This window comes from Lacerta agilis, chromosome 13, assembly GCF_009819535.1.
Source record: "Lacerta agilis isolate rLacAgi1 chromosome 13, rLacAgi1.pri, whole genome shotgun sequence".
Taxonomy (NCBI): domain Eukaryota; kingdom Metazoa; phylum Chordata; class Lepidosauria; order Squamata; family Lacertidae; genus Lacerta; species Lacerta agilis.
The window spans coordinates 5,618,285-5,761,339 of NC_046324.1; the positions used below are offsets into that span (position 1 = coordinate 5,618,285).

The following is a 143,055-nucleotide window of genomic DNA, read 5'->3' on the forward strand; positions in this document are numbered from 1 at the left end:
GGTGGCAACACAAGAACGGGCCTTTTCAGGGGTGGCTTCCCAGTTATGGAATGTTTCTTAGAAAGAGGTGCCAGACACCATTATTAATAAATGTGACCATTATTTACAACATTATTAACAACTTTAATTGTTGTAAGCTGCCCTTGAGAGCCAGTGTGGTGTAGTGGTTAAGAGCGGTGGACTCGTAATCTGGTGAACTGGGTTCGCTTCTCCGCTCCTCCACATGCAGCTGCTGCGTGACCTTGGGCTAGTCACACTTCTCTGAAGTCTCTCATCCCCACATAACAGCTTTTAGACACCAAAGACATTCCTGTTCTTTATTGAGGGATCCTCAATTTTAGTAGGCTGGGAAATGATTTGCACTTTTTTTTGTTATTGCCCACCTTTAGTCAATTGATGTTCTGTTACTTTTTTGGTATATTTTAAATTGTACATCATACCTGCTTTTATAATTCTATGTCATTTTAAGACACTATTGTAGTAAGTAATGAATAAATGCAATTAATAATAATTCTGTTTCCCAGAAATGAGCTCTGCTTTGACCTTGAATAAGTGTCAACTACGGAATTGGCTCTTCTGGATAGAAGGGATCTGCAAATAATTAGAAACACCAATCCCCCCCCCCCCGGCCTTGGTATCCAGAGCATTTTGGAGCTAGTTACCAGACCAAACTCTCACCAGCTTCCTTAAGAAATGCCTTTATTAAGCTGCATTTCCAAGCGATGCCCATTGCAGTCTTGGATGGCCGCTACAACAACATCCCATACCAAAAATAGACTTTGAATTTGTGGTCAAGCTCAGGTGGAAGACATCACTCATCTGTTATCCTGCCCCTTATATAAAGATCTGATTGCTTTCTGAAACCTTTGCTCATACAAGCAAGCAGATACACCCTGGTAGAAATGATCTGGTTTCTGTTGAGTGACAATAATAGCTTCATAATATCTTCATAACACAGAGTGGCTTTCTATGCACTGGCTGCAAGAAAAAAAATCACTATAAATTGTAGTGATTTGGAGGTTTAATTTGAAATCAAGCTGGATTTGAGTTTGTTGGTGTTTCTGATAACCCCCCTCTTACAGCATGGATGTTGGCTCATATTATGGATCTGTATTGTTTTATTGGTACTGTTTGTCATGGCCTTCGGCTAGAACAATGAACTTATATGAAATTGAAAATTAATAATAGATCCAGGGCCAAATAAAAAATTAAAAGACAATTTAAAAATAGCATCAAATACATTAAAAAGTTTCAACTGTATTTTAGTAAGGTGAATCCCCCACCCCTATAAAAATTTCAGTCACCAGCAGTTAATGGGAAACTGCCAACTGAGTAATGTCTAGCAATCCGTAGTGTAGCACACGAGACACAAGGGACCAAGCCCTGGGACTTCCCCTGCAAAAGAAGGAGCAATGACATCACCTGTCAGAGTTGTGCCAGGACAACTGGCACATCCTCCTTGCTCTGGCAATTGACTAAGGTGGTAATAAGGATTTCAAGTTTGCTTCTGAGTCCCAACAGCTGGTTTTCAGGCCTCTCCTTGGAGACTGAAGGTTGCAATGATGAGCTCTGTACTTCAACACTCACCATAACACTACTGCTGAAAGCTAACTGAAGTCTGCATTGGCAATAATAATAGATATTTATAGGATTTTGTATTATATAGTGATGTTTCCTCTTCGGCTTGCTGATCAGGTTGACAGTTTGAATCCGTGCCATGGTGGGGAGCTCCTGTTGCTCTGTCCCAGCTTCTGCCAACCTCGCAGTTGGAAAGCACACCAGCACAAGTAGATAAAAAGGTACCACTGCGGCAGGAAGGTAAACGGCATTTCTGTGTGCTCTGATTTCTGTCACGGTGTTCTGTTGTGCCAGAAGCAGTTTAGTCATGCTGGCCACTTGATCCAGAAAGCTGTCTGTGGACAAAAGTGTACACATAGTAACAAACCAAAACAACCCCCCTAGTTTAAAAGGCTATAAATTGCTTAATTAGCCAAAGGCCTGGGAGAAGAGGAATGTTTTTGCCTGGCGCCTAAATATATGTAATGAAGGCACCAGGCATGCTTCCCTGGGGAGAGAATTTCACAAGTGGGAAGCCACTGCAGAAAAGGCCTGTTCTCATGTTGCCAGCCTCTGGACTTCTCATAGAGGAGGCACATAAACTAGGGCTTCAGATGATGATTACAGGGTCTGGGTCAGTTCATATGGGGAGAGGTGTTGTTTTTGGAAAAAAATATTAAAATTGGAGAAGGAAAGGGAATGGTAATGACTTTTACCAATATGTATTTGTAAAATGATTGAATTATTTAAAAATGTTATTATTTGGCATATATTGGTGCATAACATCATTGAATTATTTTTTAATATATTTATTTGGGGGCATTTATAGCCTTCCTAATAACTGAAGTTCTTGAAGTGGCTTAGAATCAGGGTGGATAAAAATCAATGATTTTTTTAAAAAATAATTTTAAAAATCGGATTTTTAAAATTTAAATCGGATATTTTTTTAAATCGGATTTTTTTAAATAAAATGCTTGTTGGGGAAAATATATTAGCATCCAAAGGTTATTCAATCATGAAATAAAGATTAGTTTTTTAATTATGTAGAATAAGGCTGTATATGTTTAATTTTTTGGTAAATAAATTCCATTAATCCACTCACTATGTCATTTATGCTCTTCCAGAGGCTTTTGTAAGATTATTGGGCAGTTTCTCTGCCTACAAGATATTATCACAGATGCTTGGTTTACTTTTGCAGTTCTCAAAACTGAATTTGACTCAGCAGAGATCACATGCCTCTTCTTCACAGCAAAAATGTTATAACATGAACAGAGTTAAGAAAAAGACCTTAATCCTATTGTTCTACAAACCTATGAATACAGAATCAACCCCTTCAGTGTTAAGTTTCAAGAAGTTCAGTGAACAGAATAGAAACAATATTTTTCTGATTGTTTGGAGTGGAATGGATCTAATAAATCTATTTAAATCGTTATTATTAAGGTAATGATTATTTTTCTCCTTCCTAAGTACAACAGAAAAGTTGTCCAAATATGAATGATTAACCTATTAAACTGGGGATTAAAAAAAACCTAATATGAAAAGTTGTTATTCTAAAAATCTTCATCTACTTGCATATTAAAGTTATACCAGCAAGAATTAGTCTTTATGTAGAAAACTGTGATTTAAATCAAGCTTACTGACTAGTGATTTAAATCGTGATTTAAATCAGTTACAATAACAATTTATTCGACCGTCAGTCAGAACACAATCATCCATACAAATTTTAAAAACCTGAGACAACTCAGAGGGGTTTACACTAAAACATACAGTAAAAGTAAATTATACATAAAAACCCATATTGATACCATCGATTTTGACCTTACGCTGTTTAAGGGCCAAAAAAAGAAATTTGGCCACCTCAAAAGTTGTGGTGCCAGTAAAATTATTCAGCAAAAACGAAACCTGACATTCTCCATCTACCAGGCTAAGGTGGCCTAAGAGTGGAGCTATCAGTTTCTGTCTAAGGGCAACATAAAATGGGCAGGTCAGGAGAATGTGTTCGGTTGATTCAACCTTTCCCGAGGCACAGGGACAGACCCTCAGAGCATATGGGACTCCCTTATATCTTCCCAACAAGACCTCTGTTTCCAGGACGTTTAATCTTGCTGCTGTGAGGAGTCTGCGATATTCTACATATTGGATTTCCACCAGGTAAGGGGCTGGTGAATTCCGGAAGATCTGCTCCCCCAAAAACATCCCTGGTTTCACACAGTTTGATTTAAATCAAATCCACCCTGCTTAGAATGCATTTTAAAATGCAATAAAAGTAGATAGGATTTTATTATGCAAGGGGCAAAGTTGTATACAACACTCCCCTCAGTCTCCTGGCAGGTGTTGAGAGCAAGGAGTGTCTGAACTGCAGCTGTCAGTATTCAGCTGACCAAGGTGGGGCAGAAGACAGGGCCGCTCAGGGGCTTCGGCCTGCCAGTCATCACAAGGCCCAATGTGGTACATGCCCTTTTTCCCAGATGCCAAGGGGAGGCACGGGTCATATGTGGGACAACACAACCACACGGCTACAGGAGATTTCAAGTGGCAAGGATGCTTCCAAGGGGAGGGGCTATGCCCTGCCTGGGTGTAAATGAAAAAATTCCTTCCAGTAGCACCTTAGAGACCAACTAAAGTTTGTTCTTGGTATGAGCTTTCATGTGCATCTGAAGAAGTGTGCATGCACACGAAAGCTCATACCAAGAACAAACTTAGTTGGTCTCTTAAGGTGCTACTGGAAGGAATTTTTTATTTTGTTTTGACTATGGCAGACCAACACGGCTACCTACCTGTAACTGAGTATAAATGGTGTTAAGTGGGAGCAACCCCAGTGCGCTTCAAAAGTTGCTGGACTCATCAGCCCCAGCAGATGTGGCCATTAATTTGAAAGGATGGGAGTCCTGGCCCAACAACTACTGGAGGATATCAATCATATCAGCTACCCCTTATGGTCATGAAAGAGAAAAAGCATTTCAGAATGTCAGTGCTCTTTCCCCAAGTTCCGAAGGAGCTGAGGAAGAACCATTCACCACAGGAAAGAGAAGCCAAATGTCCTGCATGACACTTGTGCTCTTCTCAAACTTTGTGGCTGGGAAAGGCGTGTTCCTGAGACAGAAACCCAGAGCTAAGATGGCTTCTATCCCTCCCCCATTAAAAGGAGGCAGCCAGCCACCATTTATGCTCTCCTAAACTCATTTGGAAGTGGGGAAAGGCATGTGCCTCAGGCACAAGCCAAGGGCCAAGATGGCTTTGTCTTCTCCACTCATGACTGAAGAACAAGCCAGTCTCGGTTCAAAATGGCAGTCAGATTCTTTCCCTTCCCCTGAGAAGGCAGTTGGCCATCCCAATTGCCCCCTGCCTCTCTTCAAAAGGGGTCCATGAGGTGTCTTCTTTTTCCTGCCTTTTTACTCAGCACTAGCACCAGCACTGTGGTTCTTCCCGTCTTCTTTTCCCCTTCAGAATCTCAGAGTAGTGCTTTGGAGAAAGATGACCACTCTGCCTCCCCTTTCCTCTTTATGAGACACAGGGTGAGAGGGTGGCAGGAGCCAAACAGCAGGCAGGAGGCCTGGCTTTGGGTAGGGGGCTGCTCCTCAGTAGCCTTTAGCCTGCCACCTTCTCCCTTCCCCATCTGAAGCACAAGTAGGAGTGGAGCTGCCCAGGCGCTGAAGCACATGCCGGACACAAACAGTGTTAGGGCCATAACTTCCAGAGGACTGATGTGCTGATTTCCTCCCCTCCTTGAATTGGCTCTTTATTGGAGCTTTAGCCTTCCCAGAAAGCATTGCTCTTCCTGAAAACTGGCCCTTCTCTCTGGAATCTGTTGGGGAGCAGTATGGAAATGGGGATCCCAGAATTTCAGACCAACTACAGGCCAGGCATGGGGCAAATACTGCCCAGTGCAGGAGAAGCTTTCTCTCTGCACATTTCTCTCCTCCGGCCTGCTGTTATAGGAGAGCCTACCAAGAGCAGGCCCAGAAGAAGCTGTCTTACCCCAAGTCACACCTTTGGTTCATCCGCTTGTGTTTTGCTACTATGCTGACTTACAGCTCTCCATGGTTTCAGTGAGCTGAGTGGAGATTTTAATCTTGCCCCCCTCCCATCCCAGTCAGACATTTTCATCACCAAGCTAGCTCCCCAAAAAGAGCTAATTTAAATGCTAATGGTACTATTAGAACCCAAGAGCTTCCCAAACTTGAACTTGCTTCCAGCCTTTAGCAGGTGTTCCTTCTTCACCTAAGGCATAATCAACCATTGGGACTTGTTGCCACAAGTGAGTTGGTGACGGCTGTGAGCTAGATCAGTGCTACTCAAAGTGCTGGTCCACAGACCAATGCCAATCCGTGAGCCATAGGCTGCTGGTTCACAGTGACTCCTCTGCAGGCCAGCTTGGGTGGGATGCTTTAGGGGCCAAATATGGTACCAGCTCCTGGTACAATGGATATATTTTTTGCCAGTCCACTTCAGATAGCTTGACATGGCTTCAAAAGGGCCTTTGACACATTTCATGGAAGCCAAACTTCACTTAAAATTTGCTCTCAGCCAAGTTCTCTAACTGCAACCTCCATGCTCAGAGACACAAATGGGGGTAAAAACGATGTGTGACCTTATTTGCTCAGGAATTCCTCACTGTCCTCCTATTGTGGAGGAAAGATGGACACCACGGAGCCAAATCCTCAGGTACCCAATGGCTCTCCTGTGCCACGATTCATGTGGTGATTTCAGGTGGTGCGATCCACTGCAGTCTACTAAGAAACAGCGTGGAACCTGAGGCTGCAAGTGCCCGACCCACATTCTTGCATATGCTGAACGCCACGGAGTTTTATTCCGAGTAGGCACGTGCAGGAGTTCCAAGCCGCGTTTCCTCGCGCTCTGGAGTTCTGCAAGCAGACGACGACGAGTATAAGTCGAGGCCCCTTACCTTGGCATCAAGTCCCGCTGCGTTCCGCGAGCCGGCTGCTCCTTGCCAAGAAGCGAGCCCTAAATGCGCGGGATTGAAGCCGCCTCCCTCGTGCCTTCCTCTTCGCCGGAGGCGGTTCCTCCGAAGCATGCCTAGTGATGCCAGCAGTGGGTCTCTCCTTCCGGGCAACAGAGCAGGAGCAGCGACAGCAGCCGCCGATGCCAGCCACTGGCATCGGACCCTGGGAGGCAGCGAACACCTCCAACGGTCGGGGCGCTTTAGGGGCGCCCATCTCTCCCCGTCGAGGGGCTCCGGGCCGAGCACAAGAAGAGGCGGGGAGGCGGCTGCGACTTTCCTCCTCCTCCTCCTCCTCCTGGGCCGAGCGCGCGCCCTATTTCGCTCGCTCCCTGCCTCTCCCGCGACAACAGGAGGGCGGTCGCGCCAACTGAGGCTGCGCGTACGGCAGGCTGTCCGGCCGGCCGACCGAGTCGGCAGCGGCGGCAGCCACAGGAGGCTGCAAGGCGGAAAAACCAAGCCCAGCAGCGGAGCCGAGGTGCTGCTGCTTGCGCTGCGCGGCTGCGGGCTCCCTTTCGCCGGCCTTCCTTGTGTGCGTCCTGGGCTGGCCGCGATGCGCCTCCCTCCTCCTCCTCCTCCGGCGTAGCAACGGCAGCGGGAGGCTCCTCCTCCTTCGGCGGCGGCGGCTCCTGCTCGGGTATGCGCCCCTCCAGCCAGCAGCCGGGCCAGGCGGCTCCCGCGAGGGCTGCAGCGGTGGCTGCTGGTGGTGCGGCGGCGGCGGCGGCGGGGAAGGCCTAGCCAAGCGAGCGAGCTGCGCGCCCTCTCCGCCCGCCTCCCTTTTTCCGCCTCCGCCTCCTCCTCCGCCAGCCAGCCAGCCCCGACCCGGCAGTGATGGCAGACGAGCCGCAGCAGCACCAGCCACCTCCGACTCAGCAGCAGCAGCAGCAGCAGTCGTCCGAAGCCCCCGGCGGGGTCGGCCCGGTGGCGACGGCGGCCCCTTCGCTGCCGGCGCTGGTGCCCGGGCTGCAGGGGACCGAAGCCAGCGCGCTGCAGCACAAGATCAAGAACTCCATCTGGTGAGCAGCTCCGGGAAGGCTCCGGGCCCGGGGGTGGCTGGTTGGCTGGGTGCTCGGGAGGGAGCCGGCCGTGGGTTTACTCATGCATGCGCTGCATGTGCCCAGCCGCCCTGCCTGCTGCATATTGATAGGGCTCTCTGAGCCGCGACGGTGCCGGGTCTGGGTGCCTCGACGGACCCCCCGCCTTCCAGAACGGGGTTTTGTTTTTGCAAGGGTTGCAGAGCCCCCGTTGCGCCGCCTCCCCTCCCATGCTGTCTTCTGGCTCCGATCCCGCAAGGTTCTTTCTGCGGCGGCAGGAGGAAGAAGGTGGCGGCGGCGAGTTGCAGCGCCCGACGGCGGCGGGGCGTGTGTGTGTGTGTGTGCCTGTGTGTCTGCAGGGTGGGGGAGGGGAAATGGAAAATGTGTTTACTCGGCTCTGCGGAGGGAGAGCGAGACAGACCCGGGCAGACAGAGCCAGACACGCTCGTATGGAGAAGGGGTCCGGCTGTGCGCGCAAGCAAGGGTGCATGTCTGCGTGCATGCTTCCTAGCTAGCTTGCTGGCGACACAACACAAAGCTCGCCAGGCGCAGCTTTGCACGGGGCTGCTTCCCAATCCATAGTCGCATCCAGCACAGCCCGGGGCAGGAGGCGAGAGACATGCCTTCTCCCCCCCCCCCCTCCACGCCTCGCCCCGTCGTGTGCAAAGCAGCAGGTCGTTCCGCGAAGGGGCATCGCCTCGCCTGGCGGCTGGCTGGGCTCGCCCTCTTCTCCTCCGCCCAGCGCCCCCCCCCCGGCGCGTTTGTCGGAGGAGGCGGGGGCGCCTCTGCCGCATGTTGACATGCATCTCTTTCTCCCTCCCCTCCTTGCTGCAAACACCAGAATGGGGTGACTTGCCTCTTGCTGAGCAGCAATAGCAGCAGCAACAGCAGCAGCAGCCCCTCGCTTGTTTACAGCTGCCGCCGCCGCCGCCGCAGCCCCCCTATTTTGCAGCGTAGGGCGCCTTTTCCTCGGCACTGCTCCGGGTTTTCCGTCAAAATCAGACCTCCCCTTTGAGCAAGAGAGCTGGAGAAGATGTTCATTCAAAAAAGACTGCAATACGTTGTTCCTTGGGTACACTCCTAAAGCCAGGGGCTGACTCGCTGTCTGCCATTGAGGATTTAGCCACTACACTGGCTTGCGAAGTGGGAGGCACCTTTGCCTTCCATTTGAAGCCTTTTTCAGCTGAACCGACTTTTTTTTGCAAAAATAAAATTCCTGAAAATGAAGTGTCTTTCAGTGCTTTCACAGTATAAAGGTCTTTCGCTCCCCCTGTGTACACGATGAAACCTTTAATGCATTTGCTGTTGTGGTTTAAAAATGACATTTTTGGTTATGTGTAGTGCTGATCTGAAATTGAGATCTACGTGGTGTAAAATATATGAGGCAGATTGAATTGTCAGTGGAAGGGGTTGCATTTGAGATGGTGAATTGCACACAGGCTTTGGGGAAACAGACTATTAAGTAGCCTTTAAAAATCTAGGCGAAGGAGGTGTCTGCTGTCTTCAGTCTGCTCGCTGCCATTGTTTTGTTTACAGAATGCCATGAGTTAGAAGTTCTCTCCATCAGAGTCCTGACTGTTAATTTGCTGCTGCTACTGAAGTGTTTGATTTACAGTATTATTTTTTTAGACACCCACTTAAAATATTTCCCCATTCTCCTAGTGTTCAGAAATCAGCCTCTTGAATAGGGTGTTTACATCAGTGGTTTCAGGGGAGGTGTAACATCCAAGTTGGAAGACAAAATGGCTACTAAGTAAAACCTCTTCCCTTTTATATGAACTTGGGTGTGTAGACTTAGTTAAAGCACAACACCATAGCATTGTTTGTTTTAATTCCCAATATAATTGGGGCTTCTAGGACATCTTTTTTTTTAAAGACACATAAACAACCTGCCAAATGTTTTTGGATAATCTTGGCTGCTTTAGCTAGGGATTGGCTTGTCAGCCTGATGGGAATGAATGGAGGATGCCCAGTGGCCGTGCCTGCTGGAATGGTGCTGTTACTGGGAGTGTGACCAGCCAGCCAGCCAGCCAGCGCAGAGTACCCAAAGCCATCTTTGGGCAGGCAGCTTTTTTGCTTACCCTAAAGGTGATCCTAAATGCCACGTCTTGGAAGGAAGCCCCGCCAGTTCGAATGAGCTTGTGTCGTCAAGTGTTCAGGATTCTAGCTCTGGGCACATGCTGCAGATAATAAGGATTAGTTTCCTTTTAACCCCATCTCCCCATTGGCTGCTCTTGGCCCCAGAGTCTGTGGTCCTGTGTGTGCTTAGCAACAAGTGTGTCCCCTTGAACTCAGCGGTTCACGCTTCCAAGAAACATGTCTTGGAGCTGGGATTTATTTGTGTTTTCCCTTTCCTTCAATCATCTTGGTGCCACACCTGTGAGGGCCCTGTCCTCTTATTTCTGCAACGACAGCCGTTTGGGGTGGGCTAGTAAGCTGAGAGAGAGAGTGGGCCAAGGTCACTCAGGGGACCACAAGTGAGCAGGAGGAACATGTGAGCCCTCATTGAAGCTCCGTAGCCACTGGGCAAGACTTTCACCATTTTCTCAATCATGTGGCTACAGGTGGGATGGGGATTCAAATTCATACACATGATTTTGGGGATAGAACTGAGAATTGGGATTGTATAGATAGAGTAGCATCTTGTTGCATGCATCCTTGTGTCTGTGAAACAGCAGCTCAGAAGCATCTTGTGCAGTGCTCTCAGGAGATTGTGCCCTGCTGTGTACTCTGGGCTGGGTTTCATTGCTGTTGCTTTGTAGCGGACTGCTAGTAAACAGTCTTCAGCTTGAATGGCTTCTCTCACTCTTTGCCGGAGTCCATGTGCTCAGCCAGGGATTTTGTAGAGCATAGCTCCGACTTGCAGTTGCATTACACGCTGGAATACTGCACCGATCACACGCCCTGAGGTTTGGGGTAGGGTGGGCTAAAAATCCCATAAATAAGTAAGAAAAATTGCTGTGTATGGAAGGTGGCAAATGTTCTGTGTTCTCCATTAACCAATAAAGCTTAAAATGAAACCTTGTCTTTGTGGCTGGGATTACTGAAAAGAGCATCTGAAAATCTGTATGCTAACTCCTGAAACGTAAGTCGGATTTAATGTGACTGACTTCGACTGCAGTCCAAAACACACTTACTAGGAAGTAAGCCTCATTGAATTTAGTGGGACTTAATTCTAAATAAATAATATTATTATTATTGCTACTTATTTAATTCATAAATCACTTCTATGAGGCATGCTGGAGCAATTTATAACACAGTATTTTGTGTGTATGTATGTGTTATATCTGCTACATATATTAAAACTTAAAATAATTGCATAGATGAAAACAGTTTAAAAATTTATATTAAAATAGTTTTAAAGAACCACACATACATAAAATCAATTAAAATCCAATACAGGTACCCATTGAGATTAAGACCTCCATTTGAAAGGCTTGTTGAAAATTCTAAATAACCATACATAGGATTTCACTGTTAGTGGGTCCAATGGCCAAGAAGGTGGTTTCTGCACAAGCTGTAGAGGGGCAGTTGGGGCTTTGTCAACCTGGGAAGGTAGATCATCTAGGAGAAAGAAAACTTTGATCCTAAACCTCCACAACCTGAGGGGTGTCTTTGGGTGAAGAAAAGGCTAAGGATTAAACGCTACACAAAACTGGAGTGGAGTCCCTAAGATGGTTGGATGGCACCTTGTATGCCTCCTTTGGGCAACAGCAGCCATCTTGCTCTGCTTCCCTTTGGACCACATCAGCGAGGTCGAGTGGGGGGTCTTGTCGTCTGGGCAGCCCGGGACCTCCAGATTCACTGCCCAGGCTTGCGCCCTAGGGAGGTCACGTTGGTGCTACTGACTTCACCCTTGGAGGCACACTCCATTGTCAACAAGTACAGGTGGCAACCATTTTAGACACATCCAATTGACACATGATTGCTGACACACACACAGTGGCGTCGCTAGCCTCTGCGCTGCTGGGGGCGGCGGCAGCGCAGAGGCACCCCCTGGGGGAGGGGCACGGGGCGCGCCGTGACGTCATCATGACGTCACGACGCACGTGTATACAGAAAGGGGGGATTTCCCCCTTTCCGAGGCTTTTTTTCGGCGGGGGGGTGGTGGTGACCAGCGAGGAGGGGGTGACGGGTGACCCCCACCTCGCTGGTCGCCCCCCCCCGCCGAAAAAAAGCGGCGGAAAGCGGAAAAAGAAGTAGAGCGGCGCTTAAACGCGCCTGCTCTGCTTCCTTTCCAGGCTTTCCCCGCCCCCCCCCCCGCGGTTTTTTCGGCGGGGGTGGTGGTGACCAGCGAGGAGGGAGTGACGGGTGACCCCCACCTCGCTGGTCGCCCCCCCCCGCCGAAAAAAAGCGGCGGAAAGCGGAAAAAGAAGCAGAGCGGTGCTTAAACGCGCCTGCTCTGCTTCCTTTCCAGGCTTTCCCCGCCCCCCCCCGCGGTTTTTTCGGCGGCGGGGGGGGTGACCAGCGAGGAGGGAGTGACAAGGGTGACCCCCACCTCGCTGGTCGGCCCCCCCCCCCGCCGAAAAAAAGCGGCGGAAAGCGGAAAAAGAAGCAGAGCGGCGCTTAAACGCGCCTGCTCTGCTTCCTTTCCAGGCTTTCCCCGCCCCCCCCCCGCGGTTTTTTCGGCGGGGGGGGTGACCAGCGAGGAGGGAGTGACAAGGGTGACCCCCACCTCGCTGGTCGCCCCCCCCCGCCGAAAAAAAAGCGGCGGAAAGCGGAAAAAGAAGCAGAGCGGCGCTTAAACGCGCCTGCTCTGCTTCCTTTCCAGGCTTTCCCCGCCCCCCCCCCGCGGTTTTTTCGGCGGGGGGGGGTGACCAGCGAGGAGGGAGTGACAAGGGTGACCCCCACCTCGCTGGTCGGCCCCCCCCCCCGCCGAAAAAAAAGCGGCGGAAAGCGGAAAAAGAAGCAGAGCGGCGCTTAAACGCGCCTGCTCTGCTTCCTTTCCAGGCTTTCCCCGCCCCCCCCCCGCGGTTTTTTCGGCGGGGGGGGGGTGACCAGCGAGGAGGGAGTGACAAGGGTGACCCCCACCTCGCTGGTCGGCCCCCCCCCCGCCGAAAAAAAGCGGCGGAAAGCGGAAAAAGAAGCAGAGCGGCGCTTAAACACGCCTGCTCTGCTTCCTTTCCAGGCTTTCCCCGCCCGCCCTCCCGCGGTTTTTTCGGCGGGGGGGGGTGACCAGCGAGGAGGGGGTGACAACCCCCCTCGCGGGTCGCCCCCCCCCCGCCGAAAAAAAGCGGCAGAAGCACCCCATCCATGTGCTGCTGCTCCGGGGGTGACGGAGGGAGCGGCGGCGCGTGGGAGTGGCGGGAGGGGCCGCCGCTTGACACCCCCACCCACCGCTGCTCACCCTGTCACTGGGGGCGTCCCGCCCCCACCGCCCCTCCCCAGCGACGCCCCTGCACACACATATCTTTGAACCCAAAAGAAGGCAGAATGGGACATAACAGGGTGGGGTGCACTTATATACACTTTGCCGATGTGTGCGGCGGCCGGGAACAGAACCCCCGTGTGAAATTATCACTGCCCGTGACTAAAAGTGCAGTATGATTGTGCCCCTCCAGGTGGGCACTAGGGGAGGGACCCAAGTTCAAATCCCACACAGCCACAAAGATTCTAGTTCAATCACTGCCTCTTGGCCTAAACTACCTCAGAGGGGAAATTGGGTTGAGGGGGGGGGGGAAATGGAGATGGGGAGAGCCTTTTATGTTTTCCTGGAGGAAAGGTGAGGTTACAAATAAATACAAATAAATAAAACGTTACATATCAATAAAATGTTATATGTAAATTTGCTTCAATGAATTATTAGGATTGCCACTCTCTTAAAATAGCTTTTAGTTGACAATTCATTTGCCTTTCAGTGGTTTGCAATTAAAAAACAATACCTCAGTATAGGTGCTATTTTAAGATAATTAAAGTAGCTTACAAAATTGAAAGAAGAGCTTCTGTTTGGTGATAGAAGGATAGCTCACCTTTTAATCTCCCTATTGCAGTGGGCACACTAGTGCCAAAATGTGCCCCCTCTTTAATTTGCATTCCCAACAGCTATAAGTTTACCTCACTAATTCCCCCTCCGCCACCGATTGATCAAATAATCCTGTAGTTGATTACTAATTAAACCTGCTCTCCCCATTGTCACTTTTAAAGGGTACAGCAGTTTAAAGGGTACATATAGCAGTTACTAAAACGGAAGACTTGGAGATGATAACAAGTCTGTAAGGACCACAGTGCATTTGGTTGGTTGCAGCCTTGGTCAGCAATATTGTTTCTTGCTTTAGCCACAACAGAATTTATTCTGGAAATTAAAATGAGTTTGACAGGCGATATTTGTTATATTATGAGGCACTTGTAGAACCGGTTCTCTAGGTGCATGGCAAAGGGCCTCTACAGATGACCTTGGGGCAGGCTTTCCCAACCTGGTGCCCTCCAGATGCTTTTCCACTACAATTCCCATCACCCTCAACACCATCCTGCAGATGCTGGCCTAATGGGAGTTATAGTTTGACACATATGGATCGAACCAAGTTGAGAAAGTTTGCCTCAAGGTGTGAACAGGTACAAATGAGAGAAGGCAGTCTGTTAGGCACTGAGATCCCAAGCACGCTGAATTGGGCTCAGAGGCCAGATTACTTGCTCAAAGCAGCTCACAGCCAAACATTTTTAAAACTACAGATTGTGTCTGTCCCATGTGTCTACCTGGGCCCTAAGATCACATTCAGAGGTCTTTCTCCAAGTGCCCTACCAAATGAGTTGTGGTGGGTGACGTTTTTGGTGTTGGTGCCCCGGTTGTGGAATGCCTTACAGTCTTTCTGGTAACAGGTAGGTAGCCATGTTGGTCTGCCGTAGTCAAAACAAAATAAAAAATTAAAAAAAATCCCTTCCAGTAGCACCCCAGAGACCAACTAAGTCTTTCTGGTGTGATCTGAAGACATATTTGTTTACAGAGTTACCATAATTTTTTCTCCTTTTTTTCTGGGGTGGGGAGTGTTTTTTTAGATCTGCATTGTTGTTATCATCTGTTATCTGGCTTCTGCTGTTGGTGTAGTATATTTTAGATTTAACGTTTTATGGCCTTTGTCAGCCTGATGCCCTCCAGATGTTTTAGATTGTAATTCCCATCAGCCCTGGCAGATGTTTTGGAGTACAACTCTCATTGCCCCAGCACCATAATGCAGCCATGCTGACCAAGGTTGGCGGGAGTTGTGGTCCGACACGTGTGAAAGGCACCCAAGGTTCAAAATTTGCCAGGCGCTTTTTGTGACTGGCGTGGGTCCAATTGCGACCACGTGGAGATCTCTGGATGCTAGGCTGGTGACGGACTTCTCCATCTCACTGGCCCCTCCAGCTTTCTTAAGCAGGTAAGCAGATTTGGGTGACTGCAACCTCGTTTTAAGGAGCCATTTGGCACCTAGTTTATATATCTTGAGTTTCCAACACTTTGGGGTTACACTCCCTCTGAAGGAGCAGGTACATAACTTTGGAAGTACTTCTGGATCATTTGCAGTAACTTGTGGTGCAGGTGGCCTCAGTGACACAAGACTGGCTTCCATCGGCTTTGGCTGGTGGCCGAGCTACACCCCTGTCTGGCATGGATAGGTTAATTTATGTTGCCTATGCTCTGGTAACCTCTAGATTAGATTTCTGCTACATGTTATATGTAGGGCTGATTGATGGTTTGGAAACTTCAGCTGGTGCAGAATTAAGTGGTCAGGTTGCTCACTGGGGCAAGATGGTTTGAGCATATTACACTGATCTTGGCCCTACAACACTGGCTGCCAGTTAGTTTTCAAGCCCAATTCAGAGTGCTGGTTTTGACCTATACAGTGGTACCTCTGGTTACGAACGCTTGGGGTTACAAACTCTGCTAACCCTGCTGCTTCTGGTTGTGAACCTTGCTCCAGGATGCAAATGGAAATCGCACACAATGGAAGGCCCCATTAGTGAAAGCGCGCCTCAGGATAAGAACGGTTTCAGCTTAAGAACCGACCTGCAGAACGAATTAAGTTCATAACCAGAGGTACCACTGTACAGCCTTAATTGGCTGAGGACTGCCGTACCTCAAGGACCACCTCTCCCCATACGAACCAACCTGGACCCTGTGATGATCATCTGAGGCCATTCTTTGTGTGCCACCTCCACGTTGTTGTTCAGTCGTTCAGTCGTGTCCGACTCTTCGTGACCCCATGGACCAGAGCATGCCAGGCACGCCTATCCTTCACTGCCTCTCGCAGTTTGGCCAAACTCATGTTAGTAGCTTCGAGAACACTGTCCAACCACCTCGTCCTCTGTCGTCCCCTTCTCCTTGTGCCCTCCATCTTTCCCAACATCAGGGTCTTTTCTAGGGAGTCTTCTCTTCTCATGAGGCCACCTCCACAAGAGGTCGCTTTTTCTGCGCTGGCTCCCTGTTTGTGGAATGCTTTCCCTAGGGAGGCTTACCTGGCACCTTCATTACATATCTTTAGGCACCAGGCAAAAACATTTCTCTATAACCAGGCCACAGGCTGATCAGCATTCTATGGCCTTTAAAATGTGTTTGAGGTGCGGGAGGGTTATAGATTTGTTTTTGTTTTATTATGTCTTTTGTGTTCTCATTTTTGTATTTTTCTGTTGTGAACTGGACTGCGATCTTTGGTTGGAGGATGTATGCAGATTTAATAAATAAATAAAATTAATAAGTTTTAAATGAGTTGCAGCCATAACAGTTGACTCTTTCTTGCAGCTGATTAAGTATTGTGTAAAATTAAAATGATTTGGTATCTTCTAATCCCGTCAGGATTATTCTTTTCTGCCCATCTCAAATGGATATGATGAAATGGTGTCTGCTTCGTTGTCCAGTTGAGGTGTATGTGTGTTTATATATACAATGATTGAAATGCAACACAGGCATAAGTGAGCTACATACCGATGCTGTTTTTGTTTTGTTTTTCTGGCCATGAATTGTTTTTTCCCCCTTACAGTACTGATGGAAAGGCCCAAGCTGATCTCTGAGCTCTTTATTTCCCCTTTTCTCCTTCATGGATTACAAGTCTAGACAAAAAGACCAGGCCTGAGCAGCAGCGCCCAGACAGCCCTGATTAGTGTCACTTAGGGCAGGGTTGCAAATTGCCCCAGCCTTTGCTGCACTTTTGGGATTTAATCTCTGTGTTTCTGTTTTTATTTTAGATTCATTAAAGCTTTTATGCTAATCGCTTTTTGTGTCCAGACACTTAAACCTCGAAAGGGAGATAGATCTTTGTTCAGCTCAACTGCTTGTGAATATGGGGTTTTGGTTAATTTAGGGCGGAGTGAGCATTGTTTGGCCCACTGTGTGTTTGTGGAGGGTGTATTTGACAAAGAGACTGCCGACAGACATCTCGGATGCTCCAGACTTTTGAGAGTCAGCCTGCAGTTTCACTAAGGCTGCTAAAGTGTAACAAAATAGAAAATTCTTTCCAGTAGCACCTTAGAGACCAACTGAGTTTGTTCTTGGTATGAGCTTTCGTGTGCGTGCACACGAAAGCTCATACCAAGAACAAACTCAGTTGGTCTCTAAGGTGCTACTGGAAAGAATTTTCTATTTTGTTTCGACTATGGCAGACCAACACGGCTACCCACCTGTAACTGCTGCTAAAGTGTGTTCCACTTTTGAGTGTTGTTGCTGCACCTGGGTCCTGCTGGCGAGCTTGCCCCCGTTAGGGCATATGGTTGGCCACTGTGAGACCAGGGTGCTGGACTAGAGGGGCCCCCTTTGGCCAGATCCAGCTGGTCAACCTGGTGCCCTGCAGATGTCTTGCGCTATGGCTCCTATCAGCCACAGCCAACATAGCGGTGCTGTCAGCCCCGGTAACGTGTGGTCATGCTGGCTGGGACTTACAGAAGCTGTAGTCCAAAACATCTGCAGAGTGCCAGGCCAGGTTCAGGGAAGGCTGGTGCAACAACTTTCACATGATTGCCAATAATGCAATCCCTGCAACCATCTGCCTAGCAGTGCCTCACACATTCACATTACAAGTTGGTGTGGGAGAGTGAAACCCCACCCCCCGTTTTGATATTTCCTCACATGGGGGGGGGGGAGGAGACAGTCTCATTCTTGGTGCCACTTCCCATCATTCATCCGTGAGAAAGTCACAGAAATGTGTCCAAGGCCTTTCTGTCCAAGTAAGTTGGGGACAGGTGTTTTGGGTGCTACCCAGGGCTAGAAGTCAACTGGGACCCACCATGTGACTGCTTCAGAAAGGGATGGATGTGCTCTTCTCTCTCTGCGTGCTTCTGTATCCTGCACCAGGCAGAGCTTCTGAATGTTCTTTAGAGCAACCACACATATACTGGGCTGCCTAGACGATAATCCCGATCGATCAGGGTCCTGTCAGAAGTCAGTGAAGTTGTTGTAGTTTGGCTCAGCTTTGGCACAGCTTGAATGGCATCCTCACCAGCCCCTTTTGACATGACCCTCACTGCCACACAAAGAAATCAAAAATCCCAACCCTGTTTCTGCCAAAGGCTTTAATGCCAAATCAGAGTGGTACATAGGCAGGCAAAAGGTCACAGGGCGCAACAGCAGGTACATGGGAGGTGCATATACACGTGACTTAAGTGCCAGCTAAGACACTGATCCAACAAGCGGCTTGCTCTCCCCTGCACATCTTCCCAAAGCTCTTTGCCTTCCACACTTTCAGATGTGCCGTTCTGATGTCGTTTCTGTTGTGTGTAGAATTTTGGTCTCCCAAGAACGGCAGCTTTCATTGAAGAGGACCCCACACATAAACACAACCCCAGTTTTTGAGGCCATTTGGCTATCCCAAAGAAAGGGTTGCAAAAGTCATAGTTCCTCAACGGATCAGAGTAGATCAAGTGACCAACCTACCTGCCCCAGGACCTTGTAATTAAATCATCTTCAACAGAACTTATGCTATCAAGGCAGTGGATTGCAAGTCCCATTAAGGATGCAGACTAGTGTTTTTCCCCAGCAGAAGTCCCATAAGGATAATGCTAGAAATGTAAAGAACACAGTGATGCTGGCATGGCACAGCCCCTGTTCATTTCAGTAGAACTTGGCCAGGTGGATTTGCTGGTGATTTTGATTTTTACCCATTTTAATTACCGGTAGCATGTGTGTGTTGAGGTGCTGTTGTTCCCCAGTCCCCTGCTGTGGGCAACTAAATGTCTTACAAGACAGTTGTCCACTTTGCTGTCTTTTGAGAACTTCCAGTGGAGCTTGTCATTCTTTGTATTTTCCTTTCACCCAAATTGCTTAAAGACAGTGTTTGAAATTAGCCAGGCACCAGGAGCAGTTTGTGCATGACTGTTGCCCGCTTGCGACCAAGTGAAGATGTCTGGGTGCTGGGATGGCGCCTGACATCTCCATCTGGAGGTGCATGCCTGTGGATTATTGGATCTTGACTGTTTTCACACACTAATACCACATTCTGTAGAATTCTATCAGTTATATTTTATTTGCACAATCAGGATGAATTTCAGGTACCAGCATGCTTTTTTCCTGTTCAACCTCAGCAGGAGCAGTGAATAAAATTATAGTTAATTGTTGTAGCCTGTCTTCACTTACCCCACTCCACTGCCCTGTTCACAGTTGTGAATAATATTCTTAATGTTATGAATGGCCCGTGTCACTATTAAGGGGGAAAAGGTAGGAATTGGCCGATATGTATGTGGACTATCCCTGGATAAAGTGACTTTTCTTCTTTAAGTCCTCAAAGTTCTTAACCTAGCTCAAGGTTGTCATCTGAACTAGCCAGATGTTTAACTGATAATCACAGTCAGTCCATCATTTGAAAAATAAGACAACTTGACATTCCATTTTGGCCACTGTAACCTTGGTTTAAGGAGCCATTTGGCACCCAGCTTATGTATCTTGAGTTTCTAACGCCGCTTTGAAAAATCACTTTTCATGCAAAGCTGGCTTGATCTGCTGCCTCCTGCAGCCAGAGCACCTTAACAGTCTCATTTCTGATTGTTTCACCCACCATTGTTCATCAGTGAGCTACTAGGTACCTGTGGGGTGTGTGTGTGTGTGTGTGTGTGTGTGTGTAGAGAGAGAGAGAGAGAAAGAATCTGACTGTGTATATGTGTATTGTCTCCTATTCCCTCCTCTAACACATCAACACACACAGGTTGCTTTTGATAGCAAATTTGGGCATAGATGATGTATTTGTGCCTTAGGGATACATAAGGAACTGGGTGTGCCCTTCCTCCAGGTGGTGAGTTAGCCAGAAAATATTTGGAGGGTAGAGGAAGCCAGCCTCACTTTCCAAGCAACTTCCAGCTGGTATCATGCACAACTGGAAATTGTGTGGTGCCTACAATGATAGATCCTAGTTTTAAAGAAATAAAACAGTTGCTGGATCTGCCGATCCTTTCAGACATTCACTGAAGTCAGTGGACTGAGCCAGGAGGCAGGACTGCAAAAAAAGCTTTGTGTGTGGTTACCTGTCCTTTAACTTTTTAGTCACATTTGTATGGGGGGGGGGGTTGCTTCAGCTCAGGATAGATGTTTGTTGTGGAGGGAGACAAACCACATAAACAACAACAACAACAGCATTTTTAAATGTTTCATGGAGTCTCAGGCATAATTGCAGGAGGAGGAGGTAGCCATAGTTATAATTTAATTCATTTATACCCAATTTTTCCTCTGAGTTCGAGGTTGTGTACATGCAGGTCCTGCTTTATGAACATTTGCTATGCGAAAATTCACTTATCCGAACATGAGGAATTAGCACCTAAACCTAGCTATATACAGTACACCACAGATTCTGAACAGAGAGCATTTTTTAACTTCCTTGTTTGCCTTCTGTTGGTTGGCTGAGGAAAGGAGGGAGAATGATCCGACAAAGCAGAGCAGTTTTCCTGTTTTTTGTTTGTTTGTTTGTTTGTTTGTTTTGGCTTTTGGGGGTCAAAATTCTGTGGCTGGGAATGCGTTAGAAATTTCCCCATAGGAATAAATGTAAATCATCACCTCGTTATGTGAACGCTCGGGTAATGAACGATTTTCATTGTCTTCAGTCAGAGGAACCTGCATGTGCAGCAACCCCTGGTTTGCGTGGCAGTTGCGTTCCTGGCCCCCGCACATGTTGGCAGAGCATGTGTAAGCAAACCCTGTTCTGTCCCCTTTCCAGGCTACTTCTAGGTTGCAGCGATGTGCACTTGCACGATCATGCGTGCATTGAACCAGTGTAAAATAGCCATTGCCTGTATATGGTTCTAACCCCCAACCCCCCATTTTATTCTCACAACAACCCTGGGACACTGAGAGAAGGTGACCTGAGCCAAGAAAAATGCTTCCCCTGAAATATTCTATGGCAGTGACCCATTAAAGGGCATTTTCTGCTTGTGTCCCATCCTCTGGAAGGCTCTTCTCCCCCCCTCTATGGAACCACCATCAATTACATGCTTCAGACACCTTTTGAAGAGGCAAATTCCCCCCCTAGCCTTTACCTGATCTATAAGCTGTTGTTGTTGTTGTTGTTGTTGTTGTTGTTGTTGTTGTTGTTGTTGTTGTTGTTGTTGTTGTTGTTTACCTGATCTATAAGCTGTTGTTGTTGTTTACCTGATCTATAAGCTGTTGTTGTTGTTGTTGTTGTTGTTGTTGTTGTATATTACAGAGTTTTATTGAAGTTCTGTATTTTTACTGCTGCTCTGATCGTTTGTACTGATTTTGTTATACATCTATAACATACTTTTAAAGCTTTTATTTAAGGTTTTTATATAACACCTTTAGTTTAGAAATGCTATTTTATTTGTTTGTTTGTTTGTTTGTTTATTATATTGTCATGTTCTCAAAGTAAAAGTTGACAAAGTCGAGTTCCTGATGAATTTTTGAAATGTAAATCCTTTTGTTCTTATTTGAGCGGACACCACAAGCATCATCCTAATGCCGGGATGCAGCATCTTGTAGCGCTGGCCCTCTGCAGCGCAGTGCATGTTTTCTTGGGAGTAAGCCCCATTGAACTTGGCAGAACTTACTTGTGAGTAAATGTACACGTTAGCCAAGCACTTACTTAGAAAGGCTGTCTGTATCAGTAACAAGGAAGGTTGCAATCAGATAAATAGTGCTTTATTCAAAATTATTACACAGAATAAGAATACACTCCTGTTTCTTGTGGAAAAACCTTGAAGTGTGAGCATTGCTGTACTGCACTTATTCCTTTAGAGTACTTGCAGGCCACACCATAACAAAGTTTACAGGGCAGTTCACCACAGATCAGATCCATGGGCGTAGCTAGGGTTTTTGTTAGGGCGGGAGCAGGCTTCATGTTGGGGGGGGGCAGAACCTCAGTTAGTTAAGTATATTTCTTGATTTACTTGATTTAGGGGAGGCCGCTCTCCTCTCCCCACCACCACCCCTTGGTTATAATATTATGAACTAGCAGTAAATGTGGATATTTTGTCAAGTTTTTATGACAGGCTCATTTGTACAGTATCATCATTCATCACCATCATTGTGCATGATACTAAGAACCAAATGTCTGAGAGAGCCTAACTTCAGATTGTAAGCCAGCCCCCCCCCAAAAAAAATCTGGTGCTCTCCAGGTTTTTTTGGGGGGACCAGTCTCCCTTCAGCTTCAGCATCATATGTCAGTGCTGGCTGGGGCTGATGGGAGTTGCAGTCCATAATATCTGGAGAGCACTAGACGGACTAAGACTGAGGCAAACTTTCAAACTGATGCTCAGCTTCACAGACTTCAAAAAACTGAAGATTGGTATGAGTTGAAACCATTTTTTTCAACTCTGCCTACATGGCCAGTTTGCTGTTTCTGTGGCCCTATTTGCACACCACAAGAAACCCAGGACGAGCATAAATAAGTCTGTGGTTCACTCCTTTCCCACTCCTTCAACGTGGCTGTGATAAGTCTAAAAGCTTTCACTTCTGGTTTTGCTTGTTTGCAGTTTGCTGCTTTGTTAGAATGGACACATTTTGGGTATTATTATTATTTATTTACTTGATTTGTTACCTGCCCTTCACTGCAAGGTTCTAGGGTGTTACAGCAGTATATATTTTATAGCAGTATACAGCTATAAAGACAAGTAAAACCAAAGCTGTTCCAACAGAACAGTGTAGATACACCAGGCATCCCCAAACTCAGCCCTCCAGATGTTTTGGGACTACAATTCCCATCGTCCCTGACGACTGGTCCTGTTAGCTAGGGATGATGGGAGTTGTAGTCCCAAAACATCTGGAGGGCCGAGTTTGGGGATGCCTGGTGTAGATTCATCCAAAGAGGTGTGTCTCACAAAGAACAACAAAACCCTTACCTGTCAAAGGCCATGGCACAGGGGTCTGTCTTTAGCATATGCCAAAAGCTATGCAATGAAGATGCTCAGATGCACCTCTGTGTGGAGCGAGAGCCACAATCTAAGGGCTGCCACATAGAATGTCTCTTACTGGCTACCATTCCTTGCACTTCTGAAGGTGATGAATCTACCAAAGGAGCCCCACAGCCCCTCTGATCTTCACACCAAAGAGGACCTGTAGGGATGGAGAAGGACTTTCAGATATTTGGGGCCTAAGTCATTTAGTATTTTAAGCACCTGTTGTTGTTGGTTTTTTTTTTAAAGGTTTTTTAAAATGGGACACTTGAAACCAGTTTCATTGTATTGGACAAAATGACAAGCTGCAGTCCATCTGAACTGGAAGCAAAAGTTTCCAAACCTGTCCTTGTGGCTGTGGCAAAGAGGAGCCTGGTGCTCACCTAGGCTTGCTCGTGTCATGCTAGGCTGTGATTTAGCATTGATGTCTGAACAGGACCTCCGTGTGTATCTCCAAACAGTGGCATGAAGCAGAAGGCTGGGGGGGGGGGAGATTGAGAATCAAGGTACAGACAGAGGAGCAGAGGTGGGAGTAGGGATGGAGGAACTGGTGCTCCCTGCTCTTTATGGCACCAAACTTTGCACCAGTCACGTTGGGCCAGTGAGAGATGCTCCTTTATCTTACATCTGTTGCAAGCAAGAAACCAACTGGAGGAGCCATGATGTCGAATTGAGAACAGAGAAAGTCAACAGAGGATGACTAGATTGGATTTTGCTTTGGCTCACTTACGGTATAAGAGGTGGTGGGCTTGTCCCAGTCTGAACTCCTTCATGGCAGGCTGAGCTCAGGGGTTTCACAGTAGCAGCCCGAGTCTTGAGGGTGACCAACTTCTTGTTACTTGCAAGTGACATTATTTCTGCCTTCACGTAAGTTGAAGAGAACATGACGTTGATGCTTTTATCTCTTGCTGGTGGTGCTGGGGAAACAATTGTAGGTTCTTCAGGAGCCTTTGTTTAAGTAATGACCTTTGTTAATCACAAGCAAGATATTATCTACTCATGGGTTCCTGTTTTGTTTTGTTTTTTAAACCAAAACCCTCAAATTCCAGTTACATGGATGCATTTTCTGGTTGCCGTGGACAGTTAAGCTTTTGCAAAACAACTTTCAGTTCACTAAAAGTCAAAGCTTGGAGATATGAGTTGAATCTAAAAGATCTAGGAACTTGATTGTTGCTTTTGGGCAAGACAGTGTCTTTGACTCAGAGTTTCTCATGAGGTATTCATTGTTTTATTTTACATAGATGGTTGAAGGAATAGAAAAGTTGCACCTTGTGTTTCCTCAAGCAATTATTGCTGGGCCAGGAGAAGGAAGTTCCTCCCTCCCAAGCAGCAAAGAGTGGGCTGCGCTGCTGCTGGGGTAAAAGGTAAAGGTACCCCTGACTGTTAGGTCCAGTTGCGGATGACTCTGGGGTTGCGGTGCTCATCTCACTCTCTAGGCCGAGGGAGCTGGGTCATGTGGCCAGCATGACAAAGCCGCTTCTGGCGAACCAGAGCAGTGCATGGAAACGCCGTCCACCTTCCCGCCAGAGCGGTACCTATTTATCTACTTGCACTTTGACGTGCTTTCGAACTGCTAGGTTGGCAGGAGCTGGGACTGAGCAATGAGAGCTCACCCTGTCCTGGGGATTTGAACTGCCGACCTTCTGATCAGCAAGCCCTAGGCTCAGTCCTCCTGCTGCTGGGGAAGCTCATCTAAGTGGCCCCTCACGCCTTCTTTTCAGCTGCTCTGCCCCTCCCTCCACTGTCTTTTCTTCTCCTTCCTCACTGATGCTGCTGCAACCTGGTGAGCTCCTTGTTTGCAGAGTATTGTAATCCAGGCTGCCAGGAATGTGCTGTGTTGTCAATGCATTCTACTGGCTCCTGTTGTGCAGGGAAACATTAAGCTGTTGATACTGAGTAGAGGCAGCCTCTGTTGACTTCATATATTATAGTGCGTACAGTGTGTGTGTGTGTGTTGTGTGTGTATTTTAAAAGACCGTAATAAGAACCTGGGTGCTGGATCAACCCAAAGGGGGTTCATCTAGTCTTAGCATCCTTTTCTCATAGTGGCCAACCAGATGCCCCCAAAGGGAAGCCAATAGGTAGGACATGGGCACATGAACCCTCTCTGACCCACTTTTCTCCAGTATTCAAAGTATTCAGAGGCATTTACTGCCTTTGACTATGGAGGTAGATCATAGCCATAATGGCTTGTAGCCATTGAGAGCCTTATTGTCCTCGATGAATTTGTCTAAACCACGGGTTCCCAAACTCTGATCCACAAACCTCATTCAGGTGGTCCATGGTGTTTCTGTAGATTTGTGACTGAAGGTGGTAGACAGCACATCCATCACATTAAATACTTGTGCTGATTTCGTATTTTTATTGTTTCTTTTATTGTTATTTCTGTGGAATAATGTGCAGGTGAAACTCGAAAAATTAGAATATCGTGGAAAGGTTCATTATGTAAGCAATTGTTTTCATTAGCTACTGGAGTTTAATATATGAGATAGACTCATGACATGTAAAGTGAGATGTCAAGCCTTTATTTGTTATAATTGTGATGATTATGGCGTGCAGCTGATGAAAACCCCAAAGTTGAGATTGTTAATTTGGGGTTCTCATCAGCTGTACGCCATAATCTTCACAATTATAACAAATAAAGGCTTGACATATCTCGCTTTGCATGTCACGAGTCTATCTCATATATTAGTTTCACCTTTTAAGTTGAATTACTGAAAGAAATGAACCTTTCCACGATATTCTAATTTTTCGAGTTTCGTGTGTGGTGTGTGTAAGAGAGAAGTGATTAATTGACAACTTATTTTCAGTAGCCCCTGCTTGTTTATTTGTTGGTTGGTGACTTGTTCTACTTCTATAGTTGAGGGTGAAGGTCAGCTCCCCTTCCCTTTGCACCCCACCAAAGCAAATTACAGTTGTGTTTGGCTGCTTTGACCTCCTCTTCCCCTCCAGAAATGGATGGATGGTTGCTGTTGTTGTTGTTGTTTGATTTGGGGTCTTTTTTGCAGTGGCTCCCTCCTTTGAGGAGTCCTCTGGTTGCCTTCATTACAGGCAACTCCCCACTTACATGGGGGTTATGTTCCGGTGCATAAGTGGAAAACATGTAAGTGGGGAAGCACCCTCTAAACACCCTTTCAATGCCCTCCTCTGCCCACTCTCTCTCTAATCCAGATCAAAAATACTGTACCAAAATATCCACAACTGGAACTGAAGCTGTGGGGCCAGCAGGAGGCTGGAGGACGTGCGGAAGCAAAGCCCTGCTGCCCCTCCACTCTCCTCTCTGCTCTCACTGAAGTCCTCTTTGGGCTGCAGGGAGGGTTTCCTCTTGAGCCACAAGGACTCTCCACTTCTCTCCCTCCATTTCCTGGTGTGAATTAAATTACAGTACAGGAGACTCCCCACTTACGTGGGGGTTATGTTCCGGCCCCTTGTGCACATAAGTGATATATGTTTAAGTGGGGTGCACCCTCTTGTGCCTCCAGCTCGCAAGGAGACCCTCCCTGGAGCTCAAAGGGGACGTCCTCCTTGGGCTCTGAGGAGGGTCTCCTCACAAGCTGGAGGTGCCATGGGACTTGGTTGAGTCTCTCCCCCCACTTCTGGGTTTCATACGTAACCAACCAAAAGCCTCCCCAAATCTCCTGCTCCTGACACCTCCAAATGCCTTTAAAAAAAAAAAAAGATTTTATTGGTTTTCCACAAAGACAGAACACAGAGACAATACAAAACAAATATAACATAAAACATTTACAAACCTAAACATAGACACATCTAAACTGGAACACCAAAACATCTCTTTACTTGTTTCGGAAAAAAAAAATTCTTGTTTTGAATGTTCTTGGGGTGACTTCCCCCGTTTTCTCTCCTTTGCTTTCAATGCTAATTTACTTTAATAACATCCATCTTTAAATTTAAAATCCATTATCATTATCCATTATCATTAAAATAGCCAAATAGACTTCTTTACATTTGATTACCTTATAATACAACATATTACTTCTTGAATCAATTCTTAAATCTTATTTACCTAAACTTCTGCTGATAATCATTCAGATATCTCTTCTCTAGTTCGAAAATCCTAAAAACTTAACATCTTATAATACAACATAATACTTCTTAGATCAAATCTTAGATCTTATTTTACTTAGACTGCTGCTGATAATCAATCACATATCTCTTCACTAGTTCAAAATGCCTTTTTGCCTGCCAACTTCTCAGCCTCATGAGACCAGCACTGACCCTGCTCACTGCCCCCTAAGCAACCCCCATGCCAACCCCCATCTTCCAGCATCCCTCCACTCAGGTGCCTCTGCCCCGAAGCTACCCTCACAGAGCTTCTCTGTCCACCCTGGGAGGCTCCCTCAGCTGGTACCTGCCACCAGGCCACCTCTGAGTCCCAATAGTGCTTCGTGTCCAGCAGGGCCACCACTAGGACCAAAACAAGGCCAGCCAGGCACCAGATTGATGTTTGATGATTCAGCAGTAAACAGCTGGTTTTCCCAGGGAAGGCGGTGGGACAATACTAAAACCTCTAGGACCCATGGCTAGAAATCATGGGACAAAGAGAAGTGTAGGGAGTCAGGCCATTTATCCATTTACCTTTGTATGTTTACACTGACAGGCAGCAGTCTCTAGGGTTTCAGATGAGGAACATCCCCTGACATACAAAATACATACATACATACATACATACATAGCTGGAGATGCCACGGAGGATTAAACCTTTTGTTCTCCCTTTCTGTAGTTATCGCTCCTTGAAGGGATAAATCAAAGTTCTGTGGAGCTCCATTGAAGGTTTATCAGGGAATAGCAGGTGTTAGAAAAGTTTCTGCTGCAGTTTCCTTTGCCCCCCCCTGGCACAGTTCAGGACAGCATGGTATTGTCACATCCCTGAATCTGATATTGCAAGTGGAATTGATAAGAGGTGCATGGCAAGTTGGCGCCTGGATCACAGTAGCCCAGCCTGGCAGCCCCCAGATGGCAGTGGTGGTCCCAGTACATGTGGTTGGGGTAAGGCTGTGGTAGCCTGATGAAAGAGCCCCCTCTCAAGCCGTGTGTCGATTGCATGTTCTTTGCGTGATTGCTCAGCTGCTGCCACCGTTTGTTGAGTGGCGTGGAGGCCTTCTCTTGCCCCTTGAAGTATGACCCACATGCCAGCCGTGTGCCACCCCTATCCACATGCTGGATCTTGCTGCCTTCTCTCCCCCCACCCCCCAGCTGAGGCATCTGTCCATGTGGTGGATCCGATGCTTGCTCATCAGTAAAGGTCATGGCCGAGTCCCTGGGCAGAGTAGGGGCTCCGCTTCCTCCTCACCAGCTGCTCTGCAGCCCATGAGAGAAATAGGTTAGGCACCAAATGGACAGATGGATGGGCAGCTTTGAGGCAGCAGACAGCTGGTTTAACCCACTGGGGGAACACATTGCCCCCCTCCCCGGCGTTTTTTTGCTTTTTGTCTCTCTGTGTTTGGGTGCTTGTCCTGTTTTTCTCCTGAGCCAGGAGCATCCATGCAACTTCCATGCAACTTTGCTCTGAAGAAGCAGGCAAACCTTCAGCAAGCAGTGTTGTCCAAGACAGTTTCCTTCTCCTACACAGCGGCCTGGGCATGGAGGCAGTTTCTGTCTGTGGCACCCTTGACACATTTCCATTTAAAAGCAACCTGGACAGGGTGGGCAAGGTGCTACTGGAAAGAATTTTTGATTTTGTTTTGACTATGGCAGACCAACATGGCTACCCACCTGTAACTAGGGGGGACTTGATAGAGTTTCATGAAATTGTTTGTGGGGAGGGGAGGAGTTTTCCCCCCCTGCCTAGTGCTAGAACCCCCTTAGTCCACACAATGAAATTAACCAGCAGCCAACTTGGGCAGACTACATATAAGATAAGTTTTGTTCTATTTATCTGGTACATAAATTGTCCATATTATATATTATGGAATTAAGGGATTAGGACTGGTGAATTCACAGCAGGGTTGGTGGATGAATCATGGTTGTAAGGTAAGAACCCTTGACTGGTCTCTCTGGGAAATAGGGTGCAGAGGCTTCGCTTGATCACAAAACACTTCTTGTAATTGATAGTGGGGAAAGGATCTCCCCCCACCTGTGGGTGTGGTGTGTTTTGGATCCCTGAAAATTTAAACTCGGGATTGGAAGCAGCAGCCTGGTTTCATGAGGAAGTCGGCTGAGACTGACTGACTTGATGACCACCTAGATTTGTGTTAAAGGCCTAAAGCAGCCACTTCCCCAGTGTTGTGCCCTCCAGATGTTAGGGGCCACAGCTCTTACCAGTTAGCCAGCAAAGCCAATGGCAGGATTGACATTGGAGGGTTGGGATCGCAAACATCATGGAGGCTGAGGAAGGTGCACACAGGCAGAGGAGAAGGGACAATATTGTGTAATAAACCTGTACAGAAGGAGAGCCACACCGCCCTGCTTTCCTGTCTGAATACGAAGCTTTTAGATTTGAAGAGGTCAGAGATTTGACAGGAAAGTTAGGCTTTTGAGAGGCAGGTGGGAAAAGAAGTGGCATAGCAGGAGCCTCGGCTTCCAGTTTGTTTCTGGGTCCAATTCAAGGTGCTCATGTTGTCGTCAAAGCCCCAAATGACACAGGCCCCAAATATCCGAAAGGCCACCTCTTCCCTACAGACTGTCTTGGGTGTTAAGAGGGGCCTGCCTGGCCATACTGCCTCTCTCAGAAGTTTGGGAGGATGCCCAAGGGAGGGCATTCTCTTTGGCAGCCCCTAAGTTGTGGAGCTCCCCACAGAGATGCACCTGGCTTCCTCACTATACGGATTTTACACCTGTGTCACTTAGGCTGTGTGTTTTCAGGGCCCGCCCTGTTCTTGTGCACTTAACATGTTTTAACCATTTTTAATTCTGAATTTTCCATTGTTGTAACCTGCCCTGGGACCCGCTGGTGAAGGGCAGGAATAAATTTATTAATAGTAATAGTAATAAGTTGGGCATTGTGGCAAGGCTTTCCAGGTGCAAGTGGGCTGCTCACACACAGGCAATATGGAAAATGGGGAGTGGGGACAGAAAGCAAGTCTGCGGTAGAGAAACTTGGAAGCAGGAGGAAGGGTCTGTGCTGGGTGCCGAAGAGGACAGGCAATGACTGAGGAAGACTTGATATTATAGTCTGCCTTTTGAAGCAGCAGAGCTTGGCTCTGAAAGCCATATTGTGTAACTGTGTGTGGGTTTGTAATGCAAGCCGGCCAGCAAGCGCCAGGTTCCTGCAGCGGTTGTTGCTGCCACCTCCAGATGGGAAAAACACGTGGATCCTATTCTGAATAGTGGGACTTCTCTGGTGCTGGGTTAACAGGTGTTCAGTACCTCCTGGCAGTAGCTCTTAACATTTGCCAAGGAAAGAGTGGTGTTTGGTGCGTCTATATCAGGAGTGGTTTTTCTGTTTAAGTCTTGAGATGCCATGCAGATTGGTCGGCCGCTAAATGAGGTAAAATGCAGCGTTTGGGTTCTTGCTTATTGGCAGAGGTTGTGCTTCTATAAATCTTTAAATAAACCTGCAGAAATAATGACCATGAATATTAACTTTGTGTTTTCTTTTTCCTTCACTCTCTAGCAAAACTGTACAATCTAAGGTGGACTGCATTTTGGTAAGTAGCCTTGAAACAAAGTTGCTTTCATATTCACCTAGTTTGTGCAGGGTTGAGCCTAGGAAGCTTGAAACTGAAAGCTTTCTGTAGCTGACAGGGAGCAAAAGTAGCTACCCTCCTCTTGCAAAGTTGGTTTTTGTCTCACCACATGGAAAACAGACCCAGCAGTAAGCTAAAACAAGATCTTTTATTTAACAACACAGCCCTCCTTGTTTTATAAGAATCCAGGAGAAAAAGAGGTGAAAGAGAAACTCAAACTCAACTCACAACTCAACAAGGCCATTTTGCTTTCTGGGCCTAGATGCATCCCCCCCCCCCAAAAAAAGAATCCTGGGAATTGTAATTAGTTAAGGGTGCTGAGAGTTGTTAGGAGACCCCAGTTCCCTTCACAGTTTCAGGAATACCCCGGGGAAGATGGGTTGACTGTTAAACTCATTACAACTCTTAACAACTCTAAGCGCACCCTTAACAAAGTGCACTTCCCAGAGTTCTTTGGGGGAAGCCATGACACTTTATTAATTTTCAGTATAAAGACAAAATACAAACAACATCAAACATACTGATACGAAAGTAAAATTAAAAGATTAGAAGACTGGATAAGAGAGAAGGGAAGAAAATGGAAAATATTACCCTACATTAATTCGTGTGATGCATCTTTTACAATCACAACCCAAGGCACCTAGAAAACACTTTATCCTAATCTTCTAAATATATACTCTCCACAAACCTAATGGGACCATTGTTCAGTCTCTGTGATATAATCAAATATAGACTAAATAGTATAAAAATGATCTGATTTAGATTCTCTCCTAGCTACTTTTCTTTGATATGTAAGGCTTTTGGAGAGAGCTAGACTGTGTTTTAATTTGTTGGAAGCTGCCCAGAGTGGCAGGGGTGACCCAGTCAGATGGGTGGCATGTAAATAATGTAGTAGTAGTAGTAGTAGTAGTAGTAGTAGTAGCAGCAGCAGTATATCCCAGACTCTACCCAACCAATAATAAACCAAGGGAAGTGAGCAAGGTTTCCATTGACAGTCTATTGACGTTCTTGTCACCACTAGTAATAGAAATACCAGTTTCTTATGAGATACTGTGGGATTTGTATTGCTTTTTATCAAAAGCAAGGCCAAGACTGGATCTGGTGTTAGTGATTGATCTATGATTTGAGAGATAATGCTAAAAAACCTTTATCCAAACACTATGTAAAACTTCACATTCCCACCACATATGAATATAAGTTCCAATAGTATTACTGCCTCACCAGCATAGTGAAGAATGTTTGTATTGATTTTTGAAAGTCCAATACTACCTAAGTATTGTTTTTAGAGTGGAATCTTGAATCCTAGAAGGTAATAGTTTTCAATAGAGCATTTACTCAAATTTGAACCTACTTATGTTCATCAATCTGACATTTAACATCACCACCCCAGGATATCCTAAGTTGCTGGGAGCAGACCATTGCCTAGCTTATTAGTAACTTGTAAATATTGGATACCAAGCCTTTAAAATTCAGAGATATCTGAGCAACTAAGGATTCAAAAGTAGAGAAAGTAAACAATCCCCCTTACGAGGTAGAGCTTTAGCATACGTAGTAATTTGAATTAACTGTGGTATATTTCCAATCTTTTCCTTTAGGGTAGACATGGAAGGATGACTGTTAGGAATAATACCCTTAATTCTATGAATTCCTGCTGCCTTCCATTCTTTATTGTACATATTTATCTGTAAGTCAGAAGGATGGGTGGTCCAGTACAGGAATTAAAGGTGTGTAGACAGAGCTAAATGTGAACACCATCTCTTAAAGTGTGTATGATACCGATTTAAATATATAGTGCAGATAGGGGCCTAAAACATTCAGGACACAAGAAATTTAGAGGAGAGTTCTGTATTGATTGCTGAAATTGAAACCATAGCAGTTCAGCTGTAATTACATTTTGTGCAAAAAATATGCACTCGCTCTCTTGGCTACTGACTGTGAACTCTGTTAAAAATTCTTGTTTAGCAAGAAGTTGAGAAGTTTACAGATCTACAGAAACTCTACCTCTACCTTCAGCTGCCTTCTGGTCCTAGCAATGGAGAGAAAAGGTATGCACGTGTCAGAATAGTCATATAATTCACATTTGCCACCTAATTTCCTGTTGCTTGGCGTGACAAACAGATGTTTTGTTGAAAGGCTGCTGAGGAAGTCGGAAAGACAAAGAAGTCTGTGCCTTGTGGCAGTCTGGTGTGGCTCTGTCCCACTGCCCAGGACCAGACCATCATTGGGGTGGGGTTGGAGTAATAGGCATGATGGAACAGTGGGGTGGGGGGTACTGCCTTGGCTGACCAGGTCCCTGCCCTTGATGTCTCTGCCATTGTGGGTGGTGATAGCTTTATGTTCATTAGATAATATCTTTCTCTTCCTTCGATATCTCAAAAAAAAACACCCATATTTGAGGTGTTGGCAACAGGCAAGGTTGCAGAAAGCAGATTGGTTAAGAGTCCAGCTTATTGAAATTGGAAGCCCCATGGAACCTGTCTGCCTATCTGCCCTTTCACACAGAGCCAGTGTGGTGTAGTGGTTAAGAGCGGTAGACTCGTAATCTGGGGAACCGGGTTCGCATCTCCGCTCCTCCACCTGCAGCTGCTGGGTGACCTTGGGCTAGTCACACTTCTCTGAAGTCTCTCAGCCCCAGTCACCTCACAGAGTGTTTGTTGTGGGGGAGGAAGGGAAAGGAGAATGTTAGCCGCTTTGAGACTCCTTCGGGTAGTGATAAAGCGGGATATCAAATCCAAACTCTCTTCTTCTTCTTCTTCTTCTTCTTCTCTTCTTCTTCTTCTTCTTCTTCTTCTTCTTCCTTCTTCTTCTCTGGCTGATAATATAGCAGTAATAAAAGTCTTCCTAATTGACCCTCTTTTCTGGCTCAGCGATCAGCTGTCTGTTCATCCAGCCGCGCCCAGCAAATGCACGCCTTCTCCTGGATCCGCAACACCTTAGAGGAGCACCCGGAGACATCCCTCCCCAAGCAGGAGGTGTATGATGAGTACAAGTGAGTGTTTTCAAATGTATTGTGGGAAGGTGGGTTTAGTTGTGCATTGGGAGAATATCAAGGAGGAGTGTGGCCTTGATTAAACAATGAAATACTTACTTGCGCTGCAAACCAGAACGGTACCGCAGAAAGCCTGGGAGGGGGAGCCCTCTTGAATAGTGGAGGGGGTTTCCGGGTAAGTGATGTAACACACTTTGTGAGACTTATGTCTTTGCTGTTTCAGTGGGGTGTGAACCACTTCCTGGTGGCTTCTTCCCACACGACTCAGGTAGTCTTTTGATGTGGGGACCACATGAGTGGGACCAGAATGTGATTCCTTCAACCCAGATATTACTTGCTGGGGGCAAAGGAAGCACATTACTTGCCCTGCCCATGTTGTCCCAGGAGCATTTAAAAAACAGGTGGTCCTCTGCCAGCAGCAGCAGGAACACAAACCAATCTGGAAGTGGCGAAGGGCTCTGCTCAGAGGAGGCAGTTTCCAACAGGTTTCCCTCCCACATTTGGTCTGCGGACTTTGAGTGTGTTGAAAAAGGACATCGGGAGTGCCCTGGAGCATCAGCAGAGACTGAACGTGAGCTTGCACCTCACTGGCCAGTGATCTTGACCATTAGTGTTAACCATCCACCATCGGTCTGCACCCATAGAGAGACTGCAGAAAAGCCAACAGCAGAGGGAAGTCACAATTGTTCTTCTGCCACTGTCCAATTTGACAGCCAGTTGGGTTGCCTTCATGTTGGCGCCTTCCACTCTGCTGCCACATCAGGATTGCAGCAAAGGCAGTCCATGTCTCCTCTCCAGCAATCCTCGTTCCTCAGAAGCTCCACAATTGCCTGTGCATTTATTTTGCTAGAGAGAACTTTTACTAATGAATTTCCACTGTCAGGAAATCAGAAGGTGGTGTTTAGTTTGGGTGGTGCCATTCTGCCAACTGCATTGATAGGATTCCATTGCCTACCTACAAACCGCTCCAGCTTCATGGGAGCTTGTTTTCGATTTAGGAGAGCAGATCCATGGCCACGGACTAAACCACTCTCTGACTTGCTCCATCCTGCGCCTTCCAACAACCTCGTCCCGGAGCAGGCACCTGCCATTGGTGATGGTCTGGGGTGGCCACTAGGACTAGCCGATATCCATATATCACCGGACTGGTAAGGAACAAACCGCGATGTCAGCTTCTCTCAGAAGTATATTGCTGGTGAAACCGCCACTGCTCCTGACTCCTACAGCGAGCGTCGCGCAGGGGATCAGGAGTGGTGCTGGCTTCACCAGCGATAATCGCTGAGTGAAACTGCCATCCCACTCTGCCCTCATATGCGAAGAGAGAGAGAAAGCGCATTGGCGAGGCATCAATACAGCTTGTTCCTCCTTCTGCATCTTTTGGCTGCTTGGCTGAGGAGTGTGTGATTGCCGCTCCCTTCCGAGCAGTTAAAGGATCCCCCCAGCCTGGGGATGGCTCTGCTGGGGGGGGGAAGCCTCCTGATCCCCAGCAGAGCTGCGCAAGGGATCCCCGCTGCTCTCCCCACTGGTAATGAGCGGGGAGAGCACCGGGGATGGGGAGGCCTCCCGTGCCGCCACCCAAGGCGCTTCAGCTCCTGCAGTGAGAGCTGTGGCAATTTCACCCGGCGCCTTGCAGGCTGAGGCCATTGCAGCTTGTTTTTTCAACATCACGGTGTATCGCCTGACCGCGATGTTGAAAAGCTGATATTGCCCCACCCTACTGACCACAATTTTGCTGGTGTTCATGTGTGCTGAGGACAAAGTGGTGGGAGGTGGCAGATCTGACCTCCAAGGAGCATGCCACTGCTGCCGCCTCTGCAGCACCCCGACAGCCGGAAGGGGCTTCACTGGCGTGTACCCACTGCTGTCGCACACCCACCCGCCAGACTTTTAGAAGACATCTGAAGGCAGTCCTGTCTAGGGAAGCTTTTAATGTTTGATGGATTATTGTATTTTAATATTTTGTTGGAAGCTGCTCAGAGTAGCTGGGGAAACCCAGCCAGATGGGCGGGGTATAAATAAATTATTATTATTATTATTATTATTATTATTATTATTATTATTATTATGTTATTGTTATTATTTATTAGGCATTGGCAGTGATGGGCAGAGCATGGCATGTGTGTGGCAGCAGCACCCCTCCCAGCTGTCTGAGGCCACCACTTCACCTTTCTTCATGGGCGGGCCGGCCCTGCTGCTAGGGAGTTGCACAGGCTCAGCCAGACAATGGCAGAATTGCTCGTTCAGCTTTCAGGTTCAGTGTGCTGGCAAGCGTAGCCGAGCGTCTCTCCTCCCGTGACTTTTGTAAATTATTAATCTCCGTTGTACTGCCTATAAAAGTGATCCCTTGACCCACAAAAGCTGCATGGTAGATGGCCGAGGCAACAGTGCTGGAGTGTGTGTGAACCAAAGGGCAACAGTAAAAGCTGTTTGAGTGCCGAAATGTACTAGATGGAAGTGGGGTGCTTGCCTGGGCATGGGAAGTGTTCATGCCCTCTGCTTATGCATAGCACAGTATTAGCTGGTTGTATATTCAGAATCATTTGCTGCTTCCCACATAAGGTGCTGGTTGTCACACCCTAAGCTGTGCACAGCACTTCTGCACTTTCTAGTCCGGCATGAAATTCTTCCCCCTTTTAAAGGCAGCCCCGTGGGTTCTGCCATGCCCTTTCCCTTCTGCTTGAAGGCTTTCCCAAGGAAAGCCCCAGAGGGGGTCCCTTTACAGGTGTCTCTCAGGTGTGGTCCTCAACAGCTGAGGAAAGCAGCCTCTTGGATTCTCCCCTGGAAAGGTCACATCCGGGTTGTGTGGGCAGACGGTGATGGGAGCAGCAGTATCCTGCCTCCACTGTTAACTTAAACTGCCACTCCTGCCTGTTTCCTGCTGCACTTCCAAAGAGAAGGGAGGACTTTTGGTGACAGGTTATAGCTTAGTAGTAGAGTGCAGGCTTTGCAGGTGGAATGACCCAATGAACTTGTTTGGCTAGGGATGATGGGAGCTGGGAGTCCTGCAGCGTGTTGGACCACAGGTTCACCACCCTGGTTTAAAAAGTGCATACTGCTTTTCCAGAAAGTAGTCTAAAGCACTTTGCAGCTAATCTACTCATTTTAGATGGCCCTCATTTTGATCCTGTGCCTGATCCCCTGGTTTTTTTTGGGGGGGGGGGTTGGTTGCTTAGCACTGGAGGGGCTGTAGCTGATGAATGACAGAGCACATGCTTTGTGTGCTGAAGGTTGTAAGTTTGGTTCCCGGCACTGTCAGTTACCAGTGCTGGGAAATACCCTTTTCTGCCTTGGCAGCAGCTCTCTGTGGCCTAGTCAGAGCATACCACTGACCAGGACTTTTGGGAGTTAATAGCTGGACTGTACCATGTTGGCTACCCTGGGTTAGATAGGCCAGTGATTTGGGCACAGGCCAAAGCTATATGGATGGATCAGTCTATGGTCTTAGTATATAATGTGCATTAGCAGTCTAAGACAATAGCCAGAGTTACATCTGGGCAGCATAGTTTCCTCTTTCTAAAAAAAGGCTGTGTGTGAATGAGGGAGAGAACAGGTTCGTCTTTGTTATTGCTTGGCTTTAGCCAATTCCAGTCCTTCTTAATGCAGGAGCAGGCAGCTTCCTACCTGCGGGTCTTATGTACAGGTATTACAAAAGACTGACTAGAGTCTTTGGAATATGTACTGGCAGGAATCAAAGATCACATGGGAAATGTTGAATTGTTTGTTCATTTGAGAACTTTTGTAGGCTGTTGGAGGAGCACCATTTGGATAACTTGTTTGCTTTCCTGTCCAAATGTGGTGCAACATTAGTGAAAATAATTCTTATAAAATATGAAAGGGGCTGGGTGGGATCAGACCTGTTACTTAGGGACACTTACCCATTATATGCAAGCTCTTTGATATGAACACAACCTCTCCAAACTGAGGCAATGGGCTGTGAAATTGCAAATGCAATTTAGTGTAAACAGTGTAAAGTGATGCACATTGGTCATTAGAGGGGGGAATCTTTGTTTCACACTTATGCTTGGGGTCACTGGTGGTGACTGACCAGGAACAAGACCTTGGGGTTGTAGGGGATAGCTTGATGAAGGTGTCAGTGAAAAAGTTGATTCAGGAAGGGGGGCTGTACTGAGAGGGAGCCATGCTGCTGACCCTGTTTCTTTGGTACTCCAGAAAAAGGCCAAAGCGCCAGACATGTGGATGCGGCCTTAAGTGCTGCTTTGCTGACCTAGATGATTTAATACTAATATTTATTATTTCTACCGCGCCCATCTGGCTGGGTTTCCCCAGCCACTCTGGGCGGCTTTCAACAGAATATTAAAACAAGGTAAACTTCAAACATTAAAAACTTCCCTAAACAGGGCTGCCTTCAGATGTCTTCTAAAAGTCAGATAGCTGTTTATTTCCTTGACATCTGATGGGAAGGCGTTCCACAGGGCGGGCGCTACTACCAAGAAGGTCCTCAGAGCTGGACCTCAGTGTCCGGGCTGAATAATGGCAGTGGAGTTCCTTGAGGTATACTGGGCCGAGGCCGTTTAGGACTTTAAAGGTCAGCACCAAGACTTGAATTGCACTGGAAATGTACTGCGTGCCAATGTAGGTCTTTGAAGACCGGTGTTATATAGTCTCAGCAGCCACTCGCAGTCACCAGTCTAGCCGCATTCTGGATTAGTTGCACCTTCAAAGGTAGCCCCACATAGAGCGCATTGCAGTAGTCCAAGTGGGAGATAACCAGAGCATGCACCACTCTGGCGATACAGTCTGTGGGCAGATAGGGTCTCAACCTGTGTATCATATGGAGCTGGTGGACAGCTGCCCCAGACACAGAATTGACCTGCGCCTCCATGGACAGCTGTGAGTCCAAAATGACTTCCAGGCTGTACACCTGTCCCTCCAGGGCAAAATTGCCCCATTCAGGACCAGGGAATCCCCCCACACCCGCCCGCCCGTCTCCCCAAAACAGTACTTGTGTCTTGTCAGGATTCAACCTCAATCTGTTAGTCACCATCCATCCCACAACCGCCTCCAGGACTTTCACCGTCTTCAGTGGTTGTGAATTAAAGAGAGATAGAGCTGGATAGCAGCCTTGCCCCAGTCCTGCTCTCATTCATTTCTGCTTGCTTCCCTTTTGTTTCAGGAGCTATTGTGACAATCTTGGATACCATCCGTTAAGTGCTGCTGACTTTGGGAAGATCATGAAGAATGTCTTCCCCAACATGAAGGCTCGCCGTCTAGGCACAAGAGGAAAATCAAAATATCCTTTGTGGAAATGTTTTTTTTAAAACCATTTCACTTAACTTTCCTGGAAATCAGGGTCAGCATCAAAGGCTGGCATGCCACCAGCCGGAGACCCACAGGACCTGTTCCTCCTCTTCACTGCGGCAGCCTGCTTGCTCACCTGTCCTTCACTCTTGCAAGGAAACAACAGTGGCAGAGAGAGCAGGAGAAAGAAAGCAGGCCATTTGCTCATTGACATTGTCTGGCAAGAGCAAGCAGACAATGGCAGTGGTGAGGCAAAGGTAGCTTAGGCCATGAGTAGGGGGAGCACAGGGGGGCGGTTTGCCTTACTAGAAGAGTGGGGGGTCCATTGAAGGCCTGGAAGGAACAATAGAAAGACAGAGCTCATCTCTTAACTCTTGATCATTTTGGATCATGTTTCTTAAATTCAGAAAGGACGTTCTGTTGACCATTCAGCTTTGTATCTATGTTAGGTCTGTGTGGAAGTTAATTTAATGCAAAGGGAAATACTGCAATTTTACAATTATTTACACCTTAATTTTTTAAAATCACGTATTGCTATAGTGGGCTACGGAAGAAAGCTTTTGTGCAGATGCCGACACTCCCCAACCTTGACTTCCACAAAACTGCTGATGGGGTAAAGTAGACACCTGAGCTGTTGGGCAGAATGATTAAGGCCTTTTAGGTAGAACAAAAGGGCTTTAAGGAAAGCTGGCAGCTTAGCATTGCAGAATTAAAGATCACTGGGTTTGCTCTGCAGAAGTTGGAATGTTTAAAACTAAGGGATTTCATTATGTAGTAAATGGGAAGGAGCAACCTTTTAAAAACACAAGGTAAACCGTAAGGTCAAAGACTCCTCTGACACTTGAGCTTGTTACATTTCGCATACACACTGGGCGGTAAGAGAATAGGTCCTCTGCTTTCAGAAATACACTGCATGTCACTTACAGTTCCCTTTGGAAATGTTGGGGCCAGCTGCCTGCCACAAGACACAAAGAGCACGTTTTCACCATATATTTTGCATCTGTCCAAATGCAGATGTGACCATCTCATGTCTACAAGCAGTAGTGTGGGAAATGGCATTAAAAAGGGGGCAGATTTTATCCATCTTTTTTGGGGGGAGCATCTTTGGGGGCCCTCCAGATGTTACCACACTCCCACTCCCATCACCACCATCCGTAACCATTGGCCATGTTGGCCGATGGGGACTGATTGAGAACCAACAACATCTGGAAGTTCCCCGCAGGTATTCCATAAGCACTTTTTTGAAATGAGCAAACCTGATTCCGTTTCCTTTTGTTAAAATGGTTACTGAAGCTTAGAGCTATGTTTTTTATCGGTGTAGGAAATTTTGCAGAGCCACCATGACAGTGTCTGAAATAATTTTAAAAGGCTAAATCAGAATGGAAAACCCACTTTGGGTCCTTCAAGAACCCCAACATAATGCCAGCATTCTTTTACTTACACCATGGGAAGGGACACCATGGAGCTTGTGGCAAAAATAGCGAGTCCTTTTCAAGGGAAGCAAAGCATCAAACCTCTCCCACCCTCGCCCAGGCCTTCCTTAAGCAGCAGCTCAGTATTAGCCCCAAGCTCCATGGCTAGATTGAAATGCTGTGTACTTTTTACATACTGTACTATAGCGAAGCTGTTGCTGTTGCTCAGGGTCTCCTTTTTGTTTTTTGTTTCAGCTGGAAGGAGAGTCCTCTGGGCACCTGCAGAGTGCCGACGAAGAGGTGGTGTCAGCTGCCTGCCAGCTGGTCTGCCAGTGGGCCCAGAAAGTGCTCAGCCAGCCCTTCGATTCCGTCTTGGATCTGGCCCGCTACCTGGTCAAAAGCCACTACATAGGCACTAAATCAATGGCAGCTTTAACTGTGATGGCTGGTGCCCCGGCAGGTGAGGAGGGTTGTCTCAGTGCACCACTTGATGTGCTGTTCCTGTGAGGAGAAATGGTTGGCGTTTTCCATGTTATAAGGGGCTGGGCTGGAGGGCATATTGGAATATGAGCGTGGTGGGCCCATGAAATCTCAATGGATGTTTCTCTTGGAAAGGCATTTTGGGACTTTTGTGCATTCTTGTTGGCCTGTCAGTAATCAGGTATGGGGAGCAGAGTTTTCTCTGCACTGGCTCCTAGGATTATTCTCTCCCTCTCCCTCTCTTTTCTGTTTGTGTGTGTGTGAGTGTGTAGTTAGAGTTCCATTATCCTGTACGCTGCTTAGAAATATTACAAATATTACCAGTTTGGAAATACTTTTAAAGAAAGGGATTTTTTTTAACAAGGGGCCACTTGGAACAGATTCCTTCCTATATTAAACTGAGGGTGGTACAATCCCTGCAGTGGGATCCTGCTATTTCACCTGATAGGTGGTTTTCTATATGCACGGTATTTTATTGTGAAACGTGACATTTCCCCACTGTTTGACCGGAAGCAGTGCAGTCTGAGGAAGGCCTTTTCTCCTGAAAGTCAGTGTGCCACTTGGCATGCAAGCATCTCTTGTCTGTCTGGGAAACATTTGGTCTCTTGTCTAGAGCTGCAGCAATGACTCAGCATTAGGGGTGGAGGTGGGAACAGGCCTAACTCTGCACCATGGAAATCCCCACCAGCTATCTGGTTGCAATACAGGAGGGCCTACAAACTCCTGCAGCAGGTGGACTTGACAGTCGTTTAGTTGTTGTTATTTCCATTTTACAAAGGTGAGGGACTTCAACTTCCATTCTCATTTCTGTATACAAGGAGGGGACTTGCGTCTCACGGAGATGTGTTTGATGGGGATCTTACAAAATGTATTCACTGCCACCTCCTGCCGGGCATTTGAGGTGCTCTTAGGCAGCAGTGGGAAACTCCCGGCCTTCGGGCCCAGTTAGGCCTGGCACAGGTCCCAGCTTGGCTCATGAGGCATTTCCCCACAAACCATGCCTGTCTGCCTCGCACCTGACCGCCTATGTGATGTCATACATGGGGCAGGTATGTCCAAGACTACAGAGGGATAACTGGAAGCTTAATGTGAGCTCTCAATTCAAGTGTGCCTCCTCACTGGGAGTTCCCACCATAGCCGAGGGTTACAGCAAGGCCCTTTGAAGCCACACCCTGCACCAGTCAGCTGATCGGTGCCAAACGCACACCTTTAAAGGAGGTTGCTGCAGCAGCTGACCAGCAGTCACAATGACCGCCTTTGAACTTAGACAGGTGTCAGTCACCTTACATAGTTGTTGTGGTTAAGCAGGCTGTGTAGCTTTTGCAGTTGTAGTGTTGCTGATAAGCCTGATGTTGTGCTCCTCCAGGTACCTGAGGGCACAACCCTCTCCTCCTGTGCAAGTAAACCCAAACTGCATCCAAAGAGCTCAGCCAAGGATTGTGTGGGTCGTCATTTCCCATGCTGGTGCCCCCCTGCCATATGGGAGTTCTGGTCCAACACAGCAGGAAGGCTGGTGTAGGTGCTCAAATGGTAGGCATGCCTTACCTGCCCTCTTCATCTTTTCCAGGAATCAAAGGGATCCCCCAGCCTTCGGCTTTTGTCCCAACCGCGGAGAGCAATTCCTTCCAGCCCCAGGTGAAGACTCTGTCCTCCCCAGTTGATGCAAAGCAGCAGCTGCAGCGGAAGATCCAGAAGAAGCAGCAGGAGCAGAAGCTGCAGTCGCCTTTGCCAGGAGAGTCCCCGGCCAAGAAGGTGGAGGGCACCACCAGCAATGGGGTCACCAGCCTTTCCAATGGGAGCCCAGCCATCTTGTCTCCTCAGCCCATTGGCATTGTCGTGGCTGCTGTTCCCAGCCCTATAACGGTAAGCTGTTGGCGTGGATGTTGATAGACACAGTGGGCCCTAAACCTTTTGCTGACCTCCCCATTGGGCTTCCAGGTGGGTAATAAATTGGGGGGGGGGTTATCTTGGGTACTGTGTATGATGATTAGTAGAGGAAGACAGATGAATTCAAAGTTATTTTCTCTGGATATTTATTTGGGGGGAATACATGGAAGGAATTGAACTAATTTGTAGCAGGTTTTTTTTGGAAATTAAATGGGGTTAAACAAATGGGAGGCGAAGGTGATTTGGGGTGATCCGAGGATGGGGTGCAGATTTATTGTAGAACTTTTCTGGTGTGATTGGATCAGGGAAACTATCTGGCTTGGCCTTCTGTGACATTTAAAATCTAGCGTGAATCTATAAATAATAACTAGCATTTACAGATTTTAATGCAGGTTTGCGCCTGTGGCCCTGTGCTTTCATGTACCTTGCAAGATCCATGAACAATTGGGAAATGCAGCTATGCTCTCATTTCTTGTTCCTTGGTGAGGTCACCTAACGGTCGGTGGGGGGGGCCAGGGAGAACAGGAAGCCGGGGTAGGGGGAGAGGGAGGGAGGGAGAAGAGGAGGAGTCTCCCCTCCTGGAAAAGTGGAATAAGGCAGCTAGAGAGGTAGGAAAAAAGTGCAGCTGAGAATCAACATGTGGCAGCCACAGGGAGTCACATGGAAGTTTGACGGTGGCAATGAAGAGATCCTTGGCGATTTTGTGAGGGTTGTGGACTGTCAGTGCAGCAGAGTGGACGAAAGATGAGTGTCAGTGGCGAGCCCACGCCAGGAGTTTGGACGATAGCTGGGGGGGGGGCAGGAGGTGTTGAGGAAGCCTTTTTTTGAGAATGGGGAAGAGACAGGTGTGTTTTGAAGCTGCAGGAGTTGATTTTTGATCAACGTGAGTGGGTCGGAGAGTAAAAAACATAGGGCATAGGAGATTGTGGGGTGGGGGCTGTGTCAAACAGGAAGTAGTGGAAGTGGACAGGAAGGAGACTTGCCTTCCGTAGACCAAATTGGATCTGTTTACTTTTGCTGGGTGACTGGTTTTATAAAAGGAGTAACTGGAACCTTATTTCCCTCACCCAACAGGTGCCGAGGACCCCGGCAGTTGGTGACGTCGCCTAGTCCTGTGGGCTCAGCCGATGGCAAAGTTCTCCCGCTCAACGTCCAAGTGGTCACCCAGCATATGCAGTCGGTCAAGCAGTCACCAAAGACCCCCCAGAATGTTCCCGCCAGCCCTGTCGGCGATCGTTCTGCCAGGCACCGGTACCCTCAGATCCTGCCCAAGCCTGCCAACACCAGTGCCCTCACCATCCGATCCCCAACGACAGTGCTGTTCACAAGCAGCCCCATCAAGACTGTTGTTCCTGCTCAGCACATGAACGTGGTGAAAATGACCACTATCTCCCTGGCTCCGAGCAGCAGCAGTGCCAGCAGCACGCCGTCAAGCACACGCCTTCAGTTGCCAGCGGCTCCGGAGCAGCCGAAGAGCTGAGGACTGTCCCGCAGATTCAGAATGGGTCCGTCGTTTCGCTCCAGTCTCCGGGGCCCAAAGCTGGTGGCAGCGGAGGAGCAGCAGGAGGAGGCATGGCTGCCTCTGCATCTTCAGTCGAGGTCAAAATGGAGCCGGAGGCAGCCCTGGATGAGGCAGTGCTGCGGTGCCAACAGAACTCAGACGCCTCCAAAGTTGCAAAGGTTGCTCTGAGCACCTCAGTTGGGCAGCAGAGGAAAGGTGAAGCAGAACTGTGGAAAGGTCAAGCCGAGGAGGTCCGTGAGAAGGGAAATGTGTCCAGAGCTGCGACCCGAGAGCCGAGGAGGCAGGAAGGAAAAGCCTTGCCCAGCCCACTGAATCCCGCCCTGTTCCCACATTGGAGATCAATCCTGGCACGATCACTCCCTCGGTTGCCATGCAGACCTTCTCTGGCACCAGCATCCCTGTGTCTCCCGGTGGTGACAAAGTGTGTGCTAAAAGCCCAAGGAAGCGGCTGCCATCTGCCTTTACAGACTCCCAGGGCCCCCCAGTCAAGAAGCTCTCTGTGGGGCAGGTCTCTGCAGCCAGCACAGAAGCCCCCAAAGTGGGAGGTGTGAAGAAAGTGCAGCAGAGAGTGGTGGCTGTGGCCAAGAGTGATGGGGCTGCAGCACTTGTGCAGGTGCCTGGCAAGGTGACCATCAAAGTCCATTCTGCGGTGCCCAGCAGCTTAGTGACCACTTGCCCCCTGGACGCCGACCTTGTTCTTGGCTCCAGCGATTCCACTTTAGGGCAGCAGCTGGCAGACTCCTCTTCAGACATCAAAGTGAAGTTGGAAGGGAACGTGTTTGTCTTAGAAAGCAGTTCTCAGCCCAGTGACGGCTTTAGCCCCAACATATGGCAGCATCTTGCAAAGAGCTCCGACTTCGCCCCTCTGAACTGCGAGCAGCAGCCGCTGCAGGAGGACGTCGGTGTTATGGCTCTCGCGGATCATGCTGGCGGCTCGGAGGAGGCCTTGTCAAAGTCTGTCTGGGAGCCAGTGGACTTCGAAGGGCTCCAGGAGGCAACTGCCTACGGCCAGCAGGTGCAGAGCCAGGGGCCAGAGCCCTCTCTGGAGGAGCAGCTGCAAGCACAGGCGCCAAGCCAGTTAGCTTTGCAGCCGGAGCTCAAGGAGTTTGAGGATGTTGCCTCGCAGTCCAACGAGAACTTCTTCTCCTTCGACGACGACCTGACCCAGGACAGCATTGTGGAGGAGCTGGTGCTCATGGAGGAGCAGATGTCCATGAACAGCTCTCACCTGTACGGAAGCTCCCTGGGCATGGCCCTCCAGAGCCAGGGGGCGGCCCAGGGGGCATCCCTGTCCTCTCACGCGAGCAGTGCCCACTTCTACCACCCAATCCATAACAGCGGCACCCCTGTCCACACCCCAACTCCCACGCCCACCCCGACACCTACACCCACGCCCACTCCGACGTCCGAACTCATTGCGGGATCGCAGGGCGTGTCACGAGAGAGCCCCTGCTCCAGGATGGCTCAGACGACGCCCGTCGACAGTGCCCTGGGGAGCAGCCGGCACACGCCGATCGGCACGCCCCATTCCAACTGCAGCAGCAGCGTCCCGCCGAGCCCCGTGGAATGCAGGAACCCCTTTGCCTTCACGCCCATCAGCTCCAGCATGGCCTACCACGATGCTAGCATCGTCTCCAGCAGCCCCGTCAAGCCCATGCAGCGGCCCATGGCCACGCACCCCGACAAAACCAAGCTGGAGTGGATGAACGCCGGGTACAGTGGAGTGAGCAACCCGCCCGTCTCCAGCCATGGGATCCTCCCGAGCTACCAGGAACTGGTGGAAGACCGCTTCAGGAAGCCCCACGCCTTTGCCGTTCCCGGCCAGTCCTACCAGTCTCAGCCTCGGCACCACGACGCCCATTTTGGTCGTGTGACTCCTGTCTCTCCCGTCAGCAGCGCTGGCAGCAAGCAGGAGGGCTTCGCTGTGCCTGCGCCCCTCGACGGCAAAGGGGCGGGTTCCTCCCATAACAGTAGCTTCAGGTGCCGGAGCGTCAGCCCTGCCGTCCACCGCCAGCGCAATCTCAGTGGGAACACCGCTTGCCCTGCTGGCAATGTGCTGCGCTCCAGCACGGCAACGTCCGCGACCGCAGCGCCCTTCGGCAGCCCCATCACTCCGGAGGTCCACAGTGCATTAAGCGCCGTCCACGCGGACGCGAGTGCCAGGAGCCTTGCGCAAAGGAGCCAGTCAGTCCCCTTGACCGTCATGATGCAGACAGCTTTCCCGCCTCCTCAGAAGCAGGCGAATTCTAAGAAGATAACCAACGTCTTGCTGAACAAGCTCGATTCGGATAACGATGACGCGGTGAGGGGCCTGGGGATCAACAACATGCCTTCCAACTACACAGCCAGGATGAACCTGACCCAGATTTTAGAAACTTCCTCTTCCACGTTTCCGAGTGCCAACGGCCAGAACGTGCTCAGCCCCAGCCCTTCGGTTTTCGAATTCCAAACACCAAGTTACCTCACGAAGAGCAGCAGCGCCGATCACATCCCTTTTGCTCCCGGAGATAACCAAGCACAATCGGAGCCTCTGGAGGAGGAGGAGGAGGAGCAGCAGCAGCAGCAGCTGGATTTCAGCAGCACCGTGAAAGACTTCCTGGGTGAGGGCAGCCTCCAGAGTAGCCAGCAGCTGGCCAACCAGGTGGCTTCTGATCTAAGCAACGTGGCCTCCGTCTTCTCCAATGACATCAGGTTGGCTTCCGAACTCTCGGGCAGCATTAACGATTTGAACACGCTGGACGCAAACCTGCTCTTTGACCCGGCTCACCAGCAGGGCCAGGACGATGAAGCAACACTGGAAGAATTAAAGAACGACCCCTTGTTCCAGCAGATCTGCAACGAGTCCATTAACTCAATGACTTCGGCAGGTTTTGATTGGATGGAGAGCAAGGACCATCCTGCTGTTGAAATGTTGGGTTGAATCATTTTTTATTTTAAAAAAGAAAAAGATAAAAAATTAAATAATATATGTAATATGATGTATGTAGCACACTGTATCTAAAAGACAGACAGACAGACGCTTTGTATTTGTCTTAATGGAAGTGCCTCCCTGCAGCAGAAACATTGACTATGACTTAATTGTGGCATTTTTACAAAACAAAAAAACACCCAACAACAACCAACACCTTTGCTCCACCAGCTGCTCTATTCTTCAGCAGGGAATATTCAGTCTTACCCATTTTAAAGACTTTTTCTGAAGGATACAGCCTGATCCAGAGCCAGTATTAGAGATTTTTAAAAATTTTACTTACCGAACAGCATTTTTTTGGCTGTTGCAAAAGAAAAAGTGGCTGGGGAGGTTCCAAGAGTGTAGCGAGTCTAAATTGCTAAGGAAAGGGTTTCGGCAGTTCCCCAAGAAGAGTTACCTGGCTGCTCCTCCCTCTGTTCATTTCAGTCAGTGCCACCCTGAGTCCCTTTGTTGGGCTGCTGTTCCTTGGGTCATCAAGCAAGCCGCACTGGAAGGAGTGGAGGCCACGCAGCAACCGTGTTCCTCGGATGGAGAGGGCTACGTGCACTTGGGTGTGGACACGGGGCCCTTGCACATGCTGGCGCACCCCTTGCGCTGGAGGGCTTGCACACATCTGTGAAGAGAGAGCCTGTAGAGGAAACGGGGGAAGCGGTCCAGGAGGCAAGAGTTCCCTGTGTATATCAGCACAGGATGCTTGATTGGGTGATGGACTTTAAATGGCTGCTTCCCAAAGATTCTGGGCTCGCTATCGCCTCCTTTGTTTCATTGCTGTTAGAGAACCACAGAGGTGGGGGTCCCAGCTGTGGATAATGGCAGAGGAAGACTTGGGTAAAAACTGACCATACGGTGTGAGAACGCTATACTTAGACACCAATACAACTTAAAATGACAATAAAGGGCTAAAAGGGGGAGCGACAGATAGGAACTATCAAGGAATGAGAGAGAAGCACTAAAATTTTATTGGAAAGTGTGTGTGGGGGGGTATGTCCTTAGCCTTCTTTAGTTGCTTGAAAATCTCAGCTTAAAAAGTTGATCTGTTTTATTGGTTTTAATATCCTTGAGAGAAAAATGTAATTCTGAGCCTTGAGACTTCATAAGACTTCATTCTGTTCTGTTTCCTATTTATCAGAATTGGAGCAACCTGAATTTAAGGTAGAAATGGCCCCAACCCATCCATTCTCAATTGTAAACAACATTTGGGTTGCAGAAAAGCAGTTGCCTCTTCACTGATGTGCATCCCCTCTGCTCTTTCCTGAGAAGCTGATGGAAAGAAAAATTTTCATAGAGCCATAAGTGCTGCCAGATGCCATGGGGTACAAACATGCCATGGGATGTATTTCAGAAGCTACCCTAAACAAACCCAATGGAAGTGAATGGGGAAAGATGCATAGGTTTGTTGGTGCCCCATTTCCGCCTGTTGCAAGCGGATGCCCCCAGCAGGAGCTGCCTGGGGAGTGTGGCCATTGCCTTTCAAAGGGCTGTGAAGAGAGAACAGACAGCCATTAGCCATCTGGGGCCTTACTCAGGCAGAAGGATCTGTGCCAGAACTGTGACTTCACCTGGGAAACCTTTTGCCAGATCCATTGTCCAAGGCTGCAGGATGCTGTTCCCTGGGTGCTTGTGCTGTGTTTGCCTCTTGTAACGTGGGCTGACCATTTTGCACCTGCCAAAACCCAAGTAAGGTGTCAGGGCCAGAATATTACTGGGAAGGAGAGGAAGCCTGGCAGGCTTTTGAGACTACCAGCCGGTCAGACATAGATTGTGCCCTGGTTGTTGGCACATGTAGGGCAGTTCCAGAGCAAAAGGTTTCAGGGCAGCAGTTCTGGTTAATGCGCTCGTGGGGAGGAAGTTTTCCCAGTGTTGTTGTGCCTCTTTGCATTCAAGGTGCTGGAATCCAGGCCTCGTGACAATACTTCATTTCAGGCCCCACAGACAGACACGTGTGGGGTTGCCAGCGTTTTACTCCATGTACGTGAGCCATAGCCAGCCCCTTTGGAGCCTGTGCGGTGGGGGGCAGGGAGCTAGGGCCATGGGGAGTTTCCTGGCTGCTTGTGTGTGCCTGGAGTTAAGGCAGCAGTGTATAGAAAAGTTGACTTTGGAGGGTGAGGGCAAAGCAGCAACTACTCACCTGGGTAACCCAGAGGATTCCACAGCACATGCGCCCAGTATATTGTGGGTTTCTTTTTTTTAAAAAAAGAGAGAAATCCAATTTCTGCATGTTTTTCGGTTGTAATTTTTAAGATTTGTGTGCACGGACGTGTTTTTAATTAAATAAAAAAAATCTGGAAGTACAAAGAAACCAAACAACAGATTTTCCCTTTCCATCTGGGTTTTGTCCTGGGTGGCAGGATAGTTGTGTGTGTTTGTGTGTCTGTTCTCACATCACAAGCCCTTAAAGGAGGCGTTGCTGGCATTTATTTTGAGCACTCCTTGGTGCAGGGGGATGCCTCCTCCACCCCTGCCCAGGCGTTGCTGCTGTGCAGATGGAGGTTCCCATTGGGTTCTCTGCCCCCCTCCAGGAGCGGCACTTCTTGGTTTGTCCCTAGGTGATGGTGGTGAAGGGGCAGCAGCCTGGGGGCGGGGTGCAGGTACTGCTCACCTTCATCGTCCGTCTAACGCTCCTGATTGGCCAGCAGGGAGCTCTTGCCCACATCCAGATCAGTTGGCAGCGGAGCACTTTTTAGACCCAAAATGTGTTGGATACATTGTAGATACAGGTTTGAGCATGGACTGTAATGTAGATAACAAGCTACAGGTGGCTGAATTGAAATCAATTTTAAATGTGAGACTTTCAAACTTATCATGTGACCACTATCATTTTGTCTCCCCCACCCCCACCCCACCCTAAAAATAAAAATAAAAGAAAGGTCTGTTACCTTAATTTTGAAATGCTACTGGTAAATTGGGACTGAAGCGATATTTCTCCTTTAGCTTCATTTGGTCACTCAAGTAGGAATTCTGCGATAACTTAAAAGCAAATTGAATGGAAGTTAGGTTTGCAAGGAGGGGCTGGGGAGCCAAAACTTTTTCACCCACACTTCATGGTGCTAGACCCAAAATGGGGGGTTTTGTGTATTGTTGGCCTGTGCTTGTTTTGCTGTTTCCTCCATGTGTTTGGGGTTGTAATGGGCAGCTTGCTGGACCCCCCCCCCTCTTCCTGGTGCTTGCAACTGCTTCGCTCTCTGCCTGCAGAAAAGTCCCTGCTTCACACCAAAGTGTGCCATCTCTGGGGGAGGCAGAAGCCCCCTTCTGCCAGATAAGACCCCTGCGCAACAATGATGATTTTAGTTGTTCAGAGGGTTGCTCTCCTTGGCTAAAGGCGAATGAACTTGCACCCCCCCCCCATGTACAGTATTGCCAAGAATATATTTTGGACTTGGCTGGCCAGCCTGTTGGACTGTGTGGGGTTCAGCTATTGCACTAAGGCTTCTGTTGAACAATGGCAGGCACATTCCTTAGGATAAATGCAACAAATTTGACGGCCCACAGATGATTAAAAAGAGAGAAAAACAATGACTACAGAAAACTTTTTTAATGTGTTTCATTATTAAAAGGCAAAATGTCATGGAAATGACAGGTAACTTGTCTTATGTAGCAAATGTGCATTGATCTCAATGAGATGTTTCTATTTCTTATTCTCTTACGTGAGAATCTTACAGCAGGAAGAAAAAAAAAGAACTGTTTTGTTTGCCTCACCATGTTAATACATGACCACCTGATGTGCATGCGTGTTCTCTTGACTTACCTTGTACAGTGCTAGGTAGACTCTTGTAACCCACTCTTTTTTCATTATTATTATTTTTGCGCTGTATTAGATCTGGGTCTGTGCTAACCAGGCAAGCATAGCTGAATCACCAGTTAGTTACATTTTTTTTTTTTTACGTTTACTAATTCTGCTTAGTTATTGTTAAATACGTTACTTTCTCATTATCTTTATTGCTCTGGTGTTGGGGGGGGAACCCTTTTGGCATAATTTTTTTTCATGAGAATTCATGAAGTAAAGAATTTGCAAATAATTGCAATAAGCACTGACTTTTGAACTGAAAAAGAAGGAAATTGTTTCTTGGGCAGTGCAGCATCCGAAGTTTATATAAAGTCTTGTACTATACTTTTGTGCTTTCTATAAGGAAAGAAGAAAAAAAACACCCTCTCTACCTTTTCATCTAGTGCACAGATTCTTCTCTCTCTCTCCCCCCACCGCCCCGGTGTTTTGTTGTCTGTTGTACCTGCTGAAATGACAGTAGTTGGATATTGCAGTAGCATTTCAGTTGATTTTTTATTGAAAGTGCTCAAAATTTGTTTTTTTTAATGTTTTCAGAAACAATAAAACATTTTATATTAAGCCAGACTTGAAGAGCAATTTGTTACATGGACATGGGTGTTAAGAAATGCTGCAGGGGAGGGTGTGTCTCTCTGTAATGTGTGTGGGCAAGGGTGTATGCAAGACCTGTGCAAGCCCCATGGAAACATGCATTAAATGTGATTTTTTTAAAAAAGAATGGTTCACATTGACAGGTTGCTTTGGAGCACTCAAACTGCTTTGCCTATGATTCTGAACGTATGAAGCTGCTTTAGACTGTTGTAAACAAAATCTGCCCTTATTCACTTATGGGGTACACAAGAGCCCTTATAGAGTCCTTTGTAGGTTCTCCATCGGTAGGAGAAAATAACAGAGGCCAACCAGGGAATATTGAGGCGCAAAGCAGCTAGTAAGCCTGATCTTTATTAAAGCTGTTGCAACAGGCTGCTCCCCCCCACACGCAGGAGAGAGGAGGAGGAGGAGGAGGAGGAGGACCCAGAACAAAGGTGTGCCTGGCCTTATATAGACATTTAAATTGCCCGCCCTGGAGTCCAGGACCACCCTCAGAAACATTGTACCTACATCACAGAAAAGGTGGTCTACAACAGAAATCTGAGTGTGTTGTTTATCTCCTGTCTGGCAAGCTATCTGATTGCCTTTTCTGGTAGTCCGGCCATTCCTTTGAGATGGTAATTACTTAATTCCTGAGACAATGGGAAGGTTTTTTTTTTCATTTCCTCGCTCCTTGCAGAGAAACATTTGGTCAGTTCGGGAGTCAAAATGGTTTCAGGACTGTCTTCCTGTGCTGCTTCAGACATGTGGTTTATATATTGATGTACGTGTTTGCTTGGTACATTTATGAACATTTATTATATATATAAGACCTTAATTTTTTTATTACAAGACCCAGTCAAACCGCTGATTGGTCTAGCTCAGCGTTGTCTACACCTGGTGGGCAGTAGCTCTCCAGGGTTTTGGATGGAAGTCTCTCCCAGCCCCACCTAGAGATGCCAGGGATTGATCTTGAGGCCTTCTGCATGCAAATTACGGTATATGCTCAGTAACTGAGCTGTATCAAAAAACAGAGCCACACGAGACCACAGGCAAATATTTTGTTGAAAAAACTTGTATGTAACTTTCATAATGTAATAAATGAATATAAGCGATTGTAGGCAGTATATGAATGTAGGCAGTATATAAAATATAAGTTCATGGCAATGCGTCTGGAACGTCTCTGCTAAACCATAAAGCGTAATGTTCCCACGAAGCTGTAGTGGTGAAGAAGCTGTAAAAAGTATGGATTCCAACAAGGCTGAAGTGGACAGGACAGCGTTTCCGGGTAAAACATCACTGTTTCGATGTAACTTCTTCAGCAATAACATTTTCTAAGACTGCAAAATAATAAATATAAGAACATAATGTATCAACTAAAAAAAACCTAATGCAAAAAAACGTGTTGCCAAAAAGGTAAAATACAAAAACATACCCCATCTCCTCATAGCAGGCATGCTCAGGGACAGTGATCATCATAATATGTAAACACTGCCAATGTGTGGAAGGCTAACACACAGTTATTAAGCCGTGACCAGGTGTAACTAATAACAGCACTGTAAAGGTTCTTAAAAGATTTAAAGTTACAGGAGTGGGAAACGCCCAAAGCTGAGGTATAAAGGAAATAATACACAACCATACAATATTGTTGTTGTTGTTCAGTCGTTCAGTTGTGTCCGACTCTTCGTGACCCCATGGACCAGAGCACGCCAGGCACGCCTATCCTTCAATGCCTCTCACAGTTTGGCCAAACTCATGTTAGTAGCTTCGAGAACACTGTCCAACCATCTCATCCGCTGTCGTCCCCTTCTCCTTGTGCCCTCCATCTTTCCCAACATCAGGGTCTTTTCTAGGGAGTCTTCTCTTCTCATGAGGTGGCCAAAGTACTGGAGCCTCAACTTCAGGATCTGTCCTTCTAGTGAGCACTCAGGGCTGATTTCTTTGAGAATGGATAGATTTGATCTTCTTGCAGTCCATGGGACTCTCAAGAGTCTCCTCCAGCACCAAGGGATTAATATTAATACAATATTAATACAAGACTAATACAGAAATTAAAAAAAGAATATGTACAGGCAGGATTCCAAAGATCATAATAAATACACGAGGTGCCAAAAGGCACTACCCTGTTGGCATATGAAACTGAGAACAATGTTCCCCAAAACCCAGTACCAATATAATTCTTTTCAGTATGAGTGGTAAATGATATCCTCCTTGTGCGGGGGCAAATAACCTTGCAATGAACCCCTGGAATGTGAGGAGTACCCTGTCTGTTTGGGAAGGGACCTGATGTAAGCCGTTGATCTGATTGTGACGACAGACTAGAATGATTAATAGCACCTATACCCGCCAAATGCTGTGGCCGATGAGGTGAAATTTTGCCAAACCAGGGATAAACCTGGTCTGTATCGTAGTCTTTTGAATCACGAGAAAATTTACGTGATTTCCAGGCTAGAATGGAATCAGAGTACTGTATTCCTTTAATTGGGACTGCATAATGTCCATATGTTTGCGGATGGGGGAATAATCAAGGAATGAATCAATATGTTCCTGAATCTTAGTGACCTCAGTCAATGCATTAGAAACCATAAGTATGGAATCCATACTTTTTACAGCTTCTTCACCACTACAGCTTCGTGGGAATATTACACTTTATGGTTTAGCAGAGACGTTCCAGACGCATTGCCATGAACTTATATTTTATATACTGCCTACATTCATTTACTATATTACAGCAGTTACGTGCGAGTTATCTCGACTTTATAAATCGCTTATATTCATTTATTACATTATAAAAGTTACGTACGAGTTTTCTCGACAAAATATTTGCCTGTGGTCTCGTGTTGCTTTGTTTTTTGATTCAGCATTCAAGTTGCAACACAGGGTTTTTTAATTTACTTGTATTGCAGTAACTAAGCTGTGGCAATTCAAAAAATATGGTTATTAATTGGGGGAGGGGTATGGGCTGTCCAAAGACTGGAAAACTGACTGGAAAACCCACTTTGCACAGTCACAGCTCAGTATTTTCCTTAGCTGGTGAGACAGTTAACGGGGACTGTCCAACATGATGGACCAGGCAGTGCCAGATTACCAAAAAGGCAGAACAGGCACCGGCCTATGGGCCCCACGCCTTTTCGGAGCCCTACGACAACGGATCAAAATAATACAGATTTGATATTGAAAGAAAATTACAAAAATGTATTGGGAGATAATTTGTGAGCCCCCCCCCCCGATATTTCAACTGCCTAGGGGCCTCCACGGGATTTAATCTGACACGGACCAGGAAACCAAATTCTGCAGCCAACCAAGAAGCTCACTGAGTGACCTTGGAATCAGTCAATCTAACCTATCTCACAGGCTTGAGATAACACCACTGTGGAGGCAGAGCCAGATCCTCCTCTTTGAAGGTACAAGGCTAGGATAGAAAAGTAAACACCCTTCGAAAAATTATGTGTATAAGACTAGGTTTCCCCCCTTAAAAATGTCAAAAATTAGGGGGTGTCTTATACATGGATAGTGCCAAGGGTGGACTGGCGATTGGCTGCCACGAGCAGGGGGAATGCGTCTTATACATGGGGCGTCTTATTGATGGAAAAATACGCTATATATTTCACGAGGTTTTCACCCTGCACTTTGTTGGAAAAAGTTATCAGGATTTTCTTACAAAAACCAGTAGTAAGAGAGTTGCGGTCCTCGGGCTTGCAGCTAAAGCATCTTCAATCTTTTCCGACCTGGGAACCTTTTTTCATGGGCACCCATTTATCTGTATGGTGACTGACAGTGCTGCTGCTGCTGTGACCCACCTCAGAGCATACCAGGACCCAGTAGAGGGTCCTGACCCACCTGTTGAAGACCAGTGAAAGACCACGAAAACAAAGGGACGGGAGGGTGGCATAATGGTTAGAGTGTGGGGCTATGACCTGGGAGATCAGAGTTTGAATCCCCACTCAGCCATGAAGCTCACTGGGTGACCTTGGGCCAGTCCCTGCCTCTCAGCCTAACGCCCTAACCTTCCTAAAAGGGTTGTTGTGAGGATGACATGGGGGGGGGGAGAACCACCTTGAGCCACTTGGAACAAAAATGTGATAGCTAAATGTAATAAATAAATAAGTAAATAAATAAGTTGCCTCTGTTCCTCACAACCCACCCAGGATGGAAACAGAGCAGGAGAGCTGCTGGTGGGAGCTGCCGCTTGGCTGCAAAATAGGTCACTGCACCATTGATATTACTATTTATTAAACTTACTAAGACACCTTTGGGATGCGGGTGGCGCTGTGGTCTAACCGACTGACCCTAGGGCTGGCTGATCAGAAGGTCGGCGGTTTGAATCCCTGCGATGGGGGTGAGCTCCCGTTGCTTGGTCCCTGCTCCTGCCCACCTAGCAGCTTGAAAGCACGTCAAGTGCAAGTAGATAAATAGGTACCGCTCCGGCGGGAAGGTAAACGGCATTTGCGTGTGCTGCTCTGGTTCACCAGAAGCGGCTTAGTCATGCTGGCCACATGACCTGGAAGCTGTCTGCGGACAAACACTGGTTTCCTCAGCATATAGAGCGAGATGAGCGCTGCAACCCAAGAGTCGTTCGCGACTGGACCTAATGGTCAGGGGTCCCTTTACCTTTAAACAAAACAAAATAAAATAAAAAATTCCTTCCAGTAGCACCTTAGAGACCAACTACTGGTAAGTTTGTTCTTGGTATGAGCTTTTGTGTGCATGCACACGAAAGCTCATACCAAGAACAAACTTAGTTGGTCTCTAAGGTGCTACTGGAAGGAATTTTTTATTTTATTTTGTTTTGACTATGACAGACCAACACGGCTACCTACCTGTAACTTTACCTTTAAGACACCCTTGGTGTCCCCCCTCAAAAAAAGCAACTCAAGGACAAACAAACAAAAACAATAAAACCAGCATAAAACAAACCACACAAAAATCCAAAAGCGCACTCAATCCTTTTTAAAAGGCCAGATTAAAGCTTCCCACCCACAAATAACCAGAAGCTCAAACGCCATATCGTCAAGCTGAGCAAAGCCGGGCAAAAAGAGGACGGAAACGTGATGGGACTGAATAGAATTCGCTGGCCACGCCCACTTGTGGCTCCTCCCCCAGAACTCGGTCTGGCTCCTCCCCACCCCGCCCTAAAGAGGGGAAAAGGCGGGACACGGTGATGGGTGGGGCGCCAAGCCAGTGAGGCGGGCGGGGTTGTTGACACGAGCGGAGGCGATGTGGGAGGGCGCCAGCTCGCCGTGATCCAATCCCCTTGAGCTTCCCGCGGCAGCTGAGGGCGGCGCGGCGGTCTGATTGGCTGCGGGGCGGGCGGCCCGGCTTATCTGGGCGTGGCCAAGGGAGGAGGGAAAGCTGGGCTCGGCCGCCTGTCGCTCATCTTGCCAGTCCGTCAGTCAGGCGAAGACGCTGAGGGATTCCGGCGGCCTTGTGCTACCGGGGCCATGGCCGCCGCCGCCGCCGCCTCCTCCTCGCCGGGGAATGTGCTGGGGCTGCCGGAGGGCGATGGTGCTGCCGCAGAGGTGAGCCTGCGCTGGGCTGGCCTGAGGGCTTCCTCCTCCTCCTCCTCCTCCCTCGGAGGGTGGCGGGGGCAGCGGCCCCTGCGCCTTCTTCGTCGGCGTCGCCGTTGTCCTGCTTGTCCGGCCCAGGGCGGCTCCCTCTCAGTTCCCCCACCGCCGCCTTTGCTCGGGCTCCCCCTGGTGACGAGGACGGAGAGGCGGCAAATGGACCCATTTCATGGCTGGGGCAAAGGGAGGCCGGCCGAGCCTTGGGCTGGGGTGTGTGTGTGGTGGAGGCAGGGAGTGGGGATTAGCACCCAGGTTTCCTCCTCCCCTCCTGTTTTTCTCCTCCCTTCCCAACCCCTCTTTTTCCTCTTCTCTTCATTCCCCCTTTTGATATGGGGTGACGTACTGGTTCAAGAGGGGATCTTTTGGGGGGGCTGAAAAGGTTAATACAATGTTTCTTAAACTTAGGTCTCCAGCTCTTGTTGGACTACACCTCCCTTCATCCCTGACCACAATCGTCCTTAGCTAGCAGGACCAGTGGTCAGGAATGATGGGAGTTGTAGTCCAACAACAGCTGGAGACCCAAGTTTGAGAAACACTGGAGTACAACAAACTCGTGGTTGTTTGTTTGTTTGTTTGTTTGTAGTGTGTGTCTTGCTTCACACTAGAGGAGAGACTGTGGGGCAGTACTGGGGAGTGGTGTGTGTCTCCCCCCCCCCCCAATGTCTAGTTGTGGAGACTTGGGCCAGAGAAAGGCCTCTTCTTTTGCATCCTGTCCTGTGTGGGCAGAGGCAGGGTGTGGGGCAAAGAGAAGTGCTGAGAGCATCCACTCCCATGCAATGGGGCATTCAGTCTCCTCCCCATCTGTCATCTGTCTGCAGCCACTGGCAATCTTTAAAAGTCGATCAGGGGAACTGTGAGTGGAGTTTCACTTTTCTTTTCTTTTTAAAGAGGTTTTAATAGGAGCCCTCTTCAGAAGTAAATTCAACTGCAGAATTTCTCAGCCTTGAAAGGAAGGCATTCTGTCCATGCCCTGGAGACTTTATGAATTCCTATCTCTGAAAACTGAATTCCCCGTCTCCCAGGTTTCATCGACCTGGCTTAAAAATGGAGAGTCCCTTATCTCTGTTGCTTCCTCTTTTTCCCTGCTTATCCTTCGTTGACATCTGAGATTAGGTTGTGCGGGTTCCAGAAGAAGTGATCAGGTGAAACTGCTAACTAGGACAGTCTCTTGAGTGGTGGCAGCAGCCACTCTTTCCCATCGCAGGAAATTCCCAAGAATACATGCATAAAGTTCCAGCTTCAAAGCATACCTGTTCGCCAGCGAAACACCGCAATATATAAATACATCACAGTGTCTGAAAAAAGGATGGAACTATGTAGACCAGAGCTTTCCAAACTCTTGTGTTGCGACACATTAGTGTGTCGGCTACAGTGTATAGGTGTGTCGTGCAAACGCTGCCATGCTCTTCCTGGGGCTGGAAAGGGGTTAGTTTAACCTCCGGTTTGCTAGTAAAACTAAATTACTGTGTCACAAAATAATGTATGTCTAAAAAGTATGTCGCCATCATGAAAAGTTTGGAAACCTCTGATGTAGAGGCACATGTGGTTTCTGTAGTGTTGTGGTTCTCATCTTCTTGCAGTTGTGAGGCCCACAGATGCAAGTCAGGCAGAAACTGCCTTGGAGTGGGCCCACAACGCAGTGGAATGAGCACCTGTTTTTCATGCAATGGAGTCTCTGGTATAAAAGATCTGGGAAATATTTTGGAGAGCTGCTGTCCATTTAAAGAAGCAGTACTGTGATGGTGTGAGCTGGTCTAAGGTGGCTTCATCTGTGACTTGCTTTTGTTTGAATACAGTATACATTTTGAAGTTAAGTAATACCCCTCTCACTCCATAGAGGTTAGCTGCTTGTGGTTGTAGTGGCTCATATTTGGAATTGTTTGCCTTGAGGGCCACGTTCATCTGGAACTCCTCTGTTAAACCTATTGCATATGGGTGTGAGTATGATAGCTTCAGCATTTCAGGTGCATATGATAGCTTCAGGAACAAAGAAACGGTGTGTCTGTGTTAAAATTGCTCTCGGACAAGTACTTCTAAGAATTCATGCTTGCCTAAAGCAGTGGTGGCCAAACTTGGCCCTCCAGCTGTTTTTGGACTACAACTCCCATCATCCCTAGATAACAGGACCAGTGGTCGGGGATGATGGGAATTGTAGTCCCAAAACAGCTGGAGGGCCAAGTTTGGCCACCACAGGCCTAAAGAAAGGAAAATGTTAAGCCTGCAGTCCACACATATTGCCTTCAAAGATAACCTTATTTAAATGAATGGATATTACTTCTAGTTCAACAAGGTTAACATCTTGCTAAAATGATATGGACCTCAAAGCCCAGGGCTATTTGGAGGAAGGATGAGACTAGAGTGGATGAATCTGTCAATTCTGGTTTCACATTTTGTTCAATCTTGAGTTCAGTTTGCTATGTTTCCACATCAGTTTGCAAACCTTAAAAAAGAAACCCCACAGGAAAATGTTAAGCATTATTCCTAAATACACACATTTTTGCACAGCCTTTGCCTACAATATTCATTTCTGCAGGCTGTTTTCCCAAACATTTTGTATGTAATTTTTACTCATGGACACACTTCTGAGCATCATTTTTTTTCTAGGACATTATTTGTAAAGCATGTTTTAGCTAAAGAGCTACAGTGCAAAATCGGAAGAAGTGTGACTTTTGAAGAATCCATTTTGGTTTGGTTTGGTTTGGAAAGTACTAAGTAAGTAAAAATTCTCTTCCTATCTGTAGATGAAATACATTGTTGTTGTTCAGTCGTTCATTCTTGTCCGACTCTTCGTGACCCCATGGACCAGAGCATGCCAGCAACGCCTATCTTTCACTGCCTCTCACAGTTTGGCCAAACTCATGCCAGTCGCTTCGAGAACACTGTCCAACCATCTCATCCTCTGTCATCCCCTTTTCCTTGTGCCCTCCATCTTTCCCAACATCAGGGTCTTTTCTAGGGAGTCTTCTCTTCTCATGAGGTGGCCAAAGTACTGGAGCCTCAACTTCAGGATCTGTCCTTCCAGTGAGCACTCAGGGCTGATTTCTTTAAGGATGGAAAAGTTTGATCTTTTTGCAGTCCATGGGACTCTCAAGAGTCTCCTCCAGCACCATAATTCAAAAGCATCAATTCTTTGGCGATCAGTCTTCTTTATGGTCCAGCTCTCACTTCCATACATAACTACTGGGAAAACCATAGCTTTAACTATACGGACCTTTGTCGGCAAGATGAAATACATAGGATAAGATAAACAGGTTGTTCCATGCTGCGCTGGAGCAGCATGGCTGGAGAAAACTGCCCCTTACTGTATTGATACATGGCCCAAAACCAGTTTAAAGTTCAGATTGCGATAACGATTTCAGAATTTCTGAGCTGGCAATGTATCATGGATTCCGCTCGCCTCTGTGGTTGCTTCAAGCACCATGCATTTTTTCCCTCAGGGGGTTGCCATTGTTTCAAGCATGGCCTCCTCAGCTCTCCTCACCGTTTGCACCCAATCCAAATAACTTTATTGTACTAGCCATTGGCCATGACAAATCTGAATCAAAAATAAATACAAGGAAAAGGGGTGTTGCGCCCTGCAAGGCTGCCCTGATGCTCACCCACTCCCTCCTTCACTGCCAAGCCGTTGGCCTCAGGAGCCTGAAAAGGTGCTCACCTGCCTGCATGCCAGCACCTTTGCTTCCTTTTCCGGCCGAGCAAACGGGCTGCCTCCTTCCTCCTTGCACCGGGTACTGGGAAATGAAGGCTTGGCTGCATCCTGCGAGCCTCTGCTGGTGGGAGCAGCGCTGTCTCCTCTCCCTCACCTTCAGGACTATGTGGTTGATTGGCGGCGGCAGTCACCCAAGATGGACACTGCACTGCGGTGATAAAGAGGAATAGAGTAGCCTCCTTGCATGGAGGATGGCTCCCAGTAGTTGCGAGCATTGGCAGGCTCTGGGGAGAGGCTGTGGCTCTTCATTTGTGTGTGTGGTGGCATATGGCGTCCCGCCAGATGCACCCTGCCCAAGGCAGGACCATCCACCTAGCCTTGCCATGTAGCAGCAGAAACTGTGTGCATGGTGTCGCTGTGTTTAGGGCTAGGCGATGTATCCTTCAAAACTGCTTTGAACTATTCCACTATTCAGTACTGGGCTGCTTCTTGCTCCAAACCTTATTTCCACTTTCCTCCCCATTTCAAACAATGTGATATATTAGTATATCATGATGTTTGGCTGGTGATATATCACAATGTTGAAAAACTGATATCACCCACTTTAATTTATTTATCTGTCTTGTAGACAGCTTTACATTTCAAGGTAAATCTCTTAAGCAGTTCACATATTTCAAAATAAATAAGTATAAAAATACAATACAACTTTAACATTCAGCTAATAATACTCACCACTTCCACATTTTTAGTAACGCAATTAAGCAACGAAAACAATGTACATAAATAAAATCCCACAAAATCGAATTCTATACAAATCACCAAACAGCATCAAATACAACATACAGTATCTAGAAAATATCATAAATAGTCCAAAGAGAAAAACAAAACAAAAATTTGCACATAACCATGTTGTCACCCCAATGGCTCAACTATTCTCCTTAAACCCAACATATCACTCCATCCACTGAATTCTCACTTCAATAAAATATATTAATAAGCAACCAATAATTATGTATAGAAAGATAGGTCTGTTGAATAAGAACAATCCAATAACAGGAAACCACCCCAACCCTGCTCAGTTTTGGTTTCATCTCTCATCTGATGCACTATAAAACCTCATCTCCTCTCTGCTGGGAAGATTAACCTCTTCTCCACCAACAGACCTTCACCCAACGTTTTTGATGGGTTTGTCCAGAAGAGTCCTAGGCTGTTTTGTGGACATTCTCTTTTTATGTGGTGCACTATATTTCTTTACCTTGTTTTACTAGGTTCCTAAGGTGGGAAGGCAGTGCATCTTAGAGTCCTGTCCATCCCTCTCCCCCCAGCCCCACCTGTTACCTAAAACTGCTAGTTCATATCCAGTTTCTGAAATGTGGAGTAGAGGCGAAGTTGGCTTTGTGACTGCCGCCTGCTGGACAAGGGACCAACCAAGCATAGCTTGAGGATTTCTATATTATACTAACACACAGGGCTCGGTCACACTTCCGTTCATCCTGTGCCTAGAAAGCAGGAGTCTGACTGGTTTTGTGAACATCAGTCCGGAGAAAACCCAGTTTGCATTTGCTTCAATTCTGCAGTAAATAACAGGTTTTTCTGGTGGAAAATGGTGGAGCAAGCAAAAGTGTGGATGAGCCCTGAGTAGAGCAGCTCCTAAACAGAATCCTCAAACCCACAAGACCTTTCATTCTGCCCCATTTCCTCCTATCTTGCAAAATGCTCTACCGGGGAACTTTATGCTGCTTTCGCAGAAAAGACTTACGATAAATCTTCCTCTCTGTGCCTTGCTTTGTAATAGCATTTCCCATCCTTGTGTTTGTCAGATGTTTTGGACTTCAGCTCCCAGCAGCCCAATCCTGCATGCCTTATACACCCCTCCCCACACTATTTTGCTTTTTGCGCATACACTGCAAAGCCTGCTCTTGCACCTTCCATATGGTAGAAATCCTGGCACTCTGAACCCCTGGCTTAAAGGCAAAAGCTAGAAAATGCTTTGCCCTGCTGTCTTCTTCTGCCAGGGCTCCTACCATTTATCCCTAATGCTGCTTTATATAGCGTCCTTTATTTCCAGTGACCCCAAAGGTAAATCCAGGTTTGTACATCCATGAAGATTTACTAATCTTCTGCTTCCTTGACTGCTGTTCATTCCATGTGGCTGTTCATTAGCCACAATCCCTACCTGAACTGGTACCTACAAAAGCAGACATCTACTTATTGCCATGAGCCCCATAGTGCCGGCCAAAATGGGGTGGGAATGGTAGGATATGCGGAGGGGGTGGCAAAACTGGGGGTTTGGAGACTTCAGGTAGTGATGGAGAAGCGGGTCCTGTGCTGCTGTTGCCTGACACGTCTGTAAGGGATTTAGCTGGGCCACTTCCTACAAAATCCCAGGGTAGCCAGAGAGGCAGCTGACCAAACCATGAAGGCAGCTGAGTTGGAGGCAGAGTCACAGAGGATGTGCTACCGTCTGTGCCAGTGTGAACAGACACAAGCTCTCACTTGCAAGCCCAGGCTTCTCTCTCACTTGCAAGGCCAGGCTTTTTGTTTGGGGCCAGAACCATGCAACTGACTAGTCCTGCCCTGCACTTTAAAAAAAGAAAGCCCAAGAGAGACTCCACTTCCTCAGAGTATTGCAAAAGAACAATGTCCACCAACATTTGATGATCTCCTTCTACCGGTCCACAATAGAAAGTGTCCTTTCATACTGCATCACGGTGTGGTATGCCGGTTTGACAGCCATGGATAGGAAGTGCCTACAGAAGGTGATGAATACAGCACAAGATATTATGGGCTGTCCCATGAATGCGCTGGATGACATCGCAAAAGACCGTTGCCTCAGGAGAGAGAGGAAAATCCTCAGGGATTATTCACATCCTGGCCGGCACTTTCTTGATCTCCTGCCCTCGGGAAGAAGATACAGAAGCATGATTAGTCACACCAACAGGGTAAAGAACAGCTTCTATCCATGGGCTGTTAGGCTACTGAATGAAAAAATAACAACAGGGCAACTGACATTTGGGTTAGGTGGGTGTGCGTCAGTAAACGAGGGCAATTAAGACGTAAGAGAGCTGAGTAGAGGGTGCTCGTGTAATCTCACTGTATACAAGTTGTACAAGTGACAAAGTATTTCAATTTCAAAAAGTGAGAAGAACATCTTTGCTTATGTGTAGTGTAGCTATGTGTCTAAGAACTCTGCGTATGAACCATGTATCCTTTACTTAGGGCTGATGCTGAGACTAATGATTTTATCAATAAAGCTTTTGGGATTTCCTGTGTGGAGAGCCTGAATCTTTCATCTGAGGGTAGGAGCCTGAAGTATGTTTAGGTCCAGACGACTCTTCAGAAATTGCTTTTTAATTGCTAATAATCAGATAAAGGTGCGGTACTCTCAGGATGCACATCCATACCCAACATAAATGCAACATTTTGGCTTCCAACCCCAGTTGTTGTAATGACCAGTTTGATGCATTGCTGGCTCTGCAGTCAGTGCCAAGAGTAGGCATGCAGAGATTTTGTGGCAGCATACTTTCACTTTTACAGTTTTAATGTTCAGGCTGTGATACATTGCTCGGTTCCACAGAAACAGCATCATCAGAAAATGTGTGGAAGTGGCTTCGTCATGTAGAACTGGCACAGTGCCAGGACAACACAGCACATCAAAGGTGGTGATAGTAAGAAACTGGAACATTTCTGGCTTGAAAAGTTACAGAATATTTGCTAGACACTATGGGCCATGCATAGATTGCTATGGGTGTGACTGTCCTGAAAGTTTTGATTGCACAAACCAACTTGAAAGCGGCAGAATACAAACGATCCTCTTAATGTGATTGGGATGGACATAAATGCGGCCGCATTCAAGTTGAAAGCATATTCTGTTATATCTCTGGTAAAACTGTGAGGAGGGAGCAGGTGGAAGGAATTCTGGAAAGTAAAATAACATATGTCTAAGTATCTTGTGTTTTTCTGTTTGGCTTGGATATTCTGCTTCACGATCAAATTACATAAGATCTCTAATAAGAGACAGTTCCTCTGAAGGCTGTTCAGGGTCATTTGCAAAGTGTTGAATGGCACGCTTGATGCTTCATGTGTTCAGCTTAATAACTGAATCTTAGTGTATTGAAGGGGGGGAAATCTATTAATAGTAGCTTATGTCCTTCCTACTCCAGTGGCTCTTGACTCTGGATTTCTTGCATTTTGTATGCCAGCCAATGCAAGTTATCTCGCATTTCTTGGAGTTGTTGATCCAGCAGCTCAAAAAATCCATCTTAGTGCGAGTTGCCACATAACTGTGTATTTCTGTGCAAGCTATGCTCATCTTTAACCACAGCCCACTGGAGACTAATTTTGGTTTTCCTGAGTGTCCTTTTAAAAAAACATTCTACCAGAAAAAAATCACTTTCACTTCAAAAGTTCTGAATGTTATTTGGTCAATATCTTTAGTTAGCTAAAAATCCCACTTGTATTCCAACTTCAACCAGTTCTAGCTGAGCAGATAAATTTTGTCATTTTAAACACACACCCCCACCCAAACAATCACTTGTCATTTGCTTTCTTCATGCTTCTTTGGAAGCACAGCTGCATTCCTGAACCCACCTTAATCCATCTTCTTTTCAATCCAACACACTGGGCCTGATTAAGAATGGGCAAGCCTTTAAATGATGCTTGGGCCCATGATGTCCACAACCATCTGTTTCAGCTGAATTAGGCCCTAATAGAGTGGCAACTAGGTTCCCACTAGATTGCTGAAAGGAGGCATATGAGGATGCTGTGTAGCAGAGTGGTATTAACATCTAGCTCAGTCGGTAGAGTGTGAGACTCAGGGTTGTGGATTCGAGCCCCTGCATTGTAGGGGGTTGGACTACATGACCATCATGATCCCATCCAACACTACAATTCTATTATTATTTCTTGCTTTCCTGAAAAGGGATTGGGGCACTGGGAAACTGTGGAAGGGGAAAATGATCTTTGTTCTTGGTGAGCTTTGTCCTGCTGTGCACCAAGGAACATAGGCTTGGGGACCAAGACCTTGTCTTCCAGCTCTCCCATCTTAATACCCTGTGTGTTCTCGCCTTTCTGAAGACAACCATTTTGAGAGAGTTTTCCAGACCGGGGCTTAATTTTCATGCAGGTTATTGAAATATTGCAAACAAATTGTTTGTGTGTTGTTGTTTTTTTATCTTACTGGATTTCCATGGGAAATAAAAAATCTGGATTAAAGTTGTTGGTGGGGGGGGAGAGATGCAGGCTGGAATTGCATGACAAAAACATTGTGTGAACATTAAGAGAAATTTGCATGAGCGAGTCCTCGTCCCGTAATAAACACCCGTCTAGAAGTACCCCAAGTGTTAGTTGAGCAACCTGTGCAAAAGGTTCCGATGTGAAAAACACACAACTTTCTCCAGCCTGGTGTCCTCCTTATGTTTTGGATTCCAGCTCCCATCAGTCCCAGGCAGCACAGTTGGCAGGGTGGGGGGTCCCAGGAAGGATGCCTTAATGTAATTGGGATCATGAACTCAAACAATAGCCTGGAGTGGATAAGCTCCAGGTTTTGCTGTACTTCCCAGCTCCCAGCAGGCAGCATGGCCCGTGGTCAGGGAAGATGGGGGTGGTAGTTCAGAAACATCTGGAGGAGGGCCAGAGGTTCCCCATCCCTGCCACAACATCTGTCTTCGGAGCAGGATAACTGAGTACTCCCTGGGAGACATTCTAGAAATGGGGAAGGTTTTATGCTCTGGGAAGCTTTCCTTCCTTCCCCCAGTTGCCCTTGGGGGTGTGGTAGCGAGATGTGGCTGGGGGAAACCCAGCCAGATGGGCAAAGTATAAATAATAAAATTATTAATTTATTATTAATAATAATAATATAATAATTTATTATGTGGGGTGGTGAGCTTGAAGGCAATATTTACGTTGCTTTGCTTTCTATTTCCTCAAGCCTTAGGTGCACAATTTGTACCCTAGAGGGAGCACTTTCCCATAATTTGGGAGATAACTAATCACCATCGCTAAGACGAAAGTAGATATGTATTGTATAACTTAACCGTTCAGAACACTTAAGGTGTGTGTGCTGCTGATGGCAATTGAGAAGAGAGACTAACTGGGTTTTATTGAAAATTCTTTCTAGTAGCACCTTAGAGACCAACTGAGTTTGTTCCTGGTATGAGCTTTCGTGTGCATGCACACTTCTTCAGATACACTGAAACAGAAGTCACCAGATCATTAAATATAGTGGGGGAGTGGGGAGGGGTATTACTCAGAAGGGTGGTGGGAATGGGTGATAGGCTGATAAGTGTGGAAAACCTGTTGACGACTCTAAACGGCTGCAATTAGTCTTGCAGGGAAAGGCAAGGGGTGAGATGGCTAAAGATGGCTTTGTTATGTATAATGAGATAAGAATCCAATGTCTTTGTTCAAACCAGGTTTCTCCATGGTTTTAAGTTTGGTGATTAGTTGCAATTCAGCCACTTCTCTTTCCAGTCAAAGTAGCTGTCTTAATACAAAGAAATTTCAGAAATAGACTGGAAAGAGAAGTGGCTGAATTGCAACTAATCACCAAACTTAAAACCATGGAGAAACCTGGTTTGAACAAAGACATTGGATTCTTATCTCATTATACATAACAAAGCCATCTTTAGCCATCTCACCCCTTGCCTTTCCCTGCAAGACTAATTGCAGCCGTTTAGAGTCGTCAACAGGTTTTCCACACTTATCAGCCTATCACCCATTCCCACCACCCTTCTGAGTAATACCCCTCCCCACTCCCCCACTATATTTAAGGATCTGGTGACTTCTGTTTCAGTGTATCTGAAGAAGTGTGCATGCACACGAAAGCTCATACCAGGAACAAACTCAGTTGGTCTCTAAGGTGCTACTAGAAAGAATTTTCGATTTTGTTTTGACTATGGCAGACCAACACGGCTACCCACCTGTAACTGGGTTTTATTGACCGGGTATTGTGCTGCTTCATCTAAATGGTTACTGCAAGTACTTTCCTACCTGGTACATACTCGTTTGTGCTGCAAGAAGACTGAAGCATCTTAATTGTGAAGTGCTGGGGATATTCAGGGGCTGATGTAAAACCTGGCTGCTGAGCCCCTTCCGCCCTGCCGCTTAAGGAGCAGAGAGCACTTGGAGGAGCCTGATGAGCAACAGGGCAACTGTCTTCCCTGTCAGCACAGCCTGGTCCTTTTATAAAGAAAGCAGGATACTGTACTCTGGTATTGCCTTGTGTGGTTGAGAGGGTGTTGCTTTGGCTGCCTTGTCTGGCATCGGCAAAGAGAAGGAAGTATAGCTTTTTGCCAAGAGAAAACTTTGGCCTGCGATGTCAGGCGGGTGCCTGGGGATGCCCCACATCTAAGCAAGCCAAACAAAATGAAATTGAAATAAGTGAGCTTCTAAGAAAGATGGTTCGGGATTTGGAAAAGATAGGCTTGGTGCACACAAACCAGCCTACCCAGTGTGCCAAACTAGAAGGTCCAAGGATTGTATTTAATTATTAACTGCCTTTAGTTTCTTTTGAAAAGAGAAGGGAGATAGAAATATTTTAATTAAAATTGTTTTTATTTTCTAACCATCATTTTCTTGACAGACTCGACTAGAATAATAAGCTTCCTAGGCCTTTGACTTCCCCCTGCTCCCAAAAACTGATCAGTCAGAGATAGTAGTAGTTCACATAAATTAAGGTAAAATAAAATGATAATAAAAGTGTTACAGTTATTCCCCTAAATAATCAAGCCTGGTGAAAAAGCAGGTTTACTTAGCATCTGAAAGAGCACAAAGTTGGACTGAGATGCACCTCTGTGGGGAAGTCATTGCATAGATGCGGAGCCCCCACCGAAAAAGGCTCTTCTGTAGGCCCCGGCACTGCACACCTCATTTAATGCAGGAACCACCAGGACAGCCTCGTTCACTGACCTTAAATACCTAGGCAGGTTGATCTGGAAGAAGGTGTTTGGTCAGATATTTGAAACCCAGGACATTCAGGATTCTAAATGTCAGCCTAAGTACCTGGACTTAGGCTTGGAAGATAACAGGTAACTGGTGCAGCTGTTTAAGAATAGGAGTTAAATGTGACCAGTCTGCTGCTCCCATCAGCACCCTGGCTGTACCTACTGTAGTAGATGGTATCAAAAGCTACCGAGAGGTTAGATGTGTACTCGCTTTCATGTTGTGGAATCAATTGTGGGGTGGTTCTTAAACTGCACAGTCATCTTGCAGCTTGGCCAGAAGCTAACTGGAAGCAAAACTACTTCTACTGTATTTCAGGAAAACCTGCGGGTAGTGAGGCTGAAGGTGATAGCTGGAATTGGCCTGGCCAAGAAGGATCTCCTAGGAACAAGGTAAGCATCCAGCTCTCTCTACAAAGAGGAAGGGAGGAGGAAATCATGCACTGTCCCTTCTGAAAAACCTTTTAAACTTGCTTTTTCAGTGCCACCATTAAGTGGAGTGTTAGTCATGCTTGTTCCAGTGCTCCTTGCTCAGCCTCCTGATGCTGCTTCAAGGTTGTACAAGGAGCAATGAGAATATGACTTGATTCCCGTGTAGGATCCCTCCTAGATTCTACAAGGTATGCGAGACTGAATGCAGGAAATTGTGTCATGTTCAGTCCCTGCCCCCAAATGTTATAAGAGGTTAGAGAAGGTGAGCTGTAGAGGTCTGGACTGACCTGAGTTTTGGGAAACCGGGATTCAAATCCCTGTTCTGCCTTGAATCTCATTCCAAAGAGCACTTTCTGAGAATTGAGACTTCTGGGGCAATTGTTTTCAATTCTAAAATATACTACTAAATATACTCCTCTTCTCTGCTAGCTTAAGGTCAGCTGCAAAATGGCCACGTATGAACCAAGGAGACTGTTGGCTTAATTTATCCCCTTATCTCTCGATAGCGGAAAAACAAAACTTACGGGTGTGTGGGAGAGTATTAGTGACATTTTGGCATGGATGGATTGACAGAGTTTAGCAATACAGACCAAGGTCATTCTGTCCCTTTAAAGGGGTTGTGATGCCCATATCTCTTGCAAACAAGTAATCCTATTTTAACCATTTGTGCTTGTATTTTGTACAGTGATCCCTATGTGAAAGTGACAGTATATGATTCAGCAAATGGAATCCTTACCAGTGTTCAAACAAAAACTGTTAAAAAGGTTAGACTTTGCACTTTCTTTGCATAATGAATAGGTGCAAATTCAAGCAAGTGACTTGAAAGTAGACATTAACTTGTTTAAAGCGAATGGTTAGCTCAAATGGGTGAAAGATGCAGTAGTTACCAATGCAAAATAGCAGCAGGAAATAGGCAGAACAATATACCCTTGTAAGATGGCCACATCCAACTTGGTGTGACACTTGATGGTTGCTTGTGGATTTTTTCAACAGCTACTGCAAATACAGTAACCATGTAAGAGATGTGTTTTTCCTAAATCAGTCCAGAAAAACTGTACCAGAGTCTGATAGCAACTCATTGCTACTAATCGGACTCCTCCAGAATCTGTCTCTGGGAATCTTTTTTAAATGGGCAGAACAAAACATAATGAACTATGTTGTCTACTTACATTTTAGCCACAGAAACATAGATGTTGGGTTGGATCCAGAGATCTGCCTATAGAAGGTGACTTTCCCACCCCCTCCTCTTCCTGGCACATCCCTCCCTCAAAAAAACAGAGTTTCCCTTCCCGCAAGGGTTGGGAGGCCCTTCTGAATGGGGTGGGCTCTGAGGGATAAGGACCAGATATCACCTTATCTTGCTTTAGCAACTCAGCCTGCCTCACTCAGCAGGAGCCTTTGGGATGTACTTGTGGAGAGGCAACTGCTGGATAGAGAAGAGGGTGGGAGCTCCTCCTCCTGCCCACCCTGTTCCCTGGCCAGTTCTCTTGGTTGTTTTGATGCTGTTTTCTAATCTGCCATTTGCAGATGCGGTTGATATCCTCTGGAATTGCTGATTTGTAAATGCACATCTCCTAGTACTAAAAAATTGTACTTGCAACTTCGGAATGGGTGTGTGCCAAATAAGATACAGTACTGGCAGAGAATAAATACATTTATGAACCCCCATGGAAGGATGGACTCCTCTGGAACCGCAGCATTCTTTCCAAATTCTTTTCTTTGTAAGGGTCAAAGGATATAGGTGTGGTTGGCCAGCCTTCCTTCCTGTTTGGTCTGCTCATAGGCATAAAGGTTAGCTAACGTTCAATGCAAAGTTCTCAAATAAGACAGTGTGCATTATTGAAGGGGAATTGTGGAAGCCAGCTATTTTTAGCTCTCGGTAGGCACCTAACTAAGACAGTATGTGTCAGGTCTGTGTTTAGTACGGCTCGTCAGATCTACAGTTTTGTTCATCTCTTCGAGGCAGATCAAAGTGAAGGTGCTTCATGACACTGGGGCGCTTTGAGGGCCAGAGGCTGAAATGAAGCACTCAGGTGTCTGTTGCAGCTGCATCAGCTCTCCTTGCAGCTGGGGTGATGCTACTTAGTTCTGAATGTTTTTTCCTTGCTGGCGATGCCTTTACATTGGCAACTGCATACTTTGATGCTAATGCTGGTCTGTATTTCTAGTAGCAGAGCTATGGGAAATTATTGTCAGGTAGACCAATAAAAGAAAAGGCAGCTGCGTATGTCTTGTAGTAATTTACTCTTTCTTTACTTGCAGACGTTGAATCCAAAGTGGAATGAAGAGTTTTTCTTTAGAGTAAGTGAACCTTGTTGCATGTTGAAGTGATGACTGAGCATCATGATCCAGCATAAGTTTGTTGTGATTAATGCTCTTTTAAGTTACGTGGTGTAATAGAAAGCAATATTGTACTTTCAAATGTTCCTTTCCTACCAAGCCAACTCACCAGAAGTTAACTGTTTCTCCTAGGTCAATCCTCAGAAGCACAGATTCCTCTTTGAAGTGTTCGATGAAAACCGTTTGGTAGGTGGGCTTTTTGTTGTTTGGGAACAAAATCGGAATCCTGTACATTTTCTTGTGATGTATTTTGGATTTGTTGCCAACCGTGGCACTGTGACATGCACGCCAATCCCTGCGCTCTTAGGGTTATTTACAATTTTTTGAAATGTTCCACATTTCACTACTTGTACTAGATTCCCTAGTTGTCCAAACTCAGATCTGTGGTGTCACCTGGTAGCCAGATTTAAAAGGAGAATGGAGCTTTAATAGGGAATTGATACCGTGCTGGTGAAGGCAACACTGGAACTGATTTCATGGAAAGATACCTCTGGGCAGCTGATAGTACTAGAGAAGCAGTGGGCAACCTGTGACCCTCCAGATGTTGTAGAGTTGGAAGGGACTCTGAGGGTCATTTAGTCCAACCCCCTGCAATGCAGAAATCCTGCCCACAGCCATCCCTGGATGGGCTTGAACCACCAACCTTCTGGTTAACAGCCAGGTGCACTGAGCCATGTTGTTGGTCTCCTATCAGTCTGACTCCCTCAGCCAACATAGCCAGTGGCCAAGGATGAGTTGTGGCCCTCCATCTATGTTCTAGGAGAAAACAGAGACCTAATAATACCTTGTTAGTGGAAACTGTCACAACCAGCTTGCTTCCATTGCTTTTTCCAGTTGGCATGCTCTATTCTTCTCACTCACAAGACTCAGCTAAGAATTAAATTGGCTCTAGCACAGGATTTTCAAAAACTGTTTCTCTTCCTCACAGAGAATGTAAAATGCTGGCTTTAATGGAAAACTCCCTGAAAATGTAGTAAAGGTTAAATAAATACCTAGCAGAAAATATTCAGTCATGTGATTTACACAGGAATAAATGGTGCAGTGTTCTCTGTTGCCTGCAGTTTAATTCTGTGTTGCAGTGGTGGGATTCAGAAATGTGTAGTGTGTATTTAAAGATGTCTGTAACAGGATGAATGTTTGCTGGCTAGCATAGATATTGGAGCAGTGCATTTTCCTCAAAGTGCCACTAGGTGCCAGGAAAGAATCTGACTTAGGAGCAGCGGTGGCAGCAGCACAAAAGAGAAAAGGCAAGACGTAAATGACAATCATGAAAGTTAACATTTCAAGCAGATCTCAGATATACTCCCATTTCATTTCTACCACTGTGTAGAGTGAATGTGCTCTTAACAGAGGAACTGCTTGTTTTGGTGGTGCTACAGCAGAAATGGTCTTGAATGCCTTGGTTTCATAAGCAGCTAGGAGAATTGTTTGGTTTGCTTCCAGACCGTAATGTTGGAATACTGAAATTTGCTTTCAACAGATTTCTAAATGGAACTCTTATTACAATTATATCTGTATAAGTAGGGAATGTTTTTCCACACCTTGTATAAAAAATATCTGTTTCTCTCAGAGCTCAAGCACCAGCTAATTGTAAAAACAGTCCGCAAATTTTAAGCTATAAAAGTATGGGCAGAGTGTAAAAAAAATAGTGCTAGCCCTTCCCAAATATGCTGGTTTCTTGGGGACCCACCCATGGTTTTTCATCTGTTCAGTCGCTTCTCATCATTAAGCTCGCCCACCTCTTTCAAATATGAAAGGGCTGTTTTTCTCAGTAGCTGCCTTTAAATTAAATGTATACAGTAAGAACATCTCTCAAACTGAAGTTCCTTGCTACTTTATGCAGGGCATACTCTCACCCTGTTACTAGCATTATTGATCTTTCAACAGTAAATCCTAGATTTGATAATTATGTGGAACTTGGTTCCTACCAACTTCCTGTAACTCTACACCACTGGGTAAAAATATTAGTGGTCATACACTGCTAAAGAAAGCACAGACCCAGATTCAGCCAGGGCAGCCGGGGGAATCTGTAGGAAGAACTGCTGTTGAATTAATTTGCCATGGAAGGGTAGAATTCAGACAAGGCTTCCAGTGTTGGTCCACTGCAGCTGAGTTGAGCTTTAAAGGTCGCTTGGCACTAAGTGTTTTGTGAGTGAATGTGCTCTTCACAACAAGCAGCCCTGGGCAGGTCAGAGACGGTAGTGTGGCAGGAATGACTTGCTAAATTCAGAAGGCACTCTGTCTAACAGCTACCTGCATTTCTGTGGTCTTCATCTGTTATACTGAAGATTAACTGGCAAGTGATTGCGGGCAGCTGCTTTCCACTTAAGAAGAAAAAACTCTCTGACCTTTATCTTTGGAAATGAGGACAAATGGCAAGGCAGTTGAGGCTGCATTTTGCGGCTGAAAGGAGTCACACGGATCCGTTATTAGAGACCCTTGGAGATGGCTGGTATAAAGAAGATACTTGCATGTACACCCAAAGTCCTGAGTCGAAAGCTGCCCCTTACGTTGTTGAAATGAAGCGGAATCCCAAGCAAATGCAGGAAGAAAACAAACTGCCAGTTTCTTCCCGAAAACCCAAGCGGAGTGCTTCGCTGAAGATTTCCTTGCAGACTTCTAGAAGCAACGGATGTTTGCAGCCCGTAGCCTTGGAAGACCATACTTCCCTGGTCAGCCTAAGGAAGAAAGGGGACTGTTGTAACAGGAATGCGACTGTCAGTCAGTCTCACCAGCTAACAAATGGCAGCGGTCTGGCTGATACTGCAGCGTTTGGTGGGGTTCCCAGCAGTTTCTCAGCCAGTGACAAAGGAGCCTACAGCAGCGCAGGGAGTGACTATGGGTCGTGCACAAGTACCACAAGTGATGGCGGGTCCTATAGCAGTAGCATCATCAGTGACAGCAGTAGCTGCCCCTTTTCTACTGGAGATGCCTGTATTTTTTCTGGTAACATGGTCTGTGGCAGCTCTGCAGGTCGAAGCACCAACCGCAAACCCTCTACCCCCCACTGGAGCAGCACTGCACAGAATAGTGTAAGCAGAAATATTTTTGACCAAGAAGACCCAGAACAAGCTGTGAGGGCAACAAAGCTGCCCTCAGCAAGAGGGTCAAATGTTTCCTTACGACGCTGCTCATCTCTGGTCATTTTCCCAAGGAGTCCTTCAGATACCCCTCCAACGTCTCCAACGTCTCCTCTGCCAACTCGGCGACCCTCTCGAGTGTCTCATAGTGAGCAGGTGCAAAGTGAAGACAAGGCCGTGTCCGGGGGGTCCCTCTCTACTGTAGTCAATGGATTTCGGCTTTCTAAAAGTTCTTGTTTTCCTAATGAAAGTAGGGATGTTAGGCAACTGCATTTGAATAGCTCACTGTGGGAGAGAACCTGCTGTGAGCAAGGCACCTGTGAGGAAATACCAAATGGAGGTTCTTGTATTTCATTTCACCTCTCCCATGGAGGACGAGCACCGAAGGGTGACACTGTGTCCTCTTCCAGCGGACCCTCCATAGCAGCCTACCCTAATCGAAGAGTCAGACATACAGCATCTGCCTGTTTGCCCTCGAATTTGGAGGATCATGCTAGCATAGGAACTGAAGAAAAATCATCTGCATGGAGGAGCAAGCCCCATCATGGCCTACAGAGGAGCCTCTCACTGGGATCATCTCAGCCTTCATTTCTATCCAGTTTTAAATACAGTTCCAAGGCAGGAATGTCACATTTACACATACAGTTTGGGTCCGAGAGAGAAGGGAAGCCTAGTGGAGTTCAAAGGAGTACTTTGAGGAAACCTCTTGAGGTGAGTCCCTAGCTCCAAAAAGAGCGACCTCTTGCGTGTGATGCTTTTTATTTACACTAAAACGGGGTTAAACGTCCTTGGAACATATTTTAAAGCCCTTTTTATTGTATTATAATTAATAGATCACTACAGTGAAACAACACGTGTGTTTAAAATTGGCAATCTGGTTTTTGCTGTATGTTATTAATTACTGGTTTTGCAGTGACTTTACTGTACTTAGGTTCTGTAATGTACTTAGGTACTGTCACTACTCTCTGTACCTAAAAAGTTTAAACTGATTTCCACTATCAGTTTTATAATAAGCCTTCAGACCTCAAGGGAGCACATAGCACGTTATATTCTGCTCATCAATCTTAATTTCACTTTAAAACTTGTAACAAGTTACACATATTTAACAGAAAGGGGGAAGCAAGGTGCTTGTTACTTAACTGAATTTTAGTGGGTTTTGTTTCATAGTTATGTTTCAAAAATAGCTGTCTCAGAAGAAGATAGGGCTGAATGTCAGAAGATATAAATATTTTTTAAAAAACAATTTAGCAGCCTTCAGCCTAGAAGTGTACTCTGGATCAGAAAAGGGGCATAACTCCTTTCCACAAATTGCTATTTTAGTAATGCTACTTGCTGAATGAACTGTGAGCTTTGCAGACCGGTGTGGCATGAGAAGCGGGAAATGCCCAGTCGATCAGCAGCACATTCTTTTAGCAGCTGGTTGTCAAGGAGTTCTCATACGGCACTAATTGTGCAATCACAGCAGAAGGGATTGTTGGCTTCAATTCATATAATTCTGGAAATTAATTTCAGGGCAAACAATTCCCCCCCCCCAGGCCCTAATCTTGTATAAATAGCAGCTGTGAAAACATTTTAAGATAATTTGTTAGGATGTTTTGCTGCTGTGATAGCAGTTCATCTGGAGACAAATTTTAAATCTGACATGAAATTAGTAACAGTAGTCAAATATGGTTTTGATGCCAAGCTAACTGTGTTTCAACAAGAGCTTGTGCACTTATGCAAAATATATACATACTTGCATAAAGACTGCTTGGATCTGGGTCTCAAGTCAAATTGGTGCTTCATTAATATGAAAAGAACCCTTTAATGCAGTGATTCCCAAACTTGGGTCTCCAGCTGTTTTTGGACTACAACTCCCAGCATCCCTAGCTAGCAAGACCAGTGGTCACGGATGATGGAAACCGTAGTCTGAAAACAGTTGGAGACCCACGTTTGGGAAGCACTGCTTTAATGCTTATGGGGGATGGAGACTGCGGCCCTTCAGAAGTTGTTTATCTGTAACTCCCATCATCTGCCCTCACCAGGGACCATGCAGACTGCTGGGAGTTAGAGTTCAGCAACATTTGGAGGACCACATGTTCCCTACTCTTAAATTTGGGTAGCCAAAAAAGAAATTTAAAAACAGTGCTGTATGACCACATTCTTATTAAGTTGCAGCTGAAGAACTTCTGTGTTAAATAAGCACTGTTTGAAAAGTAGCCTTCCCAAACAATTTCGTTAAATATAAGTGTCGTCTCTAATTATAGTTCTGTATTGTGATTCATTTTAAAATTAACAGTCCTGAAAATACTTCCTTGACTCCAGTTAGTCTGGCCTAGTATAACGATATGCTGAGTCTCATTTCCAATTTAACAGGATGATATTGGAGTCACATTTAGTAATGTCAGCTATCTGTGCCGAGTGTCATGAAATTAAATTTGTGCTTGGGTTTCAGACTTCAGTGTCTGCAGCAGCAAAAGGCCTGTTGCCTGCCTGCTCTGTAAGTCTACTTGATGAGAGTTAAGCTTCCTGTTCTCCATAATCCACTGCTTTTTTGTAAGGTTTCTGTGCAGTACTTAGTGAGAAGCATTGTTTTGCTGTCGGATCCTGGAGCTTTGACTTGAAAAGTTTGGGAGAGGGAACAAACCACACGTGAAGGATACAGCTAGAGTTTTGCCAGGTGGAGAGGAGAATGGGAAGGGGTTTTTTTGTTCGGGGTGTGTACTGTATGTGATAGTTACCACCTTACACATACACACACCATTTGCCAGCAACGTGCTTGTCTTGGCTAGTATCACATGCTGCAAGAACCCTGGGGAGCAGAGGAGAACGCTGGGAACAGCTGGCCCATATCAAACTGATTGGTCCACAGTTTTATAAAAGATACATTAACAAGGTACAGCAAGTCACCCCAGCAGGGGGACACCAAAAGGAAGGCACCAGAGAGAATTCTCCTTTTGGGTTGAGTTACTCTTTTGGGCAGCAGTGAGGTCATAGACCTTACATTCTGAGATTATTATTTTTTGTTGAGAGGTTGGGTAACTTCTGTGAGAAACAGACGTAACCGAGTGTGTGGGGTGAGTTTTTAACTTAGCCTCTCAAGGAGAGGAGGAGTGCTGGGGGGAACAGCTGCTTTGGTGAGAGCTTAGACCAGCTGTTCCCGGTTACACACTTGGATAACGGGGAATTTGTGATGTGAGCACAGGATGAGTGTGGTGGGATGTGTTGGAATAAGCATGCTGGGGTGACATGGGGGGGGGAATGGGTATCCTATAACAAGTTATTTCTGGGAGGGAAGATATGTTATGGCAAACAGAAAAATAGAGGGGGGCAGGTGGCACCAGACCTTTGGCTCTACTGACCCCATTTTGCAGATAACTGGTCATTTGGCTACTGAGGCGTCTAGCCCAGTACTGCTGTTGATCAATGCCAGGTCAGTATATAAGAAGACCACCTTTATCTATGATTTAATATTACCAGTGAGGGAACTGACTTGTATAACCAAGAACAGGGTGGGTGAATTGGGTAGAGTGACTCCTACTCAACTCCCCCCCCACCCCCCAGACCAGTTCAGCACCAGTCAAGACTGGCAGGCTGGCAAGCAGGCAGTTGCTGTAGTCCATAAGACATCTGATAACTAGAAAGCCCCTGGGCTGTAAGGTCCTGTACCTATTAGGCTTGTCATTGAGCATGCTGCTGAAAGGGCCTAAACTTGCTCTGTGCCCCTGTGTGCCCCTGAATCAGTTTCTTCGGAATTTTTGTACCCAATCTTGCCAAATGCCATCGTATTTGCATGTCCCAGAAGGCCAGCAGTTATATAGGCTGTTAGTGTCAATACTACAAAATCCAGATGTTTCACCCTGGCCTTTGCAGATGTTAGTAAATACCGGTACTTTGTGGTAAGGAGGTCCAGCTCCAAACAGATAAGCATCTTACAGGATTGGTCTTTTTGGAATGTTGATGGTGAAGATTGTGCGTCAAGCTCAATGCAAGCTTACACAGTCACCTGGGTGAGCATTACCCCTCATAAAGGTGGGTTGAAGTGTGGGTGGGTGATACACACTCCAGAAATTGGACTAAAGTTAATTGCAATTTGCTTTCTTACAAGACATTGCTTCTAAGCTCATCTCAAGCAAAACATTGTTGCATTTAATGAAATAGAACGAAATGGCTTTGTTCTAATGTTTGTTCCATGTGTGGGGCAAGTGCTGTGTGAGGGTGACATTGCAACACATGGGAACTGTACTGTGTTTGTTTCCAGGTTTGAGATATGGGTGCTGTTTCACCTGATATGTGCCTTGACTCAGTTTGGAGTGTGTCTTAGTCCTTCTTTCCCATTTTGACTCATAAAATCTTAGATTCCGGCTGTTTAAACTTAGGCCAAACCTGTATCTTCCTGAAGTTTGCAAAGAAAACATGCATTGCCAGTTAAAACATGAAGCCACCTTTCTGATGATTAGACATTAAGTCCAATATATAATGCAGTGAAACTGAGATGGTAAGAAGAATATTCTGAGGTCCTGTCTTGCCTGTCTTTCCCCGCCTCCAGTGTTGTGGAGTGGTATCCGCAAACCAAGGTTAAACAAAACAAGGTGTGATATATTCTTGGTATGTTTTAGTAAACTCTCAATAGGCAGGCCGTGTTACTTACCGGTACTTCAGCAGCACAACTCTGATTTTCTGGTAATACTAAAGCTGATGTTTGGCTTTGTCTGTGTAATACATTTTTTACAAATAACTTCCATTTTCAAGTCCTGCAGATTATTGCATTTTGTTTCTTCACAATGATCTTTCTAGGACTGACTTGCAAGTAAATATGACTAGGTTTTGCCTGTTACTCATCTGTTGCCTTTACTGTTAACATTCTGTAACCTTCTGGCTCAGGGTCTTGAGAGCTTTGTGCCCCCTTAATTCCTATCACCTGTATCCTCCCAGGTGCTTCTGAAAACTTGCACTTGATTGAGAAGAACCTGTGAAGTTGCATAAAGTTATTGGTGTCCCTGCACAAATGTTTATCCAGTGTCCTGACTCTGAGGGGATGATTTTCCTCTGCAGGGTGTCTAATTTAAACCAAAGCCTCCTTGGCATGTGGACATCTCTTTCTTCTGGAGTACATCCAGTGATATATGAAGAACTCTTTGCTTCCTATCCTCTGCAAGGATTAACTGTATTCTTTACCAAAAGGAAGCCTAGCAAGTACCTAGCACAATTAGTCACAAACTGTTCCTGGTATTTCTATGCTCACTACAGGAGTGTGTGTTTTTTACAAAATTCAGCATGCATCTTACTGGCCTGAATATTATTTGTAGCTGCCAAAATGAAATAAGAACTGAAGCAAATTATGAAATATGGGAGGAACTTGAAGTGGTGCCGGGGTGTGGGGGGGGGGGAGAGGAGACTGAAGTGGTGGAGAAGTTCTCAGACCGTCTTACGGACATGAGAGCTGTTTAACTCTTCAAGACAAGCATATAGTCATACCTCGTGTTATGGCCGCTGTGGGTTGCGTTCGGCGCGGGTTACGAACGCGCCGAACCTGCAAGTACCGGAACGGGGTACTTCTGGGTTTGCGCATGCGCAGATGCGCAAAATGACGTTATGCGCAGATGTGCCAAATCGTGTTGTGCACATGCGCAGACGCGACACTTCATGATGCGTTCTGTTCGCATCCAGAGGTACTACTGTAGTCATGTGTCTGACCTTGTCCATGGCAAGCAGAAGTTCCCTTGGAAACACAGGCACTATGAATCCGTAGCATAAGGGGAAGGTGTATCCTGGGATGCATTTTGTGTTTCCCTCTAGAGGTCCATGTTTTGAGCCCCATTAAAACAGCATTAGATTCCAGTTTAAAAGATGGAACTTTTGACATCTGTATAAATTCTCAATAATTTTTAATAACCTTGGGCTATTAAATAGAACAAGGTGGACAAGTGACAAGTATTTGGCAATGCAGTCTTATTGTGTACAGTGGTGCCCCGCTAGACGAATGCCTCGCAAGACGAAAAACTCGCTAGACGAAGGCATTCGTCTAGCGGAAGGCTGCCCCACAAGACGAAAAAGTCTATGGGGCTGCCTCGCAAGACGAAAAATTTTCGTCTTTTTTTTTCCGTTTTGCGGAGCGCGGCTGTCATTGCCGCTCCGCAAGACGAAAAACCCGCTAGACGAAAATTTTCGCAGAACGAATTATTTTCGTCTAGCGGGGCACCACTGTATCTGTATATCTGAGGACCAGGATACCTAAATCATCATCTTGCCCAACCAGTCCCTGGTCATAGGTTAAGAAAGGTCAACTTTTTTGTATCTCTAACAGTTTTGAGATATGAAATCGAAAATTCTTTCTAGTAGCACCTTAGAGACCAACTGAGTTTGTTCCTGGTATGAGCTTTCGTGTGCATGCACACTTCTTCAGATACACTGAAACAGAAGTCACCAGATCCTTAAATATAGTGGGGGAGTGGGGAGGGGTATTACTCAGAAGGGTGGTGGGAATGGGTGATAGGCTGATAAGTGTGGAAAACCTGTTGACGACTCTAAACGGCTGCAATTAGTCTTGCAGGGAAAGGCAAGTTTTGAGATATGCCAGTGGGCACACCCATCTTTTAGTTGGGTCAGCTCTGAAATGTTAAAGAAAAATGCTATTTGGACCCAGGCAATAAAAGCAAAATGTGAGTACCTCGGGTTACAAACACCTCGGGTTACAAACACTTCGGATTCCAGACTACGCTAACCAGGAGGTGGTACCTTGGGTTAAGAACTTTACCTCAGGATGAGAATAGAAATCATGTGGTGGCAGCAGAAGTCCCCATTAGCTAAAGTGGTACCTCAGGTTAAGAATGGTTTCAGGTTAAGAACGGACCTCCAGAACGAATTAAGTTTGTAACCAGAGGTACCACTGTATCTTGCCTGCAGGCTGGCTCTAACTGACTGGTCTGAGGATGTTTGTCAACCAGAATTCATCCTGCTTTGCCCCGGTCATAAATTCAGCTGCTAGAGTTTAACTGAGACTCAGAAAGCAGATCATATGACTAATCTTACTTCATCTTCACCGACTACCCATTCAAGCTGCTGGTGTTAGCATTTGAAAGTCCTTAAGGGCCTAGGACTAGGAAGCCATCAGAATTGCCTTCTGCTACATGAACCTGTCTGATCTGCTGTGCCCCATCAATGTTTGAGGCAGGCAAGTTAGTATCAGAGACGAGGCCTTCTTTGTGGCGGCACCTAGATTTGGAGAGCCGTCCTTGGGGAGTTTTGCCAAGCTCGTTCTTTCCTTGATTTCACGTGATTTGTGTTGATTTGTTCCAACATGTTTTCAATCTCTTGTTGGCTTTGTTTTAGTTTTGTATGACTTACTGATACTATCTGTTCCTCAGTTACGATGTTGATTCGTTTTAAAGCTGTGTTTTATCACTGAATATTTTAATAAACTGGTTGTTAGCTTTTTTGGGTGTTGCATAGGAAAAGTGGGATAGATATATGTTGAAGGAAATATTGGGGAAACAGCAGAGAATAAAAAATGGATCCTGTTTTTGAACTTAGGCAGCAGCAAGTTGCTAGACAGTAACCCTAAACCCTCAACCCTCAAAAAAGGAGGCTTGTGAAGGAAGATGCATTGCATGTTTTTGAGTAAATCAGAACAAATGTCTATAAAGTTTCTTCCATTATTCTTGGTGGCTGATGCCTTTGTTCTCTGTGTGGACCTGCCTCAAGAACACAAAACACATTTTGGGGGGTGGGGGGCTTTTCTCAGACAGAACCTTTTCTTAAAGGTTGCATGCCATTAATTGTTTTTTCTCTTCCTAGACGAGAGATGATTTTCTTGGCCAAGTAGATGTGCCTCTCTGTCAACTGCCGGTTTGTATTTGTTTAAAAACAATCTTTTGCTTTTCAGTTCAAAATTCCTCTGTGTCTGTTTAGTACCTTTTTGTCTATTTTTGAAGGGAGAGAGATTGTCCTAGGTAGGTGGTACCTTTGACAGAAAGCATTTGCAGCAGCAGGTAAACGGAACTTGATTACCCTGTGTAACCTGTCTGTGCCCTGTCTCGCCAGAGAGGTACATGCTCTGGTTATCTCCCTCTTGGACCACTATCCTGACAGACAGGATATCTTTTAAAATGGCTCAGCTCCTGGATTCAAAAGTAGTGAGGAAGACGTGACATCCCTACTTAGAAAGTGTGAGGGCTAGACAAGGCAGATATCTTAAAGAGAGACACCTCTGGCAGGGTGGAGCTGTGGCTCAACGTCTTTGCCATTGCGACGTTGCTGCTGTTAAACAGGATGTTTAAGAAAAGTGAACACTCTGCATAAATTGTCTTTTCTCAACTGAGGAAAGCTTCGGTATTTTTTGCTTGGGTGAAGAAAAACCTGAAACTGTTGTTTCATTTCAGACAGAGAATCCAACTACTGAGAGACCATATACGTTTAAGGATTTTCTTCTTCATCCAAGGAGGTCAGTAAACATCATACCTGGAAAGCACTGAACATCCTGATCTGCACTGTACATTAACATGAACGTTCTCTCTCTCATTCTTGGTGGGAGTGGCTTGCCTTCAGAAAACTTGTCCTTCTGTTGGCCTGTGGCCAGCCTGGTACCTCTGGGGAACCTACGAGTGCAATAGCAGTCTCACGTCAACTGGTATTCATAGGGAATCACATGCCCATCGTGAGTAGCACCAAATGATAGCCTTATCCTCCTCCATGGATGTCATTAATCACTTCTTAGAGCTGTACAAGTTTGGTTGCCGCTGCTGCATCCTGTGGCAATGAAATCCAAGCATAGCTTTGCAGTGTGTGAAGAAGAAGAAGAAGCAATTCCATTTGGCTGGCCCAAATCTCCTGTCCAATGAAAGTGAATGGCGGGGAGTTTCAGGTACAGACAAAAAGAAGGCTTCCTTCACACAGTGCATGGTTAAAATGGATTCCACTGATCCTAGATGGCGTGCTGGCCATCAATTTGGACTGCTGTACAAGAGAATTAGACAAATTCAGGAGGAGGGATAAGGCTATGTATCAGAAGCAGTATACCTCTGACTACCCGTTGCTGGGGATTGTGAGTGGGAGAGAATACCCATTGCACAGGGTTCCTGGTTGTGGGTTTCTCATAAGCATCTGTGAGAGCTGGCCAGGTAGGCCTTTGGTCTGATCCAGTGGCGAGGGCCATCATCTTCTTGTGGGCTTCCAGCTGCAGGAATAGGATGAAAGAAATAGGAGGCAGCCTGGGTGGGTAGATGAGGCTTGGCTGCTAGTCCAGCAGGAGCCAGGCACTATTTATAAATGTTTGCAAGTGTTGGCATTTTAACAGGCTCACAATTTTTTATAATCCCCCCTCCACTGCAGCCATAAATCCAGAGTGAAGGGGCATCTCAGGTTAAAAATGACCTACATACCTAAAAACAATGGATCTGAGGAAGACGGCACAGAACACGCAGAAGAGCTAGAGGTGAGTGGTTTGGTCTTTGGTGTGAAATGTGGCCTGATCTCGAATGGTGAAGTCAGCCAGCACATGCTTTTCAGGTGACTTTAGTCATCAGAATGAATTCAGCTTCTGGTCTCATTGAGAAGGGGTCCCCACTGAGTATGTGCCACAAGATTAGCATCTGCTGAAATTGGATCAGCAGCAGTTCTTGAATAGGGGTTTCCAAACTTCATTCAGATGGTCCGTGGCATGCCTGTGGATTTGCAGTTGAAGGTGGGAGGCAGTTCATCCATTGTGTTAAATATTTATATTGATTTCTGATTGTATTTTTATTGCCTCTTTTATTTATTATGTTGCATTCCACAAAATGCAATATGTAAGAAATAAAAGAAGCAATAAAAATATAATTTATGAACTTTGTAGCATCCATGCTTATATGAGATTTTGAATTGAGAGGGAAATGAGTGAGTGAGGTATCTGAGCGGGAGAGCCCATCACAACACCAGAGTTGTTATAAGCCCCATATAACACTCATGTATTTTTATCAGCAATCCTTCGTATAATCTGATAATTCATTAAATTAGAATCATTGTCAGTATCTCATTCAAAACAATTAGGATCTGGATTAGGATCCATCTGACTTCAATGACGGATCAGAATGTTATAGAGTTTTCACCCCTACAGTAGAAGCATTATAAGAAAATAGACTTTTCTGGTGTCTGTATCTGGTTAGAAGGCATGAGGAATGCTGCATGATGGGAACATGGCCTGTCTTGAGTACTTGGCTGTATGTGCAGAGGCAAGATTCAGGCAGCCATCGCAGTGTTGATGCCATTGTTCATATGGCTTTCTTAGCCCCCTTCAACATAAGGTCCTGGGCAAGTTAGAACCACATAAGCATACAAGATTCAAATAAATTAAAACCATCTGCTTTTGTTGTTTGCAGCCTGGCTGGATTTTATTGGACCAACCTGATGCTGCTTGCCAGTTGCAGGAGCAAGAGTCTTCTCTACCCGCAGGCTGGGAAGAGAGGCAGGATGTCCTTGGCAGGACCTACTTTGTCAACCATGAATCGAGAAGAACACAGTGGAAAAGACCAACTGCTCAGTAAGTCTTATTGCGATCTTAATTCAAAATAGTCTGTGATAGGGATATTACTAAATGCATGTTACTAGAGAAGGCTTGTCTGTGGGAGGTGCTCCGGACTTCTAATCTGTGGATCTGATTCAAAATACTTTTCTGAGATGGCTGCTAAGCAAGAACATTTCTTGATTTCTATTTTAAAATGGGGGGAAAAACCCCACAATTTTAAATTAAACGAACTGGTTTTGCATTTTTAGAGCTACTTTCTTTAACTAGTCATGCACCATTTGTGCTTCCGCGTAGAGGGCCAACAAGCCCATTGCTCTTCCTCTGCAAGCTACAAGCAAAATTGCAAGTAATTTCCCAGATTATTGGGGAATGTTGTTGCACTTTGACCCCTGTAAATATTGCATTGTGTTCTGTTGACACTAGTAGGCATGACATTGGTGTGTGTGTAGAGGCCCAATTATTTCCCACATCAGCCTTTAAAAAAAATCCTTTACTTGTGCTATAGTGCTGTTTATTTCAGCAGTATTTCACAATGGTCCTCTGAATCACTGGGGAACTGACTCTTATTTCCCCAGAAGTCAGCACCAGTAGGCTTCTTTTACAGCTTTGCAATGCCCTTTAATTCCCTCTCCTCTTCAGCTGCATCCAGAAAGGAAGGGAGGAAGGAGATAATGTGGGTCATTGCCTATCGTGCAGCACTGGAGGAAACACAAAGCGGTCAGTGGGCCTAAAAACTGGGCAGGAGGTGGCACAGGATTATGTCCAAGGATGAAGCAGGCAGCAGGAATAGAAAGGAAAGGAAAGATCACGAGAAATAGCCTTTAGCTGCCTTTTTCAGATGGATTGCACTAATTCTGTCTCACAGTATATTAGAGATGCATATACTTGTAGCGGCAACAGGATAAAAAAATGAGCCATCTCAACTCTCCACCGCCTTCCTCACAGATCACAGGGGCCCTTGTGTCTCCCTCCCGAGCTTTAGCAGGGTAGCAGTTCCCAGATGCTAGGAAGGAAGCGTAGGCACCTCAGGCCCCAACTCTGCAGGTGAACAACAGAAGCCTCCCAAGACTCTTCCTGCTCTTCCTTTGGAAGGAAGGCAGTGACTGGGGAGCAGGAACTCCTAAGATGGTCACTTTTCATAGACAATAAGGTCTCCTCTTCGTCATCTTCGATATCAGCCAGGCATATTGGGTGGGAGTTGAGAATGAAGCTAGGTTTATTAAATTTGCTTATAGCTTCCCACTAAAAAGCCCTAAAATGAGTTACAAGCAGTGGCGGTGCCAGGCCATTTTGTGCTCCAGGCAAGCAAAATTTGCACCCCTTCCAATTTTTGCTGTTTTGCTAACTTCAGTTTTCAAAGGCAGATGTCTCAAAGAAATGATAACATTCTTCAAAATATAAAATAAATGTCAAACATTATCATATAACAAAAACTAATCTGTATAAAACCGTGCCCCTCAAAGGTCGGTATTGCACCCCCTGAGGTCGGTGCCCTTGGTGGCCGTCTCGTTGTCCTGATGATAGCACTGGCCCCGGTTCCAAACAAGAAAAAAAATACAGTAATAAAACTACAAAAAAGATTAAACCCTTTGTCTGGAAGAGACCCATGTCAGGCCCGAAGCTTGTCATGGCCTCTGCTCATTCAAAATGCTGAAAGCTCTGCCAAATGCCTTATGTTGGTCTGCTTTAAGCTTCTCAGCCAGCTCCATGATTTAATCTTGTGATCTGCCTGGTCTCCCTATGAAGGCAAACCTTTCGTTTACATTGTACCTCTTCAAATATTTGAAGCCTCAGAATCCACCCACCTCCCATGTTCCCTTAAACAACATTTTTGTGCAGGGACAACGGACCCGATGGAGAGACTGGCAACATTCAGCTGGAAGTGCAACATGCCTTTGCTCGCCGGCATCAAATAACCGAGGAGGCGGAGAATCTGGACCACAGAGAATCTCCTGAGGTGGGAACCTCACTTTTCATAGCTTTCTTAGCACCTCTTTACCCTGACTTTTGACACTTGAGATGCATATTTTTAGGGCCCACCTTATTTTTGTAATTGTAAGTTGTTTTTAAAGTGTTTTAAATATTGTGTCTTAATGTTGTCATCTGCTCTGGGACCTTAGAATGAAGGTCGGTTAAATAATAATTGTTGTCACCTGTCTCTCTCGAGAGGCAATGGAAGAGTATGTCAAAGTCAAAACTGTTGGAGTTACAGCATCTGCTGTGGCTGTAGAGACCGATTTGGGAGAGACATGTTTTGTTGCAGCTGGGGCAGATGGAGGCGTCTGGTTGTGCTGCTGCAGATGCACCATGGCATTTGTTCTGTCTGTGCTCCTCCCAGCGATCATTCCTCCTCTGGTCACTGCTATAGATAGACCTGACAGTCTGTCTCCAGGCACTGTGGTCATCTGTGAGGGATTCCCACACAGCGGGATAAAATGATGGTGATGATGATAGTGACATTAAAATTCTGATGAAATATTTAACGTTTCTTAGAGTTGGGAGATCATCACAGAAGATGAAGCAACTATGTACAGCAACCAGACTCCCCAAGCCACTGTGCAACACAATTCTGAGGCAGAGAACGGCCTTACAGAAGAACTGAGCACAGAGCTTACGACCTCTGGGAGTTCCACTGCTGCCCAAGCAGCTTCCTGCACTGTAAGCATGATGATAAATCAAACATTGCATGCTTTAAGCAGCAGGGTCTGCCCCTGAAGAGGCTCTGTATCACACACCCTCTCCCAACAGCTAGCTTGTTCAAAGGGTAGCCTAGTTCCGTCTCCTGGTTTCTGGTGTATTGGGTAAGCACAGTAGGGTATGCATGTACCAGGGATTGTCACCTCTCTGCATGTGCTGCTCATCACAACAGTAATTGTAGATCTAAAAAGCCTTTCCCTCTTTTGTCCTTCAAGAACGATTTAAGCAGAAGAAGTAACCCGCAGACGTACCAAGCTGAAGAACAACCAGCACTTCCTGTTGTAAGTTAAGCTCTGAATTATCCTGCCTGATTGTGACTCTTTTCACTGCATGTGACCAAGTCACATGTGCTCTGTCCGTGTTACTGCAGTCCTTTCACTACGACTTAAAGCAATAGGAGAAGATACTGGAATAGCGTTTAAGGGTTTCCTGTGCTGAAACAAAGGATAGGAAAACAGATAGGAGAGAAGAACTAGTTTAGAGGGTGATTAGCTTAGCAAAGTGGTGGTGAATGGACGGGAACTTGTGCGTTTCAGAACTAACAGGGAAATGAGCAATTAATCTGAAAACATGTAAAACTCCCTTCAAACAGTACACTGTTGGTATTTGGAATTCACTCCTAGTTTCCAAAATGGGGCTAGGCAAACTTATGGATGATCAGAATACTGCTGCCTGACTGGGATGGTACCTGCAACCTCTTTCTGTTGTTCAAATTTATTGCCAGTGGTTGGAAGGCCCTCCGGTGGCTGATGTTGCTTTATATTAGTTTACCACCTCTGGACTTGCTCACGGATGGAGTAGGAGACTGCCTACTGGGTGGTGGAGGTTGACTGTATTGGTAACTGCCTAACACAGCAGTTTGCTTAGTTGGCATGTACATTCTTCTCAGTTGTCAACTTGCTTCCTAAAATATTTAAATCTTTGTACTGTGATGTGTCTGAGCCCTGAAAAAAAAATCCACAAGTAGCCTTTGCCAGCTATTTCTATCTTCTTCTAGATACTGCCTACTTCATCTGGACTGCCTCCAGGCTGGGAAGTAAGGAAAGATGACAAAGGAAGGCCGTATTATATAGACCACAATTCCCAGACTACCACCTGGAAGAAGCCAGCTGTACAGGTACCTCCCCCCCCCCACTCCACCCCATAGTCATGTGATCTAGAATTAAGTGCTACATGGGGTTTGGCCAAGTCACTAAAATGTACAGCAATCAGTTCCTGCTTATTCAAGCTTTCCATGCAAGTCTCATTGGATAAGAAAATGTGGACCTTGTAGTCTTTCAGTCTTGTGGAATGCCCAACTCCCATCAGCCCAGCATGGATATTAGTCTGAAATTATGGAAATTGCAGTCTGATCTCTAGAGAGCCACGATTCCCTTGTCCCTGTTCAGATGAACATTGCAACAAACCCCACCATCCCTGATGGTGTGCATGTCACCACAGTTTGCTTGTATCAACATGTATTTGGATGATGGCAATGGAAATTGCATTAAGGAGCTGACAGAGTTTGTCTCATCCTGTTTCCTATTGGGGCACCTTGAAACCAATTAATCATGTTTCATTGAGATCTGTGAAGAATTGGTTGTCATCCTTTTGTTCCATTTGCTCGTCCCCTGAGCACAACCTGCCATTTTGTTCCAGCAGCCCAAATAATGCAAGCATGTCTTATATCCATCCAAGGGTCCCATGCTGAGGGCACTTCAGTACATGCAGGAGTTTGCCTGAGCGGCTGTAATTGCAGTGTACACATTGGGCTTAAAAAAAAGAAAGAATACAGGGGTCTTGTGCAAGATCTTTATCAGAATTTCAGTATAGCTACAGTCTTGCGCAAAACCTCTGATTAATTAAGATAAACTAACCAATAGGACTAGATATTGTCTCCCACATCAAAAGCACAACTGTTGTTGTTGTTATTTATTAAACCTATTGTCACTCGGAGGTCTCCAAGTGACTTACAGCAATATATATGCATATTAGATATATATTTACACACCAAAAAAACCGTAACAGAAGGGGGAGAAAGTGGATGGATCATGTAATACACCAATATATCATCTAACATAACATTTATTTTTTAAAAAACAAAAGCAGCATGCCTGTCATATAAATTACAAACAACATTAACCATGCTCAAATAATAAACAAAGTTTACTGACACCCACTAATTAGTAGATAAACAACCATTTAGTGAAATATAACTGGGGACTTTATCACTCATGTGCAAACCATATGTGCAAATCAGGAAAATAACACTCTTAAGCCAAACCTCAGTAATAGATTTAAAACAAATAAGTTGAAATCCCCCCCCCATTAAAACAGCCAACCTGTATTGTGTCAATTGTAAAATATGATAACTGAGACTGGTAACATTTCCTCATGTGTAATCCATCTCATAGACTCTGGCTTGAGGCGTTGAGCAAGGTCTTCCCTGCTTGCCCGCACATTTCACTCTACTTGCATTCTCAATTTTCCAGCAGATCGGGGTGGATGTGGGTCAGCAGGCCACAGCTCCACATTGTTCCTCCAGACAACAGTCGGCATCAGATGACTCACCGCAGCAGCCTTCGTTCCAGAAAGCCCCAGAAGCTGATCTAGGACTTCTCCCAAAAGGCTGGGAAGTTCGTAACGCTCCAAATGGGAGGCCTTTCTTCATTGACCACAATACCAAAACAACAACGTGGGTAGGTAGCTTCTGGACTGAATGCTGCTGTGTATTTTTTAATATTGAGGAGACAGAAGGTGGGTGGGGTGAAAGGACAATTCTTTAAAGAGCAATGCAAGGTCCTTACACCAGCAAGAGTGTTTGGCTTGCTGATAAGACCTTTGCTGAACTGCAGACACTTCCCAGCAATATCACGTGAAAGAGAAGGAATCTGTGACTTTCTCTGAAGAAGGGAAGGCCCCTTGAAAGGCTCCCTCTGAGCTTGGTTTCCATGTGATCTGCCTCACACAAGGCACTGACCTGCTAACAGGTCCTGCTGTTAAGCGCCTTCCCTTCCTGATTCCTTGCTGTGTTACATATCCTACCAGCTTCTTCAGTTATACCCTAGTAGCTGTTTATTTGTTTTGATTATAAAAACCAAAAACAGTAAAATAACAAGAAAATCCGCCGGCTGCGAAGAAAACCGAGTTGAGAACAAGCCTGTTTCCATGAAACAAAGCTGAGCCAGAGCTATCTCTCTCCCCCCCCCCCCCCAATCCAGGAACTGGTCTCAGACTCCAGCATGGCATTTCAATTTCTCTTTCTGGAGAACATTCTGTCATTACCTGGAGGGAAGCTGCTAACAAAAGGCGCAGTTGCCCCAAGAAAGCAGAATTCGCTTTTGAAAGAAATGGGGAGCAGATAGAGCTGCTTAAATCTGTCAGATTTGCTGACTGAAAGCGGCAGTTCTAAGCACATTTTCCAGGGATTAAGTCCCGTTGAACCATGATGTGGATGGAGAGAGGCATGGCTGGATTTCTATGGGGAAATCTTGCTCTCTGTGAAGTGTCACATGGACCCGCTGTTTGAATTCTGCCTCCAGCTGCTTGTGGGAAAGCAGAGATCAGTGGCTTCTCTTGTGTGGAGGCCTTCCTTTAGCAGCCAGCCAGGAGTCTTAAATGTCCGTGGCTAAAGCAGTAGCTTAACAGTGGTTTTTTCCTTGTCAAAGGATGACCCCAGATTCAGAATTCCTGCTCATATGAGAAGAAGGACCTCTTTGGACCCTGCAGACCTTAGCCCTTTACCAGTAAGCACCTGCCTCTTGGCCTTTTCAATACTTTGCATCCCTCAGATTACCATTAAGCACAAACATTTAAAAGGCTGCTGCTGTTTAAATCTGTGGAACCATGTCAGCACACCCATCATTTAGCATCCTGCCAACAGGTACTTAGGATTTTCTCTCTTTCCTTTAGCCTGGCTGGGAAGAACGAATACATACAGATGGAAGAACATTCTACATAAACCACAGTATGTAGAAGATATAGCACGACTCTCCCTTTTAAGATATAATATGACTCTCCCTTATAAGATATAACACGACTCTCCCTTATTGCTCAGCCTTATTGCAACTAATACATATGTGTGCTTGCAGATACCAAGAAAACTCAGTGGGAAGACCCTCGCTTGCAGAATGCCGCAATAGCTGGACCAGTAAGACTCCCTAGATTACTTTTAAAGCAGTTGTAGCAGCTAGCCAAGCATCTGCATCTTCTGTTCACCCCAGGGCACCTTCTAGTTCTTAAGTCGGGTGGAAGTTAAATATTTATCCTTCTGAGCAGTCAGCAAACTGTATGGTAGAGATAAGATGATACAAAATGGTTCAAATGCCTTGGTGCAGTTACTTTGAGTGTGAGAAGTGACTGAAATGGGGCCAGGAACTGAATTAGTGGGGGGGGGGATGGTGTTGAAATTCACAGGCAGGAGGTGGGGGCAGAGCTTGTGAAGATGAACATCTCCTAGAGCTCAGTGATGTTCATCTGTCCGTTGTTTTACTATTGTATATGTTTTAAACTGATTTTATCAGATACTGTATGCGGCCTTGGGAAAATTTGGAAAAGAGGCTAGTAAACATTAAGTGAGCTAAAGTAACCCTTCCCCCGGGGCTCTTTGAGCCAGTCCAGCATTCCAAACACCAGCTGGTAATGATGGTTTTGCAAGGGCCCCCTCTCCATTGCTTCTACCAGGAAAATAAAAGGCTTGGGGCGAGGAGAGGTACTTGATTCCTGGCATGGATTCCTGGTACCGTCACTGGGCCTCTAACTTTGGAATTGACTTGGAAATGGTGTGTTTTTCAGATTTTATTTATTTATTAGTTTATTTTTGGAAAAGCTCGTCCAAACTGAGATGGTGGGAGGGGCGCAAAGTGGTTTCACCCATCACTATAGCGACAGTTGGATTTGAGAAGAATTTGTGAGACTCCCCTCGTCACAACTGAGCCATAAGATTGAACCCAGTTTTATGGATCTGAATCCCCGAATCTTCATTTTATGCTTTCATGCTGTTTCATTGATTTGGGGTTGTCCTTTTCTTTTTCGCGATAGGGAATTTATATTGTACATAGTGTACACCACTTAGAGATATTTCGAAACATTATGCAGTTTAGAAATGCTTTTAAATAAGTAAAGTGCAAGGCTCTCAAATTGGTCTCCAGCCATAGCTCAGTTGCATCCCTGAGATAAGTAGGTGGAGTGAACTCAGGCCCCTGTTGGCAGGCTCTGTGGAAACTATTTACTGAAGGTGGTATCTGAACCATTTTGAATCCGTTGTGGGATCTGTTCCTGTTCATTATTTCCCCTGCACAAAATAGAAAAAGCTAAGAAGGTTTACTAAAGGGGCTGATTTTGTGTTTGTGAGGGATAAGTGATCCAATGCTGGCTTGAAGAAATTGAAATTTTTTTGTTGGAATAAATTTATATTAATACAGTGGTACCTTGGTTTACGAACTTAATCCGTTTTGGAAGTCCGTTCTTAAACCAAAGCGTTCTTAAACCAAGGCCTGCTTTCCCATAGCAGTGGGGGATTCAATTTACAAATGGAACACACTCAACAGGAAGCGGAACATGTTCTTATTCCAAGGCAAAGTTCACAAACCAAAACACCTACTTCCAGTTTTGCAGCGTTCTTAGTCCAAGTTGTTCATAGACTAGGCTGTTCTTAAACCAAGGTACCACTGTATTACTATAAAAAGTTAATTAAAACTTTGGGTACTACTGTGGACAAGGATTGCAAAACAAGTGTGTGGTATAGCTGAAAGATGCTCTAGTTACCTCCTGAGTGTCTTCCCACCCCAAATTCTGACACAAAACTGTAATCCCCTGGCCTAAGGCAGAAACTTTCATGCATCAACAAATATTTGCCCCAATGAAATGTGATGTTGGATACTTGGACATCTTACATTCTTCTACCCTTCCCTCTTCTTCTTCTTCAAAGGCTGTGCCTTATTCCAGAGACTATAAAAGAAAGTATGAATTCTTCAGAAAGAAGTTAAAAAAGCAAGTAAGTTATGAGTCTAGCAACTTCAAAGTCAGTACGTTTCCAGAATGTGTGCTGCTTCTCCAGTCTTCTTCTCTTGTAATGAGTGCAAAGATCAGCAGTGTTTCACCCCCCCCCCAAACTACGATTAGTGATCTTCCCCTGCCCCCTGGGCTGTGAAAATGTTACATGATGTACCACTGAACAAACCAGTGGAATGACTAGTGTACAGACTACTTTAAATAGTCACTTGGCACAGAAGTACAGTTGCACACGCCATGCCCACCTTGTTAACTATACATAAGAAAAACCTTGCTGGGTCAGACCAAAGGGTACCCAAGTCCCATCACGTCCAGCATCCTGTTCCCACATTGGCCCATTACGGAATGCCCACAAGCAGGAGCTGAGTGCACCAGCAGCGCTCTCCCCATTTTTGATCCCCAGCAACAGGTATGCAACCAGCTGTCCCTCTTAGTTTTTATTGGTCATGAAGGGCAAGGGTCAAGGGGTCTGGCAGTTTCTCCACTGTGAGATGTGAAGTTACAGGGAACCAGGCAGAGGGTCTTCTCAGAAGTGGCACCCGCCCTGTGGAACACACACACACACACACATGTCAGATGTCAAACAGATAAATAGCTATATGAGTTTTAGAAGACATCTGAAGGCTGCCCTGCACAGGGAGGTTTTAAATGGTTGGTGTTTTATCGTGTTTTTAAGATTTTGTTTGGAGCCGTCCAGAGTGGCGGGGGCACCCCAGTTAAATGGGTAGCATATAAAAAATAGAATAATACTATATAGCACACGTGGTCGCCTGCGACAATCTGAGCACCTTGTCCATGCCTCCAAGCAATACTATCTGAAACCCATCCAAGCCTTATCCTCTAATCCTGTCAACTGCCCTGTGATCCTCAGATGAAGGGCAATATATAGATTTAATAATAAAAAATAGTCTTCTTTCAAAACCATCCAAGTTGGTGGCCATCTTGTGGGAGTGAATTCATTAGCTATGTGTTCTATGAAAAAATAACTTTGAAAAAAGGCATACTACTTAAGTGTAGTCTTTGTAAGCTTGGAGCATTAACACGGCTGATATTTGTTAGGGCACATAACTTCAAATGCTCCGTGTTTAATTGAAGAGCATTCTTCAGTCTTCATTGATCAGACTTCTTGCCAAAAGTGCAGTGCCCTGTTTAAGCATCCTCCCTTCATTTTGCTTGACAGACTACTCTAACAATCAGTTATCGTGTTTCTCTTCAGAGTGATATTCCAAGTAAGTTTGAAATGAAACTTCACCGTGCCACAATCTTTGAAGACTCCTACAGAAGAATTAGTGCTGTAAAGAAGCCAGAGTATCTCAAAGCCAGGCTTTGGATTGAATTTGATGGTGAAAAGGGTTTGGACTATGGAGGGGTTGCCAGGGAGTGGTTCTTCTTCATCTCCAAGGAAATGTTTAACCCATACTACGGATTGTTTGAATATTCCGCCACGTAAGTAAGACACCTACTGTGGCCAAGATTCTGCCATTTTTCTGTGGGTGTGAAATGTTGAACAGCTTAAACAACAAATTAGCCAGCCTGCCATCCAGAAACTTCATACCTCATTTGAAGTTCTCCAGTGTTAGCTCTGTGTGTGTGTGTGTGTATAGAGGGATCAGTAAGTTTCCTCACTTGGCTAAACTTAGCTACTCTTAAGGCTCCTCTTTGCCCATTTCTTTGAGAATGGCAGTTCTACAATTTGAGTCTTAAGAACCAAATTTAACCTTGAGCAAAACTCCAGGAGGAGGAGGAGATAGCAGCGCTTCTGCAACTCATCTTTGCACTTCTGACTGTGAGAGGCCCAGTGAGATGAGGCAAGTGCTAGACTGGATGGATGGCAAGTTCTGACTTCCTGGGGAAGGGCAATAGTTCAGTGGCAGAGAGTCTGCTCTGTGTGCTCCACATTGATTGAACTCCAGGTTCAATGCTCAGTATCTCCAGGTAGGGTTGGGGAGAGACTTTAGGGAGCCATTGCTGGTCCACATAGTCAAAGTTGATCCTGATGGACCAATGGCCTGATCCCCATAGGGCAGCTTCTGAGATGTTTGAGCAAATGTGTACTGCTAGTATATGGAGCACACGGCCTCTACTTCCCTTGCAGGGATAACTATACTCTCCAGATCAATCCAAACTCCGGCATGTGCAATGAAGACCACCTTTCATACTTCAAGTTCATCGGCCGTGTGGCAGGGATGGCCGTCTACCATGGGAAGCTCTTAGATGGTTTGTACTTGACATTACAGAGGCTGCTTCTTAGCCCCTATTATTAGCACTGTGCTCCATAACATTTCTTTGCGACCTGGCTCTTCCTCTTCGTCTCTTGCAGGTTTCTTTATTCGCCCTTTTTACAAAATGATGCTTCAAAAGCCAATAATTCTTCATGATATGGAATCTGTGGTATGTAACGTTCACCCCAAGCTGCTGCTGTTGCTTCACATTTTTATGTTGAATTAAATTGGTACACATTCTTACCCATTATTTACATTTGTTAACACCTTCCACCCAAAGGACGGTTTATGTTGCTGATCTTAATCACTCATCCCTGTCATTTTCATTCTAGGACAGTGAATACTACAGTTCTCTGAGGTGGATTCTTGAAAATGATCCCAAGGAACTGGACCTCCGGTTCACAGTTGATGAAGAACTTTTTGGGCAGGTTTGTACCCATGCAGGGCTTAAATAAGAACACTCAAAAGGTACAGGATGCCTTAGATGGTTGCTTCAGTCTTACCTTGTCTAATATTGATTTATCCTTTTTTGATAATGAAACAGTAAGTTGATAAGTGAGTTGAATTAGAGTTTTTACCTGGTCGTCTCAATATTTGTGGTCATCTACAAAATTGCAGTGAAGCATACATGCATGGGAACAAGCAAAACACTGCCACAAGCCTGTGACCACAAATAATTTAATCTCTTGAAACAGATGTAGGTACCAGGTATAGTTTTTCAGAGTAGCAAATGGTATTTTGTCATGTGACAAGGAGAGTGTTGCTCTGGCACCCTCAGAAGTCTGCTGGGACAATTTTGTGAGACATTTTAGGGATAAAACACTCAGATTCAGACAGAATTGGCCGCCTGGTTAGAGCAAGTCTCCCATGGAGGTGTCCAGAGCACTGCCTGTCACATCTGCGCTGGACCAGTTTCAATTATTGTGGTCTGAAGATGTGGATAAGCAGCTCATGGAAGGGCAGTCAACCACCTGCCTGTGCTTCTGGTGTAAATACACTGATTTGATTTGATTTGATTTGATTTTGAATTGTATCATTGTTTTGTTGTAACTTGCCCTGGGACCCTATGTAAGTAACCTCACAAATAAATGGAGAAATTCTGATGCTCCACCAGCAAGCCCTGCAGCTGGTAATAGCAAGCCTTGCCTGTATCTCATCACTCACTTCAGGTGATCAGCAAATAGGAGGCCTGTATTTATGGAGGGGGGAGGAGGAGATTTTGCCTTACGCCTTACGTAGTGCTCAGTTTGCTTTGGTCCTCTTGTCTTTAGACTCATCAACATGAATTGAAAACTGGAGGGTCAGATGTGGTGGTCACAAATAAGAACAAGCAAGAGTATATTTAGTAAGTAACAGACTGCGGAACTTGTGTGTGCATTTTCCAGTGGCAACTGTTCACCATAAATTCTCCGTTCAATTTCCAATCTGCTCTATCTTAAAGCTAATGCTATGAAGAATCTGTAAAAACCTTTTAAATGTAGCTGTCATGTTGGTGTTTAAAATTAAATACTTCCTTCCATTTTACAGTCTTGTAATACAGTGGAGATTTGTGAACAGGATCAGGAAACAAATGGCTGCCTTCAAAGAGGTACCGTCATTTGCAGATACTCTTTGTGTTCTGATGTTGTCAATAATCTGTTTCAGTATTGATTTCAGTCCATTAATTTTTACCTGTGTGCAATTGAGTTTTTACCTTGCTCTGTACCTAGAGTGGCTTGCATTATTATATTTAAAGCCATAAAGCTGTGTGAGCACAGCATGAAACCCCAAAAGAGAATGCGGAAACCTTAGATTCTCTCTCCCCCCCTCTTAACTCCAGCCGTATTTTATGGGGATGAATTTTGTCAGAAGCAGCTCAGTCTGTCTACATAAGATCAAGAAGATGTGTCCTGCTGCTACAAAGGGTTTGTTTTTCTCAGTCAGGATAAATTGGAATCTGTCCTAAATGTCTTCCAAAATGGAATGGGACCAAGGTGCAGCAAAGCTTCTTTGAGGGGGAGTTCCATAATGGTGGGGTTATGGCTACAAACACATCGCCATGCCAGTTGTCCAGCTTGCTTTATGCCTCTTCTGTATTCCAGGGTTTTTTCGAACTAATACCACAAGATCTCATCACAATCTTTGATGAAAATGAATTAGAGGTGAGCTTTCTTCTGCTTCTTTCAATTCCTTTGGGGATTTTGTGTGTTAATATTTTCTGAGATAACATTTCCTCCCTCCCTCCCTCCCTCCCTCCTTCTCTCTCTCTCTCTCTCTCTCTCTCTCTCTCTCCAGTTACTGATGTGTGGCCTGGGAGATGTAGATGTGAATGACTGGAGGGAACACACAAAGTACAAAAACGGCTACAGTGCAAATCACATAGTTATTCAATGGTTCTGGAAGGTAAACAAAATGGTGATTTCATTCTAGCAGGAACGTTTTAAGCAAATGTTAGGCCAGAATTGCATGGGAGTGTTTATGTCCTGCTACAAGTAGCAAAGAGTACATAGGGTGCTCAACATGCTCTCTTCTGCCATGGTTGTATTAACGATGGATGGAACTCAACTTAAAACATGTTGGGGGGAGGACTGATGGGAGGCTGGGAAGATGGTGAGGAGGGGGGTGGGGTAAAGTGATTTAAGAGATTTATTAGGAATGCTGACCACGGTACTCCGACATCAGAGGGGGAAAAGGACTTTGAGAACGGAAGAAATATTTAGGTTTTGGTTTAAATGTGTTGATTTAAATATTTTTGAAGTTTTAATGAGTTAAGAGAAGAGAGGATATAAGAAGTTAAGATTTGAAAGGTGATGTTTTAATTGATAAGAATAAGATTTATGATTTAAGATGTTGATTATAATTATAAGATTAAGATTAGTTGTAAGAAATTAGCTTTAACAATGTTACAAAGTTACTGAAGAAGAATTAAAATGAACGCACAAGAGAGGGCGTGAGGACATCCCAGGTTTAAGAGTTTAAAGATGAGAAGGATTTTAAGTAATTGTGTTATTTGTGTGTATTAGGTGTATTGTGTTGTTTTGTATGTGGTGTGGGTATTTGTAATTGGTTTAATTTGGAAAATCCAATAAATTCTTATAATAAAAAAAGGAACTCAACTTAAAACAGTGGCGCTGTTTAACCACCCATCACTGATACTGGCAACCTCCTAAGTTAACAACAAATGCTTCTTCTGTGCAGTGGACGCCAAAAAACAACAACAACAAACTCCACCCAGAATGAAACCTCGCTAATTTGCTCTGAGCGGACACTTAATAAACAAACCACATTGACCAGATTGAGCAACAACGAACACTTGTGATGGTTGGTCATAATGTTAGCATTTCAGTAAGTATTTGTAACTCTTCCTAGGCTGTGCTGCTGATGGACTCTGAAAAAAGAATCCGACTCCTTCAGTTTGTGACGGGCACATCCCGCGTACCTATGAATGGATTTGCTGAACTATACGGTATGTACTTGCAGGCAAGTAACAGTTACTATAGCAGGGCATTTGCATGGGCATTCTAGAGCAAATCCTTCACACGCTGAGTCATACTTCAACAACCTCATATTACAAATGGTCAATATTATCCCCGTATCACAGATGGGTGTGTCTCTGTGTGAAGCTGAGGTGGCGGTAGCCTCTTTGAGATTTTATGGCCTGAGGTGGGCTTTTAAGATAATTGCCCTCAAAATCTCACTGGGGTAAAATAACGCCCTAAAAAGAGAGGGCGTGCCTGTCCCAATATCATGTGTGAACAAGATAAATGCAGGGGAAACTTGTAGAGGGATTTGTGGGGTGTGGGTGGGTTCATGCACTTTCTACTTGCCAGTTTCCCTCAGGCCAGAGCAGGCATGGGCGTACTCCAAGTCCTCCTGGTAGAGGCAAAGGGGGCAAATCTTTGGTAAAGATTATGGATATTGCAAAGGGAATCAAGGGGGGAGGGGTCCTTTAGCACAGAAGGTTAATCTTTTAAAGAAGAGTCATAAAAGATTAATACAGATAAATTATAGATAAGTATATGCAGAAACGGGGCCTACATTTCCCATCTGGCCTGGGCCTATTGCCAGCTTTGCATGGCCGTTTTTCTCCATTCGACTTGGGAGGACATCCAGCAAAGGATTACTTATCCTCCACCCAATGGACCTTGCAGGATGTCCTCCCAAGTCCAATGGAAAACAAGGGCCATGCAAAGCTGGCAATAGGCCCAGGCCAGATGGGGAATGTAGGCCCCGTTTCTGCCCCATTTCTGTAAAGCTGATAATAGCACATGTGATTCCTTGCATGTGCCCTTCCTGTCTACCCTCCCCTACACACACACACCCCTCTTCAGTGTGGGGTTCGGGAGATGCCACTGACAAAATCACCAGTTCTTGTTTATCCCCAATAACTAGAATTAATTTAACAACTAACGGGAAGATGTGTTGACTTGTTTGCACTGCAATTACCCAAATAGGAGCAAAAAAAACTTAACAGGAGCCCTTCATCCTGCTCCCTGAGTTGTGGGACCAACTCAGTCTGCATGTTCTTGGGAAATAACTTCTTAAATATCACGATTCACCACTTCTGTGAACAGCTGCACAATGTGCCATGAACCCGTTTGGGAGGGCCACCAAGTGTAGAGGCACTTTGGAATCAGCAGCATTGAGGTGCTGCTTTGGCGTTCAAGCAGCCTCATCACGTTCATTATGTCAGGAACCCTTTACCACGTTCCTGCAAGGTAGGCTTTTGACCTTGTGTTGCAGATGAGAATGGGTTTGCCACAGGGCAGAGGTAAGGTCTTCTCCACTGGACCACCTTAATTCACAAGTCGGTCTTGGCCCCGACCCTGCTGTAGCTGGATTAGTTTCTTTTTCCCATGGTTTGCATGTTCCACTTCCATAAATGAGAGCTGCCTGTAGCCAAGGCTTACACTGTGACCAGGTGAGGATCTAAAATCATGAGGCTTGCTGTGTATGTTCCTTGCAGGTTCAAATGGACCACAGTTGTTCACCATTGAGTACTGGGGCAGCCCTGACAAACTGCCGAGAGCTCATACTTGGTAAATATTCCTGAGCATGAAGCGTTCTGTTTAGATTGTTCCTCTGTCCGTCCTGGCATATAACATAGCTGTTTTTCTTGTGTCTCTTCTGTCCACCTCCACCCCCACTCCCCAGTTTTAACCGCTTAGATTTGCCTCCATATGAATCTTTTGAAGACTTGTGGGACAAGCTTCACTTTGCAATTGAAAATGCTCAGGGGTTTGATGGCGTTGACTGAGCCCCAGGAGAGGAGGGTGACAATGCTGTACTTCTTTTCTGTGCTGCAATTTGAGAGTTTACAAGTAAAACAAATATTCCAGGGACTCTGTTGCTGCATTTAAATGGCAACTGAATCTTTATGGTATCCTTTTTTAAAAAAAAAAAAGTGTTAATTTCAGTTATAGCTAATTGTATTTTGCATTTCAAACTCTTGCCTGTTGGATTAGCGGGTGCGCATGAACACTGACGAGGCTGGCATGAATGAGCCTTGCATTACCTCTTACAAGAATTTGCCACCTTGGCAATCTTAACTACTGAAAGCGTAAGCTGTGAAAAGCCCAGTGAGTCTGTCTTCCATCCATCCGTCGGTCCACGTTGCAGTCTCTCTCCAGAGGTGGCCAGACAGCCCACGGATTCTGCTCTTGGGTTGCAAAGCACTTCTTCAGACTTTCCAAAGCACCTTAACTATATATTTGGGTAACCTTAAAATCTTTCCACCTGTGCGCAGTAAACTGGCTCTGTGCTCATTGCTGCAGGCACTGAGCTGGTAGGGCTTGTGCCAGGGTGCTGGATGGCAGCTTCCCTGTCCAGCTTTGTTTGCTCTGAGCAGTGAGGAGCAGTGCGAGGGGACTGGCAGCTGCTTCACTGGGCATTGCACAGGAGGAAACTTCTTCCCAGTCGATTGTGCCCAGTTGTTTCCTTTTTTAGTATTCCCAGTTCTATTTCTAAACTTTTTAACTTTTGAGATTAAAAAGTAGCATGGACTTAAATGAGATTATTTTAAAACCTGTTTGGATTTATATGCTAGTGTATTTTTGGTAAATCATATTTTGATAAATTGTCTAACAAATAATATTTTCAGCTTTGCTTTTTTGAACTCAAGACAGTCTTTTTTTGTTTTTGAATACTACAGTGTTAAGTCATAGCAAAATGCCTTTTCATATTCATTCTTGCAGTATTGCACCACAAAAAATAAAATGCAGACATGTTTACAGGGTTTTGCGGGCCAAATTCAGCCATCTGATCTGTGCAAACGTGAGTGACGCTTCTCAGAATAAGCACCCAGGGCAGAATTTGGCCCTGAAATTAGTTTAGATGTTACAGGACTCCCCTTCCATCCCTATTCCAACTGCATTTTTATATTTTGTCAATGTTTAGTCTAGAACCCAAATAAAAATACAGTATAACCAAAGTTATAGTATATAATGTGCAATTCAGCATGAACCATTTTGTACATTTGTTCAATAAGAAATAAGGATATTTTAGTATGAGCGTCAGGGCTGGTATTTTGGTCAATACTGGTTTAAAATCATGTTTTGAGAAGTGGAAGTTTACACAACAGTCTTTGGTTTTGGTTGACTCTTGAACCCTTTTGTTATGCACGTACCTGGAGCAGTTCCCCAAGTGCCACAATCCTGACCCAGTTGGAAGGGGCCCATGCCTGACCCATTGGAAAGGTCACTGGGCTGCCGCAACACTTGGTGAACTGCACCAAAGATGTGGAGAAACGGCAGGTTCACCCCTGTGGCCAGTTGCCATCTCATATGCACATTGTCGAAGACCTGCAATTCCCCCTAACAAATGGGCCTTAAGGTGTCTTTCAAATCCTTTTTGGACGGGGTCTAATGCATTCAAGAGTATTACAAGTAAATAAAAATGACTATTCAATCTACATACTTTGGGGCGGGGGCGGTTGTGTGTGTAAAATTTGGAATAACCTGTCTGTATAAATTTGAATGTAACAGAGTACTTTAGTCTAACAAATGATCAGCCTGAAGAACCTGAAACAGTAAATAAAATCTATTCTGATAAGCTGGCTGGTTTTCATTCGAGTCAGTTCAGTACTACTGAAATGGTCTATAATTAGTTCTCTGATGCAGCCATTCCCATCAGTTTCTCCTCCTCTGCCTCTTACCTCCAGGAAATATCTGCCCCCAAAGCTCTTGCTATCTATCCTCTTACTTTTCACTGTTTCTTGTTGTGTGGATCAAATGAGGAGGTGGAGAACCAGGTACACCTCCTTGGAGAGGAAGGTAGCATATAAATGCAATAAATAAATAAAAACCCTGAACTATGGAGTGGGAACCTATGACAGTGGTTCTCAAACATTTTTCTCTGGGCCACACTTGCAGAATAGAAATTTGCTCATGCTGCACTGAATTTTTTTTATTGATAAGAAAACTAAAAGAAACAACTCCTAGCAGTGCTTGATTTATAACATGCTTTACAATATGATCATGGGACATCCAGAAATTATAAACCAATGTAGCTACACAGGAACATGAATCATTCCCAAAATATAATTATTAACATATATATTACCTTAAGTATGTATGGAAACTCAGTGAGAGACGTGAGCTTGTTTTTGTCAGGTAATCTCTAATCTAAGACCAATTTATGTCATGGGGCACCAGAAGAATAGCCAATGCTCTTGAAGAGAGACATGGACACTATTTCTGGTTGCATATCCGATTTTTTAATTTTATTTTTATACTCTACTAAGCTACGCTGAAATGTTTAGATGTTTCTTTGATTGCCCTTGAACCTTCCTGCCACATTTGCCATCCTCTCCTGCCACACCATTTGAGAATCATTGACCTGTGACAAAATGCAGTTGTTTATTTTAATGCATAGATAAAAGCTACTCCCAAACATGCAGCTGTGTCAAACCAGACATCAGTTGATTCGCCTTATTATGTAGTTGGATGAAAACCAAGCTTATTTATTGGCTCAAGCAAGTCTCTTGAGTTGCAGCCTGCCAGGCAGTCACAAGATGTCCAGCTTTCCCTCTGAGCCTTCCACAGCCCCTAGAAATGATGGGTGATGTTTGTAAAATGGTTTATATTCCACTTCCACATAGTACAGATGACTTCTTTCAAATGGGGAGTTAGATGAAATGTTAAACATGCAGTTCAGTGGCTGATCACAGATCAAAAACCCCAATGGGTGAGAGTAGGATCAGCCAATGTGTAAGTTATCCAAGTTTGTGGAGTCTGTTGCATTTGCATTTCTTCAATAGAAGTGAAATGTTCAGCAGTGCAACTCTGCTCTGAGTGGCATACATCAGCCCCTTTCTCCGTTTGATTCAGCTGCTGATCATCTATTCCAGGAGGTCTCACTTGTTTCCCATCAAGATTAGGGAGGTTGGTATCTGAAGAAGTGTGCATGCACACGAGAGCTCATACCAATGACAAACTTAGTTGGTCTCTAAGGAACTGAAGCGAAACGTGGCTCCTGCTGGGGAGTCTCCTGATGGAAGCCCCCCGTCCTGGCACCCTCTTCCAGCTGCTTCAGTGACCTGAAAATATGCCCTTGGGGAAAGGGGGAGGCTCGGGAGCTAGCGGCCAGCAGCATTTTTCTGCTGCTGGCTGTGGTGCGGAGATTCCCCCAACTCAGAAACACAGTAATTCGGCCAGACCTGGCCTGCTTCCAGCCGAGGCTGAAAGAAGATGACATCATCATTGAAGACTTGTAGGAAGTGCAGACCTTGGACTCCGCTGGACACCAGAGAGAGGCCACTGGAAGACAGTAGTTCAGCCGGAGCTGGCCTGCTTCTGGCCAAATCCAAAAGAAGGAACTGAAGTGGCACTTCCAGCGCCTGCTGGGGGGGGGGGTCTCCACATGGGCAGCACAATCGTCCACACAACTTTCCAGGCCATCCTAGAAGAAAAGGATGACAGGACATCCGGGATCACTTTAACAAGCACCCCTAATCCTTGACTTGGCCCTGGAGGCCCTTTTCCAACTGAGGAATTGAAGTGGCACTTCCATCTGCTCTGACAGAGACCCCCAACGTTTTGCTCCTCCTCCTCCTGCTTAACGGCCTCCAAGTAGGGAGCAAAAAAACCTGGCATCCAGCAGCATCTCTTCGCTGCTGGCCTTTGCCTGAAGGTTCCCCCATCTCGGAGCAAGTAGCTCTTCTTCATGGATTCAGTCCTTTGAACACTTCCATCTCCCCAAGAGGCTCCCAAGGCTACTCATCTTCTGCAGTTGATAACGGACCTAACTGAAAAAAACAGCTTACTCTTCTGATGACATCAGAGAATTCTAGACTGTTGGAATGTTCAGGGTGGCAGGAGAGGATATATTATTAATATCCTTCCTAACTTGCGCTAGCAAGTTCCTTCACTTAGCAGAGTGCATTCCCCTTTTGTTGTTGTTCAGTCGTTTAGTTGTGTCCAACTCTTTGTGACCCCATGGACCAGAGCACGCCAGGCACTCCTGTCTTCCACTGCCTCCCACAGTTTCGTCAAATTCATGTTGGTAGTTTTGAGAACATTGTCCAACCATCTCGTCCTCTGTCGTCCCCTTGTGCCCTCAATCTTTCCCAACATCAGGGTCTTTTCTAGGGAGTCTTTTCGTGAGGTGGCCAAAGTATTGGAGCCTCAGCTTCAGGATCTGTCCTTCCAGTGAGCACTCAGGGCTGATTTCCTTCAGAATGGATAGGTTTGATCTTCTTGCAGTCCTCCAGCACCATAATTCAAAAGCATCAGTTCCTCAGCGATCAGCCTTCTTTATGGTCCAGCTCTCACTTCCATACATCACTATACCTGTATACCTGAAGGAGCGTCTCCACCCACATCGTTCAGCCCGGACACTGAGATCCAGTGCCGAGGGCCTTCTGGCGGTTCCCTCTGTCTGGTTACAGGGAACCAGACAGAGGGCCTTTTTGGTAGTGGCACCCACCCTGTGGAACACCCTTCCATCAGATGTCAAGGAAATAAGCACCCTTCCATCAGATGTCAAGGAAATAAGCAGCTATCCTATTTTTAAGAGACATCTGAAGGCAGCCCTGTTTAGGGATGTTTTTAATATCTAACGCTGTATTGTTTTAACATTCGTTTGGGAGACGCCCAGAGTGGCTGGGGAAGCTCAGCCAGATGGGCAGGGTACAAATATATTATTATTATTATTATTACTACTACTACTACTACTACTACTACTACTACTACTACTACTGGGGAAACCATAGCTTTAACTATACGGACCTTTGTCAGCAAGGTGATGTCTCTGGTTTTTAAGATGCTGTCTAGGTTTGTCATCGCTTTTCTCCCATGAAGCAGGCGTCTTTTAATTTCATGACTGCTGTCACCATCTGCAGTGAATATGGAGCCCAAGAAGTAAAATCTGTCACTGCCTCCATTTCTTCCCCTTCTATTTGCCAGGATGTAATGGGACCAGTGGCCATGATCTTAGTATTTTTGATGTTGAGGCATTCCCCTATACACAGCAGAAAACTAGCTGCAAAGTCGTGTAAGTTTCTTAAGACAATACGCATTTCAATCTGGCTTGTCCAGATTGAAATGTGTTGTAATATTTTCCTGGTAAGACCCCTTGAATCCCTCCTAAAAGAATGGAGACACTGCAGTCTTATTCATAAGCAATAAAAAGAAAGTTTACTCACGGGGGGGGGGGGGAGATTAGTGAGGTTAAAAGTGCTCTTGCTATCCACAAGATATCCCAAGCCATTTTTGCTAGTCTGTCTTACTGGTATAGATAGCTTCCTGTCTCTACTGAAATATTCAGTGGCAAAGATTTTCTCTGCACCTTTGCAGGCAAAGAGTAACAGCACTAATGATGAGGAATTTCTCTTTCTTGGGAGACGGGGCAATTTTGATTACTCATCAAGCTCCACCAGAGGGCATAACAAGCCAGCTATCACATTGCAGATGAATTTAGGGCCAGAGCAGGAGTACACAAGTTTAGGACTCAAATACTCATGAAATTTGCCGCCTGAGGTGCCCCAAATCGTCTTATCTCCTGGTTAGGGATATTGATGGGGTCTGAAGGGAATTGGACCCAGTAACAAAAGGGTGGAGAAAAGCTTCATGAACACAAAAAATAGGATTCAACATTCATCCTGAATATGTTATTAATTCACTCAACTTGGCAACTGTTAATATTGGAGTAAGCAAAAACCTTTTCATTTCCAATTGAATGTTTCACAGGATGCGCCACCAAATCTTATGAATACCATCTTAAACGGGTCCCCAAACTAAGGCCTGGGGGCCGGATGTGGCCCAATCGCCTTCTAAATGTGGCCTGCGGACGGTCCGGGAATCAGCGTGTTTTTACATGAGTAGAATGTGTCCTTTTATTTAAAATGCATCTCTGGGTTATTTGTGGGGCATAGGAATTTGTTTATATATTTTTTCAAAATATAGTGCGGCCCCCCACAAGGTCTGAGGGACAGTGGACCGTGCCCCTGCTGAAAAAGTTTGCTGACCCCTGATCTTAAATAATTCCAAAATGTGGTTCCCTCCAGAAGTTTTGGACTACAGCTTCCACCAACTCTGAGCAGCATGATGGGAGTTGTAGTCCAAAACATCTGGAAGGCGCTAGGCTGCTGAAGGCTGCACTGAGTTTTCCTAGAAGGCAACGCATTAAAAAATAGTTGGTGTTTTTAGTGAAATGTCCAAATGGTGAGGAAATGTATGAAAAAGTAGCTATACGGTGGTACCTCAGGTTACAGACTCCGCTAACCCAGAAATAACGCTTCAGGTTAAGAACTTTGCTTCAGGATAAGAACAGAAATCGTGCTCTGGCGGCGTAGTGGCAGCGGGAGGTCCCATTAGCTAAAGTGGTGCTTCAGGTTAAGAACAGTTTCAGGTTAAGAACGGACCTCCCGAACGAATTAAGTTCTTGACCCGAGGTACCACTGTAGTGGCTCTGGGTTATATTTGGAGCAAGCACTTGTACCACTGGATTTGCTTATACCAGTTGTTGGAAACCACAGGAGGGTGGAGTGCTCCTGTGCTCAAATCTCACAGGCATCTGACTGGCTACTGTGAGAACAGGATGCTGGACTAGGTGCGCCGTTGGCTTGATCCAACAGGCTCACCTTATGTTCTTCACTTTTCCACAATCCCTCTGCTGCCTCTCCTCTCTCTGCTCAGCCACTGCCAGCTCTGAACCCATTGTGATACAGTGGTACCTCGGGTTACGTACGCTTCGGGTTGCGTACATTTCGGGTTACGAACTCCGCTAACCCGGAAGCGCAACCTGACGCGCATGCGATTTGCGCATGCCGTTTTTCACAGGTTTTTTCGGTCTGCGCATGCGCAGAACGAATTGTTCGGGTTATGTCCTTTTCGGGTCCTTTTCGGGTTACATACTGTAACCTGGAACAAATTAAGTACATAACTTGGGTACCACTGTATTTTATACTTGTGTACACTGCTATTTTTCTGCCAGTTTATCTAGTGTGGAGAGAAGTTTTTGGAGCTCCTCCTGATTCCTTTTCTTTTTTCCACTCCAAATAATTTGGTGTCATCCTCAGACTTGGTTACCTAGGATTTTTTTTTCCAACTAAGTCCTGCTTGGAATTAAAAAGCATTAATCCTGTTGCAGATCTCTGGGGTTCCCCCTGATTCCATCTCTCCATAGCAAGAACTGTCTTGGTTCATCCTTGGTTCATCCTCTTTAACCAGTTTCTGATTCATAACACAACCCGCTTACTGAGGAATATTTTTGAAAGTCCCAAATAATTATTTGTGGATTAAAGCCACTGTCCATTGTCTTCTATGCCAGGCTGCTTCTACTTGTGGAAGAGTGTTGCAGATGAATGTGTTCTGTGCAAAATCCTCACAAAGCACTGCCTCTGTTGTTGTAGCACCTGCTTTTTTGCAGTATCTCCCATGGAAGCAAGGACCATTCCACTCAGCACACAACCAGCGAAAGGTGTCACTTGTACTTTTGCCTTCCTGGAAGTTTGCTGACGTTCCTGGGGACATGCAGAAGGAGTACAGAAGGGGCTTGTTTCTGACTCGTTTGGTGCCAGGCAGAAAAAAATCCTACTACAAAGCCTGTTGGGTCCAGGGAAACGAATTCCCCCCTTCCCTCCCCCTGTGCATCCAATCTGAGCTAAGCAAAAATTCCAAGAGTTTCTAGAATTGGCTGGAAACAACAGATTTATTAGCAAGATGAGCAAATGGACAAACTTTCATGGAGTTTGTTTGTTTTTTGCAAAAAGGCCTTAAACTGCTTCAGAGGACCTTTTGTGTGTGGTTGAGGACCTCTCCGAAATATTAAGACTGCTGGTGGGGAGAAATATTGTTATGGAAGCTAGACTTGTGGTCCAGTGTGTGTATGAGAGAGAGAGAGAGAGAGAGAGAGAGAGAGAGAGAGAGAGAGAGAGAGAGAGAGAGAGAGAGGCAGGGAGGGGGCTTGGGAGATGCCTTGGAGGCTTCCGATCTGTTTATCTTCACACTCCTGAGAGGTCATCGCTCTTGTGCTGTGAAAGCAGCTGGTAGGTAGGAAGGGCCCTTTGGAGGAGAGGGGAGGTTAAGATAAGGGGACAGGCTTGGTGGAGCCTCCTCTGGTCAGAGTTCCTGCACGTCTGTGGGAGATAAAATGGAGCAGAGGCAGAAGGCCTCAGTCATCCATCCTGATGAGATCGAAGATTTTAAAAAAAGTGGGGGGAATCAAACAGCTAATTTCTATAAATCCATGTAAGAGTACAGACAAGGACATGAAACACATCTGCATGTATCTCTGGGCCTCACTAGGTCTCTTGTCAAGCTTTCCACCTTTCAAGTGTGAGTTAGGAAATTCAGTGATGTGGCCAAAATGCTGCAATACAGAACAACTCTCAGGGGCACCCTTGGGTGGCAGGTTCAGCCTATACAAAGGCCAAAAAGCAGGTGGCATTCTAGCTAGGCATCTAACAATAGCCCTGTGCATACTTCTGAACCCCAAGTTATATTTGGGGTGGGCAGGGGGGGGGAGAGTATTATTAATCTTCAGTCCCTGAAAACTCCTGTCCTCTTCCCTAAGTGTTTCCAGATCTGTGCGTAAGGTTAATGCCAGCTCTGGGTCCCTGCCAGAGGCAAGAGGTGGCCAGTGGGAGCTTCCTTACTACAAATGGAGAACTTGCAGTAATGTGGCCCCTAGACTTCATTTCATGGCAGCGACGTTCTGCCTCACATAGAAGGCAGCATGTTGGGAGCACATGCCCTGCTTTCAAGCTTATTCCCATTGGGCTACTGTGAGAACAGGATGCATGAGGGGGGCAAACCTTTGGTCTGATCCAGCAGCCCAGTTTTCTTATGGAATTAAACCAGAGGAAATGAAAGAGTCGAATATTTGCTACGAAAGAATGCCAATGAGTTTTATGCTGGCCACACACAGCACTGATGCTGAGAGATCTTTATCAGCCCTAAGTGCTGCGTGTCATACCTTGCATAGCTTCAACAAGGTCTCCAGTTATAGCAGCAATTCATCAAAATCAGAGCTAGGAGGACAGCCATAAACAGATAAGTAGAAAAGAAAGCTGAGTTTGGCAGGCAGGCTCTTCAAATACATATTGCCCTGCCCCAAGCCATCATTTTAATAGACGACAAATAGGGAGGCAACAACGGGTTAATAGTGCTTGGAGGGGCATGTTTTGCCCTTTATCTGCCGCCTTTCTTCTACTCTGGGACCCCGGCACCCCCCACGAAGCTCTCCTTGGGGTCCCTCAGCACCCCCCCCCGCATTTGACGGTCTACTTCGGGCAGGAGCAGCGCAGCGAGCGAGATGGGGGGGGGGTGTCCGCAGCCCCGGGAGAGACAGGCCCTCTCCCTGCGCTCAGGTTGCAACAGGCCGCTGGCTCTTGGGGGAATCTTGTTCCCTTATTGCACGGGCTGCGAGGCGCTTCGCCTCCACCGGCGGGAAGCCCCTCCGCCCAGCTGCTCCTGGCGCTGGAAGCTCTTCTATGCAGCCCTGTCGGGCCCGGCAGCGCTGCACAGAATCCTCGGGGCGGGAAGCCCGTCCAGGAGGGCGCGCATCAAGGAGCGCTGCCTGTTCCCACCGTCCTCCCCACAGCCGCGTCGGTGAAGAGGCAGCGAGGGGATCCCCCGGGAGACCCCGCCGGCAGCCTCCTCCCCCCGCGCCGGCTCCAGCGCCCCCTCCTTCCTCCTCCTCCTCTCAGGCGGGCGCTTGGCGAGGCTGACCTCAGGTGCCTGCGCGGGGGAGGGGAGGGGACGGAGGGCTGGCTCCCCCCGCCGCCCGGGTCCAGCCAAAGGCCAATGAAGAGGCACCGAAAGTAGGGCCGGGGAGCCCCTCGCGCCCCCGCCTCCCTCCTCCTCCCCCTCGCCTGTCCTGCCGGACCCTGGCCGCAGCCCCCTCCTCCCTTTTGTGTGTCTTTTCACACTGTGTCCCTGCGCAGCCCGAAGCGGGGAGGGGGGGGGTGAAGAAGAAGAAAGAGTCCCCCGGCGGGCGGGCGCGCTGGCCGGCGAGGCAGAGAGAAGCCATTCGGCCCTCTGGACGGACGGACGCGCTGCTGGCCGGAGGAGGGCGATGCCCCAGAGAGGCTAAATGGCGCCCCGACGGAACCCGCTCGCCGCCTTCCTCGGCCTCCTCGCCCTCCCAGGTGAGCCACCAACCCGCCGGGCGCCGCGCATCCCTCAGACTAACTGGCCGGCCGGCCGCTTGCTCGCTCGCTCGGCCGGTCCTCCTCCTGGCAGCCGGCCCAGAGAGGAGGAGGAGGAGGCGGCGGACGCCCGCCCGCCAGCCCGGCCCCTCCTCTCCTCCGGCTCGGCGCTTCCCCTTCCCACCTCCGGAGCCGCGGCATCCTCTGCCCAGAGCCCGCCGGCTGCCCAGGCTGCGCGTCTCCGCCCGTCGGAGCTCTTCCCCGGAGCGGCGCTTTTTTCTTTTTTTGGGGGGGGGGCGCTCGTTCGCCTCGCCGCTGAGGGCTCCCCCCCCCAACAGCCCTGGGCTAACGAGCTCTTGTAAAAAGAGCCTTTTACGAGGCGCCCCGCGCGGGATCTTTTTTTTTGACGAGCTTGTAAAATTAGCGACCGGCTTGTGGCCTGGAAGGGGCCCGGCGACGAGGCTTGGAACACCCGACCCTCAGCAGCGCCTATTCTCGGGGGGGGGGGGCGTTTCCTTCATTCCCGCGTTGGCTGGAGGGGTAGAGGCGGCCCAGGGGCCATTTCCACACAGGGGGCCCGTCCAGAGACCTCTTACGAGCCCGGCACCCCAGCTCGGAAAGGGACCTTTCTCCGCGGAGTCCGGGTCCTGCTTCCCTCCGCGGCTCTCCTAGAAGCGCTTCTCCCCAACAGCCCCAGCCAAGCCGGCTAGGCAGGGAGCTTTTCGGGGTGCTCCGAGGGTGAGGCGGTGTGTGCCCCCCTGACTGGGCCTCCTGGTTGCAGCATGCCCGTTTCTTTGCTCCTCTTGGCCAACTTGGGTGGGACTGTGAAACCACAACGGGCATCGATAGTGCTGGGGCTCTAATTTTTTTCCGGGGCGGGGAGGCACAACTTTCTTCCCAAAGGACCTTTAAATAAAGTTATCCACGTGTTAGCTCCTTTCCCTCTCCTTTGATCTGGTCGCCATCTGTTTGGTTGGGCTGCAGTGTTCGTTCTATTAATCTGTTAATCAATTTGGGGGGGGGACAAAAAAAACCCACTTCCAATCAACAAGGAGAAAAAGCTCTCTTTCAGCTTTTAAAAAAGTAGTTTTAAAAATGTAACCTTTAGCAACTGCACCCAGCAAACACTGAATATAGATATATAATGTTTTCATGTGTGGGGTGTTATTAAAATATTTCAGGCCTCCAGCACTTTAAACCAGTTACACAGTGTTAGCATGTGTTTGACCCTACACAGAAAAGAAACTACTTTCTCTTTCCTTTCCCCTCTTCCTTGCTCTCTCAGGAATATGGTGCTTTAGTGAACTGTTTTTTGCGAAAGAGCCTCAGGACGTAACTGTTGCTAGGAAGGAGGCTGTGGTTCTGGACTGCCAGGCACGAGGCGAAGTCCCCATCACCATCACATGGCTCAAAAATGGGATGAAGGTGGCTGAAAATGAACGGATCTACACTTTGTCTAATGGTTCTTTGTACATCAGCGAAGTGGAGAGCAAACGTGGGGAAACGCTGGACGAAGGACACTACCAGTGCTTGGCTCTCAACAAATATGGTGCTATCCTCAGCCATAAGGCCCACCTTACATTAGCCAGTAAGTCATCACGGTTGTTCTTTGCTATTGATCATTTCCTTCCTTTGTAAACCTGTTCAGGAACAGAGTGACAACACTAGCCCATGTGCGCGCGATAAAATGCATTGCTATCATTCTTCCAGTACAATTTTAAACCTTCTGGGAATTGTAAATAACTTCATGGTTCAGTTTGTAAATGCATGTGTTTGTGAAGCCTCTTTTAACCTCTGCTGCATAGTGGTTGACTTTGTCTGGGCTACTCCAAATAGTACACCTGGCATCTTCCTAAAGGGAGATTTCTGAGTGAGTGAACTATTACTGCAAACTATATTTCAAAACATAGTGAATACATGAACTTACAATAGCCCTTCCCCAGCTTGGCACCCTCCAGCTCTTTGGAGCTGTAACTCGCATCAGCTTCACTCAGCGTGGCTGCATGAAATCAGGGCTCGTGGAGGTTGCTCTCCTGCTGCTGTTGGACTACAACACAACAGGTTAAGGAAGGCTGGCTCCCAGGGACCTAAATATTTGTGAGATGCTTGCCTTTAAGCACATTGAAGCTCTATTTTGTTGTTGTTGTTAATCTGCTGGTATCAGAGTTGGGAATCCACACCTGCCGCCATCTTGCTTTGAAGGGCTGTAGCTTATTGGTACAGCCTCTGCCTTGCATACTGAAGGCCCCAGCTTCAATCCCCAATGGCTTCTCCAGGCAGGGCTCGGAACTGTCTCCTGCCTGCGACCTGGGAGAGCCGCTACAAGATAGTGTAGACAAGTTAGTGTTGACAGTACAGTGCTACCTTGGGTTACATACGCTTCAGGTTACATACGCTTCAGGTTACATACTGCGCTAACCCAGAACTAATGCTTCAGGTTAAGAACTTTGCTTCAGGATGAGAACAGAAATTGTGCTCTGGCGGCGCAACGGCAGTGGGAGGTCCCATTAGCTAAAGTGGTGCTTCAGGTTAAGAACAGTTTCAGGTTAAGAACGGACCTCCGGAACGAATTAAGTATGTAACCAGAGGTACCACTGTACTGAGCTAGATGGCAAAGTGACCTGACTAGCTATAGGGCAGCACTTCCTGTGAAGGAGGATCGGATGTTGGTCCTCTGTAAGTGTGCCGCTGCTGTTCCTCAAATGGACAGAAGGGTACTCAGCCCTGTGTTGGTCTGCAGCAGCAAAAACAATGAATACTCTTCTAGCATAGGCTGGTGCATTTTCATTCTGTACAGCTAAATTTGGGGAAGTGGCTGCTGTGTTCATCTGTAGATGAGTATGTACTACAGGTATAGGCAAACATGGCCCTCCAGATGTTTTGGGACTACAACTCCCATCATCCCTAGCTAACAGGACTAGTGATCAGGGATGATGAGAACTGTAGTCTCAAAAACATCTGGAGGGGCAAGTTTGCCTATGCCTGATGTACTGTATATAGCTGGCATCCCTCTGTCCCAGGAGACAAGGGAGGAGTGCACCTTTGGGTATGAGGTCAAGCAGTTGGAAGGTTGCAGCAACTGCTGTGGGCTGTGCACATCTGTAGATGAGTGGTGCTCAAATTCCCCCTCCCCTGGCCCATTTGAACATTGCTGAGCAGGCCACAGGTTTTTCTGCCTGTTGTAGCAATTGTAATCCTATATAATTCAGATTGTGATAACAGTAAAATGCACTTGGGAAATAAAAGAAGCAACAAAATACAATTAAAAATCAATATGAATATTTTGTATGATGGATGCTCCAATTCCCACCTGAATGAAGTTTGTGGGCCAATGGCAGTCCAGAGGATACAGTTTGGGAACTCTTTTCTGGAAATGCAGAAATAACCCTCTCACAACGCTTCATGCACCTGGTGGACTCTAGTCTAGGGAAGTTTATGACTGTATGTATATATATATATATATATCTCTCTCTTAAGGTACTGCAAGACCTAAAAAGTGTGTTTTGTCCCATAGGAGTCACTGTTGGGTCCCAATGAGAACTTAGATGTTGGTGCCTGATGCTGAGAGTTGGGTTAGAGACTAATTACTTACATAGTGTCTGGAGATCACAAAAGGCCACTCCATATGCCACCACAGAAGTGGGGAAAGGAGGAAGGAGTGATATATTTAAACACTTCTGTGTAAGGAATGAGCCAGCTTCTCAATGCTGCATGTGGTGGTGTGAAAGCCATTACTTTATTTGTAGCTACTGTACTATGTTTAGAATCTGCTTTTCTTGCATCTTGGAATTTAAGGCAGTATACATGTGTGTGTCTATGGAGGGTCCCAGGCTCTCTCTTGTCTGAGCACTGACTGACCAAACTCAGAGCTGCTTAACTTCAGCTTAAGTTGTGCATCATGTGCCTGCAGACCACACCTAGATCTTAAATCAAGCAGTACTTTTTTTCAATTACTTTAGGAAGGGAGGGATGCCACAGGGAGCTAAGCACCAAATGTAGGGAGAAATCACCTCCACCCCCCCCCCTTTGAGTTTCTTCCCCAATGTGCTATTGAAGAAGGAAGCTCTATGTTTGAGCAGCCTGGCTTACTGCAGGCATGTATAGTCTGAGTGTTGGGAATGTTGGTGAGAAGTAGGGGGGGGGGGGCTCAAGGGACCAATGAGCGGCAAGGGGACACACACACGTTTGGCTGTGCAGTGGCATCTTGTTGGCCAAATGTGATGACTGCAAAGTGACTGCCACTTACTTTGAAAAGTAAAAAACTCTTCAAGACCACATCAGGGTGTTCCTGCATGGGCGTTGCTTATCGCACAAAAGCCCTCCCACCCTCAGCCAGGACAGTGGCTCCTGCAAGGAGTTCATCCACTGTCTTGACTAGCAGGGGAAGAGTTGCTGCTGGGTTGTGGCCAAAAAAACTTGCACAGCAGAAGCATAGTTTCTCTTGAATATATTCCTTTTCTCCCAGCCTTACCGTACTTACTCTTGTGTTCAATCTTCTGTGTGAGTTTTTGGGTTTTTGTCTCAGTTTTGTTCCTTGTGAGCAAGTTTATTCAGGGTCATTTTTCTTACAGCCTGACCCAAAACATATCTAATTTTTCTTCCAAGTAAGAGTGCAACCTTAAAAGTCAAATTTGTCTGTCTGTCTGTCTATTACATTTCTGAACCGCCTTTGACTTCCAAGGAGCTCAAGGTAGTGCACCTGGTTATCCCCCTTCCCATTCCATCCTCACAACCACCCTGTGAGGTAGGTTAGGCTAAGAGATGGTGACTGGCCCATGGTCACCCAGTAGTGAGCTCCATGGCTGAGTGGGGATTCATACCTTGGTCTCCTAGGCCATAGTCCAACACTAACCATTATGTCACACATTTAAACGGTTATCTGGGTGGTGGCATAAATATGCAAGAGGGAAGCTGAGACATGGCTGCATGTGAACCTCTGGGACAGGTGAGTGAGGTATATGGTAATACTGCCAGCGCTATCCTCACTTGCTTTTATATCCCAAGCAAAGCACTTGGTGCTCTGGCCTCCCCACCGCAGCACAGGATTTGCCCTTGTGGGAACTGTTCATCTTGTTTTGCAAGGCCAGAGGGCTTTGGAGCTTCCTGGAGGCCTGTGGCTGTCTGCTGCTTCCCAGCTTTGCCCACTCAGTGGGGCAAAGAGTGACCTCCACCAGCTAATTCCTCTTTGCAACCATAGATTTGAGGAACTTCCTGCTTGGCTTGGCTTTTGGTGCCAGAGTTGGGGAAAGCCTTCCATCAGTAAGTAGCCTACCTTATAAATGAAATAGCCCGTGCCAAAGTTCTCAGGTTTCAAATAAGTGGAGTCTGTCATCTGCTACTTTCTGAGTTGGTGGTTCAACCTGTATATCTACAGATTCTGGAAGATGTCCCTTCCACTCCTGGCTCATTTGTGCTTTTAATCTCCCAATGGTTGGGGATTGGAATCCACTTCTGCCGAATCTTGGCTTGGGTGGTCTTTGCCTGTGTGTGGAAGAAAGTCCTAAAGGCAAAATAATTATTCCTGTGAGATTTCTATAATAACAGTCTCCCAGCTTCCTGGGGAAGCCTCTGAGGCAGGAGGCAGGCAGGACACATTTGAATAAATGGTGGTGTCATACCTATGTAGAAACATGGTTGGTGTAAGTTGTGGGGGATCCCAGAGCACCTTGTTCTTGATTCTCAGAAAAGGTGGTAGATGAGCTCCTAAAGAGTTCGCACCTCCATCCTTTCTGATGCATTTCGTGAAGCCTAGTCTTGCCTATGAAAACCTTTCCCACAATAAAAGACCGATAACTTGGCAGTCTGTGACCACCATGGCCCCAGAAGTTAGCAAGCTCCTCCCAAAGTTTTGCTGCTTTCATTTTGGATCAAGTAGGGTGACCCAATTTCTGATGAACGTGTTTTGATATTGAAAGGTATAGCTCAATTCTCTTGTCACATTGTCTCTTTTGGGTCACCATGAATATAATTAAAATAATTTGGACAATGGTCAGGCTGGCTAGACAATAGAGTTACTGAACAATATACATTATGGTGATTCCCCCCCCCCACTTTTTTAATCAAGTGTTTTTTCTGTGTTTATATGGAATTGTAAAGCTTAAAATATATCCAAAGTTTATGACTCCCTTACAGCATGATCCTATACATATTTATTTGTCCTATGTAAATGTGTATAGGATTGCAGTCTAAATGTGATAAGGGGTCAAACTCTTACTTTTCAAACCCCAAATGGATTAGAAATAAAGGAAGCCTCCTTTCCTGTTTCTCAGAATTTCAGAAGATGTGAATGAATTTCCAGCATTTTGTAGTCAAAGGAAATAGTTTTAGCTGGGCTCATGATGGCTTTACAGCTCTGAAGAACAAAATGACTTTCTTTGTGGCCATGGCAAAGCTGAAACTATACATACTAAGCAGGTGGAGGCTGGGCTTCCCTTTCTTCTCTTTCTTCCTTTGCAAAGGGTGAAAAGCAAAAGGCGGCTGCTCCAGCCCCCCACCCCCACCCCACAAGCAGCAGGGTGCAAGGCTGTTCTCTCCCTTTTGCTTGCTCAAATCTCTCACCACCTTGGTTTATCTTTGGTTTCAGAAGTGTATTCCTGGGTGCTGCATTTGGAAATCTGAAACTTTAATCTGCTCCAGAGTTTGAGATTTGAGCACATGGAGAGCTTGGATCTAAAGTTAGGGAGGGGAAGCTGAGGGTTGCACTCTAGGCAGCCATTCCATTATTCATGTGCAAATTAAGAATTCACAGGGTTAAAAGGTTAGAAACTGGCCAGGATGAGGTTTACCCTTGTGATAAAGAGCAGATGACCCTCATTCACTGGCCAAAGCTTTCATGTAAGCTCCTCTGCAAAGTTAGTGATTGCCATGAATTGTTCTTGAGGAATGCAGAGTTCCAAATGTGTCCTGGCCTCCCCTCCTCTGCCCCTCTGCAGCCTTATCTCAAGAGCCCATCAGAACAAGTTTGCAGGGATGGGCCAAGATCCCTTTCCAGCCCCCCCCCCCCCGCCCACCGTTGCTTTCCTGTTGTTCATCCAAGCACAAAATAATTTTTTTTATAAAGATTTTATTCTTTTTCCATGTATAAACAAAAGAAAATACAGAAATACATAATAAACAACAAACAATACACAATAACAATAACAATAAACATAGGAAAAAACACAAATACATAACTAAACATACACCTATCTCAATGTTCTTCTTGATTCTATCTTCTTTGCATACTTTCAGACTTCCCCCGTTCCCCCTCCTGCATTCAAAACTAGTATAAAATTTGGGTAGCTTTGTATCTTTTTCCATAAATCTTAACCTTATCTCTCAATAAACTTTAAGTTAATTAAACAAATATAATTTCTGACTTAAACTCAGTAACTTAAACAACTCTTAAACATTCATAACATTTACATCTGCACTTCTTCTGCATTATTTTACCTAACATATGTATGCTAAAGCCAGTTCTGCTAGCTAATTCTGCTCAAATATTCAATTTTGCATATTTAACTAAATAGTCCTTAAATTTCTTCCAATCCTGCGACACCTTCTCCTCCCTCTGGTCTCGGATTCCAAGCACAAAATAATTTTGACTTGCTTCTAGTCTTTATTTTCTTTCCTTCCAGCATCCCTTTCTGCCCTTCACCATATCAGTTAGGTTAAAAAATATTGCATTTTGGGAAGATGTCTGCTGTTGTTCCTAATCCAGCAGGGTAGTGGGGGGCGGGGGGGCATGCAGGAAGATGCCTTCTTCCTTCACAGTTTCTTTGTGAGGCACCATGTGGGGGTAAAATGCTAATATCTGAAGATTAAACAGCTTATTGGAAGTTCAGGCTAGCAGTGCCTCTTTGACTAACAGGATTCAAAGTTGCTAGAGTATTTGAGCATTGAGGTCTTTTCAACAAGGATGGGGGCGTCGTCGTTGGGGAATTGGAAGCTAATGCTTAAGCCCTGTACAGTTAAAACTGGAACAAAAGCTTGATAAGGTTGGTTGGATGGGTCCCCCTGAAATTATTTACTTTTTAAATACCATTACCGGTAGCCTTTGGATAACAGACAGAAGATACTAAAGTGAAGCACTTTGGGGCAGATTGGAAACCCTTCCTCTGACTGAAGTTTGGAGATGGATGTTAAGGGTGGATGGCTGGAAGTGTGGTGTGTTGTTTTTTTAAGAAAGAGAGAGAGAGAGAGCTTCTTATCTTCTTTTTTAAGATCAAAGGAGACAGTGACCTGGCTGGCATATTATTGATTTCTGCACTGCAGGGCATAGATGGGTATCAGAGGATACTGACTTAAAATCACTCCAGATCTTCTAATTGATTGTGTCAGCACAAAAGCAGTTTGCAGGGTTTGTTTGTTTATGTTTTGCTTTTTTGTAGAAGATTCCTTTGAACAAAGGTGGGTGGCTGCCAGTTGAGTGGAGGGGAAGTTAGAGCCTCGCTGATTGTCTGCTGCTTCAGACAATGAGGTGATGGACTTTTGCTTCTTTCACATCTGCTTTCTTGCCTCTCCAGGGGCTTAAGGTAGCGCCCCTCCCTCCCTAGGAATACAAATGTTTGCTTCCTGTTTATAGTTAAAAGCCTACCTAGTATATTGATGGGCCTGCGGTCACTGGAAGCATTCCCTCTTTTTTTCAAATCAAGTAGGATTTTTGGGGGGTGATATTTAGCTTTTGTGTGTGAGAGAGGAGTTTCAGATAATTTAATTTTATTAAAAAGTAAAGGTTGGTCCATAATGGGGGAAATTTAAAATTCACTGCTGAAAACCTTCATTGGGACCAACCAAAACATCACAGAGTACTATCTCCAACCTATTTTTTGGTACTTTTTGTGTGCCCCCCCCCCCTTGCCTCTGCTTTTATTGCAGAGGCACTTTGCGTTAACATGTTGCCTGATGAAGAGTTCTCGAGAGCTAAAAAAGCCAAGATTTTCTGGTGCATTGGTTGGTACTAAAAGGGCATTTCCTAACTGTGCATTTTGGAGTTTTCGTTTTCTAGTGTAAACTATAAAACCCATTTTCAGGATTTAAAGCTGAGAATAGCAGCTTTAAATAGCAGTGGCTGTGGGGAAAGATAAATCTGCTTTTCCATTATAAAGGTTTTCATTCCTGGTTGCCTGCAGACAGTTTGACTGGATGAGTGTCTATACCCAAGCCCACTTAAGAAAAATTCCACCATCCCTGTTAGGGCAATACCTTTACTAGGCCAACCAAAATGTCACAAAATAGGGTGCCAGTCTTCAGAATGCTTCATCAGGCTAGATTTGGGGTCCCCAGCTTTTTGAGCCGGGGGGGGGGGCACATTTAGAAATACAAGAAACTGTGGCAGGCACCACAGGAATGACCTCTGATGCCAAGAACCTGCCCCTTAAAAGAGGCAGAACACCCACACTCGGAACAAATAAAGCATAGGCAAAAAAGCAATGTCTCCAAAAAAAGTCAGGTGACAGCCCCTCAAGTAACATTTAAACCCCCCCCCCAACCCATCACAATTTAAAAAGCAACAAGGGGCCTTGGCTGGTGCTGAAGAGGTGTCCCTGAGAGGTGTCCACATTGGGAACTCCTAGACTAGATGGTAAACACTGATGTAAGCTGCAGTTGGCACGAAGGGGTTTGGAGCTGCGGTAGCTTTTCTCTTAAAGCAAACCCCTGGTTTCACCTTAGCTAATATTAGTGCTGCTGCTGCTGCTGTAGCGCTTAAGTGCACTTGAGATGTTGGTGGGTGTCCCATCTCATGGCCCCCTCTTGCTCTCTTAACCCTGGTTAAGGAAGCACCTTCACGGTTTCTGTGACAGTCCGCAGATGGGATATAATCTTCATCTGATTAAGGCTCCTATGAGCATCTATGGCTGAATCCCAATGAGTTCAGTGGGACTTACCTCTGAGTAGACATGCATAGGGTTTCACTCTTAAGAGACCAATGAAATTGTGTATATTTTGTAAGGCAGGTTGTTCGATGACTAACATGGAGCCCAATTCTAACCAGGCTCACTTGCAATGAGCTTGATGATTTCAGTGGGGCTTGCTTACATGCAAGTGTGCTCTGCAACACAGCACTAATCTTTTCTTTAAAATAAAGAAAAGGTATTTGTGAAGTTTTTGCAATTCCAAGACAGCAGCCACAAGGGCTACAAAAAAAGAATTATCAAAGTACATTTTAGCAGTGGCACACGGGAGAGGTTGCTCAGACTACAACCATAATTGGTGGGGACTGCATTATTCTGACATCCCAAACTGAAAAACTTGGGGGTGCTTCCTGCTTCTGTCCATCTTCTTTCTGGGTCACCTATGTATGTAGGGGCTCCCCCATGTGCTGACGGAGCTGAGTTGCAAGCCTTATTTTAATAGCCAAGCCAGTGCTGGGCTCTGCCCTGGTTTTGTTCTCTCACGGCAGTTGTCCAAAGGGCCTTCAGCACAGACCCCTTTTGTCAGCCAGCCTGGAAGAAAAGAGAAGGGACATCCTTGCGCTCTCTGGGCAGTTGCCTTCTCAGCTCCTGTTTTCACCTTCACCACAGTTTTAGCAGCTGGGCCCTTTGGCTGGGTGCAGAACATATGATAAAGGAATGACACAGGGGGTTCTCCAGAATTTCGTATAAGAAGCACAGCCATTTCTGAAGTGTCTTGTGTGTGGAGGGGTGGGAGGTGGGGGAGAGAATCCTGTCCCAAATGTTGCTGCCGAACCTTTCGGAAGAGCTTGGGTGCATTTCTCAGTTTGGCCTTGTTTTCTTTTTGCCCCCGCCCCCCAGTAGGCCCAGCTGTTAAACTGGGATTGATTACCTCCAGTCTTTATAACCCGGCAATCACCACCTAAGTGAAAACTAGTCAACACAGCTCCACCATTGTTGACAGCTCAACTGGAGTTGCTGCCCTGCTTAAAGTTTAAGCAGATGCTAAATAAGGCAGTGTGTGGATGTTCTGGGAAGAAACGAAAGTTTGCTATATGCTGAGCACACCATCAAGTACATGGAGTTTTTAACAGGCTAGATAAACCCCAAGCTTCTTTTTCTTGCTCCTTGTTCTAAGATTTTCTGAAAGCCTAATTGAATAGCAAGCCGAAGGAAGGAAATAAGCAAAATTGATAGAGGACAGAGGCTGGGCTGACACTGAAACAGCTGGGAATACAAAAGACAAGTATTTGGTTAAACAATTAGAGAGCTTTGGGGAAAAGAAGGCTGTCTTCTACCCTCCAATCTAATTAGGTGATTTAGTTTCCCCCCTTGTGTGTGTGTTTAAAAAATAGAAAGCGATTCTTGTGAAGTTTGGTCTTTTACCATGATAAATTGCTCCTGCTTTTGCAGCCTGGCTTTTGAACAAATGGCACTGAAGGCCTTTTTAAAGGGCCAAATTCCTACATTGTATCTTGTGAGAATAAATAAAATAACTAAGTAAGGATTGCTTTGTTTTATTTGTGGATGGTTTTCCTATTGCCCACTATTTGCGTGTGTGTGTTTATGACATAAACAATGGCCCAGGCAAGAAGAATGAAATGACATCTGGATGCTGCTGCAGTGGCCATTGTCGGCAGCCCTCCCTGACCTGATTTGGGGCCTGCTGCAAGGAGGATGTGGTGACTGGGATCCAGCCATTGTTTTGATTTGGCATCTAAGGCCTTCCTTGTACACAGGCTGGCTCTGGAGGGCAGGCAAGGGCAGCCTCCAATCTCCAAGGTTCGTGTGGCCCCAAGGCACATTTTGCAACCTGTGTGCTCTCTTTTTCTTGTTTAGAAGCCAGAGAATGCTGGGCCTCACTGAAAGAAAAAACGTGTTTTCTCTGGTCAGCAGCTTTTGAAAAAGTGATGGCGAGAATTATTAACGGATCAGAAGCCAATAGAGACAGACCAAATGGATGAAGCAGAAAAGGCTCCCAGAGTGGCTTTCCAAAGTCAGTCATTATGACAGTGCCTGCTGACATTCTAAAAGATTCCACACACAAGGAAAAAGGGGTGGGAAGGGAGGAGGAAAAAGCAAGCTCAGTGACTAGTCCATAAAATTATATTTATTCTAATGATCAAGGCAGCCTGATGGAATGGCTTTTGCTGAGTCACTTATGGGTCTGTTTCATAACAAATGAACAACTTAGCAATTTCACAGCAAGAGAAGGAAAAGGATGGGGTGTCGTACCTAGCAGTTCTCCTGATCCGGATGTTATGGAGAAATAGAGCAAAGTGTAATCAGCATACGGATGGAACCTTGCCCCCAAACTCCTAATGACCATTTCCAGTGGCATCATAAAGATATTAAGTAACATTGGATATAAGATCGTGCCCTGCGGCACATTGTAAAGCAACTGCCAGGGGGCTAAAAGCAGCCCCCCCATGCTACTCTCAATAACTTGTGTCATCCATGGATCTCAATACTCTGTGAAATAGCCTCTGCTAGATTTAATAAGCCAGGAGTGGCAGGGGTCAAGGGAGCACATGGCTGAGTGTCTCCTCACCAGCGCTGTCTCCATGTTTGCTGACTGAGTAAGTTTAGGCTCCTTTCATTAACCACATAGGCATATCTGTATACATTCTAGCTCAGCTTCTTGTATTGTGGCTTTAAACAACTCCCAAGCATTTTGGAGAGATCTGAGCCTCTTGGCTTTTCCTCTTACTTATTTGGTGCATTTATTTCCCAAATTTTCCTCCAAGGAGCTCAAGGTGGCGTAGATGGTTCTCCCTCTCCTCGTTTAATCCCCACAACAACTCTGTGAGGTGGGTTGGGCTGAGAGGCAGTGGCTGTCCCAAGAGTCACCTAGTGAGCTTCATGGCTGAGTGGAGATTTGAACCCGGGTCTCCCAGGTCCTAGTCCAACATTCTAACACTATTCCATCACTGGCTCTCCAACTTCCTTTTCACCAATCCCCTCATTTGGGTGGAAGTTTCCTTTTTTTCTGAAGTCAGTCTATGAAGTTGCCTCTGCCACCTACAGCCTGTGGCAGCACCAACTAGTTAACTACCTCAGGATTCGACTGTCTTGCTTCTCTCTTGGTCTGGTGCATGTGTAGACTGAGGCTGCTAATTGTGGCTCTAGGCCCTGTTAGAGGGCTCAGAAGTTCCTTAATACCCGTAATGTGTGCCTTAGGCTAAGTTGTGTGTTACTTACGCTCTTTGTAAATAGAATGCATTGAGCTGCCGTTGGCCCTGCCAAATATCCATCACTTACGATTAAACTTGTCTTTGACATCTAGTAAATTGATGGGAACTGGAAATATTTGTTGGGAGATGTGGTAGGGCTGGTCATTTTGCCTGAGGAGGAGACAAAACTTCGTACAGTGTATGTCCCAAATTACAGGGGTGTCATCTGTCTGTCTTTTAAATAAATGAGTACACCTTGGGAACCTTCATTTCCGTTAAACAGCCCAACAGCCAACAGCGATAGGCAAACTTAATTGTTATCAGCCTCATTATATAGCTTGGAACTTGTGAAGTGCTCATATTTAGATGGTCCAGGCCAGGAGAAAATACAAAGTTTATTTTCACTGCACTGCTGAAAAAGCTACTTCCACGTGCAAGAAGCAGTGATATTGCAGTTCAGGCAACTGGTTCATATTGTTCTTTTCTTTATATTTTGACATGCTCTTCAGGGCAGCCTTGAGCAGAGAAGGGCCTTTGCCCATTACCTGCTGTGCTACCCGAGAGCCTTTTAACTGGGCTCTTCTGGATGCAAAAGGAGAAATTGCCTTTTCAGCAATGACCGCACTTCCCCAGTAATGCTGTCCTCAGGGAGGTTCACCTGGCACTAACTTTGCTGTGAGCGTGGTGCCAGACGGAAAGAAATTGCAGCAGGTTGGCTACAACATTGGCTGGAGTGTTTGGAATTACCTTGTGCCTGATCCTCTGAGATGTTCTTCTGAAGAACCCCATGGAAACTCCCAGAGGATTGTACTCTGTACTTGCAGTACTGTAGACTGCAGGCTGGGGGAAAGAAATGCCCCCATCCTGCCTTCTTGGTTTTGATTCCTGTGGATGTGCAAATCTTACACTCACTAAGATCCATTTCACTGGAGCTTGCTTGGTTACACAGCTGGGTGGGGGATCTGCATGGTCCTAGCTGGATTAGCTTCATAGACGATCCTCTTCTCAGGTCACAGCAGAAATTGTTAAAACATAAACAGGCAGCTGTGTAAAATAAGCAGAGCCAAGGCAACCGCCCCAGAGTAAAAAGACAGGGGAAGAAGGCAGCTGAATAACCAAGAAAATCCATAGACGCAATATGCAGTCTGTTGAAACAATGGTAGCACATCGGGCCCCTTATAATATATTGTGTGCCCCTGCATAATAGTTCACTGGATTAAATGAATTTATTGATTTCTGCTTCTTCCCTTACACGTATCTGCAGGCAGCTTCTCCAGCACCGCAGATACATGTCAAAGGTCATAACTTTCTTTCACTGTGGAAAAACACATATGCACAGGCTTTCAGATAGTGAATCACTGGCTTTTACATCAGAGGCCTGTAACCTTAAAACAAACATTCTCTTCTATAAAATTCCCAAACTTTTGATTGTTAAAGCCATAGTTTTCTAATATCCATGTCTGTCAGAATGAATGTTCAGAAAACTTGGACACAGCTTAATAGTTGCACCTCAAATAGGGTAACATATTAAACTGTAATATTTATTTATTTGGCAAAAGTTAGCATGTAGACGTGGCACTGTCAGAAATACTGGAGTCAAATATGTGGCGATTATTTCATCCATTCCATTAGAGAAATAATGTAGGATAAGTCACACACACCCTCTGCAAAACCCTCCTTAACCCATCCCTCTCTTAATTTAAAATGGATACAGTGGTACCTCGGGTTACAGATGCTTCAGGTTACAGACTCCGCTAACCCAGAAATAACGCTTCAGGTTAAGAACTTTGCTTCAGGATAAGAACGGAAATCATGCTCTGGCGGTGCAGCGGCAGCGGGAGGTCCCATTAGCTAAAGTGGTGCTTCAGGTTAAGAACAGTTTCAGTTTAAGAACGGGCCTCCAGAACAAATTAAGTTCTTAACCCGAGGTACCACTGTAATGGCTTGTAGCATGTGTTTTAAGAGTCATATTGTGATTCAGACAAATCTATTCCACTCGTCAAAGAAGTGGCTTTCCTTTTCAGTCTTGTATTTCAAATGCAAATTGGAAAATATTTTATAATTATTGTTTCTTGCAGTTATCTGTTTTTAGTGTGTAATTGGAAAGTGAACTTTGAAAAATGAAAGGGAATTAAAAATCAACTGCTGTTCTCCTGCAAGCTGTTTTGGTTTTGCAGTATTTACTGCAAAGAGCAGTCTGGGCTGAACTGGTTTCACAACATGATTGAGGCCATCAGAGATTTTAGTAAATGAAAGTAAGGATTGTGATTGTGCTTCACAATGTGGTCATTTAAGAAAAAAGTTTCCAGCTTTTTCCTGGGTCTGTATTGTTTTGTTGCACCCAAAGCAACAGTCAGAGATGGACCAGTGCTGAACTAGATGGAGCAATGGCCTTGCCTGGTATAAGGCAGATTCCTGTGTTCAAAAACAGCAGTACAGAAGTAACACATAAAATTGCATTTATGCATTGGTTAAAGCAGCAGGAAACTGAAGGTGTCAACATCCTGAAGCCAAGCACTAGCCTTCAACAGAAGTCCTGGTGTTGCATTTAGCTAAACGTTAGCAGGAAAATGATCCAAACATTACTGGTTGCACCAGGAATGGAGCCTGGTCTGTGTCTGTGGGAATGGGCTGCGTGGACTTTTATGTCAATGTAGTACTTTTATGTGGACTTTCGTGGACTTAGCAAGGTGATCCATATTTTGAAACATTTAAAGTTAGGAGAGATATTTTTTTTTTTTTTTGGCTTTGCCTTAGTGTCACCAAACAACCCAAATCCAGGAAGCTTTTTCTCTCTGTCTGTGTTGTTCCTGCTGAGCAGGAGATGGGACAGGAGAGAGGTGTTAAAGGCAGCCCCAAAGCATGCTGTATCCACCCCATTTACTAATCCCAAGGAGTTGCATCCAGCTACTTGGAAGAATCATAGAATGGTAGAATTTGAAGGGATCACGAGGGTCATTCAATCCAGCCCCCTGCAATGCTGGAATCTTTTGCCCAACATGGGGCTCAAACCCACAACCGTGAAATTAAGAGTATCATGTTCTGCCAACTGAGCTATCACAGGAAGAGCTCACTACATTCCCTGTTGGAAGACCAAATATTGTCATTGTTGATAATTAAAGACCTCTCCTTCCAAGTCTGCCTGCCAGGGTGACATCCCACCTTGCTTTAAGTGTGCAGAAGAATGACTTAAGCTACCATTGTTTAGTCCAATCTGACCAGTGGCAAGAGCTGTGTGGGAAGCTCAGGCCATCAGAGCTTCTTGAGTTGGAAGCAATACTCAGACTGTGGTCAAATGCAGTGATTAAGAACCAAAGGAAAGAAGATGTCATGGCTCAGTTAAGGTTTGGGCCCACCTGCATGCCTTGTCAGAGTACTACACAACCACACAGCTTACTGGTATGTCCACAGTCCTTGTGTGTACAGCAGACCTTCCTGCTTCTCTGCTCTGAACACAGCCTTAGTTTTGGATGATGGTGATCTGCAAGATTTATTCGTATGCCTGAGCAATATTGGCTCTCCAGATCTGCAGACTTGGGGGACGACAACGACCCCAAGGTTCACTGAAGTTTGAAAAAGGCTTAGAAATTCTAAGGCAGGAAGACCCCCCAAGCATCCCAACGAGGTTGGAGAGCATGAAATGAAAAAGGGCATGGTTAGTTCACACCTTGAACAGAAGCACTCCACAACAAAACTTAGGTGCATGTGCAACTTTTAATTTGAATTTAACTCGTTAAGTGTGTCAGTAATGGCATGTGACTTCGTTTGTATTTTTATTAAGGCAGTCTATTAGTTATTTATTATTTCTATGTATTAAGTCTCCTTAGGCCAAATCCTCAATGGTGACATAAAATAAAAAAGTAACGGAACAACCATTTCACTATAAATAGCAATCAGAACACACATCAGAGTAGCACAGTGAACCAGCCTCCAGTACAAACAATTTAATGTAGTCAACCTATTGAATATTTTGTTAGTGGATTACTCACCTGGCTTTTAAACAATTATTTTTAAAATGCAAATACATTTGCATGCTATCAATACCTCAGAGCTACTATCTTAGATCAATAAAAAGCTCCCACCCCTTGCTAGGCGGAGTGCCAAAAACCCACCATAGAAAAGTGATCTGATAAAATGTGACCTTGTGGATAAAACTTAATAACCGAGTCCTTAGTGGGCTGATCTATCAGCATAAAGCTTGCAGCCCAGTCTACTAGCTGCTTTCTTGCTTGCTGCTTAGCTTATGGGGTTCCTCTTCACCCAATGAACACAGCGTGGCTTTGCAGGGTGAGTCCTGTGGCCACCCCTATCCCAAGGCTGCCTCCCCAGAATAGTAGAAGATGTCCCTGTTGGCAGGGGAGAGCTATTGACAGAGTTTTTGGCTGACCTCTTGGACCCTGAAGCCAGATCTTTGGAGGGGCCAGGCAGGCCTTTGTCCTGCTCTGGCCAGTGGTCAGTGAACTCCACTGAGGCTTTTCAGTGCCTCTTCTCCTCCATAGAGGAGCAGCTGGCCATTGATTCTCTCCCAGATTCACATTCTTCTGTCGAGGGCTTGTCAGGGGAGAAAGGGACGCGGAGGAGGGGGCTATTCTTCTTAAATGGGAGGGGGACACAGGCATTATTTGACTGAGTGGATTGCTTTTGGGTCAGAAGAGCCCCTGCATGGCTCTGCCTTAATATGACCCTCTATCAAAGGAAGATTTAGGGCTGCTTCTTCTTCTTCTTCTTCTGCTGCTCTCTCTTTGCTAGCACTCTGTGCTGCTCACAAAGAGGCCAGAGAGAGCTCCCATTTCAGCAGGACAATAAGTCCTGTCCTGCAAGGGGCAGCCTGCATTCCACCAGCTGGACTCCACATCCATGCCAGAGATTATTCTGCTTTGCGGGTAAGCTTGCTTAGACAAAAACAATGCCTGCCACACTAGGTAGGAAGATAAATAAAATTGGTTTTTTCATCACACATCTAGGGCCCTTGTGATTCCACATTAGCCAATGCTGGCTTTTCAAACAATTTGGAAATAGCTCATCTTCTCATTTTAGTTATTCCAGACATTGTGGTATGACACTAGCACCAAAGGTGGTAGTTTTATATCATGCAAACATTTCTGGAAATCGAAGCCTCTTTGGAACATTGGAAGCTGCCTTATATTGGCAATGTTCACACATCAAGCCAAGTCAGAGATCCTGGCTCAATAAGCCAGTATGTGGCATGGGCAGCCCCTTTTGTGTTCTTTTATTCCCCGTGATTGTGCAAACAGCAAAACATGCCAGGGTTCAGCACTTCCTGTTACATGCAAACCTGGAAACCATTGTTAATGGTTTCCGAGCAAACTAGGATTGGGAAGCCCAAGTTTTAACCATGGCGTCATATCATGCCTTGATTCTAAGCCATTAGCTATCATTTCCAGGTTCTCATGCAGTGGGAAACTGTGGTTAGTGCTTAATCCTGACTTGTGTAGCTGCTTGCACAAGGGGATAAGCAAAGGGCCCCTCCCTGCAGACACACGTGGTTTTTTTGGGTTTTTTTGGGTTTTAAATTCATTCTTTATTGGTTTATAAATGACACACACACAACACATAACTCGAAAACAAAATTATACAATGTGAAAACACAAAAACATTTCAGCCATCAACTTCCGCCCTCCTTGGTGTGGGTTCTTTGTTTCCTTATTACTTGCCTCATGGGCATACCCGGGGGGGGGCACATGCCCCCCCCCCCGAAGCAAATATATATATATATATAATTAAATGGTTATCGGCAGCCTAAAAGGGAAAAAAAGCTCTCCTAAAAAAGCTCAACTACTGGTCTTTCTCCCCCTCCCAAAATCTAAATAACAATTGGTGGGTGGCTGATCGTTGCAAAGGAGCTTTGGAAACAGTTCCCTTGCATGGTGAGTAGTTCCTTTGCGAGGGCTGAGGATCCTGGGAAACTAAGTTTTTCAGTCATTTGGGGGCTTTCTGTTTGGGGGGGAAAGTTTTTATGTTTTTTGAAGCTGTTTTTGTTTGCTGTTTACATAATATGGTCATTCCTCATCCCCAAAAAAGGTCAACAACTTTGAGCTGAACCCCAAAAAACGGGGGTAGATCACTGCTGAAAGTAGATCACAGTCTCTTGGGAGTTGGCCACCCCTGGTATAAGACATGTAACTAGAATAATTTTTTTTAAAAAATTCAAGCAAATAATTGTAATAACTACCGTAATAAAGCACTGCTATAATTATATATAATTTTCCTAAAATTTTGGTTTCATTCGCCTTTCCGTGCTGAAATGTCACAACCTGAACGACCATGGCTTGCCCCCCCCCCAGTTTTGATCCCTGACTTGCCTCTGTTTTCAATAAACCTAGCCTCTTATTTGTGTTCTTTATACCTTATGCAATTCCGAGAGTTATTCAAAGCATTCTAAAGTTTTAATGTGGGGACAATGTTCTTTTTAAATATTGCCTATAAATCTCCCATTCCTTTTTAAACTTTTGGGTTGGTCGATCCCTTATCTTTTTTGTCATATTCGGTAGTTCCATATATTCCAGCAGTTTAACTTGCCACTCCTCTTTTGATGGGGTTTTATCTCCTTTCCATCCCTTGGCAGTCAGCATCCTCGCTGCCGTTGTTGCGTACAAAATAATCCTCCTTTTCTCTCTCCTGACGTCTGATGCCATAATGCCTAAGAGGAAGGCTTCAGGTTTTTTGATAAACGTTATTTTGAACAGGTTGTTTTTTGTTTTGTTTTTAAATTCATTGTATATAAGTTCCCCAAAGCTCTTAAAAAGTAGTTGAGCTTTTTTGGGGAGCATTGCCCACTGTTGTTGAGCTTTTGGGAGGTGGGGAGCCAGAGTTGTTGAGCTTTTTTAAGGGGGTAGTGCCAAAAATTGCTCAGCAGCTGTACCAACAATGCTGCTTGCGCACCTCGACAAGGCAACCTATCCTCTGTCCCGTTGCTGAAAAAATGAGCAAATCGCCCACCCAATTGCCGCAGCAACAGCCAATCAAAAACAGCCTTTGCAGCAGCCACCAATGACAACCTCCAACTCAGGGCAGCAACCAATCCCACAATGCACTATCCATGCATAAGACGACCCCTGATTTTGAACATGATTTTTGAATTTAAAAAAATAGTCTTATAAGATAAGATAATATTTCTTTATTGTCATAGTACAAGTACAACGTTGTACAAGTGCAACAAAATTGCATAAAATCCCATAAAAACAAAACAAAAAAGCACAAAAAACAAAAAAACACATTCTCAGCCACACATGCATATATGTACACACCCATCACAACTCTCCAAGGTCATATTCTCTGGTTACAGCATTTAAGATGGTTATAGCTCTTGGGTAGAAACTATTATTCAATCTATTTGTTCTTGATCTAATTGTTCTAAAACCCTTTGCCGAAGGCAGTGGTGCAAAAAGACTATATCCCGGATGAGATGGATCCTGTAAAATATTTACTTTTTTTAGGCAATGGGAACTGTATAGTTCTTCCAAAGATGGGAGAGGATGTACAGTACAGTATATCCAAAGTCCTTCGCCCCCTGAACAAATAACCACTATTTTACCTCCTCTTCTTTTAGTTCCCAATTTAGCAATAACCTGTACATTTTGAAAAGCCATTTGTCTTTATTTTTTAATAGACCTTTCTCTAATTCCGATGTTTCTGTCGCAAAGCCAATTTTTTTGTCTACCTTAAAGGCGTCATTCAACTGGTGATACTGCAACCAGTCTGTTACAGTACATGTTACTTGTGCATGCCCTGGCTTAATGTTGCTCCTGAAGGAGGAGGTCTCTGAGCCCTGCTGCTAACACAAAACTGCCTGTTCTTGAGTGGCAGGAGCTCTCCAAGGATGCGGGAAAAGTGATGTCTTTCCCATCACCTCCTAGTATCTGATCCTTTTAAGTAGAGAGGCTACCAGGAATTGAACCTGGAAGAACCTTCTTCATGCAATGCATGCGCACTACCACTGGGCTGCAGCCCCTCCACCACTGGATCTAAGTGCCTCAAGGCCGCCACCATATACAACGGCCTTCCCCAACCTGGGGGAGTGCTGCCTGGGAATGATGGGAGTTGTAGTCCAGAATCTCTGGAGGGCACCAGGTTGTAGAAGGCTGGTTTACAGCAGCATACCTGGGTTTGCCACTGCACACTTAGGATATCCTTATGCCATCCTATGTGTGAAAAATGCATTATATAAAAATGACCCTCAAATGAGTGCCCGGCAGAGCACTGGCACAGGCAGGGGGCTTGGCATGTCATTTCATGGCTTTTGGGCCTGGGGCAGCACCTGCAAATCCCTGTGTTCGTATTTGTTAGTTTAGTTCGCCCATTGCCACAGGGGAGGTCATTTAATAGAGAAGGGGGCAAGGAAGGCTTTTGCACTCCTGGTGAGAACCCTAAAACAGGCTCCTAGTCCTCTTGATCACAGAGTGAAGTTTTGTAGATGGCTATAGCATGACAAAGCTATCTTTAACCATCTCACCCCTTGCTTTTTCCTTTAGGACTAATTGCAGTCGTTAACAGTCATCTTTTCCACACCCATCAGCCAATCACCCATTCCCACCACCCTTCTGAGTAATACCCCTCCTCACTCTCTCACTATATATAAGGGTCTGGTGACTTCTATTTCAGTGTATCTGAAGAAGTGTGCATGCACACGAAAGCTCATACCCAGAACAAACTTGGTTGGTCTCTAAGGTGCTACTGGACGGAATTTTTAATTTTGTTTTGACATAGTCTCCAAGTTGTCAATAAACATCTCCTATGATTTTTATATAAGTGATGCGGGTGGCTCTGTGGGTTAAACCACAGAGCCTAGGGCTTGCCAATCAGAAGGTTGGCAGTTTGAATCCCCATGACAGGGTGAGCTCCCGTTGCTCGGTCCCTGCTCTTGCCAACCTAGCAGTTTGAAAGCATGTCAAAGTGCAAGTAGATAAATAGGTACCGCTCCGGCGGGAAGGTAAATGGTGTTTCCGTGTGCTGCTCTGGTTCTCCAGAAGCGGCTTAGTCATGCTGGCCACATGACCTGGAAGCTGTATGCCGGCTCCCTCGGCCAATAAAGTGAGATGAGTGCCGCAACCCCAGAGTCGTCTGTGACTGGACCTAACGGTCAGGGGTCCCTTTACCTTTACATATGAGTTTTATACCAACCTCATGAATTTAAGATTCCTGTTGTTTTCCATCATTTAATTGGACACCGCTTAGCCCTTATTATCAGAAGCTGAAATGGATTTGAAATGCTGTCGTACAGAAGTTTAATTTTTTAAAAAAACCTTTTCTCTTTCTCACTCCACCCAATAGTCCTCTCCGTTGTTTTCAGTCCTTGTTAGTGGTGGTTTGTACCCAGTGCTATTTTTCTAGAAAAAGCAGTGCTGGGACTCGCCATGAGCCTCCCTTGTTCTCTTAGAATAGCAATGGTGCCCACCCGAGCGGTACCGGAACTGAGTTTTGATGAGTTCCGGATGAAAAAAGGGCCCCGTTTGTAGCTTTCTGTGGCTGTTTTCAATCTGATCAACCCTTTTTACCCGGTGGAAACCTTGTCGTGTTAAAAAGCGTGTCAGACTCCTGGCTCTCTGCCAGCGGACATGATGGGCTGCAGCAGACGCCTACATGGATCTTTATCCTCCCTCACACAAACTATGTATTGTTTTGATTTGGCTTAATGGATGCTTTACGAAGGGATTTCAGTCTGGCTCCTAGCCAGCCTCTTGCTCTTCTACCCTTCAAAGCAAAAAGACTGTAATTCAAAAGGAACCAGGCACGTGGGCATGATTTTGGGGCTATGCGTAGGACTTTGCTGCTTGCTCACTCTGCAGCAGGAACATGGAGTTTGGTTTTGGGAGAAAACCTTTGTTTGTGCTTGGCATTCCAGGCTTAAAAGGCTGTGTTTGGGTTGTGCCCATTCCTCAGGAATCGTGGGTCAGATTCTTCCATTTCTCCCGAGCTGCTCCAAGGCATGAAGTCAGCCCTGTTTTTTCATCCAGATGTTGCGGACAACAACTCCCATCTGCTCAGTACTGACTTAAGTAGTGAATTCCCCCCCCCCCGTGCATAATTTGGGCTGCAGTTGCAGGTTTTCAGGAAACCTAGGTTAGTTTGCCTGTGCATTGGATGTTACCTGTGCAGTTGTCTCATGGATTCCTTATGGCTTTCAGTTGGAAAATCTGAATTGAGGAACCACCTAGAGGGCCATGAAGGGCACTCAGTTGCTGTGGTGCATTTTACCATGCTGCAGAATGTTACCATCAGCAATTGGCTGGAGTGGATGTTGCCTGATGGAAAAGATGGGGCATCCTTCTACTTCCCGCAGCAGCCCTTTGAGATTTGGATCTTCCCTCAGCTATTTATGAGCTACTGTCAAAAGGTTTGGGAGCACAATACATACAGCCATGTGGGCCTTGCTTCGATTTTGGAAAGGGGTTCCTGGCGAGGCCCAGGGAAACTTGGGAGTGTGGAGGCCCAGATCAAAGCAGGTGGAGGTCTGTGGCAATTGGAGGTCTTCTCTGCTGCAGGACATGAAAAGCACAGCCAGCTGCACAAGATGGAGCCTGCTTGCCTGCAGTAACCTTGATGTTCTGCTTTGTAAGTAACTGGGGTTGTGGTGGCCAACATGAGCTGGTTTAAAACAGGGATCGGCAATTTTTTTTTAGCCACGGGACGGTCCACTGTCCCTCAGACCTTGTGGCGGGCCAGAGAAGTGGCACCGGGGGGGGGGGGGTTGGAGATAGAAGAAGAGGCAAGGGGGGCAAGTAGTCCTCCTCCCCAGCCCCAGCCGCTGTGCTTACCTTCCCTGGGGCTGTCGCCACCGCCGCTGCTTCTGCTTCTCGTGGGTAGGCAAAATGAGCCGCTCTCTGGCCCACAGGAGCACCAGGGTGGTGGCAGCAGTGGCCGCGGAGGCAAGATGAGCTGCACAAAAGGGCTGGCTCCAGAGAGGGGCTGCTTAAAATGGTGCTTAGTCAGCCCCCTTCCTCCTGTAGGCAGGGCAGGGAGAAGCCAGGAGGAGGGAGGGAGGAGGCGCCGGCGCCGCGGTGTGTGTGAGGGACGGGGGGGGGGCAGAATGGAATGGCGCAGGAAAAAAATGGCGCAGCCTGAATGAACACAATCCCCACGCCGATCCACGGACAGTCTGTGGGCCAGATCCTGAAGGCAATTGGGCCTGATCCAGCCCACGGGCCTTAGTTTGCCGACCCCTGGTTTAAAATAAGAGATTTGTGCCATGTATTGTATTAGCAGGGCTTGAGTGTCTCTACAATACAGCTCTGTAGTAGTAAGTAGATTAAAAACCATGTGCAGGTGTCCTCCAAGGAGGCCTGTGTTGCAGTTTTAAACAAAATCCTCATTTCATCTGAAACAGGATCAGAGCAGAATGGCAAATTCCTGGGCAGAACCCTGCAGTACAATTGCTGCCATTTGCTCCTGGGCTGCTACCTGCTCCATCCTTGATTCCTGCTTGTGTTCTGTGGGAGGGAGGAAGGTGCTTGCTTCTTGGTTCACTGTTCTCGGAGTGTATTTTGCCACTCTGGAGGCAGAAGAACACAAGCCTGCCGTGCTCTGGTGGCTTTTTGATAGCAGCGGAACTGAGAGCTTTGCAAATAAGACTCAAGAGCTCCGGTTGTGTTTCCTGGGGCTCCTGGTTGTTTTTTAATGTGCCCGGGAAACATCTGTGGTTCTCCAGATATTGCTGCGCTCACAACTCCCAGCATAACCAGAAATTATGGGAGAAGGAATTCAGCAACAGCTGGCCCCAGGTGTTCCCCGCCCCAGTTGGCGTTCCACAGAAGAACACCCAAGTAGATTGTGCCCATGGTGGGTTATCTCTGTCTGGAACCTCTAATGGTGCCCAGTAGCATCTGTTACTGAGGTAGCCTCTTCTTGCCATGTGACTGAGGGACAAGGGTGGCAACATTCACACTGGGCCAGCCCTTGGGGGGTGGGTGGATGCCACTGGTGGGTGTAGCCACCCACACTCTCTCAGGTGCGCACACGCACGCACACACATGCAAGATGCATGTAGCAGCATGCCCCTCCCTCAGCTGATATGTACTTATCAATTGATCTGATGTCTGGTGAGGAGATATTTTGCATCTTGCTTCACGCTCTGGAGAGGTTTAAACCAGCACTGTGTCTACCTGAATTGATTTTCTCTTTTTGTTGCACTGGAATCATTTGGTTAGCCAGCTCCTCTTATAGGGGCAGTTCTGCCATTGGTGGGGACACAGACCTTTCCCCCTTCAGCCTTCCGCTGCAACTTGGTGCCCTCCAGATGTTGCTGGTCTACAACTCCCATCAACTGCAGGAGCTGATGTAACCAGTGGTCTTGTGGCAATGAGTTCCATGAGCTTATACTGTAACACCTTCATATCCCCAAGGGAATCATATGTTGTGGCTGTGGCCTCTTATTTTCCTTAGATGACAGCCTTTGGCGACTAGTTAGGGCAGGGGTCAGCAAACTTTTTCAGCAGTCCACTGTCCACTGTCCCTCAGACCTTGTGGGGGGCCAGACTATATTTTTTTTGGGGGGGGGGAATGAACGAATTCCTATGCCCCACAAATAAAAGCACACATTCTACTCATGTAAAAACACCAGGCAGGCCCCACAAATAACCCGGAGATACATTTTAAATAAAAGGACACATTCTACTTATGTAAAAACACGCTGATTCCTGGACTGTCCGCGGGCCGGATTTAGAAGGCTACTGGGCCGCATCCGGCCCCCAGGCCTTAGTTTGGGGATCCCTGAGTTAGGGCTTCATTTCTTAATAACATCAAAACATTCTGTTGTGCTTATTGTGAAATGAGTAAATACATCAAATGTTTTAATATATATATTTTAAACCTTATGTGGTTATGCAAACCTCTAATAATTAAAACAGCCCACATGTTACTGTCTACATAGCCTTAAATACTGTTTTCTTCATATACTAGATCTTAAGGTCATGTTAAACTAGAATAATAGAATTGTAGAGTCAGAAGAGACCCTGAGGGTCATCCATCCTAACCCCCTGCAATGCAGGAATCCTACCCACAGCTGTCCCTGGGTGGGCTCAAGACTATCAGCCTTCTGGTTACAGGTATGTAGCTGTGTTGGTCTTCCATAGTAAAAATAAATAAATAAATAAATAAATAAATAAATAAAATCCTTCCAGTAGCACCTTAGAGACCAACTAAGTTTGTTCTTGGTATGAGCTTTCGTGTGCATGCACACTTCTTCAGATAACAGCCAGGCGCAGTGACCCATTGTGCCACCTCCAGGTGCTTTTCTTAATTTTTTTTTATATGCATAAAACATATTTTGTGCATGCCAGCTGACTAGATTCTCCCCAAGTAAACAGAGAGAAAAATCCCATGACCCAAAAGGAGGGCATCACAATAGGACTAAAGCAGTTCATTTGCTAAAGACTTAAATAATAATTCCAACCAAACCAGTGGAGAAGGCAGGGGTGTGTGCTAGAACAGTGAAAAGCAGCATTTTGGTTGTTGCCTCCGTACCCTAGGGGCCCAATCCTCCAGGCGTGTCTTCCTTCCTCGCAGGAGGAGCGGAGCAGGCACTCCTTCCTTGCTCCCTTCTTAACTCCCCACTTGTTTGAGGAGGTGGGGGGGGGCAAGTGACTTTGTCCCCAGAGGGTCAACGGACCCACTCGCCTTTCCTTCCCCTTTCCCCTTCTCTGCTCTCCTGAGAGGGCAGCTGACATATGGTTAAGAAGTTAAATTTCATTCTGTTGCAGAGCCTCAGTGGTTTAAACCACTGCACAGGACGGAGGAGGCTGCTTGGGGTGGGGGGTGGGGGGGTGGGAGAACTGGCTGAAGCAGCCTTTGTGTGCTGCATTCTCTCTCTCTCCCCCCCCAGCCTTTCACTTTGCTGCGATCAGGCCCTGCAAAGATTTGTCCAGGGCAAAGGTGATGAATTGAGCCTAGCAGGAGGGACAGATGGCCAGAATCCTCTCTCATTATTGCATCTGGAATCCCCGCCCCCCCCTCGCTATTTATTGATGAAAGCTTTGTGTAATTACCTCTCTATGCAAGGCAGATTTATGCCCCTTCACAGCTCAAAGAAAAACACAATGTGGAAAACAAGAGTCATTCGGGCTTTGATCATGATTTCACAACGCCCTGACTCTGCCACTGGCAGAGCGCATGAGGGTACACATCGCCTCTTGCCTTCTTGCCATGCTGAGATATACCAGTTCCAAACAGCAGCATGTTGCTCTAGGTCACACCCAGGGTGCCACCTCCTTTCCCCAAGAGAAGAAGCCTTCTGGTTTCCTACCCAGTCCTACTTGCTTCGCGATGCTTTGCTTATTGGTGGGACAGAGTGATGCAGGAGCTCAGCCCCTGGCCTCTTCTACCTTTATGCTGCCTGAAACGGGATGGGGACTGCAGAACGGGACTGTTTGCATAACCATGTGCCTCTTTCTGGCACTAAATCCAGCGCTCTTCCTTCTGGCATTGGCTGAGCTTTCGCTTATCTGCCAGCACAAGTTGCCCCCTCTGCTGCATCTTTGGGAGGCACCAAACAGCCTCTAGGCCTGCCTTGCAGGCCCAGGAACTCCTAAGCAATGAAAATGACTCCTCTGGGCTTGTGTAAGGGTCTTCAGTTGCCTCCCCTTCAAGAGGTTTTTCCACGCGTGCTCAGGAGACTTTTTCTTTTCTTTTAATGAATGCTCTTGCATTGTCTCTTGCTGCCTTTGCAGAGGTTCCCCTGGGTCCTCCGGATACAAAGGGGGAAGGGAACAGAGGGGCTATGCCTGCAAGATGCTGGTGCAATCCCATTGACTCCCAGAGCTCAGGGCTCCGTATTGTGATCAGGGCAGTTTGTAATAAAAAGTGGACACCTCATGCATCTGTTTCTTGGGGTCGGCCACACACAAACTACCGAAAAATCTTTAAAATGGAAAGGAGTTTATCATTTTCCTCTGTCTGCCCCTGAATGTCTTTGAACATTCCAAAGAAGCAGGTAAAGGGGAAATGCCACTCAACTTGGGCCTCCTGTTGCCTCCATATTTCTCAGATTTGTCCAGAATGGAACATTTGTGTTTTCCCTTTTGGGGATAGCCATACGTGTTCAGCATCTAGCCAGTGTGGTCACCTCTATCTGTATTATATTGTGTGAACAATATGTGGGTGTTCTCATGGTCATACACACCCCAGTCTTGAAAGTGCTGCTTCTTATACAGAGTCAAACTTATTTGTCCATCTAGCTCACTATTGCCACTCTAAATTGACTGACAGTGGCTCTGAATCTTGGACCTTTTGTATGCAAAACCACTGAATTATGCAGCCTTCCCCTAAAAATAGAGAGAGTTTCTAGTCCTCATGGTTCTGAACAAAGCACTTTATTTCAAAAGCCACATTTCCACAATGTGGTTGAGCTGTTTAAGTCCATCCCTCTCACCAGGGATCCCTGGGAACTACAATTCCAGAAGGGGACATGGTAATTGTGAGCTGCCAAGTCCTAGGAAATGCAATTTGGAGGGCTTGTTCTGTGTGCTTTGCTCATCTGCCTGGCCTACATAGTCCTCCCCACTAAAATGGGAAGGGGGTCAGCTGTGGCTGCTGGTGTTTCCCAGCAGGCAGAGGAAAATGACCCACATATGAGATCAATTTCTGATGATTTGTTTGTGCATGCGCTGGGCAGGTGAGAGGGAACTGCTGAAATGCAGGTTTACCATAATATGATCTTCACAAATGGGTTAGTGAGACTTTAGGAGGCACTCGGAAGATGCAGTGCTGATTTCCCAACAGCAAGGGGGGAAATGTTTCTGGCTGATATGTTTGAATACAGCTCTGGGACACACACACCCCTAAAATGTTCCTGCCTGTTGGCTGGGATGCCTCTCATCCTTGTACAGGGGGAATTGAAAATGAGTGAACAAAGTCCAGAGAACTTCAGATGCTGTGATGGGGAGGGGCACGAAGAGCTGAGCATGGGTGGCTCCCAGAGCTTGGGGTGGGGGTGGGGGTGGGGTGGCAGGATAGGGCTTCACTAACTTGCATTGCTCCTTGTGATTAGCTAAATTAGTCTTCACCAGCCTGGTGGCTTCCAGATGTTTTGAACTGCAGCTTCCAGCAGTCCTGGCTAGCATGGGAAACAAAACAAAACATCTTAAACAGTTAGCTAGTTAAAACTTAGTTTTAATCCATTTTAAATCTGCATGCGTTTCCATAAGTATGCAAGAAGAACCCTGCTGGATGAGGCCAAAGGTCCACCAAGTCCAGCATCCTGTCATCACAATGGCCAGTCAGATGCACCCCTCTTAGAAGCCTGCAAGCAGGATCCAAGCACAACAGCAGCATTCTTCATAAGATGGAAACAAGAGCTCTGAAGACAAAAAGCATACTTGGTTTTTAGATGGCACGTGGATGCATATTGCAGCAGGTATCATCTTAGAAGATGATCTTCTAATAATATATTTATATGGTTTTATTGCTTGTGATTTTAGACTGTCTTGGGGGCAAGTTGTGTGGCTGAAAAACAGCCTGCAAATTCTGGGAATATATACATCCCATCTGGTGCGAAAGTGAAGAGAGAGTAGTTCCTTGAAGGCGCTGCCAGACACCTGCAGTTTTTATATGTACCCACAGTAAAACTGAGTCACTTTAAAAGTTTTGCCCAATTAGTAGGGGATGGTAGGTAGGTAGGTAGGTAGGTAGGTAGATACATAGATAGATAGATAGATGGTAGATAGATAAGTGGCTTATAATCAAACCTTTTTTTTTTACACAGTACTTTCAGGTACTGTCAATTACAGTGTGCCTTACATCTTTGTGAAGAAAGTTTTTCCCAATTATAAAGCTTTTCCTTATGGTAGCCTTGTTAAACCTTTCAAGATCAACACACCACATCCTTTGAATCATTTAAAAAGAAAATAAAACAATTATATTCACATGACTATTTGACAGAAGAGCATATGAACCATGAAAACCACATTGAATTTTTTGGAGACAATAATTTATTTGGCAACACCAAATAAACAAGACTTCTAGAAATCTATTTTGTCCATACCTTGTTTTGTTTTGTTTTAAATCTTAAATAATATGTTAATTTTGGCATTGGAGTTACCGGTAATTCCCAAAGCTTGCTTAGCCACTCAATACTCTTGAGGTGATATTTGAGCTTTCCATTCCTGGGCAAACAACATTCTTGCTGCTGTTAAATAGATCAAAAGCAGCCACCTCCAACCTAGTGTTGCTCTCCAGATGTTTGGGACCACCCCCTCATCAACCCCAGCCAAGATGGCTGTGTGATGCTGAGACTGATGGGAGTGGTAGTGCAACAACATCTGGGGGGGCACCAGGTTGAGGAAGGATGATCAAACGGATCGATTATTACAAAAAACACTGAACCCAAAACTTTTCTTGCTGAAGCATGATTCCTTTTCCAAGGCTGTTGGCAGCCGGGTGACCAGAGGCAGCCTTGGCTGCTGCTGCTACTTCATCTATTTCATGAGCTCCCTGCCCTCCCAAGCGCTGCAGCACTGAGCTGCCTAAGCCAAAACATGAGTTGTCTGGGTGTTTCCCTTTTCCAGGCAGTTGCCCACAAGGGACTGGTCTGAAAACATGGCGTGTATTTTATTTCTGAATGAACCCAGATGTGGACAGGACTCAAGAGGGGGAAAGGAAAATATATTAACGCTCCACCATAGCAACAACTATCACTCACTGTGTTTATGTTACAGTAGCGCCACTGATTGATTGATGCTGCTATAAAGCAAACTCTTGGGAGAACATTTCTTCTTAGAAACAAAAAAATAAATAAGGAACAAGAGAGAGGGGGGAAGGTTGTGGAAAATGACAGATATGTTTGGGCAGGATCTATGTGTGCCCCAGCAACCCTGTTCCTCCAGTCTTTCCACCGTGAACCATCTGACAGCCAGAGCCCATACCTTGTCCCCTGAACCCTGAGGAGGAGAAACCTCTGCTGCTGGACTCAGGCACCTGGGAGGGTCAGGAGAGCCCTGAGTAGCTTTCCCCAAGGCAGTCCCCACAGCTTGAAAAAACAGCTGCTACAGACAAGGGGACGCGGGTGGCGCTGTGGTCTAAACCACAGAGCCTAGGGCTTGCCAATCAGAAGGTCGGTGGTTCGAATCCCCACGACGGGGTGAGCTCCCATTGCTCGGTCCCTGCTTCTGCCAACCTAGCAGTTCGAAAGCACGTCAAGTGCAAGTAGATAAATAGGTACCGCTCCGGCGGGAAGGTAAACGGCGATTCCATGTGTTGCTCTGGTTCGCCAGAAGCAGTTTAGTCATGCTGGCCACATGACCCGGAAGCTGTCTGCAGACAAACGCCGGCTCCCTCGGCCTATAGAGCAAGATGAGTGCGCAACCCCAGAGTCGTCCGTGACTGGACCTAACAGTGAGGGTTACCTTTACCTTTACAGACAAGGGCACCAGCACTTTAACTGGACAGATGGTGCCTGGGTGGAGGGGATTCTATCTTGACTCCCTGCCCAGACTATAGAATTCTGCTGGTTGCTCCAAGATGCTTCTGAGACAACTTGCCTCAGTTGCAGGACTGCTTAGCACCTTAGTCCTTATTCAAAGCCTGTGTGCTGGCCCCAAGGGTTTGTCCATGAAGCGAGGTCCAAGTCCAGTCCTGGGTCTAGGGGTCCAAAGGAGGTCAATCCGGCGGGGAGCAAGGCAGGGAGCAGGTCAAGGTCCAAGGCAGGTTCAGGCACAAGGTTGCAGGTTGAGCACAC

General features: G+C 46.0%; 3 protein-coding genes across 7 annotated transcripts; all 3 read left to right on the forward strand.

The window, feature by feature from the left end:
- Positions 1–7,081: 7,081 nt before the first annotated feature.
- RFX7 (regulatory factor X7) lies at positions 7,082–47,148 on the forward strand. Its single transcript, XM_033168028.1, is given in 12 exon segments — positions 7,082–7,533; positions 30,422–30,455; positions 32,457–32,539; positions 33,362–33,372; positions 33,375–33,483; positions 38,618–38,734; positions 39,271–39,355; positions 40,410–40,614; positions 42,202–42,504; positions 43,604–43,938; positions 43,941–44,217; positions 44,220–47,148. Coding segments are annotated over 12 exon segments (4,488 nt in total). The 5' UTR covers positions 7,082–7,348; the 3' UTR covers positions 46,964–47,148.
- A 9,527-nt stretch (positions 47,149–56,675) lies between these two features.
- On the forward strand, positions 56,676–102,786 carry NEDD4 (NEDD4 E3 ubiquitin protein ligase). Of its 5 annotated transcripts, none has more exons than XM_033166400.1 (29): positions 56,676–56,881; positions 68,835–68,908; positions 69,633–69,711; positions 71,210–71,248; positions 71,420–71,473; positions 82,144–82,194; positions 82,728–82,789; positions 83,677–83,779; positions 84,702–84,862; positions 86,687–86,804; positions 87,341–87,505; positions 87,760–87,825; positions 88,542–88,661; positions 90,016–90,222; positions 91,192–91,269; positions 91,436–91,490; positions 91,615–91,673; positions 93,453–93,518; positions 94,752–94,981; positions 95,631–95,752; positions 95,856–95,926; positions 96,090–96,185; positions 97,029–97,102; positions 97,285–97,345; positions 97,839–97,898; positions 98,032–98,139; positions 99,106–99,202; positions 100,703–100,775; positions 100,891–102,786. In XM_033166400.1, exons 1-29 carry the CDS (start codon positions 56,804–56,806, stop codon positions 100,991–100,993), a joined length of 2,730 nt encoding a protein of 909 aa, XP_033022291.1. In that variant the 5' UTR covers positions 56,676–56,803; the 3' UTR covers positions 100,994–102,786. The 5 variants fall into 5 exon arrangements, with proteins under 5 accessions (XP_033022291.1, XP_033022292.1, XP_033022290.1 ...); XM_033166401.1 differs by having other exon boundaries at positions 56,715–56,881; positions 90,019–90,222; XM_033166397.1 differs by lacking the exons at positions 56,676–56,881; positions 68,835–68,908; positions 69,633–69,711; positions 71,210–71,248; positions 71,420–71,473 and adding an exon at positions 73,209–75,078.
- Positions 102,787–111,197: 8,411 nt separating this feature from the next.
- LOC117056783 (protogenin-like) lies at positions 111,198–122,367 on the forward strand. Its single transcript, XM_033167415.1, has 3 exons — positions 111,198–111,325; positions 112,611–112,913; positions 122,336–122,367. The coding sequence occupies exons 1-3, from the start codon at positions 111,271–111,273 to the stop codon at positions 122,350–122,352; spliced, it is 375 nt and encodes a 124-aa protein (XP_033023306.1). The 5' UTR covers positions 111,198–111,270; the 3' UTR covers positions 122,353–122,367.
- Positions 122,368–143,055: the final 20,688 nt, after the last annotated feature.

What these genes read in the sequence shown, in the direction of transcription:
- NEDD4 (XM_033166397.1), top strand. Translation starts at nt 73,660, where the DNA reads ATGGCAAGGCAGTTGAGGCTGCATTTTGCGGCTGAAAGGAGTCACACG. An exon ending in AACACGCAGAAGAGCTAGAG is followed by an intron (nt 83,780 to 84,701) that starts GTGAGTGGTTTG and finishes TGTTGTTTGCAG; the next exon opens with CCTGGCTGGATTTTATTGGA. An exon ending in TTGTTTGAATATTCCGCCAC is followed by an intron (nt 94,982 to 95,630) that starts GTAAGTAAGACA and finishes CTTCCCTTGCAG; the next exon opens with GGATAACTATACTCTCCAGA.
- LOC117056783 (XM_033167415.1), top strand. Translation starts at nt 111,271, where the DNA reads ATGGCGCCCCGACGGAACCCGCTCGCCGCCTTCCTCGGCCTCCTCGCC. An exon ending in CGGCCTCCTCGCCCTCCCAG is followed by an intron (nt 111,326 to 112,610) that starts GTGAGCCACCAA and finishes TTGCTCTCTCAG; the next exon opens with GAATATGGTGCTTTAGTGAA.